At 45.9% G+C, this 144,179-nt stretch overlaps 2 protein-coding genes, 2 long non-coding RNA genes and 1 other non-coding gene across 5 annotated transcripts; 1 reads left to right on the forward strand and 4 right to left on the reverse strand.

The window, feature by feature from the left end:
• Positions 1-2,711: 2,711 nt before the first annotated feature.
• Positions 2,712-4,518, reverse strand: LOC142803188 (uncharacterized). The gene is made up of 3 exons (XR_012894007.1): positions 4,114-4,518; positions 3,542-3,647; positions 2,712-3,405 (listed from the first exon to the last, which is right to left on the reverse strand). It is a non-coding gene; the product is annotated as an uncharacterized LOC142803188 (long non-coding RNA).
• Positions 4,519-9,051: 4,533 nt separating this feature from the next.
• LOC142803753 (uncharacterized) lies at positions 9,052-10,390 on the reverse strand. Its single transcript, XR_012894263.1, has 3 exons — positions 10,224-10,390; positions 9,886-10,159; positions 9,052-9,588 (listed from the first exon to the last, which is right to left on the reverse strand). It is a non-coding gene; the product is annotated as an uncharacterized LOC142803753 (long non-coding RNA).
• A 16,882-nt stretch (positions 10,391-27,272) lies between these two features.
• LOC119161117 (histone cell cycle regulator-like protein) lies at positions 27,273-105,557 on the forward strand. The gene is made up of 23 exons (XM_075889634.1): positions 27,273-27,440; positions 28,358-28,420; positions 29,155-29,356; positions 30,017-30,111; positions 30,864-30,959; positions 35,260-35,342; positions 35,861-35,938; positions 37,661-37,828; positions 42,026-42,073; positions 42,214-42,270; positions 42,397-42,467; positions 44,071-44,176; positions 61,564-61,860; positions 63,282-63,370; positions 67,513-67,669; positions 69,298-69,422; positions 69,717-69,897; positions 71,185-71,301; positions 73,945-74,108; positions 74,783-75,244; positions 75,781-75,944; positions 98,701-98,786; positions 101,491-105,557. The coding sequence occupies exons 1-23, from the start codon at positions 27,404-27,406 to the stop codon at positions 101,623-101,625; spliced, it is 3,081 nt and encodes a 1,026-aa protein (XP_075745749.1). The 5' UTR covers positions 27,273-27,403; the 3' UTR covers positions 101,626-105,557.
• Positions 76,895-78,266, reverse strand: LOC142803755 (zinc finger MYM-type protein 1-like). Its single transcript, XM_075889635.1, has one exon. It carries the CDS (start codon positions 78,259-78,261, stop codon positions 76,981-76,983), a length of 1,281 nt encoding a protein of 426 aa, XP_075745750.1. The 5' UTR covers positions 78,262-78,266; the 3' UTR covers positions 76,895-76,980.
• A 2,755-nt stretch (positions 105,558-108,312) lies between the features above and the next one.
• TRNAL-AAG (transfer RNA leucine (anticodon AAG)) lies at positions 108,313-108,394 on the reverse strand. The gene has a single exon. It is a non-coding gene; the product is annotated as a tRNA-Leu (tRNA).
• Between the last annotated feature and the right edge of the window lie 35,785 nt (positions 108,395-144,179).

Here is a 144,179-nt window from a genome sequence, read left to right on the forward strand (position 1 = left end):
ACCCTGCCTCAGCTACAGCAAGACATGGAAAGGACTACCAACTGGATACTTGAAGACCCACTCATCAGAGCCAGGCTGAACTTGTGGTGAGCTGCCTTGCGCACCATCGCCATTCCCTGCCCTGCAGCAACAAGCTGACCAGTTTGAGGTCACCTGAGTTTTTTTTCATGGTGCTAAAGCTAACAAGCGAGAGCACATTGTAAATAGTCCAATAAAGTTTTCAATCAATCAATCAAACGCACACTTTCTTACGGCTTGCGCTTCGGGTCTACTTCCCACTTCTAACCAACTCGAGTTCATGGTATATACTAGTTCACTGTATTCATGGCACTGCGGCCCAACGCTCGCTAAATCTTTCTAAAACCAAGGAGGTTACGCCCAGCGATTATAGCGTAGCATGCTTTTCTTGTCAGATAGTGCTGAATGTGCATGCAAATGGCTGCTAATGGGAAATGAGAGACAGGAGAATTCGGCTTTTACTTTCTTACGGCTTGCACTTCGTATCTACTTCCCACCTTTAACCACCTCGAGTTCATGGTATATACTAGTTCATTGTATTAATGGCACTGCGGCTCAACGCTCACTAAACCTTTCTAAAACTAAGAAGGTACCAGATAGAGAACGGAAACTGTACCTTTGGGCCATTGTATCAAAACAACACGCAAATACGTAGCGGTGGCGTACTGAACTGCAATACCGCGAGGCGAAACAGCGCTGGTAGTACTATCATCATCAATAAACGGACGCAGTTTTTTTTTTGTAGGTGGGGGAGCCAGTGGCTGGTCCGCGCTGCTCGCTTCCTCTGTTTTTTTTTCGTTGCTAAATCGCGTTTTGCGTCTGTAATTATCGCCAGGTGACTTAGTTGGCTTCGACTGGCAAAAACAACGTCCCTCAAGTAAGGTTTGCATCGTTTATTGCGAGTGTCCAAGCCGGTACAATCAATATATGCGGTTGGGTCCGAACAAAACGAGTCACTCATACATATCGAAAGCTTTCAACCCTCTTGAAAGCTAACAAGCATATGCATATAACTGAACATCGATATCGCTGAATGAATGTCGCTCTCATTGTGTTGTGGCGCTCGAGTTTAATAGCGTCGCTTCAGGACAAGGGTCAGATTCTGCCGTCAGATGCAACGCTTTCCCCGTAGTGTTGATCTTGAAGCGAAGTGAATGCATGATGTGAATTAGTGAAGGAAACTTGTACATTGCCGATAGATAGCTCGTGCAGTGAGAGCAATGTAGTTTTGCTAAATTTGTTAAATAATCAATTGCGGATGCGTGCATTTCTGGATCTTTCTCGCTCTGTACTGCTACGTTGAGCACTTCACAATTGTGCAATGTCGCGTCGTGTCGAGAGGGTACGCACTAGTTTTAATTCTCAGCCGTGAGCCCATATCATAGGTATTTTGTATTTAGGGTTTGAGCCTAAAAATATTTCAGGCTTGCTACATTTATTGTTAGAGTTAAGTTACACAGTTACCACAGCTAGAATTTCTCGTCGCAGGTAATGACCAGTCTGCTGAGCATGAAGCGAACATGTATGCTAAAGAGACACTTATGAGGTGTGTGCTTACATATCGAAAAGGCCCAATTCTAAGAAAATAAGCTTCAGGCATGCATTGTACAATTTTGTTGTCTGTACATCTTTGTTGGTGTTCTTACTTCACACTATCTGCTCAGCTCTGAGCACAATCCCTTTTTTGCATAGACATATCTATAAAACTAGAGCACTCGTTTGCAAGCAAGCACTGCTGAAATCAATTGGTGGTACACGATGTGATTCTGTCCGAATACTGGATCAATAAAGGTCACATTTATTACACACTTGTTATTGTGTTTACTTTTTCAGTATACTTGTGCTTGAAAGCTGAAGTTGTTTTCTTCCTGCTATTTTTAGAGGTTAGGACTTGAAATACGTACTATCTTGCAGTGTGGCTGTGGATAAGTGAAGATCATGTATATTTCAACTACCTGTGCGATTTTCTAGATCTTTTTCATGAACGTAGTGCACAGAATTCGACTTCGTAGTGGTAGACACTATAGTTATAACAACTTAATTTAAACAGAAGCAGATGTGCTCAAAGAAATCTGGGACGTTTTTCTGCAAAAAAAAATTACCACATGCAATGAACACAATCTTGCTCTTCAGGACAGCATTTACGTCTTTGAGGAAGCTGTGCTGCAAGTGCTCATCACCTTTATGATTTATTATTTTTGGAGCCCCTTGAACATATGTGCAAATCTAAAGCAATTGAGTGAAGCCTTATGAGCTTTGGCACATCTTGTAAACTTGTATGAGCTAAACACAGTTAATTAAGACATAACAGTTCTGGGTGTTGTTCGTAACTGTCACAAGGCACAACTAAATGTCGGAAAGCCTGTTAATGCCCATCACTGTGGGGGTGTTCAATATGTAGTGCAATTAAAAATTTCTGACGATTCACATGCCAACTATGAAGTGATCGTGAGTCGTACAGTAGTGGGCAAATTTAGATTGATTCTGGCTTCCAGGGGTTCGAACAAATGACATTGTAGCCTCACAGGAGACAATACTGCTTGTCGGAACATTTGCTTTGACACTTTGTGTTAACATATTTTTCATATTTTCAAGCTTCCATCTTTTAAGGGTCAGTTCAGTTCACCTGAACCAATCCAAACTGGTTCACAACTGTGCACGAGAAGTTAAGAACTTGTGCGGCAGGAGTTCAGCAGTGCGGCCTCACAAGTGAAGGACAAGGTACCGACAAGGTTGAATCCTTATTTTTGTTCGCTTAATTTATTGAGGTGCAAACATGGCAAAAACACGCCGCATTTGTAGAGGTGGGTTCAGCACCTACGTCTAATGCTACGTTGTTTGCTAAGCTGTGTGAGCGGCTGCACCAAACCAGCGCCGTCAGAGCAGAAGGTACGGGAAAGTCATGAAATAGTTTTGTTGCTGTACCTCTCCGGCGCATTTTGAAATGAATGGCAAGATTGAGAAGATGCTATTACAGCGCCACTGAAACGAATGGCAAGGTGCAGCATTTTGTAAAATGGATCATGTGGTGCAGGCGAATCGAACAAATCCTTAAGCACACAAGCGTCTTAGAGTTTCACCGCCATCGAAATATGGCCACAGTGGCTGGGATCAAACAGTGTGTTGTTGAGCTCAGCAGTACCACACAATCTAACTAATAGTGTTACAGTTTCAACATTATTGAAGTGTAGATTCCATGGCACGGCAGGCAGCCAATGCTTGTAGCCAATCTAAAGCACGTCTTCACGATATGCGCGGTGAAGCATTCACAAATACAGCACTACATGTGCGAGGTTCGATATGACCTATTGTAGTGGACATTCAGAGGTTTCAACGAGCTTGCATAGTGGACATTCGGGTGTAGTCATCCTGTCATCGCATGGCAATCTGGAAAAACAAGTAACATCACCAGATATCAATGCATGAAATCAATGTATAATCAATGCATGAAATTTTCCAAAGTAAACAAATAAACTCAGTTAATTAATAAACAGCAGTATTTTACACATATATGTAGTGGTACCTCATAACACGTGTATCACTCAGGGCTGCTTCTTCACAAGGCATGTCATGTAGCAGGTTCCTTGCCCATTGTACACAGCTGCTTCCATGTCAGGTGGGCCAAGAGGCTGTGGCAGAAAAAGAAGTATTTCTCATTTATGTGACACTTTTTTTGTCACACTATAGCAAAACCGAACCCATAATTATGTGATGTTTCTCAATCGCGACTGCAGTAAACTATTAACTAGTAGCTTTTTGCACTAATATGTGGGCTAGTTAGGAAGACACATGCGAGGCGACAGTGATTTATTTTCCTTCTTCTATCGCAATGACCTGGTTGGTGTTACCTGGTGATAGAATTTCAAAACTAACTATTGAATCAGCGACTCGTTCGCACATGAAGCCACGCCGCAAGTAACGCGCGTTTTTTCGGTTACAGATTGAGACATTCGACAATTTAAAAATTTAATACTGCAATGCGCTGCCACCATGTGACGCCTACGCAGTCACTGGCAAAAAAACTACATATGTTGAAATGAACCAACTAGCCCTACAAGCAACCGTCCTCGAAAAACTGAAATGGTTTTTACTCACCGGCCCGGGCTTGCAACGGGTGTTCATCCGATGAAAGCTTCAACGGTCGCTTCGTGCCCCGGAAGTCACTCGAATTCCCTTCGCGAAAACATTTGAACGAGTCAAAATATATAGAACGAGAAAGAATGTGTCGATTGGCAGAGGCTCAAAATATTTACAGGGAAACGAAACAGTCCGAGACACATCCGAACGTACCGCGAGCCGTTACCTGCCGTCGCAACCGTTGGCCACCACCACGGAGGAAGAAAAGGTGACCGCCGCAAATTTTCAAATGAGGATAGTATACGTCAATAGGCTGCTACTGACCTCGAGTCACCTGGAGCAAAAACTATTACAAAAAAACTGATGACGCAGCAGATGTTTAGGAAAAACTACTTACTAGAAAAATAAGTTGTTCTTATGTGTAGCGGTACGCAAAGATGTAGTATTTGATCATTTTAAAATTAAAACTTTTGCCCCGACGACGGCGCCCCTACAAGAAAGTGCAATAGCGCGATTGTTGAGAGAGGTTAGTAGATCCACTCTGGGTGTTTGAAGCAAAAACGCACCGCGGTTGATTTTTTCGTCCCCTACAGGTGATCACTTGAACTTGAGAGTTTCCGAACGAATGCTGGCCTTTCCAGAGCATCATCGAAAAGTACGAACCCGCCATATGCTGCCGAATAAAGTGTACCTGCGAAGTGCCCTTCTAGAATGTTTCCGAATAATCACAAAATAACGACTTCCTTAAGCAAGAAATGATGATGTTGCACTGGGATGTAGTTTCAAGTTCGTGGCGCGAGGTGCACACACAGTCGTGACTCGTAGTCAAACCTCAACTTGCTGTTTTCTGTATTTATTTCCGCAAAAAAAGTGCTTAAAGGGCCACTCACCAGGTTTGACAATTTAGAGCTGACGAGCGCAATGCGTAGACGAGGCGTTCATGATCACGTCTGCCAAAATTTGCAACGCTATGCACCGCGAAAATGGGTCAAATATCAATATGAAAGCTGCTCCCCCTCCCCTCTACCGGTGCACGCGTAGAGAATGAGGGCATGACGTAGGCGTAGGAATGGCCCTACGTACACGGCAATGCAGTGACGTTGGTCCTCTACGTAGACGACTCTGCTCTGACGTTGTCAACAGTATACCACGTGACATGACAAAAGTTATTTAGCACATCCTGCGTAGTTTATGTATTTGTTTCTTTAAGAGAATAATAAAACTTGAAATAAATAATGAGCCGCAATGAAAAATTGTGCGCGTATTTCTTACATTTTTTTCCCGTGAAATGCTACGAGATGCGGGGCTAATGTACCAGCGTTTCACATGCGTTCGGGTCCCCACGGTCAGCGCATTGAGGAGACGACCGCCGTGGAACGCTCCTACGCATTTGCGCTCTCATTGTGCTCATCTACTTTACCGCGTCTACGCCAGAGTTTCCAAACAATCCCGCAGAAACATGCAGAAGACCACAAAATAACGCTGGTCAACAAAGCAACGCCGCTCGCGTGCACATCCCGCAGAAACATGCAGAAGACCACAAAATAACGCTGGTCAACAAAGCAACGCCACTCGCATGCACGGGGGCTGGGCTTGTTCGGGCACGTCATGCGCACGTCACCTCTTGGTCATGCCATAGAGAAATAAAAAAAGGTGAAGAGTGGACACTCCCGTAGACCCCAGCGGCCCAATCGACTCTAGCACACCTAGTGGTTGATGAGAGCAAGTGGCGTGCGCTTCCAGTTTCACTGGCTCAAATTTTGAATTACTTTGCATAACCGACGTTTGGCTATGACGAAAGTTCATGATTTCAGACCACTATTCATCGCCCAAATGGATAGTTTTTGTAGGTCGTTTTGATTTAGCGATTCCCTGTTTTGTTTTGTTCAGTGGTTCGTGCGAATCGGTCGTGACGTAATTTTTATTTCGATTAAGTTATAATAAAAAGAGATGCAGGTAATGATAATTCACTACGGTTTTATTCATCGCGCTTGTGTTTTTCTTTTGGAACAAGTGATCAATGTATATATCAGTCAAAGAGACAGAGTATCCGCAATGTTTTATTCAAAGGCAAGGTAGAGTCTGAGAATATAAAAAGCACAATATGACAAAGGTACACAACAAATGCATCTCGCCTTACAAATAAATTGTAACAAATACAGAGAGAACACAGACAATGCACACATCGCTAGAGTTGGCAGAAGCCGAGAAGCTGGTGAAGTATGACACACCGGGCCAGTGGGTAAGTAAGGATCTATGGCAAAAACACAGCGCAAAATGCTGATGAAGAAGGAATAAGTGACATATACACAGCAATGAAGTCGCGAATCACGCCTGGGCTTAACTGAAATAATGCATAGAAAAAAACAGCGCACAGAAAACACACGACACAATATAGCAGAAAGGCAAAGGTGCAGTGTGCTGGCTGTGCTTAAGAACAGCTAGTCCAAAATGAAAAAAAGCAGACTTGATGCCTGCTTGTCCTCAGAAAGGTAGGGCTTTGCAGCTTGCTCACTACGTGAAAGACAAACTTTATGCTACAACACTGGCAAGTCTTGTGGCTTTTGTTATGCGTCGCCTTCATCAAAAACTTAAGATCCCAAGTGATTTGCGTCTGGGTGTTGCTGTGACACTTGCGAGCTAAAATAGATTGTAGTCATCACTTTATCCAGAATTGTGGACTTTAATTGGTGCTACGAGAGCGGTATTACAGGGCTAATAAATAGCAGAAGGAAACCACTTTGGCTCATTATTTTTCACAAAGGCTCTACATTGTACGTTATCACTCACAAGCTATATAAAAATAAAATGGCAGCGTCCGCAGCCCCATCAAACGCTACAAGTTTGGGTATTCTTTTGAAAATTTTGATGGGCAAGATGAGGAGGTTGATGAGAAGCTAAAATACGAAAAGCGTGATAACATGAACCGGGCCCACTTCATACTGTGTTCCTTACCCGCTCGAAGACATTTCAACAAGCGGTTTTGTTATCGATATATTACTTGAGCTGGAGAGATAAAGCATACACAGTGACCAAGCGACCCACAGTAAAGTGTACAGTTCGCCCGTATTTGCTACAAAAATACAGACAGGATACCCAACATTCTTTTTAAGGTTATGCAAATCACTTCGAGCGAATACACAGTGTTCGTACTCCTCATAGCGGGTAACCAAAACAATGAATGCAACGAAGGAGTGGTTAGTCCAGTTGAACTGAATATAAGCACATAAGACCATAACGAAGTCTGCTGTAACGAAGTAATAACATAACAAAGCTATTGCAGGATTCGGCTCAACTCGAATACTTTAGTGTAAACCCGCCGCTAATTGCTAACCTTTGAACTTGTCAAGCTGTATGCCCGAGATTGAAGACTGGAACCTAACCCTGTCTAAGTTTCGGTTCACAAAACGCACATGCCAACATAAAAGAACCCGGCAAAACATTTTCAGAAACTTAGCGCGACACCCAGCAGAGCAGAAACGAAAATCGCCAACACTTGACAGATGGTGATAGAAAACATCGCACACTTTCAGGTGATGTGCAGTGGCTTCAATTATGGCAAGAAAGTGAGATTCAAGTTGTTGTACGTATGCAAAAGCTGCTTCTGATGGCACAGTGAGATTCCCAAAAAGTTTGCTGGGGACGTGGTATGCTTTGAGCATTGTGAAATACTGGTGGGTACCCTTAAGCGTCTCACTGTCGTCTTTCAGTAACTGTGGGCAACTGCAACCGTCACATGCATTCCGAAGAAAGTGTTTGATGAGAAAACCAGCTACATAATATGCAGCGGAGTCATCGATAATATGGGAGTGAATGTTTGTCGCAAGTTCAGAGAGATCGTCTAGAGCGGGAAAGTTGTCAGGCTGTGGCTGTGCACATTCCTCATTATCCACGAGAGACGCACTGGTGAGGGAGAATGGCGAGAGCTGCTCCTGGAGGAGGTCACATTCATCATCCTCGACATTTCCGTATTCTGACAGCTTGAAGAGTTTTCTTATGCAGATGTGCTTCAGGCCACAAATAAATTGTGCTACATTGGGGTTGGTGTTGCAACCCTGTTTTTGCCTAATGTGGCCAAATATGTTCTCCAGAGGATCCTGTTGAAGCCTGCGTGTTAACAGGTATTCAAAATTGTAATTTTTGGAGAGGTCGTCCCATAGTTGACAAATTGCCTGAATTGTAATTTGCCAACCTACGATGGTTTGTGGTTGACGTCTGCCAACAAACTGCCATGATGCAATCCAGGGAAGCTGGCCTCGGAGGAAGTCAATCAGCTCTGAATCATTTTTCATGATTGCATGCCGCAGCTTTTGCGAAGTTCTTTTTTTACTCGAGCTGTTCAAGGCATCGAAAATCCTGTCCATACGATCACAAAATTGAGCTGTAGTGATGGCCGAGGCAGGCAGCACCTTCGCATACACCATTGCCGTGATAGCAATCGAAACTGATGCACTGAGGACCTGAGTTGCTCTGCTGACCTTCATATTAGAAAAAGGTTTCTGATGAACGTGCCGTTCAGTCAACTTTGGAGCCAATCGCAACCGCAACTCATGTGAGGATTGGTAAAGGCTTACAATGTGCGACCAGTTAACGATGTCATCCCCAATGTATACCTTGTGTGCTTGGACATTATTGCGCGTTGTTTTAATTAAATGCGGAACATCAAAAATGTAATATACCCGCTCACCATTAACTTCAAAAAAAAAGGCTTTGCTACAGTCACTCTTAGTTGGTTAGCGAGACTTACATTTGAACTGCCCTGGTCACAAATGACTGCTTTTACTGCAATATTAATGCTCCTAAGCTCCAAAATGAGTGACACCAGCAAGTTATGCATAACAGATAATGGTGTTGATGTGTGCCCTATAGTAAAAGCAACCGGTTGAACCCACTTTCTCGAAACACCAACAAGAAGAAAAACCAGTGCTCGATCAGCGATGGTTGAAGTGCGATGAGTGCCATCATCTGTAAAACCCTGGACAACGTCTCTTGAAGCATCATAGTACAAATTCTTTTTGAGTGCTATTTCGTCGAAAACTAAAGCGCACACTCGGTCCCGTTCATTCCAAGCTTGAGTATTTGTTGCAATGGAAGAAAGGATTCCTGGAATTATGCCTGGAGTCATCTTTACATTAGCTAGCCACCTCCTTAATGAACGCCGGGAGGGCAAAGAAAAATATGGAGCCAGAAATCGGTATGCTCGCGGACCTCGGAAGTTTAAGTGAAGAGCGAATTTCTTGAACCACGCGGGAAACCGCTTGCCCTTGCGTTTGGGCCACAAGCGAACATGTGCAGAAAGAAGTTTAAAAACCTCCTCGGTGACGTGCGGTCGGATAACTTCAAGGGCCTTCGAAGTCGATGACGGTGCTTGGTGAGGCTGTCTCTGCAGTCTTTTGATAGTTTTCCGCTGTGCTGCTACTTTGGCTTGCAGATGTTTAATGGTTTGCGTGTACTTCATTGATGGAGACATTGTCGCTGGCACACAGGAACGCACTGCAATAAACAAAAAAATTGATGTAAAAGCGAAGAACAACTAATCCCATACGAGCACTTTCCTCGCTCTTTCAGACCCAAGGTGCACAATTTTCTGTTGTACAAAGTTTTCGATTCCACTACCTAAAAACAAACCATTCACAATGTTGACAATGCACAAAAAAAAATGAAAATCACTGAGAGCCCACCCTTACATTTTGTAAGTGCACACGTAGTGTCCTTTTGAGGATAGTTTCCTCAGAATGTCCTAAACATAAAATAGCACATTAAAAACTGCTGCAATAAAAGCATAGTCACCATTTTCTCTAAGGCACTCAGGCGTGGAGCTGTTGGCGGAGACGTCTTCTGGAGGGTCTTGTGAAGCTTGTTCAGTGCCTCGGACAGTGCTGTCGGAACAATCTTGCGAGCGGCCTGCGGAAGTCTCTATATCAATCCACTCTGGTGTTGAAGTGAACATACAACTTACCGGCCACACAAGTTCCTTTTGTGACAGCTGAACGACTGGTTAAGGTTTTCTCCGGCAAGACGAAATCAGCAGAAATTCTTTCACCAGCTACAAGGGAGCTGCCACCTGCAGAGATTTGGTCAACTGTCAATTTGGGTAAAAAAAAAAGAAATCGCGACACTGAACGCACCCTGTTCATCGGGGCACCTCAATGTGTGGGAGCCGCTTTTTGAAGCCTCTACCGCAGGTCCTGAAGAAATGAAATTACGACAATGTGTCAGTAAGAGGCTTAAAATAACACAAACTGAAGCTCATCCGCACCTTGCAGTGCAGCTTCTGCAGTCATGTCACAGTCACTATTTGAGGCGACGCTCGGAGAACGTGCATATATGTGCAGTTGGTACAGGTTACAAAGCTTGTAGCATGGGGAAACTTAAACAGCTCTTTCAAGCGCATAAATTGGTCGAACGTGGAAGAAAAGGGAAGGCACCAGCTAGGAAACAAGTAATTTGTGATTTTTGGAATTATCAACAGTGCCAGCTTTCACCGATGAAAGGTATATGTACATGTGCACTCAGGCTTGAAGATAACGTGAAATAGCCCTTTAAAGTCTTTCAAAACAAGTTACGCAGGTCAAGAGCATCAAAAAACGACAGAAATGTGAAGCTGCTGTTAGGAGGGTAACAGCCCACAATTCACAAAATTTAAGACTTTCCAAGTGTTACTTCTATAGTGAGGTTTCTCCATCGGCTACAAAGATCTTCGCGGTTAACTGTCGCCACTGATTCAATACAAGTGGCTGCTATTGCACATATTTGAGTTTCAGTCAATCACTTACATGGTGTAGCTGGTTGCACACTGGGAACAGCCATTCTTGTAAGCCTTGTGTGCCCAGGGTCCATGAAACTTTGAGCAGTAAAATGGTCGCTACAAACCCTGTACGTTTTTAGCATACTGCATCCATGCTTTCATCCTGCATTGGCAATGAACTATCAGCTGAAAGGGGAAGTGCTTGAATAGTGATTCTTTATTGTTACCCTCACTTAGCAAGTACGAACAGTAAGCCTACAGATATGCAAACCATACAAAAGCTTTAACACACCTGCCGTCCCGTGGTACGCGGAAGAAACTCGTCCCAGGCTTCTTGTGGGTTCTGCCATTGTTGAAGCACCACGATACACAGCAGTAACTGCCGTAGCTTAGACCGCCGGACGGCATGGCATCAGCGCGGTCTGAAAATGTTAGTAAGTGGATGCTTCGCTGTCAAATTACGAAAAAGATATGTGCACGTCATAAGTGTACCAGCAAACCCCTTTGAATAATTAGCTAATCGATGCACAATACAAAACCAGTGATACATCTCTGACCCATAAAACTCTGACTTACAAAGATATACGTCAAGACCACGAACAAAGATCTTCAGAAGTTTCCAGCCCGCTATCCCTTGTAATGCAATGGTATCGCGGCCTGGAAACTTTAGAACACCTTCGTGCGTACGCATTATCAGCAGTACATTGGTAAGAAAAATCGTAGTTGAAATTTGTGCGGTAAAATTATATTGGAAACGTCAAAAAAATTTGTGGGCAGCTTGCACTAGTGGCACAAGGTAAGCGAAGAAACGAAGATGATGGCCACTTGGCTAGTCCAGATTTGCCTCCGGCACACCAAGAATTATTCGTGTTCCGAGCCTTCGGGAAACGCGTCGTGAAGCATGCGAGGCCCAGCGAACGATTCTCAATACTTTGCACCGAGCCACCGAGCCTATGACCTAGCTGCCCAGCTATGCTCAGCCTACAGACGCTCGCGTCCATGGCAGACGCAGCACGCGTCGCCTCGGCTTGACGCCGTGCCGCCTTTGCTATACTGCATACGTTGCACAATGTTCCCGTCTAACCGCCACATAGAGCCACAAACTTTCTTTTTAGCGAACCTCCCTGTCCTTACAAGCTTCAGAAAAAGGTTACAACTGCGTGAATGAGACGCCACGTAAGAAACAAACTCGCACACACGAAGCGCAACGTGTGTGTGTGCATCTTTCTATGTTTGTTGCATGGTGTCTTTTTCGCGCAGGCGTAACCGTTTTCTGAAAAAATGACCCAACAAGACCAACAACACGTCATTCAACAAGCTTCGCTTGAAAACGTGCCTCACCTGTTATCTCACGCTTGAAAACGCCGACGCAGCCGACGTTGACGAAAGCGACGAAAGCTTCTCGCCGTCAGTCATGCATGGGCTTGTCGCTGGGTAGATGGTGTTTATGACAGTACGGCTGAAGAAAAATAATCGCGTAAGGTGTGTTGAATAAATCGTTTTTATGTATAAAGAACATACCAAATTTGGGCGTGTAATTATTATTTGTGAAAACAATTCTGTTGCATTGATTATAACTGTGTTTTTTTTGCGCTTGCGCCCTCTGACGTTTGGTGGGAGCACTAGTTTGTTACGTAGTCGTGACGCACTTCCTGAGGCCAGGTTTTGCGGAGTGATGATGATGATGATGATGATGATGAATCCACAGACATGGCTCGTACCCACTCAGGGGGATTGGCCAAGAATCGATGACTTAATTAGGTAAGTTTTTTTTTAAATATCGAAACCACCCACCAGAAAAAAGAATGAAAAAAAAATAAAGACACCCTAGTCAGAATGAATGGAGTGCAATAGTTGCTTGTCACTCGTGCAGATAAGACAACTATTCATTACCTTAAATAAGAATCAGGATAGTTAAACAATGCTCTTGTGTTCGTTGGAATTATTATTATTTTTTTGCATGATTAATAATCACGCAATTAAAAGCTTAATTCTTTTACTTTCATTCAGGTACTTGCAAACTGCGTAGAAAACGTTCTCGTGGCTGAAGCCCAGATCGTAAGCACCGAAGGAAAGTATGTTTTCTGTAGATAAGTTCAGCCGCAGGCTAGCGAATGGGAGGGCTAAGAATGTTTTCCTAAGCAATTTGTATCGGCGACATGATAAAAAATAGTGCTCTATTGTTTCCAATTCTGAACAAAAGTTGCATAGTGGTGATATCGCCAGACCAGCCCTATGTGAATAGAAATTTAACGGGGGGACACGACATCGAAATCTGGTTATTATGGTTTCCAACTGTTTTGTAGGACACCAATGACTTTTCCATGGAAATCTTAAGTGAGTAAATTCTGGTGTTGACAATATTGCTTCCATAGCGTCTGCACTGAGCGCAAGCTTTCTGTATCTGTTTCTGTTTCTGTTTTGCGGAGTGTCCGCTCTTGTCTTCTTCTTTCTCTATGGTCATGCCGCAGAGTGTGGGAAAGATATTTGGCTTGCGAAGCCTACGCGGAGGAGCGGCAAGGGTTTCGAGATCGCCTCCTCTCACCCTCATTTCGCGCCGCTTCGAAAAACCTGTTATCTCCGCTCGTAATGAACCGATTCGAAAAATTTTTGTAACAAAACGTTTCTCATCGGACACCCAACAACCTCCACCATATAACTATATTCGGTATGGGGCCTGGTGAGTGGCCCTTTAACGATTTAGAGTACACGGTACTCTGCTATGGGAGAGCTGAAAGCCGTCCCTTGTTTGTGTGTTTAGAAAAAGTGGGTAACAATTTAGAGTACTAGATACTCTACTATGGGAGAGCTTTAAGCCGTCCCGTGGGTGATAATACTTTTGAAATATGTTACAGTTGCGGAAATCAAAGCACAGTCTGGGCAAAACCTCACTTATTCAAACAGAGCCACATCAAATTATCTGGTGAATTTTGCAATTTTCTGGCTTGTTATGTTTGAAGATATTGCTACCTGTAGGCTGCCACAAACCATAGTGCGAATGCGCGTGTGCGCCCGACGAAGAAGATGAGGGTCGCTGGCTGCTCGAGCTCGGAGCCAGACTGGCCAGTGCTGCAACCGCTCTTGCAAATATATTTTTCGAATATATTCGCAATACTTTGTCTCGTTACTCACGTAACATATTTGGTGGAGGTGGAACGATCCCCGTCCTCACCACGCAGCTCCGCAGTGGCCGCATCCTCCAGCTTCCCGCCATGGCTTTCAGTGACAACGCGTCCGCTTCACCATCTGCGGCTTCTCCGACAACCTTTGTCGCCGTCCAAACACCCCGTGATCCCGGGACATTTTCTGCGCAACCTGGCCTCGACGTCGACAAATGGCTTCGCCTTTATGAACGGGTCAGTCAAACTCACCGCTGGGACCCTACCATGATGCTCGCTAATGTTCTCTTCTACTTGGACGGAACCCCGCGTGTCTGGTACGAGACAAATGAGTCCGAACTCACCAGCTGGGACACGTTCAAGGAGAAGCTACGTGACATCTTTGGGGACCCGACCGGTCGCCACGCAGCTGCACGACAGGAGCTGGCTACCCGTGTCCAGTCGCCAACTGAATCGTATGTGTCATACATCCAAGAAGTTCTCGCTCTTTGCCGAAAAGTAGACGAGGCGATGTCTGAGGCTGAAAAGGTTGGACACGTTTTGAAGGGGATCGCGGACGACGCCTTCAATTTGCTGGTGTACACTAACGTCTCGACCATCGACCGTGTAATTCAAGAATGCCGCCGTTTCGAAACAGCAAAAAGCCGTCGGGTGCGCCCTCCTTTTTCTCGGTTGCCAAACACGGCGGCTACGTCCACCTGCTCCGATTCTACCGTCACACCGCCCTTTGAGCAGAGTGTAACGCGTATCGTTCGACGGGAACTTGAAGCAGCAAGTCCAGCGCCGCTTCAGCCCACTTCTTTCGAACATACGATGCCGACAACCCCCGCGATCTCCGTTATTCAGGCGGTCGTACGACAAGAATTCGCCAACCGCGGGTTCCCTGATGCTTGCCCCATCTCTTGCCCCTCCTCCAGACCAATTCCCATTAATCCACCTCGACGTGACCCATTTGTTGCTCCACGATCTCGCAACCCGGCGGAATGGCGAACTCCTGACGACAAACCGATCTGCTTCCGGTGCCACCGCGTTGGACATGTCTCCCGCTACTGCCGTGCCTCCTGGACGCCGCCACATAGGAGCCAGTTTTTCGCACCTTATAGCCCATATGAAGATCTTCGCCGGTATTCGTCCAGCCGTACCGCCCCTGCTTTCGACACGTCTAACAGCCGCCTTCCTGCTCGTTCTCCGTCCCCTCAACGCCGTCGTTCCCCGTCGCCCCAGCCACGCCGCCATCACTCGCCGCCTAACTTTTCATCGTACCCGACGGAAAACTAGACAGTGCAGCCCCTGGAGGTAGTGCTGCATCATCCCTGTCTGAACCAAACCCTCCATTGACGCTTCATACGAACAAAAATCTTGTCGATGTACACGTGGACGGTATTTCTCTGTCGGCACTAGTCGATACTGGCGCTCATGTGTCCATAATCAGCGTTCATCTTTGTCGCCGCTTAAGAAAAGTACTCACGCCTCCTGCTACCGAAGCTGTACGTGTGGCCGATGGCGGCACTGTTCCTGTCATTGGCATGTGTACGGCTCGCATAAGCATCGCCGACCGTTACATTCCTGTTCTATTCACGGTGCTCCAGAACTGTCCTCATGACCTCATCTTAGGGATGGACTTCCTGTCGACCCATTCTGCTCTGATCGACTGTTCCGCTGGTACTCTTTGCTTAGACCTTCCTCTTCAGCCGGATATTCACCCTGAACCTCAACACGGCCTTTCTGCCACAGACTTCCTCCGCTTACCGCCTAAAGCCCTCACATTCACCGAATTCGCCACGACCTCACCCGTATTGGATGGGAATTACATCGTCACACCGATTCCTGATGTCCTACTGGCACGTGACGTCACCGTCCCTCACTGCATCGTAACTGTAGCCTCCAACCGGACCCGTCTACCCGTCATAAATTTCGGCTTCACAAAGCAAGTCCTCCCTGAAGGCATCCTAATCGCCACGTTGCGGTCCTTAGCCGATGATCACGTCACCACTTTCGCAGCCGACGCATGCACCAATTTTTCTTGTCGCCCACTCGATGCCACATGCCTCGACATGTCAATACGTCCCATGATCGACCCTGACCTTCCCCCAGAGCAAACAGCCGCTCTCGCACGCCTTCTAGCTTCCTACCGTGACATCTTCGACCTTGACGACCGACCACTCGGCCAAACTTCTCTTGTAAAGCACCGCATCAACACCGGTGATGCTGCTCCCATTCACCGTCGACCGTATCGCGTGTCCGCGTCGGAGCGCCAGATTATTCAAGCTGAAGTGAATAAGATGTTAACTAAAGGCATTATTGAGCCCTCATCAAGCCCATGGGCGTCACCCGTCGTCCTGGTTAAAAAGAAGGACAACACATGGCGCTTTTGCATCGATTACCGGCATCTAAATCGAATCACCAAAAAGGACGTGTATCCTTTACCACGTATTGATGACGCCCTCGATTGTCTCCACGGCGCACGCTACTTTTCATCCATCGACCTTCGTTCTGGTTATTGGCAGATTGCCGTAGACGAGAAAGACCAAGAAAAGACCGCCTTCATCACTCCAGATGGCCTATACCAATTCAAGGTTATGCCCTTCGGTCTATGCAATGCCCCCGCCACGTTCGAACGTATGATGGACTCTCTGCTACACGGATTCAAATGGTCAACATGCCTGTGTTACCTAGACGACGTCCTCGTATTTGCACCTACATTTGAGACCCACCTTGAGCGTCTGTCGGCCATTCTCGACGTCTTCCGCAAAGCTGGCCTCCAGTTGAACTCCTCGAAGTGTCACTTCGGCCGCCGACAGATTACCGTGCTGGGCCACCTTGTCGATGCTTCTGGTGTGAGACCGGACCCTGAGAAAATTCGTGCCGTCACGAGTTTCCCAATACCCCAATCCGCCAAAGATGTCCGGAGCTTTGTGGGACTTTGCTCCTACTTTAGGCGGTTCGTGAAAGATTTTGCGGCAATCGCCCAACCACTTACCGATCTTTTGAAGAAAGGCGTTCCATTTTCGTGGGGGTCCACTCAAGCTGCCGCCTTCTCTCACCTCATAACACTTTTGACGACGCCCCCTATCCTGGCCCACTTTGACCCATCTGCCCCAACTGAGGTCCGAACTGATGCCAGTGGTCACGGTATCGGAGCCGTTCTCGCCCAATGCCAACAGGGACACGACCGCGTTATCGCGTATGCTAGCCGCCTCCTTACACCTGCAGAGCGTAACTATTCGATCACGGAGCGAGAATGCCTTGCTCTTGTCTGGGCGGTCTCAAAATTCCGCCCATATTTATATGGCACTCACTTTTCCGTCGTCACCGACCACCACGCGCTCTGCTGGCTTTCATCCTTAAGAGATCCTACAGGTCGACTTGGTCGCTGGGCTCTGCGACTGCAAGAATACACCTTTGCTGTGATATACAAGTCTGGACGCCTGCACCAGGACGCCGATTGCCTTTCTCGCTATCCAGTTGGCCCATCGGCCACCATACCTGACAACGACGCCTGCGTGTGCTCCGTTTCTCAACTGAACCACATAGCCGACGAGCAACGCCGTGATGCAGCCCTACGAGCTATCATTGAGCGCCTCGACTCCTCCCCATCGAACCGATCCTATCGCTCGTTCGTACTCCAGAATGGCACATTATACCGGCATAACTTCCATCCAGACGGCCCATCTCTGCTGCTTGCCATACCCAAACACCTCCGCTTGGCTATACTCCACGAACTCCATGACGTTCCTACTGCCGGTCACCTGGGTGTGTCCCGCACATACGACCGGATTCGCCGTCGCTTCTATTGGCCAGGTCTGGCACGGTCCGTCAGAAGATACGTCGCGGCGTGTGAGGAATGTCAGCGCCGCAAAACACCATCGACGCTTCCGGCTGGGCGCCTTCAACCACTCGATATTTCTACTGAACCTTTCTTTCGCGTCGGCTTGGACTTACTCGGCCCTTTTCCTCTGTCTTCTGCTGGCAACAGGTGGATAGCTGTGGCCACAGACTACGCCACACACTACGCAATCACACGCGCCCTTCCAACAAGTTGCGCCACTGACGTCGCCGATTTTCTTCTACACGACGTGATCTTGCAACATGGTGCTCCACGCCAGCTGCTCACGGACCGAGGCCGCACATTTCTATCGAAAGTCATAGCGGACATCCTACGCTCTTGTGAAACACGCCACAAGCTCACTACGTCGTACCATCCGCAAACAAATGGCCTCACAGAACGCCTGAACCGAACCCTAACTGACATGCTTGCAAAGTACGTTTCCTCAGATCACTCTGACTGGGACATCGCTTTACCATACGTGACATTTGCCTACAATTCTTCGCGCCACGACACTGCTGGTTACTCCCCTTTTTTCTTGCTGTTCGGCCGCGAACCCACATTACCCCTCGATACGACGATTCCGTTACCAGCAGCTCCAACTTCACAATATGCTCTGGACGCCATCAGCCGGGCCGCCCACGCACGCGAAACCGCTCGTGCTCGCCTTCTGACCTCCCAAGCAAACCAACGGCGTCGGTACGACCAACGACACCGCGATGTGCACTTTTCGCCCGGTTCGTTGGTTCTGCTGTGGTCTCCGACCAGGCACGTTGGCCTGTCTGACAAGCTGCTCTCTCGGTACACAGGGCCATACAGAGTGCTTCGTGAGGTGACTCCCGTCACTTATGAAATCACTCCTGCTGCCTCGCCGTCTTCATCCACCCCTAGGGCCAGCGACATCGTACACGTCGCACGCCTGAAGCAGTACCACTCGCCCAATGATCTTGACATCTAGATGCGCCGAGACGGCGCCTTTGCCGACGGGGGTTATGCTACCTGTAGGCTGCCACAAACCATAGTGCGAATGCGCGTGTGCGCCCGACGAAGAAGATGAGGGTCGCTGGCTGCTCGAGCTCGGAGCCAGACTGGCCAGTGCTGCAACCGCTCTTGCAAATATATTTTTCGAATATATTCGCAATACTTTGTCTCGTTACTCACGTAACAATATGATCGATCGTTGTCGCAGAACTGTTCTTATGATCTTGACAATGTTTAGCAAAGGCCTTTTAGTTTCATTTTTCTCCAGCAAGTGTAAAAAGGTGCTTTGCAATTGATTATTTGGACAAAATCACTGCAGTCAATTAGGAAGAATATCACGTTCAGTCGTTGCGAATAGGTGTGTTTCTCGATCAGCCAAGGAGGAACTAGCACTCTCTCCTCGCGCATCGAACGGGGGCTCGCTTGCTGGATTCCGTGCCGACCGGTTGTTCCCTCGTGAACTCCGGCGTCAGCGTAGCTCTGGCCGACTGGGCTCGCCCTACGTCATCTCCTGGCGCCGACAAGAGCTCTCGCCAAGTGGTGCCCCGTCCTCGGACTCCTGTGACCGTGTTTCCATCTTTCCTATCTCTTCTCTCCCCTCGATTTGTCGTTGCTCTCTCTGGCTTTCCTCATCTCTCTCTCTCTCTCTACACCTTTATTCCTATCCTTTTAATCCCTCCTCTACCCCATCCCTTGTGAGCTACTGCTGAGGTGTCGCACCCTGATGCAGACAGTTGCGGGGCTCACTTTACTTTTCTTTTCCTTCTTCTAAACATAAACACCCCCACCCCCCGCGCGCATCGAACCAAACAACGCCGCATCCTCACGAAACCAGAACTGGTGTACCATGCAGGATCGGCCGAGTTTCGCGAAACTCGGGATCTTCCCGAGCTCTCGCGACACCCTCTTATGAACGAGCCAACAGCACGAAAAATGGCAGCATATTCACGGGATGAATGATGGAGAGTGGGGCGAAGCATCCGTCCGTCCATTCGTTCTTGCTTCCGTCCGTCCATGCGTCCGTCTGTGTGACCGTCCATGCGTCCATTCACCCGGACATGCGTGCGTCTGTTCGTGCATCCACACGTCTATCCATGCGTCCGTCCCTGCGTTCGCCCATGCATCCGCCCCTGCGTCCTTCCATGCATCCATCCGTCCGTGCAGTCGTCTGTGCGACCGTCCATGCAACTGTCTGTGTGTCCATTCGTCCATCTAGTCACCACTCCAAGTACCACCATCTCGCATCTTTTAATCATATATGCGTCAGTCTGTGTGACCATTCGTGCGTCCATCCGCCCGTCCATATGTGCGTCTGTTCGTGCGTCCGCAGTCCATCCGTGCGTCCGTCCCTGCGTCCGTCCATGCGTCCATCCGCCCGTGCAGCCTACCATGCGTCCGTCCATGCATCTGTGTGTGTCCGTTCGTCCGTTTAGTCACCCCTCCAAGTACCACCATCTCGCATCTTTTCATATATGCGTCCGTCTGTGTGACCGTTCGTGCGTCCATCCGCCCGTCCGTGTGTGCGTCTGTTCGTGCGTCCGCACGTCAATTCGTGCGTCCGTCCCTGCGTTCGTCCATGCATCAGCCCCTGCGTCCGTCCTTGCGTCCATCCTTGCGTCCATGCATCTGTCTGTGTGTCCGTTCGTCCATCTAGTCAACACTCCAAGTACCACCATTCCGCATCTTTTCATCATATATTCCGCATATATAAGCACCGCCATCCAGCGGACATTTCAAGGGCTAAACGAGAGGTGGCACACGCACACTTTCTTACGGCTGGCGCTTCTTGTCTACTTCCAACCTCTAACCACCTCGAGTTCATGGTATATACTAGTTCATTTTATTCATGGCACTGCGGCTCAACGCTCGCTAAACCTTTCTAAAACTAAGAAGGTTACACCCAGCGAGTATAACGTAGCAACCCTTTCTTGTCAGATAGGGCTCAATGTACATGCCAATGGCTGCTAATGGGGATCACAGCGGGCGCGTTAATTAAAAGCCGAATGCTTCTGTCTTTCACTCCCCATTAGCGGCCATTGGCATGTACATTGAGCACCATTTTTTACTGTTTAACGATGCAGAGAAGGAATCCCTCACCGGCACCACCTTGGAGGTTGAAATGTTATACTTGTTACACACTACAATGGCTACGAGGGACGAACAGGTGCCGTTATATAAAAAGCTTCGCCCCTAAAAGGAACTTTTGGCGATGCAGCATTGCAAGGTTAAAATGCAGAGTCCATGCGAAACGTGTCCGTGAGCTCTGGCGATCACAGCGCCCCCCCCCCTCGTAAGCATAGCTCCCACGGACACTGGTTGCGTCCGTCGTGGACACTGGGCGTGTACCTCAGAGACTCTGGATGTGTTTGAACCGCGGAGCTGTGCACTCTTTCTCGAGCGTCTCGGCGCCTATATCTCCTCCGCCTGCTCGCAGCGCACTTCTCGCTTCACTCTCTCCACCACCCGCAAAGCTGGACCACACGTTGAGTGAAAACTCTCTTTCGGCTCGTTTATCTGCGACGAAACTCACACGAAATACGACCCGCCTCCCGTGTCTTTGCGTTTCAAAGAAACGTTTACTCGAGTAAACGCTACACCGAGTTTCACTTCAAACCGGTCTTCCAGCACCCACGTCGACGCCCGTTTGAACTAGGTTAACGCCGTGCGCACGCCGCTGATGCTTCGCACCCGATCAGGGCATAGGTTGGCGTAAATTGCGGAGCTCACTCAGATTCACTCATGAAAAATAACACAGCATATCCACGGAGTGAATGATGATGAGTGGGGCGAAGCGTCCATCAGCCCGTCCGTGCTTCCGTCCATCCGTTCGTTCTTGCTTCCGTCCGTCCACGTGACAATCCGTGCGTCAATTTATGCGTCAACTCGTCTGTCCATGCGTCCGTTCATGAGTCCGTCCATTGGTCTGTCTATCCGTTCATGCGTCCGTCCATCCATACATGTGCGTGTCCATCCATCCGTCCATCTGTCTGCTAGTGTGCCAGTCCGTCCGTCCGTGCGTCCATATAGTGAACACTCGAAGTACCGCCATCTCCCATCTCGCAACCCCTATAGAACATACCCGCTCTAGAGCGGGTATGTACCACCGTTGTTAACATACATACATACATACATACATACATAAATACATACATACATACATACATACATACATACATACATACATACATACATACATACATACATACATATATACATACATACATACATACATACATACATACATACATACATACATACATACATACATACATACATACATACATACATACAAGTGGCTTTGAAAAGAGGAAAAAGGAAAAAAAAGTGCAGTCCCGTTACTGCCTCGCTTAATCGAGGGCACCGCCACAGTTATGCGCAGGGAAGGGGGAATGGGAGTTAAAGAGACAGAAGAGAAGAGGTAGGAGAAGGGTAGTGAAAAGCATTCGATCACTCGCATCACGCACGCGCACGCAAGAAAACAAACGCGGCACACGCAACCGACCGAAAGACTACCGAGAAGCCGGAGGCGAAGCAATGCGCCCATACATACATACATACATACATACATACATACATACATACATACATACATACATACATACATACATACATACATACATACATACATACATACATACATACATACATACATACATGCATACATACGTACATGCATATGTACATACATACATACATACATACATACATACATACATACATACATACATACATACATACATACATACATACATACATACATACATACATACATACAGAGGAGTGACAGACCCATGCCACTAGGATCGAGCTTCGCCCCTAATACATATTGCGTTTAGGACTCCAACTTACCAAAATTTTACTGAGCTGGACGCACTTGAACTCGCTCTCACGAAAATTTTCTTCATGCATGCAGACTCCCTCGGACTCAAACTCATCAAAATATTATTCACGCGCACTCACTCAGGCTCAGAGTCACGGCTTGATCTGAGTCCGAGTGAGTCGACTCAGCTCGCCGACCTATGCATCAGGGTTGCCTTCGGGGAGATCGTTCATAATTTGTTTTCTCTGGCTGCCTATTGCATTTACACTGCCTGGATTCCCCCTACCCATTCCGCTTGCGCTCTCATGATTGATATGTGGGGTTTAACGTCCCAAAACCACTATATGATTATGAGAGACGCCGTAGTGGAGGGCTCCGAAAATTTAGACCACCTGGGGTTCTTTAACGTGCGCCCAAATCTGAGCACACGGGCCTACAACATTTCCGCCTCCATCGGAAATGCAGCCGCCGCAGCCGGGATTCGAACCCGCGCCCTGCGGGTCAGCAGCCGAGTACCTTAGCCACTAGACCACCACGGCGGGGCCGCTTGCGCTCTCGTACGCTACCCAAGAGACCCTGGAGCCTCGCGTAACAACCTCATGCCAACGACGGGACGTCCTGGTTATCACACAGCCAGCCCACCTGCAACTCCCTTGGAGGCTCAGACCGAGACTACCACAATGACACGACCTGCAAACGAAACGAGACACCCTGAGACTGACCAAGAAGCCCAAGACCAGCCTCAGCATAGCACCTCCACTACAGGAACCTCAAGGTTCTACTGCAATGCCACGCGTCTCGCGGTTCAGCAGGAACATGTGCAGGTTGATGAGACTCGACATATGAACATTGTTTCCCTTCAGACCAAGAGTTCTGGTGCATGTGTGTGTGTGTGTGTGTGTGTGTGTGTGTGTGTGTGTGTGTGTGTGTGTGTGTGTGTGTGTGTGTGCGCGTTGCTCCAGTTTACCGAGTGGTTAGTGCGGGGGGGGGGGAGGGCGTGTAGTGTATGGCAGTACCTTTAATGCCTGTATTATTCATATAGTGTACAACAGTACTGCCAGATGGCAGCGCAGCATGTACTGGTTTAGTATAGTAAGGACTGCCAACAAACCTGGCATCACTTGTCCTCCAGGAGACTCGTCTGTCGTGTCATTTACTTGAATGATGCGCTCAACGCTTTGAAGGCGTGTTCCTTATACGTTATCGTGAAGTACTGCTCTGAAGACGATAGTCCCCTCGAAAATACTAGAATTTCATTAAAAGCTGTATATCAAATTATCCCAGCATCTCCACCAGATGTCGCGGGGTCGTGACGTGGACGAAGGGAGCGGACTATAGATCGAAAATGAAACTGTTCATTCGGGCCGAACTTGTGGAGAACAAACGAAAAGTAAGATTGCAGCGACACACACTGGAACCGAGGGCGGCGACCAGGGCATTAGCCATCGATAAAATGACAAGCGGAAAAGTGCGTCGGCATTTATACACGTGCCATCGAATATTCTAGCGTTATCCCTGGCAGCCACGTAGGTTCCAGAATAATCTGTAATGCTCCAGGAGTAGGCGCGATCTTAACGAAATAATCTGCTACTGTCCCGAAGCTTCTCGAACACTGCAGGCGCAATTTGCGCTGAGAATTAGGTAGAGTGTAAGGGCTGGTTGACGGGCTGGTTCAGACCAGCGGCCGGCGCCAACCGCAGGAGGGCTCCTCCGACAAACATGGCTTCCCTTCCAAATGCAGTTGTCGACCGCCTCGAATCTATCAAGCGGCCGCCGTGCTCTCTGTAGCTCGTAAGCTCCGAACGGATACTTCCATTTGCTTTAAACTCGTGTCCTTTAGCTTCGACAACACAGTAGTTGAATAGATTCGGCACCGTTTTTGAGAACCATACTCAAATAACTGACGTTCTAGGCCCAAGCAAGCCTTTTCAGATCTTGGAAGACATACATGACACGTTTGTTTGTTTTTGGTAACGCTGGATAGCTGGCGCTACATGTCCATACGTCTGCTTTGGGGACGTCATTTTGAATTGCTGTGCGCTTGTTTTGAATACCGGACAGACCAAAATGATCTATTCGCTGCTGGAACGTAGTCTGGGAACAACGCGTACGGCATAGCACGGAAACCAGGGAGCAAGAAGCAAGCAGCTCGAAGTGTCCCACGGCAGACGCAGACGATGAGCAGAAGCGAAAACAGGGGATGAAGTATCCCCTGACGAAGGGAGGACCCCTCCCGAAACTGTTGGGAAATACTGCGCCACATGCTCTGGGAATGCGCCGGTAACAATGGTCGAGAAACGGCCGCCGTTCGCGATGCGCCTATGGCGGCTGCCAATACCAGGCAACAGGAAGCCTCGAGCTCACTCGTTCCCGCCGCCGTCCCGTCTGCGGGAGCCGCGGGGGACCTTCTCCGTCGGCGACGCCGCCGCTGGGAGGCGGCGCTCAGAAGCTCGGAGCTCAACGACCAGCTCTGGGCTGTCCGGCAGGCCGAAGATGCCGCCCGAGTTCAGGGACTCAGCGCCGCCATCTGAGGCCACCAAGACCAAGCTGCCGGCCAAGCTCTAATAAAGTTTCCTCTCTCTCTCTCTCTCCTTGTTGACAACGCTCCCGTTGTGCCATATCGCATACCTTCACGAAGACTAACTGGCTCATTGAATTATTACTCCCACTATATATATATATATATATATATATATATATATATATATATATATATATATATATATATATATATATATATATATATATATATATATATATATGCGCGCGCGCGTGTGTGTGTGTGTGTGTGTGTGTGCCCATTCATGCATGCGTCTGTGTGCAGAGAAAGAGAGAGGGAGAATGAAATTACACTTACATTGTTAATGCAGGGTGTCTACAGAGAAGATCGAACATGAAGTCTTGGTCACTATTCCCGATTTCGGTGAAATTTACTGCAGGCCAAGGCCTTAAACCCATGCATAACAAGGGTTTCAAAGTTGGTTTTGTGAAAAAAAAAAGTATTCGTCTGAACAAAAACACCTGTATACTTTGGCCGCAAAAACATTTTTTTTTTTTTGCTAAGTCTGCAATTTCGGAACTTTGAGCGCACCTAGAGAGAGAACGCAGCATAATATTTATTCCCGTGAATAAAAAATGAAATTCGATATTATGAGTCTGTCGTACACCTTACCTATCGAAGCGCTTTTGAAAAAAAAATATCACCAATATGGCAAATCGCACAAAATGCCACTTTTTCTGTAATTTATTGCTGCAAACTAGTTAAACATGGATAATAAAACGCGGTACGTATTGACTTTGACATTTGTGCTTTCTCGTAAAATAATGGCGGTCTTATTGCGTTCCGTTTCACTTCATAATTGTGGTAAAACGTGAATGATTTGTATTGCTGATATAGTGAACCTAATTAATTTAAGGCCATAAGAAGGAAGGAAGCAACACATCAACTCATTACTGGGACGTGAGAGCACTTAACTACAGTTAATCGATTGACAGTCAATTCGTGTCGTTTGGCCACCGTTCAATTATCAGTACTGAGTCCCAGTCATAAGATTACAAAGCAATGTTAGGTACTATAGAACATAATTGTACTAATTAACGTAGTCCTAATTAGGTCTAACTGCAGTGATTCAGCTTAATTAGAGCGCTTTGAACATGAGTAAGCTGCACCACCTTGAACTTGGCTTCTTTAACCTAAGTTGGCGTTAGATTGCAATAATTTAGATTTAGATTAAATGCTCGTCATAATTAGACTATATTATGCTCAACTATACCTCCTATGACTCAACTGGGCTAATATAAGTTTAACTTGGCTTAACAAGGCAAATAATGTAAGCTGGAAGGCTTAGGTTCGTTTTAATATAACTTAACTAGGTTGCTTTAATTTGTAGTTATTAAACTTACATAGTCTTGATAAGGTTCGAGTATTCTTACATTAAGCCAATTGGCTTGACTATGCTTATCTAAGTTTTAACTAGGCTCAACGTGGCAAAGGCAATGAAGTTGGGCAGTGTTTCTGTTCACGTCACGGCCCTCGCGGCAAACGAAAACCTTGGACAGCTCCGTTGTTAATAATAATGGGACGAGGGATACTGCAACACAACATTTAGTTGGGCTAGAGTGTTCCGACCTGATGTTATGCAAAGATGTGCTATAATTCTCACAGTTGCATTGATAAGGGCTGTGTAAATGGCACGTACAGACAGCTGAGTTTAATAAACATTTAGACAGTGGAGTTTAATAAACATCACGGCAAAGGCAACATCGAAAAGCCGTGCACGCGCTATCTAAAGCACACTTGTAGTGCAATCGAGCTGATGTAACGTGTGTTGACGAACTTTTTTCCCGGTTCTTTCCTCGAGCCTTCAATTACACTACCGCGGAAAAACCAAGGCCGTTCGCCGCCAACAAGGCCGATAACACGTTGGCGCTCTCACAAATGCAACCTTGCAAAGTTATTGCGTGAAGTTTACCGAAGTAAATACAACTAAACTTGTAACGCATCTTCGTTTCACCTGTTCAATTTTCTACCGATGTCTGCAGAGAGGCCGCCGCAATGAAAAACGTGGCCGTGTCCACGCTTTACCACTGACCGACAGCTTGTTTCCTTTATTTCGGTTTCGCACTCCGATACACGTGGCGTATTTTGACGGCACCTCGTTTCCCGCCCGTCAACACTGCGCGCATCTATAACCATGGAAGCGAGCAGAGACGCCGAAAACGATCGACTCGGCATGTGACAAATGTAGCGGCGGCGAGTAATTCAGCCTCGCCCGTTCTTCAGGTTTCAGCGTGGTGAAGTGGGAGCAACCACGATGAAGCTGCTAAAGCCAAACTGGGTGACCCATGACGGTACGTTTGCGGTAGGCGCGCATTGTTAGGCTTACATTTGCGTGTTTATCAATGGGCAAAGCTCGCCGGTCGCGTACTGGCGTAACACAAAGAGAGGAAAGGAGCCCGTGTGTACCGGCTTCATCATGCGCGGTACTTAAAGCCGCTCTAGTATTTGCTGCTTACGTGGTGTAATAGATGATATATTGATGGTAGGACACCACTCCGATGTCTCGCGGCGGAGCTGTTGTGATCACGGACACCGCGGCTTCAGGACCGGTATCGGAAACTTCGATCCCTAAGTACTCGCTAGCGCAGTACTCCGAGGCCGCCATGTGAAACTGAGAGATCATAAATGCACTTTAACGCAGTTCGCGCAAATGGGAGTCGAAAGGAGACATTTTCTGTTTACATGTTTGCGAGCGAGTTGCAATTCGCCAGTGGTTCGGCAGGTAGAAAATATAAATGTGAAAATATCGCTCTAAATGTTTTGAAGCCTTAAATATTCCCTTATTTAGACATTTAAGAATTGACCGTGCTTTGATCTTGAGGATAAGGCGTAGTTGTGGCGTTTACGTAACCGCTCTATCGTGCCGGCTTTCAGCTGCACGTAAGCGACGATATTTGTAGTTTTTGCGTGATTGCTCGCAAATGCAATATTTACACTTGTCGCGTGGAATACTGAAGAAATGTTGTGTGCTTCATATCATAGGCGTGTTATGAAAGGTCAGTTCCCCCATAGTAATCTTCAGTTCTTCGACTATGGCGTAGTACTTCGCCAGAGGCAACTATGGGACGTAAGGCCCCGTCAGTTGAACCGTTTTGTATCACTACTATCGGAGTTTCCCTAGTTTGGTCATTTTGAGCGTCTAGCTGGCCTGTTAGGTGCATGCGGCTGACTAGTTTGCACAATGGTAATACCTATTCGTAATTCCCAGGTCACCCAATATTTTCGGTAGACATCCATCCCGATGGGTCCAGATTTGCCACAGGTGGCCAAGGTAAGCTCCAAAACGTTTATACAGTTTAGTGTTCAAGTTAGGATAGGGGATCTCGTGTGCTGGTTTAATTGTGACTTAACATACCACTTTGCGATTGTGGCTTCCTTAGGTGAATCAATACACCTTGTGCACAAGGCTGTCCTCTAATCATGTGTCTCCTGCTTACAGTAATTGGAACTAGCAGACAAAGCCAGGGAAAGTGTTGGGGATCTTAGCTGTACTATTCTTATGTAAAGGGGAAGAAAGTTAAATAGATATAAAGATAACTTGTCGCTGGCAGGGAGCGAACCTGCGCTGTAGCGCAGTTGGTAGAGCACTAAAGAAGCAATTCGAAGGTCAGAGATTTGTCCGTCCCTGCCAGTGACAAGTTATCTTTTTATCCATTTTACTTTCATCCCGTTTACATCACAGTTTCTACCATTCGGATCCCAAAAACTTTCCTTGGCTATCTTGTCTGCTAGTTCTAATTAATACTGTGCTCAGCAACAGCAAAAAAAAAAAAAAAAACAAGCCCTTATGGCTCCTACTCTTACGACTTAAGGATAATCATTTGAGGTTTATGTGCCTTAGAATCACATGTTGAGCATTCGGTTGGAGAAAAAAGGGCAGCGAAAATCAAAACATTTTATGTTGCTTTACATTGTGAGCTGGAAGTAACCAATGCAAGAATATGGCTTAGAAAGGAGCTGACTCCTTTTTTTTTTCCACCTTGTTCCTGTTTCAATGGCAAACAGGTTCAGACTGCGGCCAGATCTGCATATGGAACATGGCTCCTGTAGCAAGGGAGGAAGAGGAGCTGAGCGATTCGGTACCGAAGCTGTTGTGTCAGATGGACAATCATTTGGCGTGTGTCAACTGTGTCAGATGGTCCTCCGATGGTCGACACCTCGCCTCTGGTGGTGACGACAAGGTCATCATGATATGGATGATAGGGCGGTGAGAATATTTCTGGCTCCATTGTTTTTTCATCATCTCGGGCTATCTAACTTCGTCCGTTTCATCTTGCGCCTTTAATGCGACTTGTGAATTTACACAATGCAGCCACGGAATTTTTGAAAATGGTGCTAAAAACTGCCATCAGAGCCTAAAGACTACAACAGGAAGCTTCACTCTGTGCTGCCCAAATCTAGATTCTAGGGGCGTGTTCTTCATGCAGAAGATTGCAATACTGTGTGGCTGAAGTTGTCTTAATGCAAAACACGCCTAATTTGGCAAAATCAATCTGATTACTACCCATAAGGTAAACTATTGCCGTGCAGTCAGGCATGGTTCTTCACCTTCTGTTTTAGCATATTGTGAGCAAATCTGCATCTTAGCGCTCGTTAATATTTCTGAAACTCATTCCAAGAGACACAATGCATTAATATAGGTATTGAATATATATATTTTTCATTTTAAATCATTGATATATTGAAGTATTTCACTGTCCTTTAGTTTTCAGAGGTATATTTGGGATCGACTGTAAGTCAATTGAGCACAGGAAGAAAGCGTTACAAATAGATGCGATTCATTTTTGCTGAGCACTCTAATTAGTGCTTGCAATGCTGCATTGGTTCATTTGATGGCTGCCACCTTTACAACTCCCTTCTCTCCTAGGTATGGCATGAGCTCCTCGGGAATGTTTGGTGGTGGAGGCAAGTCCAATGTGGAGCACTGGAAGTGTGTCAGCACTCTAAGGGGCCATTCTGGAGGTAAGCATCCAGAAAGTTGGTCACTTTATACCTTACGAAACATTCCAACCAGTTCGTATTCCAACCAGTTCGATGTTCGTATTTCGCAAATTCTTCGAACGGTGTTTCGGCAATATGTAAGAAAGACGCATTGGTACTGGACCGCGCATGAAGTAACTGGATACCAGATGTTTCAGATTGTTGTAGCCTGGGGATTCCCGCAGCTGATGTTGTGAAGCGCTGCATGTTGATGGTTGATGGTGGATAGAAACAGAGTCGTTGGCGTTCGTAGCTTAACGCTTAGGGTCGTTCCTCGTGCTACCCACACAGCCGCAACGCACGTGCCGGGACCCCTGCTGTACGCTATCCGGGGACAAATAAGCCAATTGGCGACGCTCTTTCACCTTCTGCTTGGATGTGGCAGGTGTGCTGGCGCGTGCATTGCGGTTGTGTGGCTAGCGCATGGAACGTCCCTTACTCTGTTTTATTCTGACCACGCTACCAAGGGCATGCGTGCAGTTGCTCGGTAGCAGCACTAGTGTTTTGGCATACACTGCACATTACAGCTATTCAGCATGTGTCGGTGCGGTCACCTAGCTTCGTTGTGATTGTATCCAAATGCTTTGTGCATCTCTTGTACATTTATAAACTTTGCAACTCTCCATGTTTAGCCAATGCACACGCTTTATTTTGTGGCACTACAACGCAAAACTTGCAATAAATGTCTGTGTAATTGCTATCAAATCAAACTTCTGCTGTATTATTGTGTGCAGACGTCCTGGATCTGGCCTGGTCTCCATTCGATACTTGGCTTGCATCATGTAGTGTTGACAACACTGTGGTCATCTGGAATGCCAAGAGATGGCAAGGTAATACCTAGCTGGCTTGTTTTTTTAGTTCCTTTGTCTTTGCAGCTTTTAAATATACAGGAATGTTCTTGCATTTTGAACATTAGAGCATTTTTGCACGCACTTAGAGTATGTGTGTGCATCTGTTCGTAGTAGTTTGGTGTCTATGTTCATAACGAAACACTTTTTTTGAGACAGCCTTGGCAGTCATTGTTGGCAGATATAGCTGGTCAGGTATACTGGGAACTATTTAATACGCACGACTGACTGCATATACGTGTCTGCAAGATAATAAGTATACAGTGCATCACTGATTTTTCGAATGTGTGTGTAAATTTAAATGCTTTCGTGACACTGTCACAAGCCTCATAGATGCGAGTGTATAAGTGTCTTAAATTTCAGACACTGAAACTCTTTTGCATCAGATTTTTCACGATTTCTACCCAAATAGTAGGCAGGAAATGACATGAATTGAAGTTTCCATTACTGCACTGTCTGTTATCTTGTAAGTTCGAACCAGCACTTTCATGCGTCAATCTATTTGCAGCAATAACTATGTTTAAAAAGCAGCTTTGTCTCAACGCGTGATTGTTATGTGGTGAAGCTGACTGAAAATTCAAAGGGGAAATGCGGCAATGTTGTGACTTAATTGCCGATGACCCTTTGTCATCTACGGATGAATGAATCACTGAGAATCCTAAGCATCTTTGGATAACTGCTCGATAGAGCATTGAGCCTGGAACGGTTGTCGGCGCAGTCAGCATTGCCACTAGTGGCTACTTTTCGCCAAATTGGTGAATCGGAGAGGCCTGTGGTGACCTAAAGTCATGGTTGGCGACATGGCGATTTTCGGCTTAGGTCTCGACTGAGTTATGTATTTTATTTTCAGCGTCTTCAAAACAAATGGGCGACAACATTTTTTCTATTTTTCGCAGTCGTAGACTCGTCAGTAAAACGTCCGCTTTATGCGTAATTCAGTACGTCTGTCCTGTTCCTCGTTTGTTTTTTCTCAATTCACCAGGATCCTTGAGGCACTGGTGCATCGACCAGCAATCTCCAAGCACAATTTAGTTCAGCAGACTTCTCGTGTGCCGCGAGGTGGTGGTGTGTTTTAAGTTCTTTAGGGGCTTCAAGAGCTTCAGGCTTCTTTAAAGCTTGGCTTCTGAAATGGCTAGGTGGTAGTTAGGCTGCGTGTTCCCACCACAGCTCCAACTGTTCCAAATAGATTGTCGGCTTCTTCCCGGCTGTAGTGCCCCCTAATTTTTTTTATATAGAGATTAAATTTTTTATTAACATTCTTATAGGGCCGGCCAAAAAGTTGGCTTCTTTGGACAGCCTTCAGTAACTGCACTGAAGCAAATGTTTAGCGTAAACATGACTGCACAGAAAACGTGTTGCACGCATTGCAATGGTTGCGCCCTACTTTCGAATTTATTACCTTTGTTCTTAATTCAGTTGTTCAGTTATCAAACACATCATTCTCCTCAGTGAAATTCTTGAAATTTGTAAGAAGGCTATGCACATCCCTCTCTTGTTATAGCAACTGCTTCATCCTGTAATTGCTACAACTAAAACGGTCGAAAATTTTTCTTATGAGGCACTAGCATTCAGAGACGCTGATGGTGCATGCGTGCCCTTTCTGAATGCTACCACGGTGAAGCAGGTGATGCAACTGGCATTAAAAAACGTCAATATAAATAGAAGGTGACGTACGGTGTTGTTCTCCACGGACCTATACATATATATACTCTTTATTACCAGGCATGCCACACATATGTAGAGTGGCGACCTTTTTGGCGAAATTTGAAGAAAGATGGCGACTTTTGGCGACTTTTCACTCGTCGTTTGGCGAATTTCATTGAAAGTCAGTGGCAACCGTGAGCGCAGTGCACGTTTTTTACGGACTGCGCTGCCTTTCAGGCTGCCTGTTCATGCGCAACTGTCGTAGATGCGCCATACAGATGTGTTGCCTTCACGAACGAAAAATGCTTGTCATTGCCGTATTGATGTGCAGTCAGGAACGGTGTGGGCACAACGAACATTTTCACGGCAATCTCGTGCGTACAGCACTGCATGCACCTGGCATTAGTGGCGTTAGCTTTGTTGGCGATGTGCTGCGCACAACTTGGAACATTCGTCTTCACACAGTAGCAAGTTTTGAATGTCAATGGAGATTTTTGTGCGGTAATGCATCATTGACATGTGCACTTGCATCGGGAAACGCAGGACGGGTCAATCAACTCTTCCGCCACAGTTGCCTTTGTGTTCTGTGTCATCATTTTCATACGCTTTATGGGAGAAAGCTGTGACTGTCTTCACATTTTGCTGGTATTGGCGGCGCTCATTATGAGGTGCAAATTAGCAATTTTGCCGTTAGCCCATAGTTAAGCAAGGTTTTCGGAAAGTTTCCTAATGTATTCGCACGAGCCCGGGCACATATTGAAATGCGTGATGGGTGTACTGGGAGTCATTAAAGCCAGTTCAGACGTGGCTATGGTGATTTGAACACTTGAGTGAAATAAAAAGGCATGAATTTAATTTTCCGGGCGGCCTCATTTTTCGTACGATTTCCCTGTCTGTTGGGAGTCCGAAGAATCACACGTCAGATGTTTTACATACCTGCCAAGTCTCCCAGATTACCCGGGAAACTACCGGATTTTAAATGTTTTTCCCGGTTGTACGGGTCATACGAAAATCTCCCAGAAATCCAGTTTTGCCTCGCGCATCGACTGCTTTGTCTGGCCACTTGAGCAAAGTTGTCTGGCCACATAGTAAAAAAGATTTTTTCTTTAGCGATGGTGGCAAGGTTCAACTAAATTCAATGTAAGTTTTCGAGAGGCGAAAATAGCGCCAGAACATGCGGCCTGCCAAGTTGGAGCAGAGAAATCGCACATGGTTGTGCAGTTTTTGAAGGTCATGCACATTAACTAAAAAGAAAAAAACTCCCTTGTAGTAGAGGGAGGGCAGTGACACCGTGGTACAGTTGATGCTTTTGCTGGCTGTTGAATGTGCCAGCATTCCCACGCGAGAGAGAAGAAAAAGGAGAGCAAAAAGGGAGCGCCTCCAGCAGGAGCACTTGCTTGACATGGCAAGCGCGCAGCGCTTTGAGTGGCTGTTCTATTGCAGGCAGAGGTGGGTGTGCTGCTTGATTGACTGATTTGTGGGGTTTAACGTCCCAAAACCACCATATGATTATGAGAGACACCGCAGTAGATGGGTGTGCTGCTGTTAACCATTGGGGTTGGGGGGGGGGGAGCACATAGTTAGCCCTTTACATTGACATAATAGGGAGTGGCGCCGGTACTCGGGTGGACAAAGAGGGGAGTGGGGGGTGCTGACGCTACGACGGACCTTCACTCTCCCCCACCTGTACCTAGAAGGGGAACTGAGCATTCTTATGCACACACCTCACCAGGCATTTTCTGCACCCTTACTTTATGTGACACCTTGCAGTCTCCCTCAGGGAGCTAAGCTGAACCCTGCTTCCGCAAGGTTGCTCGAACCTAATGGCAGGGCTTTTTTTAAGCCGCCTGCCATGATTAACCAGCCGCTTCTCCCTTTTGCAAGTTTGAACTTCTTAAAAAAAATTCTCTTTTTATATTCCGACCGTTTTCTCCTCCCTGTCTCTTTTATCCCCAACCCCTTTATTGAGGGCTCCTCCTCGATATCCTTACAAAACACGAACATTCTTGGCTTTTTTTTTTTTTTTTTTTACTCAGCCGCAAGGGTTGCTAAAGAGAGTGCCTGACACTACCTGTTTTCTCGGGCTATGAGCGGAGAAGGTCGAGCTGGGGGCAGGCAAGTGGTCGGCAGGACTGTACTATGGTCCTTTGCCAGACAAAATAGCTTGTAAGCAAGCGACAACAGGCCTCGCACACAGAGCGATGTTATCGCATGTGCCCTTCGCGCGACAGTGACCACTGGGTTGGGTCCCTAGCGCGCTTTTACTCGTAAAGCAGATGATGCGTGAGCGATATTATCGGTTTGGACTCTGTACAGATCAGCGGCGACCACAAATATCTGCTGACAGTGCTCTTATAATAGCTATTGCAATACCCCCCCCCCCCCCCCCACCACCACCATTGAGTAGATCTCCCAGATTGCGTTTCTCCAAAATTGGCAGCTATGGTTTTATCCCTGGCCTTGCAAACATGGGCCACCTCTGAATTGTGCTATTGAGTACATGCTGGACTTCTGATGTTGAAGTGCAATTAACAAGTCATCTGATCTGTGGCTTTCAAAACTGAAATTTGATGATGCACACATTATATATTCAAGACAGTTCGAGCAACGCTTCCCTCTTTTCATGTGGTCTGTCCAGAAATGTTGGCGGTACTAAAAGGGCACACTGGCCTCGTGAAAGGAGTCTCGTGGGATCCAGTTGGAAAGTACATAGCATCTCAGGTGAGGCCCAAGTTAGATGTGTCTTTGCTGTGTGTTGTTGCGATGCGGGTCCTGGGCACGTTAATAAGCTTAAAGAATGTGCTACTGCTGATAAGGTAATGTCTTGATTTATTTGTGCAACTGCCTGTAGCGTAGACTCTTAGTAAATGGAAATGTCTTAAATGGAACTGCTATTTAAATGAAACAAGTCTTTCAGATATAATTAGTTTCGTACCTGTATTGTGCACTTCTGTTCATTTCACAGTAATCAGAACTACTGTTACGCAAAACACAACTTCATGATCCCTTCAGGTTTTGTTTAATGAGAGTCTACTGTACTTTAGTCGCTGTAACTGATTAACCTTGTAGTTACAGTGTAAGAAGTGACATTCACATGATGACGAATTTCTTGAAGGAAAAAGTAACATGTTACTTTTGTAGCTTACCTGAAAAACGAACTGGTAGCAAGCAACGCATTGTTAGTAATTGTTCACAGCCCCGGGCTGTTGTAATTGCCTTGGTGTTTGCACTTTTTTCAGTCTGACGACAAGAGCTTACGGGTCTGGCGGACTCACGACTGGCAACAAGAGTGCATTATCACCGAGCCATTTGTGGAGGTGGGCCTGATTTCTGCCACTTTGTATCTTTACGCTTGCCGATCCTCATGCTCAACCTGCAAAGCATGATTCCCATTGATTGTGAAACTCGTTTCTGACTGCTGTGTGTTGGGGGCTTTCATTTGCTTTTTCAAATTGATTTTCAAAGCTACTACGCTCAAACCTCATTATAACAAAGTTGCATTAAAATAAGTGCGTTATATCCAAAATGTGGTTATTATGATATATTTCTAACACTATGTCTATTGTAAGACAATTCTTTATTTACTTTGTTATAACTCGATATTTCGTTACATCCGTGCTTCTTCTATTGAGGTTTGAATGTATCGGAAGACTTTAAGTCCTTCAGCATCATATCGAACAACTAATGCATTCTGAGTCTTTGTGGGCACTGGTGGGGTTCGTCCGAATTTTTTCGAACAAGTTTGATTGTTGCAAATCAGTTCTTTAGATGTCTGTGAGGTGTACAGTATTGAAGAGGAAAAGTTTCACCGACATGGTTGTAGCGCATAGCTTTAATTAAAATTTATACAAATTTCGCTGGAAGCATAAAGCACTCCTACCTTATTTGCTTGCGTAATCCTCGCACTCGCATAATTCTCGCACCCCCCCCCCCCCCCCATCGCCCACTAAAAATACAATTTTTTTTTCCTCGAGTGATTATTGCACCCCCAAAAACTGCCGCAATAATGTCGTCTGCTCGTTCCAACTACTGATGATAATAGCACCTGTCACTTGGCGCCATCTCTTAAGCATCAAGCTTTATATTACTGCACGGAGATTCAATCCAATCCAAGCCAAACCAAAGTGGCAAGTGCGCGTTGCGGCGTGTTTTGTATGTTGTGTAGGTAACCTTGTCACGTCGTGGGGCAATACTGAAGCTACACGGCTGATAGATCATGCACTAAACAACGACAACAGGGCCGCCGGTAAGCCCTTCGAAGTCTACGAGTTTTGTGTTCGCTACTGTTGATGGCAGCTGAAAGCCACCAAGACGCGTTGGGCCTGCCATGTGCCTAAAACTGGGATTCATCGTAGACTTTATTTCTTCAGAAGGAAACTGCAGACGATTCTATTAAATAGCCATCAGCCCAATAGTGACGTCCTACGTTTACCTTTTGAGGGCTCCTGTTGCGCGACGAATACTACCGCTACGCCCGCAACACCCACAAGCCTTGCGCATGGTATTCCAATTCTCGACTATTTGCTTGCACCTTTAGTGTCTCAAATAAATCTTGCCTTGTCTTGAACCAGTGCTTTTAATGTTGAGGTAAGTTTTAATTAGTATTTCTGAAAGCTTGTTGTTAGTTGTTGGTGTGAGAATCCTGATTTGCGGCCATTTCATTTTCTTTTTTGCTCTGTAAAACTTGGAAAGCTTTCCCTGCGTAATTCTCGCACCCCCCAACTTTGCATTGGTTTTCTGCTAAAAAAAAGTGGGAGGATTATGCGAGTAAATACGGTATGTGATGAAAAATTTGCCTGGGTACAGTATTCGAACCTGAAATTGGACCTGTTCCAAAGCAATCACTCTACAGTCTGAGTAACCTAGAGGGTAGCTGAGAGCAGCGTGGCAATAAATTAATTGACAACATGAAGAAAAAACAAGTACGTATCATATAGTATTGTAGTTGCACTGTCGCACCATAGTATTTTTAAACAAACTTGACTGTTTCATGCTTCAGTGTGTGTCGGCCAAAATGCATCAGTTTGTATTTGTTGCAGTGCGGAGGAACCACCCACATCTTGCGGCTGAACTGGTCTCCTGACGGCCAGTACCTCGTCTCTGCACATGCCATGAACAATGCTGGTCCTACTGCACAGATTGTGGAGCGCGACAACTGGCGAACCAACAAGGACTTTGTTGGCCACCGTAAAGCTGTCACATGTGTGGTAAGTGAACATTTTCTTCTGGAATGGCCGCAAGGTGCGCACTGGAAGGGGTGAAGAACTCTGGCTACTACCATAATGGATAATGTGCGGCTCTTTTACTACAGGGCTGGTGGAAACCAAGTTTCGCTTAAGAATTATGTTCATAACACAGTTGAACCCCTTTATAATAGACCTGCTCCCGGGAGAAATTCTTGTCTCCTATATGAGGTTTCTCTTGTAAGCAGGGTACCACGTATGCCTTTTCTAATCAACACCAATTTTAACACAGTCACGCTGGTGCCTCTTTTACCGATTTGTCGGTTACAACAGTGCCTCTTATTAACGGTATGACCGTATACCCTTTTTATCAGCTGCTAGTGCCCTTCACTATGCTGCACATTCCCCCAACGATCGTAAAATCTCGAGCACGCAGTAACCTTTAGTGAAAAATATTGCAACCTGATCTGCCTTAGCTTGGTCACAGATGAAAATTCGAAATGGTAGGGGAAGAACTGCCCGTGCTTGCAATGAGTATCCTTTGTTGAATATGCATACATTGTCTGTCATTATTCACCCTATGTGAATGAAACAGTGGACGAAACGTCAGTGGTGGGAAACCTGCACCAACTGGAAATTGCTGCGCCATACTGCTCCAAAAGAGTCTTTTTTTGTATAATTTGCGCCATTTCTGCGCTACAAGGTTGTTTTGGAACCGAAAGCAATGTTGACAGCATGCATCGTAAGCAGATACCTATTACGTGATCATCGGCACGTTGTACTTAAACTGCTGCAAAAGCACGGCTGAGCGATTATTCCAACTTCTGCATGTTTGCAGTGGTGCCTTTTCGGGTTACCATTGCCAAAGAACAAAAGCAATGTGCCGACTACCGAAAAGCGTGCCAGTATGACTTATCGCCAACAAAAAGCTTACGTGTGTGGCGTAGCGCTGCTTTATGCCTACTGCATGCTTTTAACAGCCGGTGGCTACCTGAGAGCGCTGAGGTGCTGATCGTTTTTGCCTCAATCGTTGTGCAGGACTGTGGTCAGCATGCACCGCTTTTGCAGAAATGAAAGCAGCTCGCTGTTGCGGAGTTGAGCGTTATGGATTTTGGGAACCAAGACAGCAAGCGTAGCGCACTCTTTTATGAAGTGACAGCCTAAACGTGCCTCCGTCTGCTGCCAGGACCACTAGCCCATCCCCTTGCAAAAGCTTGCATCATCACATTAATCCAACACGCTTCTCGCCACATCTGCGCACGGAGTGGACGCCAAGTAGGCAAAGCACTGCACATGCAACTAGCCAATAGACGATCAGCTCCCTGCGACTCTATCGAGTCTCAAATAAAATTGGTCACTAAGTTGCAGATCCTGGTACGCGTTCGCGGACAGCTGATTATGTCCGTTTCATCGCTATGTCAGTCTCTACATCGGCTGCGTATCCCAAACTCCGCAGTAGTTTTAAAAAGCTCTTTTGTGTCGTTATGCGAGCCATCGAACAGTCGTGCGAAAATGCTAATCATATCTCAGCACTGGCGAAAAGAAAGTAATGGCTTCGTGGTGGGCACTTTAGGCAATACACATATTTGCTGTGGCACTGTATTTATGTCTTCTTTGGCGGTTATGGGGCACATAAATGCAAATTGGTACTTGGTCATAGTCATCCGCATGGGGGAGGACAAAGGAGTGGGGCTAAAAGCCAGTCCCATACATCGACATAACAGGGAGGGGGGTGAGAGGGGGGCACAAAGCCAGCTTTATACATTTACATTATAGGGAGGAGGGAGGTGCTGGGACCAACCTATGCCCCCCTACCCTGAAGGGGAACTCTGTACACACTTGTGTACTTAGGGGTTAAACTAGCGTGCTGCCAGTTGCTTCTTGGCATGTATGTGCATATTAACGAGGCTTTACTGCAACGAACTTTGAATGTGTCTGTGTGTGCGTGTGCTTGTTAGTGTGTGCACTGCTCTGAACTTCATGCTGCAGCTAGCTTGTTGGTGCAATATATTTCAGTATTTTATGTCACTGCTTCTGTACATAATTGTACTTTTGTTTATTTTGTGGGCTTGCTGCTTCTGTATATATGATTATGTAAACTGAGGGAACATTAAATGAAACCTATATCTTCTTCTTCTTCAGCGTGTGCTATGGGAAGCCTGTGCGTGCTACCAAACATGGAGATTTTGCCTGCTCCAAAATTCGGAAAGGCATTTCCGCCACTGAAACGGTGAAAATGGCTCTCAAGGGGGGGTGGGGGGGAAGCGGGGAAGCGTGCTCAGGAATTGGTGCTTAGTTCAAATCTCCTGAAAAAAAAAAAAAATCGCCAGCACTTTCACAACAAAAGCTGGAAGAGCGGCCTTTCAGAGCCCTCTTTTTTAGCATTAACTCTTTGGGTAGCTGCTGCAAGCACACTTGCAGGGTATCCACTATGCCATTAATCATTGTGTAGTAGGCAGGCACTTAATATACCATCTTTAGTAATTCTTCGAAAAGGCGTAGTACCTGCTGCACACTTGGAAGTAACTTTGTGCAGTTTTTTTCGAGCTGTGGCTGGCCGCGATCGGCAATCTCCTCCATCCCCTGCAGTGGGTATGCGCCATAGTTAATAGGTGGACAACATCAAGCTTTTGTAAAGGGTAGAGAACATTCGACGGCCTATTGCGCGATTCGCGTTATGTGACACCTAGTTCCTTTGCTGTTCTAGAACGATTTATTACTCACATTAACGCGATTTCTTTCCCGACATCAAGCCTGCCTAAGGCCACTTTGCAAAGGAGTTTCAAGCACCGGCATGGCTCTGTGGTAGACTACTGGGCTGGCACCAGGGGACCTGGATTCGAATCCCATTGTGTCCTTGGTGTTATTTATTTACTGAGTTTTTCTTTTCTTATTTTGTGCGATAATGGTTACGGGAACCGCTGGCGGCAGACAACTACAGCTCTCATGCGACCCGCGTTGTGATCTCCCAACAGCTTTCGCTGTAAACGGAGGATTTGAACTGAGAACTTGTTAAAATCGCGGGCACTTGCTCCGGATTTCGCAGTAATGATGGCTCCTGTCATGCTTCAAGTGGAGAGGAAGACTTAGTCGCACATGCTGGGGCTTGTCTCAAATAAGTGTTCATAATATTAGGTGCAGTACGTTCTACAAAAAAAGGCTTAGTGCAACCTATAAGAAACGTTCATTTTTCCCACACTCGCAGTATGGAAAGAGTTAAGAGGCACTGTAGTGTTGCAGGAAACTGTCCTGCTGCAAGGGGTTCCTCAACCTTATGCGAGTCTAATGCACTACCCGAGAGCTTTACCAGGTAGCCCATCAAAGACCCTTCCGGTGAAGAGGCGATGTTGAACAAAAACGAGACGTTTATTTACTCTGTTACATGACGAGTAGTCAAATGAGCATGCAGCTTTTCCATGCAAGGCCAAAGGGAGGGACGCCATCACTGCTACAGGTTGTCACAGTCTGCATCTATGTGCATAAGCTCTTCAGCATTCCATACTGGGGCTTCTTTCATCAAATGTTTTTGGCTTTCACGTGTAGTGCATGGTAGAAGGAAACAAATAGCATTCTTTATGCTGCAATGCTGCAATAACTGTACAAACAGGCATGCACTGCATATGCATACTGAAGCATGTGCACATGCATCTGCAGTGATTTATAATCTTGAACAGCGTGAGCTCTCATGAAACAACACAGCCCACGTGCTGTGTAAATAAACACCAGAATGACAGCCAGAGCATGCTGTTTGCTTTTGACATGTACTAGCTGCCAGCACCAGGCATAGCCTTGTAGGCAAGTGCCTGCTAGGCTCCCTCCCCTGTAGACGATAGGGTATGGAGCAGGGCCTGTAATTATTTTACAGTTGGGCAGTTATCTTGGCTGATGAAGGATGATGCTGGAAGTAGACACCCTTTTTTCGTGCTGCCACTCCATGTTATAAGTATCACAGAGCACAAGCCATGCACTCGTATCTTTCCTGTTGTAACGGACCGCTTTTAAGATATTCAAAACAGTCCAGAGGGCATCATGGCTTCCAGGCGTCTCTCGGTGGCAAATTTCTGCCAGATTATGTCTTCTGTGAGACGCTTCTGCGAAAGCGTGATATCAGCAGCACTATGTAATGGCCTTTTATTTAAGGGGGAGTTTGCAGATCGGCAGAAGTTCTTGCATTTTCATCATTTTTGTGAATGAAACATCCTGTTGTTTTTCATTTTGTAGAGATTCAACCCGCACATCCGATCAAGAGTCAACAAGGACAACAACAAGGTGCTTGTTGCATGACTCTCACTTTCATGAATAATTTTTTTTTTAAATTTCACTATCCTCGTTTCGAACAGTCCCCTTTGCTTCAATCATAGTGGTAACGAAATTGTACTAAGCAACACGGCTGGGCGTCATTTTTCCAGACACAAACCTTTTGCTGCTGTGCCATTGGAAGTCGGGACAGGTCCCTGTCTGTCTGGGTGAGTGAACTATCAAGTCAGCATGAAATACTTAATTAGTATCACTTTTTTCTTGTGATGTTCAGCTTAACTGATGCCCAACTATTGGTTTATTAGTTTGCATTTGTGTCCGGCCTTTCATTGCAGCTAACCTGTCTGAAGAGGCCTCTCGTTGTGGTGCATGACCTCTTCTCCAACTCAGTGTTGGACATATCTTGGTACGTCGATGTTCGAAGAGTCATTGCTTTGCCGTAGTACTGTGAGATTTAGTGCTTGCTGTATACTTCATGCCTACGTTGGTACAGTACCCACGCTCTTGTTAGGGAAACTAAAGGTTTGAAAATTTTCAGATCTGTGCAAATACCAAAATTTTGGTGAGAAACAAGTTTGAGTGCGAATTGCATAGAATACTTTTCGAATACTTCGAAATGAAGTACCGTATTTACTGGAACGTCTCGCCAGTATTTTTTTAGATTTCTGTGACCTGAAGCTGGCCCATGCAATACAGTCAAATACAGTAGACTCAATGATACAAATTCTTAGGGAGCACGCAAAATGTTGGTATCATCCCGAATTCGTATGAACCATAACAACCTAAAGCTTATCATGAAGAGTAACAAGAAATTCATTGGCGTGAGCTGCTCCTTGCTGAAAAAGTTCGTGATGTTCTTTTGAACTTTTCTGCCTTCGCTGTCTCTCAAGAAAGTCTCTGGAAAGGAGTAAAACCGTGCCGTGGTTTTTTCACTCAGGCTGCTCAAAGGGAGCGAAAGTGCAAAATTCAGTGGAAGTTTACTCGCTTTGCCACCTAAGCGGCTGGAAAACTATGCTACAATGTTGACACGAAAGAAATCAGTCCTGGAGCACTCGCATTTGAGATGTGAAGTAATAACTAAAATACTAGAGCGGCTGGAAAACCTTGTTCACGTACTTCCGAAGTGTTCACATTTGTTCTGCCCCTCGAACACGCCAATGCTGCCGCCTTCGCCACTGTGAGAATTCATTACATTTTGCCCTTTTCTTTGGCATTAAAATTCTTACCGAGTTCTAGTTGGGCATGCAAAGCACTGAAAAGAAACAGCTTGCATCTTCATAAACATTGTTTCGGGAGATGTGCCAGAAACAACACAAGCGGTCGCATCGGCACAGGTAATGACGAATTCAGCTGGCTGTGCAAAAGTGGGGCACATTGGTGCAAGCCGACTCGCTGCTGCTGCACCTCCTTCTACTTCAGCTGCTCCCAGCGATCCTAATCGAAGTCAGGCTCACGATGGAAGTCTCCCTGTTGAGGCCGTGAGCTTTGTCGGGCTGCGCAGGCAGTTTGCGGTTGTACCCGATGCAAGCCACCATCGACGCTTTTGCCGCTATTTGAATTTGTGGCCAGTTGTATAGGTACGTGGTTTGAGCCGTGCCGTGAAGCGTAAAGGTGATTTGCTATCGCGTGACGGAAAAACTTGTATTGCACCTATTTTTTCGCGTCGGCCTCGGGGTGTGGTTTTTCGATCATTTAGGTGGCAAAGCGAGGGAAATTCCAGTACGTTTTGCTGCATTCGCTTCTTTTTTTTCTACCGAGCAGTCATGTTGCTTTTTCTAGTAAACAATAAACACTATATTTTCTAACACAAGTGAGTGGAAACTTTCTTTAGTCTGGTCTGACTGCGTATATGTAACTTCTAGCATAACGGTAAGCATTCAAGTGTCCAGCAGTTTTACTGTATAGGCAGAAGTATTGTTTTTATGAGCTAGGAGTTTCTTCACTGTTTACGCTTCATAGCTATCAGTGATCTGCTTGTCTCGTGAATGTATCTGGAATTTGTATTTCAGGAGTCAAGAAGGCAACCAGCTACTGGTGTGCTCCTGGGATGGCACTGTGGCCTATATCGACTTCACTGAGGAGGAAATCGGGGTGCCGATTAGTCCTGAGGAACGAGTAAGGAAACACCGGGCTTGTATAGCATACGTAGCTCACCAAGAAAATGGTTTTGTTTATTGGAATTTACCTTAAGTTAGGGTTGGTAGGTGTATAAAATGCAGCAGTGAACCCAGAACAGAGTAGGCTCTCGGTAAACAAAAATGCCGTGAACTACTTATTCAAGCAGTCATTGAATGACATTAATATCAGAATTTATTGCCACACGAATTGATTGGGGCGAAAATTTCCCGAATCCATAAAAAGTGAGATATGTTATAAGGATTAGCCACATGTTTTACCCTCTCTCTCATCTCACGTCCCGACGAGAGTGCTGGATGCCAGCAGGGAAGGATGGCCTGGAGTTAAGTAGGTGACTTGCATGAAAAATGCAATCACACTCTCACATTGTTATTTTTTTGTGCCAGTGTGAATCACCCTGTAAGGTTTGCAGCACACTATGTAATTCTGCATGGTAGCACCTTGTGGCAAGAAGCACGTCTGACGCAAACACTGCACCGTATGTTCACTGTTGGGCAATAGCATGCTACTTACTACTCGATGTCAAGCAGGGGGTGCCAAAAGCTTTGTGTCGTAAGCAGAGCCCAGTGTATGAAAAAAGGGTGTCTGAGAAAATGGAAACTTCACGCTGCTCTTCTAAGCTGTGCTTACCATGCACAACTGCAAGATTTACAGTCCAATATCACTGTAACAAAGTCCGCTACAACGAAATATCTGCCACAACAAATAATTTTCAATTCCTTGTCAGCTGCCCATAGAAAACAATGTAAAAACAGTTTCGTCACAACCAATACTTTGTGGGGATACTTACAACGAAGTTTTGGCGAGTGCTGCCGTCTAAGAAAAAGGTACTCTCCAAGGATTGTCACAAAATTCCGCTACCAGCTCGGTCATTTCTCGTTAGTCATGACATTCAAAGCGCGCGACCGCATCGCAACACCTGTATTTTCATTGGAGACACATTTTCTGCCACCACATGCGCATCCTGGTGAGTTTTTCGTCATTAGAATCTCGACGACAGGTTGCGTAACCACCATGCTGTTGCCGGTGGGTTTTGCTGCACATACGGGCTGCGGCAGAATTGGTCTTCAAAAACACCCGCCATGTTTTTGACTTCGTGCTTAAAAAAAACTACAGCTTGTCGTCACCAGCCTAGGGATCGTGAATGACATCGACAGCGTTATGATGGCACTTGAGAGGCCAGCGCGCACCTAGTCCAAGTTTAACTACATTCTGCCACAACCGCTGCGAATACAAATGACGGGCAACCACGAAAGTATGTGCATTGACTCGACCGAGTACTGCTTGTGCAATGCTGCATACAAAACCTCATCAATGTGAACAAATATAGCAATGACGCAATTCTGAAGCCAAGCGCATGGCCAGAGCAGCACCCCCCAGATTGAAAACGAAACTACTGTTTGCCGCTACAGCATGCACTTGCTTGGACCAAAGAACGAGTCATAATCATATCAGATCTTACTAAATTTTGTGATCTATAGATGAAATATTTAGGCTTGTGCGAATAGTGAATTTTAGGTTCGAAGCGAATAGTGATTTTATCAAATAATTTTGAATCGAATGGTATGTATGACATAAAAAAGAGGGGAATATTTATCTTGACCTAACTAACCTACACAATATTTTTGTTGAATAGGGGCTGTATGCAAAAGCCATTTTATTTTTCTTTCAAACGAAGTCGAAACAAACTTGAGTAGTAGTTTCAGTAGGATGCGAGAGATAACAGGTAAGGTACTTAATGTTTTGAAATTTATCATACTTGGAGCATATAAGCAATCATAACAAGCTTAATAAAATGAAGAATTGATTTTAGAGTAACCTCGTCCTTTAAAGGGGCCCTGCAACACTTTTTCAAGAAGCCATGGAGCCAGTAAACATGCTTGTTGCCTCACAAATTCACTGCCGCAAAGTTTCTATAATCAATCCAGTACAAGCAGGGTTCCACAAATTTGTCGCATGCTGCAGTTGCATTCTCTCTTCTCGTCCCGACGAAATAGCCGGAAGCTAAGCAGGGAGGAATGATACAGTTAAAGAAAATACGTTGCACGCACCTAGTGACCTTGAGCACCTTTTTTTTTTTTTTCGAATACGCGGCTTTTCAGTGTGATCGCGCATGTACTCTTGGACAAGCGGCGTCCTCCCGTGGCGGCCCCGGTAACGACAAGCGTGCCATGCTCAAATCAGCCAATGGCTGTGACCAGAGCCGTATTCGCGACTCCAGCAATTCATGCCGCACCTTGCGGCAATATAGGGAAGCTGCGTACTGAGGTCCAAACAGTCCAAGCGCCAGTCGTGTACAGTAGGAGCACGGTAGGATGGTGCCGCCCGTGAAGAACAAATGAACGGCCAAGCAGATTTCTTCTTTCCAGGTGAGGCACCTGTGTTAACTTGTTAACTCGAACCTATTTAATGACCATTGTTTCTAGTGACTATATGTCACAGTGGCGCCCGAGGTATGTAAACAAATTTCACAGAGACGCGGTGCGCCATGTGCATTACACACACAACGCGACCACTTCAAGAACGCCGCTCGCGTTCGCAAGACCAAAATAAGATGCTCCGCGTCAACAACCCGCACCCTTTCTACAAAGCAGCGCGATCTGCAATCACGCTGCAGAAAACTCAATATTTGTGTTAGCGATAGCGATAGCGGTGACCTCCGTGAATCCGCGATGCTGCTGCGCAGCGCCCTCTTATGTTCATTTGAATTGCCAATATTCCTTCTTGGCTGTGACAAGTGATTTTCGGGCTTGTGGTGTCATTTGCCGAGGAAAGAAAGAAATGTTTAGCTTTGATAATTTAGTGTGAATTACAGGCCGCGCGCTGCGCTGTAATATTTGCCTCGCGTGTTCTCTGTAGCCTCGACTACTGATCGGCAGCGTTTTCTGAGCATGCTCAGTAAGTGTTGCAGGGCCCCTTTAAATTTAAAGGGGGGCTTCGCGGCAAAGCGAGTTTGCTGAATATGTGCTTTCACAACTTAGCACCCCTACCACGGAGAAAGAAAATACTTCTTGCTCCGTGATCCCTACATTGCAGTGAAACCGTCTGTGCAGGTGGTTACATGCGGATTAATATACACCTATTCGTTTATTGCGAATACTTCGAAAATATTCGATAATTTAAATTCGAATCCAAGTGATTTCGAATACTCAACTATTCTTTCGAATAATCGAAGCATTCGAATACTCGCAGAAGCCTAGTAATTATTGCTACGATGAAATTCTGTCACAGTGAAAGTTCTCGCGTGTCCCGTCAATTCCGTTGTAGCGTGATATGAGTGTAGCTGAAATTTATATGCACTCATACCACGATATACCAAAAATTGCTAATAATGAAGTAAATAAAAAATAACATTGCAATAAATATACTGTTAAGGATAAATTTAAAATGAATTCTTAGATATAATGAACAGATTTTAGTGTAAGATGCAACTTTGTTATGAAGTTTGATTGTAGCAGTGTCTGCTATCTGCAGGATGTGTTTTTTCACCGAGCCTGGGGGATGGTTCATGACGCTTTTATTGCGATAGCAATTATATGAACACTCTTGACTGATTTTTGCCATGGCCGTCATGTCCTGTATATATATATATATATATATATATATAAGGCACCGGTAAATCTGATGAAAAAAAAATTAAAGGTACCCGCCGGAGATTCGAACCAGCGATGCCTCGCTCCTCAGCATGCTGCGCTAAGGCACTAGGCCGCATGGCTCATGCTATGTATATCACTAGCAGTGAGCTACAGTTAAACATGGATATAACGAAATTGATAAATTCCCGGGAAAATTTTTGTTATAAAGACGTTATCGTTATATGCAGGTTCGGTATGAAGATTCGGAAATAAACGCGCAAATTAAACAAAAGGGGGACTGAAGGCAGAGCTAACCCCAAACACTCATTTTGCAGTAAAAAACTGCGTTATTGCGATAGCAATTACATGGACACTCTCGGCGGGTTCTTGCTCTCGCCGCCATGTTTCGCAACAAGTCAAAATTGACAACATGCCTCCGCGCATTCTAATGTTCACAAGCGGGTAACAGCGCGCGAGCGCTGCTGAAGCAGAGATCACATGAGTCGGCCCATCCCTATAGCCTGGAAAGTGCATAACATCTGCCGCGTGTTAGAACTGCCATTTAATGCTAAAACTGAAGGTAAACCACCTGTCTTAAGCGAGCATGAAACAACATAGGGAGTGGGGCGGGGGAATCGCTCAAGTAGCAATAATGAACTTGGATTTTAAGGGCGGTCGCGATTGCTGGCGCGCTTGCTATCTCGGCGAGTATCAGTGGGGTTTCAACACAAAAGGACTGTGTGAAAAGAGCAAACGAAACCGTTCCAGTCAAAGTCGAAGCACGCGATTCTCCCCACCGAAGGATAAGCGCGCGTGCACAAGCATCTACCCCCCCCTCCCCCCTCTGCATTCGCGGGGCAAAGTACCCGCGCGGGAGATAAGCGCCTGTCGGCACATCGTGACAAGCTGAGCGCCGAGCACGGGCGGCTTTTTTTTTTCTTGAGTTTTCATATATATTGATATCGCAATAAAAAAATTGGCCCCGTATCTGCATGTTAATCTCCAAATGTCGTCAAAAGACGATAGCGTGTGGAGAGAGTGAACAATTTGATGTTATGCGCAAGAAAATGGTGAGTGGTATTCTGGAGGCGCTGCGTTAAGCCTGTTTCACATGCGAGCTAACGAGCGGCGGCGGTCGCAGCGATTAGCGACGGGAGGACGCGCGGACGCGCGTTCGTTTCACATGCGCCGCTGCTACCGCTGCTCTTCCGCAACGCCCGCCGCTCTAGCGGGCAGTGTTGTCCGCGGAGTCCGCCGGTTGACCACTGTTTTCAGTGGTATCTGAAAGCTGCGCTCTCCTCCAAGTGACCTTCCTTTGGCGCCCCGTACTACGAGGTTCATCATCAATAGCCGCTCGACTTTTACGCGTCTGTACACTGATTGAACTATTTGTAACACGAATCTTACAACAAATAAGCAACGTTTGCAGTTGCTTTTTGTTTTGTCTTGTCTATTTCAGGTATGATTCGTGTTGCGCGCTCATATAACCGACCATGGAGAAGCAAAAAAAAAAGAAAGAGTTTGCTTGTATGGGTTTATTATACAGCTGTTCCGGGTAGGTGAATGCTTAGGAACTGCGAGCGTGTTTTGCGCAGCACTTCCCATGTTTCTCCGATTCATTGCTTTTGCTTTCAGCGATTTAACATTCAATTGGTAGCCTTCGGCCGTGTAACTTAAATGCATGCTCCTAGGCACATATGTGTTGCTGTACTGGTGCCTGAAATCAACGGCTGTTCTTCGTAATCTGTGCATTGTACATTGTGCTCGCTACCCAACGTATGTTTGCTGGCCAGCCACGCATTCCGGCACTAGAAACTGGCCAGTGCCGCAGGACTTGTCGACAGCCTGCCAGCTTGAGCGCTGTGCAGCGCAGTAGGGCACGTGGGGACGCGAGTTTGAACACCAATGTGCTTGAATTGGCCATTCAATAAATACAGATACTGACGCATGAAGTTTACTGCCTATTTCTATTTTATTTTCAATCTGCACTCACCAATCGTATGAACGCAGTGAAAGAGGACGGCGCCCCTGGTGGAGCAAATATGGGGTAGATCCATCTTCAAATCTGTGAGCATTTCTTGTGGTGTGCTTTGCAGGTATGGTTTCAAAGACAAAAGAAATAACCCGTTAGCGTCCATCGCCTTGTGAGCTGCAATCATGTTGCGCACTGCGTTCAGTTCGTCGTCGACAGTTTCCAATTCTCTTTTTCGCTGCCGCTTTGACCTTTGTTGTGGCGTCGGTGAAACTTCCTCACTTTCTCTTGGGCAGCTGGCACCCTGTAATGGATTGGAAAGTGGTGGATTGGAAGGCGGTGGATTGCCGGGAGGCGGATGGTGGGGTGGCGGATTAGGTGGTGTTGTAACCCGTTCTGGTACGCTAGGTTCTTGGAATACAAATTTCAAACGGATTTCTTGTGGCGGGGCAGGTATCAACATCTGAACCATTCCAGAAAGCTTGCGATTGGAGGTCGTGTGGCTCCACAGGCAAGGATGTTGGAACCGCTGTTTCCTCGCTGGCATCCATGTTACTGATGCTCCTGAAAGCAATGTATAATTCAGTAAATAAATGACTATACATTACAAAGACGACAGCAAGCATTCGAGTACTATGTTACATTGGCTATTTAAAACTCATGCTTAATATTGCCACCTGATATTTACGATTACGTCACGTACCGCCTAGGTTCCAATACGTCTCTGAGGAAAGTCATCTGTTCAGTGTGCGGCCAATATGCTGTCTTCGATGGAGCTGCAGCACCGCTCTTTTTGATTTTTTTCTCTTTTTTTTCCTGAATGTGTCCTTGAGGTTCTTCCAACGTGCTTGAAGTTCGTCTGCTGTCACTAAATAAGAAAAATTTCACATTATATATAGAGCAAATCTTTTAGAATAATATATGCCTGGCACATCTATTTTGAAACTATGAGTTAAAAAAATAAGTCTTTACATGAACAACGTGTACGAAAAGAAAATGTTCACGAACGGTAGAGAAATAATCCCATGTGGCACGGGACGCATCTCGTTCCTAAATTTTATAAAAGCAAATGGGAACGTGTGTGAGCATTCAAAATGATGATTTGATGGACTTCAGTGCCACCCCATAGCTCCATGCTTGGTTCTTCAGTTATGCACACACGCACACATGGTCGTATACACGCAAAAAGACATTGTTTACTTACCAGATTGATCGACTTCTTTAAGAATCTCGGCAACTTCTTCCCAGAGGATCATCTTCTTCTGCTTATTCCGGAAATTTTTACTCTTTACGTCCCAAAGAATAGGTCGTTTAGCAACTTCAGCAATCAACAACTCATTGAAAGTAGCGCGAGACATTTGTGGGCTGGGGAGAGGACGGATGTCGTCTGCTACTCAGTCGGAGCGAGTTGTTCTGTGGAACCAGTTCCTCGCAGCGCGCGCGTCAACTTCTCGACTCCACCCCCGTCATCACGTGTCAAACGACGTCACTGGTCGCTCTGCCGCTTGTGCCGCTAGCGAATTTTTCCAACTCGGGCGAATTTCACAAGGGCTTCTAGTCGCCGTGGTAAAAACCTGTTTTAGCCTTGCGCGGCGGCTGTCGCTCCGCTCTTGGACCAAAATCGCTCGCATGTGAAACAGGCTTTAGAGTACCTCGAGCGTGCAGCGGAGGCAAACATTAGAGTTACTGCATATGCTACCTTTAGGTAGCAGAGTTGCGCCACTGTTTTCCGGGTGCCATTCGCTCCGCCTGCAGGAGTTCAGTGCCCCTATTCGCCGAGCGCGATCACGTGGTCATAAGTGGTTCAACTGCACTGCAGAGAAGCCAACGCTACGATGATTCGGGGCAGATCAAGCTTTGTTGACAGTGGCTGTGGTTATTCTCACCGCACTTCTTAGGTACTGTAGTCATATTGGTCGGGAGAAATGTGGTATCGGGTGCATTCTGTGGTAAATTGTACTACTTACAGACCATGTGATTAGACGCGGGTGTTTTTAGAGAAAGATTAGTGTCCGGTGAGGAAGGAATAAATGTTTGATTTCTTTTTATCTATCCATGGCACTACAAACTTGCTAAATTTTTATTGCCCTCAGATGCAGTGATTACGTTATACATGCAGAGTTGGTCAGCGTGTGTTGGCTGCATACGTCCCAATTGGTCTGAATGCTATAACACTACAAATGAAGGAAGAATAAGTTAAACTATACTTATTCGAATTGGCGAGGTGTTGCAGCTAGCCCATGAATTACGTGAATTCAATGCCGCTTTCAAACATTATGCGGAAGAAATGTTGGGAGCGACAGGGCTGTTGAACAACGATTCACATCAATTAACTGTCGTGAGCCGCGATTGTAATACGAGCGTAATAAAGAGCCGCATGGGCGTCACACGGATACTCTCGATCTCTATCCAGCTCGATTCAGTTGAAGGCGGTAAAACTACACCTGGCTCCCTCACACAGTTAACGAATGAGTCCAACACGATGAAAAAATTTGATCCCTAACTGGTTCGGTCGCGATCAAAAGTGGAAAAATAATTTCGTATTTGTAATCAAAAAAAAAAAAGAAACAGTGGAAAAGAAAACAAGGCTAGTGTAACCAGCCATAAATAAAAAACTAGTATAAACCAACCATCTTAGTGGTTCAACGAGCCGAAGCCCTTTGTTCTGTTATTACATACCAAGAGCGTAAGCATCAAATCAAGGCTTCTAAGCGTGATGGGGCAACCGAGTTTTACTCACAACAATAAAAAAATAGAAAGAAAGTGAAAAAAAATAAATAAAGCCACGGTAATACTATAGTCCCTCAATATTGACACAATGTGACTTCAAATTACGCGCGCTAGCAAATACTTGTGCCTTCTAGATAATTTGCAACGCACGAGCCTGCGGGACCCAGCTGCGTGCGAACCGTGTTGGAAAAAAGAAGAACGTAGGAGAAGAGGCAGAAAAAAATCCTCGAGACAATCTAGCTGTGTTATTGTTCTCGGGCACAAGTTTGCCCTGCCTACGTTAGCCTATTAAAAGAGTTCATTGAAGAGTGCGTTACAAATCTGGTGGAAGTGCTGGGTGTGATGCCAAGCCCCTCTCGAGTGACGGAGCACAGTCCACAACCACAGCGATTTCGACCCAACGAGCTGACGCCTGTTCATCAGCGCTGCAGTCGACGCCTATGTGGTGAGGGTCCTGAATTTTCACCTTTATCGACTTCGCTTGGAACATCAACGGCTGTGAACGGGTACGCAACCGACATGACAGCTCAGGTCACTCCAGCCAACAATGTAGTAAACCAGTCAATGCTACCAAAGCCTCTCCACGGCGAAAGCTACGAGGACGCAGAGGACTGGCTTTAGCACTTGGAACGCGTCGCAAAGGCTAACGGATATGAGGAAGAGCGCAAACTTGTAAGTGTTTACTTCGCACTGGAAGATAGCGCACGAACGTGGTATGAAAACCACGAAGCTACCTTCCGGTCATGGAATGATTTTCGACGGGAGCTGCTCGCTGCTTTTTCAAACACAGACCGCAAAGAGAGAGCTGAAGCTGTGCTCCAGACAAAAAATCAGCGAAATAACGAAACTGTCGCCATGTATCTGAAAGACATGTCTCGCTTATTCCGCCGAGCAAATTCAAATATGATCGAAAACAGAAAGCTGCGCCATCTAATGCGAGGCGTGAAGCAAGAACTCTTTGCCGGACTAATTCGAAGCCCGCCGCGCACCGTCGCCGCGTTTCGTTCCAAGGCGACTACAATGGAAAGGACGCTACAACAGCGAGCAAGGTTATACAACCGGGATGCGATCGTCACTTCCTTGGACATGTTGCCACCAGTCTTCGGTAACGGCATGGAAGCACTACGCGAGCTGGTGCGGTCTGTTGTGCGAGAAGAGCGGCAGAAGCAGCGTCTTGACCAGAACGCTCCAATGCTTTCGTCTCTGGCTGATGTGATCCGTGAGGAGGTCAGGCAGGTGGTACGCGAACCTTCGAGCAACGCACAGCCAGGGCCGCCACTACAACAGAATACGAGAACGACGTATGCTGATGTGCTACTGCGAGGACCCCCAGGACGTGCGGACGTCGCGGCGGCTACACCTATGCAGTACCCGATGCCGCTGAGCATCCTGCAGCCACCGCTAGAGAGGAGACTAAGGAAGAGCGATGTCTGGCGCACTCCCGACAGGATACCGCTGTGTTACCACTGTGGGGAGCCTGGTCATCTCTACCGAACATGCCACTACCGCCAGGCAGGACTACGTGGTTTTCCTGTTAATGCACCTCGACCACGAAATGGTGAACGTCCCTTCAAAATTGAAGAATACCTGTCAGGTCGTCAAACCTCAAGTGGCTTCCAACGACACCAACCTCGTGCAACGACAACAGGGAGGTACAGATCGCCTAGCCCTCGACCTTCAGCAAGCTCCCCAAGGTCTCGTTCCCCAAGCCCGCGTCGGGGAAACTAGAGTCAGCGACCTGTGGAGGCAAGGCCACTGTCGACGCTAATACAGAAAAATCTCCATTGCTGACTCTGAACGACGACCGATTCAGAAACCGGTGCTTCAATAGTGACGTTGCTTCCGATTTATGTGTGTTCGTTAACGGCTACGAAGTCATCGGACTGGTAGATACCGGCGCAGATTATTCAGTGATGAGTAGCGGACTTTCTAAAATACTAAAGAAAGTGCTGACTCCTTGGAAGGGACCACAAGTTCGCACAGCAGGAGGGCACCTCATCGACCCTTCTGGAATATGCACAGCAAGAATCGGAATACGGGGTTTCACGTACGTAGCCAATTTTATTGTGCTGCCGGAATGCTCAAGAGACTTGATTATCGGCATGGATTTCTTACAAGCTAATGGCGTCGTAATTAACTTGCAAGAATCTTCCGTCTCATTCTCGACTAGGCACGCGATTGCTACCTTTGAAACGGAAGAAAACGTATAGGACCTTTGTATTGCAGATAATGGCGTCATGGTGCCGCCAAGATCGAGCATATCGGTCGCAGTAACCAACAAAGCATTCAGTGAATTCGAAGGATTTGCGGACAACACTGCCTTACTACTCCAAAAAGGGATCTGCATGGCACGAGGCCTTGTTAAGTTACGTGACGGATGTGCTAATATTCTACTCACAAACTTTGGAAATGAGGTGCAGCACGTTGCAAAAGAAACCGTCATCGCCAGTCTGAATGATTTCGTCCAGGTTACGGAGCTGCGCACTTTCGAAACCAATGAGTCTGATTTCGAAGATGTGGAGTCTGTCCTTGTAGCCATCGACATCGAGCCAGGCCTACTACCAAGCGAAAAAGAGCAAATAGAGGGTCTTTTAAGGGAATTCGCCGAATGTTTCTCGTTGTTATCTAAGGTTCGATGCACTCCTATCGCCAAACATCGCATCATTGTCGACGAGTCAGTGAGGCCAATAACCAGCATCCCTACCGAGTGTCACCAAGAGAAAGAGAAGCTATTGGTAATCAGGTTAAAGAAATGCTCAAAGACGATGTAGTCCAGCCTTCAAGTCCATGGGCGTCACCTGTTGTTCTTGTGAAAAAAAAGACCGAACCTTACGTTTCTGCGTTGATTATCGGAAGCTGAATGCCGTCACCAAATCCTCTGCCAAGAATTGATGACACTCTGGATAGGCTGCGAAATGCCAAGTATTTTTCCTCATTGGATCTTAAAAGTGGGTATTGGCAGATAGAAGTTGACGAAAGAGATCGCGAAAAGACAGCGTTTGTGACACCGGACGGTTTATACGAGTTCAAGGTACTCCCTTTTGGCCTTTGTTCAGCACCCGCCACATTCCAACGGATGATGGACACAGTGCTTTGTGGTCTTAAATGGCAGTCATGCCTGGTTTATCTCGACGATGTTGTAGTTTTCTCTGCTACCTTTGAGCAACATTTGGAAAGGCTTTGGGCCGTGCTCACTGCGATCAAATCAGCGGACTTGACGATAAAACCGCAGAAATGTCATTTCGGCTCCCGTCAGCTCCTTTTTCTCAGCCATGTCATCAGTGCAGAAGGCGTCCGCCCAGACCCTGCAAAAACTGAGGCCGTAGCAAGATTTCCGAAGCCAACAAACAAAAAGGCTGTTAGGCGATTTTTAGGTCTCTGCGCCTATTATCGACGGTTCGTTAAAATTTTTTCACGAATTGCTGAATCACTGACGCGGCTGACAAAAGAGGAAATGCCTTTCGTATGGCTTGTCGAGCAAGAGGATGCCTTCAATGAACTACGAAAGTGCCTTCGAAGCCATCCTGTTCTCGCGCATTTTGACGAGGAAGCGGAAACCGACATCCACACGGATGCAAGCAATTTAGGTCTTGGGGCCGTGCTCATCCAATGGCAAAACGGACAAGAACGAGTCATTGCGTATGCCAGTCGCACTCTTTCGAAAGCTGAGGTGAACTACTCAGCGACCGAGAAAGAACGCCTTGCCATGGTATGGGCTATCAGCAAGTTTCGACCATACTTATATGGTAGGCCTTTTCAAGCTATAAGCTACCATCATTCGCTATGCTGGCTGGCTAACCTCATGCCCCGCCGCGGTGGTCTAGTGGCTAAGGTACTCGGCTGCTGACCCGCAGGTCGCGGGTTCGATTCCCGGCTGCGGCGGCTGCATTTCCGATGGAGGCGGAAATGTTGTAGGCCCGTGTGCTCAGATTTGGGCGCACGTTAAAGAACCCCAGGTGGTCTAAATTTCCGGAGCCCTCCACTACGGCGTCTCTCATAATCATATGGTGGTTTTGGGGCGTTAAACCCCACAAATCAATCAATGGCTGGCTAATCTCAAGGACCCATGTGGACGGCTTGCACAATGGAGCTTGTGTACAAGTCAGGTCGCAAGCACAGTGATGCGGACTGCTTGTCACGTGCTCCAATTCATCCTGCTGCTTCTGCTTCCACCGAGGATGGTGAAGATTTTATTTTCTTGGGAGCTGTGACATTATCAGAGATGGCACATCAGCAGCGATCCGACCCTGAGATACTCCTCTTGATCAAGTACCTACAAGGACAGTCTGTCGATGTTCCACGACCTTTTGTCCGCGGCTTGTCAGCATTCGTCCTACGAAACAACATCCTGTATAAAAGAAACTTTGACAACAATACAGCGACATTCCTGCTTGTCGTCCCTTCACCTCTGTGACCAGAGATTTTGGAGGCTTGCTACGATGATCCATCAGCTGGACACTTAGGAGTAAGCAGAACGTTAGCACGCATCCGCACTAAATACTACTGGCTGAAGTTGCTTAGCTCTGTACGACACTATGTCAGAACCTACCGGGACTACCAAAGACGTAAAACACCACCGCTAAAACCAGCAGGTCTCCTTCAACTGATAGAACCACCAGAAGCACCATTCACACAAGTGGGAATGGACTTACTGGGCCCATTTCCTACGTCGTCATCGGGAAAACGGTGGATAATAGTTGCGACCGACTATTTAACCAGATATGCCGAGACAGCGACTCTTGTTAAAGGATCAGCCGTTGAAGTAGCCGAATTCTTCGTCTCCAACATTGTACTGCAGCACGGAGCTCCAAAAGCGTTGATCACGGACCGAGGGACTGCATTTACGGCCGACCTGATGAAATGCATTATGAAATTAACGCACACCAGTCATAGGAAAACGACGGCATACCACCCTTAAGCAAATGGTCTAATGGAACGACTGAACAGAATGCTGGCTAATATGTTGTCAATGTACGTTGATATAGAACACTGTACTTGGGATAAAACATTACCCTATGCAACATTCGCCTATAACACTGCGATGCAAGAGACAACACTGATGACGCCATTCCAACTTGTTTTTGGCCGGATGGTAACGACACCTTTAGATGCAATGTTACCTATTGTTGAGACGCCCGAGAATTACTATGACGTTCACGACTACATACAAAGAGCAGAAGAAGCCAGACAGCTGGCACTATATCGCATTCTCCAACAGCAGAAAACCGACACGCATCGATACAATCTGCGAAGAAGAGACGTTCAGTACGCACCAGGAGACAGAGTATGGGTGTGGATTCCTGTACGAATACGTGGCCTGTCAGAAAACCTGCTTAGCCGCTATTTCGGTCCGTACAGAGTGCTCCGCCGCGTCGACTCGCTCAACTACGAAGTTATGCCAGAGGGACAGGATATTTTATCCCGACGGCGGCATCGCACGGAAACTGTGCATGTCGTCAGGATGAAACCGTATCACGACCGGCAATGAAACGCCGAAGATACAACGTTCTTTGACGTTAACGACATCCCCGACGAGGGTATGTGAATGACTGCCATGCAACCAGTTAGACACAAGCATTGGGACGATGCACTTTGGAAAGGGGGGCAATGGCACAATGTGACTTCAAATTACGCGCGCTAGCAAATACTTGTGCCTTCTAAATTATTTGCGACACACGAGCCTGCGGGACCCAGCTGCGTGCAAACCGTGTTGGAAAAAAGAATGTAGAAGAAGAGGTTGAAGAAAATCCTCGAGACAATCTAGCTGTGTTATTATTCTCGGGCACAAGTTCGCCCTGCCTACGTTAGCCTATTAAAAGAGTTCATTGAAGAGTGCGTTACAATATTGAGGGACAATGTAGCACTCTGGAGCGCAAGCATTGCTCCTACGTGGGTGCGAGTGGCTTTCCCGCAGGACTTTTGAACCCAAGATGGCGTACCTTGGCGCAACTCTGCTACCTAAAGGTAGCATATACAGTTATTCTATCACACGTGAGACATGAGCGCCATCTGGCAGTTTTATCGGACAACGAAGCGCGTGGCTCTGAGATGGGCGCGGTGATAAAGTGTAGAACGCATGGCGACGGGTAGGTGCCACCACCGTCTCGTCTTAGCAAAGCGTTGGAAACACTCGCCTTTTCGTGCAAGCGTTGCATGGTCAGCGCAGTGTGATAAGCTCTACGGTCCTTAAAATTACTTTTGTATGCCTTTTCTAGTAAAAGATCCACACGCAGAATATATACGTGTTGTTATGGTGCCCCAGACATGCGCAATAATTGCTTATTAATTGACAATTTCACAAGTATTAACGCTAAATCTTGAGCAACATTTGTGGGTGCTGTGGTTAGGGTCGGCCGTTTAGGTAGCCGGTGCCGTTAAGAGTAGACAGACAAATGTACAGACAGACAGACCAAAATTTTTGCGTCGAAAGTCCCAAGAAAGACTATCGTCTTTAAAAAAGCAAAGCTGAACGTCGTCAGGGGGCACACCATGCGCGCGCAGTGAAACGTTGCACGCGCGCACGGTGCCGAAAACGAAGAGCGAACGACACAGACAGGGTTACTGCGGAAACTATTCCATAAAGCACCCTCCATATGCAGCGCGGCCCCACATATGTGACGCTAACTAAAAGCGTGGCACTGCCAACGCGCGAAAGTAGTTTTTTTTATTATTTTGGTTCGGGTGGGGAGAGGGCACACTCGCGCATGCGACCGCTGCGGCGAGAAAGGCACGATGCCGGCTCCTAAGGTGCAGGCCCACCTCACCCGGACGCGGCCCGCTTGCCCGCCGCCACCACTTAGGCGGCGGCGGGGCAGCGGCGGAAGATGCATGCTCGTACCAAAATGCCGAAGTGTGGAGCGAAATTCCAAGATTGTCCGTGGAGAAAATTCGTTATATCAAGGTTGTGTCCCACAGTTACTTTGTTACATAGAGGTTAGAAATACATGTGCTCCTATGGAGCGATGGCGGGGATTAGAAAAACTTCGTTATGCAGGAATTTGTTATATGGAGGCTCGTTATAAGCAGGTTTAACTGTATATATTTACACCATTTACAACAGGTTAACTGTCGATAGATTTCAGAGAAACATTCTAGAACAAAGCTTGTATGTCTCGCTTGTAGTTGTGCGCTTATGCATTAACTGCTGGTTTTATGGCCAAATACCCCGTGGTGTGTGCCATATATAAAGGAACAAGCAAGTTGTAGGGGGGAATTCGCAAGGCACCGACTAGTGGGACCATCCCTGAGTGCGAAGCGCGAGCGTGTGCACGAGTTGCAAAGTAAACAAGCTTCTCCCACCATCCATCTCCTTCCGGCATCGACACCCACACTGCGATGTCTGGGACAATCAGAGGTGGAGGTTTAATGAAGTGCATTGGAACTGTACTTCTCGCTACCGTCACCGGCATTGTCAACGTCGACTAAGGCCAAGGAAAGAAACGCCAGGCAAACGCCGGCAAAAACGCTGTATGTAGTGTGGCCTTTGTGATACCACCACATGTTGTACAAACGCCTGTGGAACAGCTCCAACAGAATGCTAGTACAGTAGAACACCGCCACAAGGAAACTGACTGGGGTGGAAAAAATTTCGCTGTAGTGAAATAAAAAAAAGCTGATTTGAGCTAGCAAAACAAACGAACGTTTATTCTCAGAATTCAAAAAATGTCCACTGCTTCCTATTCTTTCCCAGTAACATTGCGACCTGATTGTCACCTATGCATAGCGACGCCACGTTGAAAAAACACTCTGAAACAACGCCTAAAACCGCCTTCGTGAACGAACCAAACAACCAAACAGCTGCATTAACACGTTCACACCAGCAGCTGTCCGCCGTCAAAAGTACCCGACAACGCCGAGATGAAGGCAGGGTATCGTGGAGCGGCGACTTTTGCATTTTTCTATGCCATTCTTGTCATTCATCACTCACGATTATGTAGCTGATTTTGTTGATAATGCAGACAAACAGCCGCTCTGATTAGTTACCAAACTGGCCAAGCGCGAACATAATAATAAGCATCGGAATCAGTGAGGGCTGCAGTTGCACCCAGCAACTGCGTGACCGAAACCATGAACTGAGCGACTGAGCTTCAGCTTTGGGTTGTCTGCGGCTCAAACCAAGCCAGTGGCAAAAGCAGGGCAGTCTTATTGCCATCACTATCGAGCAATGACGGCCCCCATGCTTGCTGAACAGCGGCGGTATATCGGCGGTTGTTGGTGGTGCCAACGTGTGTTTTATACTTCGTTGACGCATTTTCAGGCTCTGAAAATCCATTGAAATGCTAAAGATTGGGTTTACTGCATAAAAATAAGTGTCTGAGTCTGGACATCGTAAAATTTAGTTGAAGCAGGACTATCAAAAAAAAAAGTGTTCATTGTGGTGACAATATTTATGCATTGACTCCTATGGACTGTTGGCGGGGAATCGTGAATTTTTCGTTGTAGCGAAAATTTCGTTGAAGCGGCATTCGTTGTAGCGAAGTTTGACTGTAGCATTGAAACAAGGCGGCTCGCATACTTGCCCGGACATAAGAAGAACGTGCTGCTGCACATGCTAGAAACGCTGCAGCTCAAGGCATATTCCACAGTGTTCACTAAATTTCCTAAATGGTTCTTAAATTCCCTAGCCTTACTTCGTATAACAGTGTGATGTGTTGCTATCAGAATCGTTGCTTCGGCCTTGTACCGAAACTGTGAGTTTTTTAAAATTCAGTTGTCATTTTTTTTAGATTCGATGATGTGTCAAGGAATACAGATGACACATTTGATAAATACTAGATTTTTGTGATTATTGGACTATGTAGGCGTCTAAGATCTTGGCTGGGGACAGGCTTTATTGACTTTATAAAGTAGACTCGTTAAAGAAAACCTGCAGGGACCACCCATATGTGTTCTGTTTAAGAGGAGTTCCGTTTACTGAGAGAGGAGCAGGGGCGCAGACTCCTAGAATAAAAGCAATGATGTTGGGGACAGTTGATCTATTTCAGTAACAGTGTCATTTAAAAGATTTATAAGAACAAGAAACAGGGTTCTATTATTTTGAGACTTTTCATTGTATATTTGTATCTCCAACTCTGCTGCTGCCCTGACAGAACGTGTGGCACCAGAAATTGTACGGCAAAAGCTTATCGGGTCCGGGGAGCCAGCAGCGGCAGTCGGGCACCACCCTGGTTGAAGACCCCGAGGTGTTGAAGGCCCAGGAGCAATACTCCAAAGTGCAGCAGCAGCAAAGGACGGTGGCTTCAACCCTAACCAAAGAAGTCAATGGTGTCACGCCTTCGGCGAGCCCAGCTACAGCTACGAGCAATGCGCCTACGAGTTCAGCAAACTCGGTGGTGCGACCCATCAACACCAACAGCAATAGCAGCCGCCCGATGTCACACATCAAGGTGATGCAATGCAGAGATGCCGTTTGAGGTAAAGTGTGGGATTGGGCTGGTTGGTAATCCATTGTTAAAGTTCTAAGTGCAAAAATTTTCACACAACAAGTGCAAGAGACGTGGACGAGCGCAGACTTTCAACTGATTTATTACGGGATTTCTCGATGGGGGGGGGGGGAGGAGCAGTCTCCTTTAGCTTTTAGTTTTGTGTGTTTTTTTTCGTTTTATGCATAAGCATGTGATTCTATCTTCTTTTCTGTAATGTATACTTTTGCCTATATGGATGTGAATATGCCTGAGGCACGTGTACTTAGATTTAGGTGCTCATTTTAAGAACCTCAGGTGGTCAAAATTATCTGACCCCTCCTCTATAGTGCCTCTCATAATCATATCATGGTTTTGGGACATTTGAACAATTATTGTGAAATGTCCTGTTAACGACATCAAAATGCGGACGTGATGAAGCATACCTATTCTTGCGCCGCGTGCAACGAAAAAACACATGAGAGTGCTTGTCCAATGTCCTCTTTTATGTTTTGTCTTGTTGTGCACTGCCCAAAAACATATATGTCCAGTTGGTTTTGTATAATGCATGATGTAATATGTGCACGTTTTTGGTGGTGACAGATGCTCCATGGCTTGCTTCCGAGGTGCAATTGCCCGTATGAGTTACTAGGACCGACGCTCACTTGTCCAATCGTTAACAATAGTGAAGGTCTGTCCGTGGAGCAAGAAAGCACCGATAAAAGAGGGTCTTACCTCTCATTGCTTTAGCAAATCATGTTTTTAGGCGGAAATGTTGTAGGCCCGTGTACTCGGATTTGGGTGCACGTTAAAGAACCCCAGGTGGTCGAAATTTCCGGAGCCCTCCACTACGGCGTCTCTCATAATCATATGGTGGTTTTGGGACGTTAAACCCCACAAATCAATCAGCAAATCATGTTTAAACCAAAGATAAATATCCACACGGGGAAAGTCAGGCACTGGTGTAGAAGGTAAGGAGCGTGTGATTTATAGGTGTTCGACAAGTGTCCAACTGTTAATCGGACACGTGTCTTTCTGTCATTGCATTCGTATTTCCTGCAAAGCTCCAGTTGCAAAAGCACCAGGAAATACAGCCTTTTCTTTCTTAATTAATGCTGTGCGTTGTCCTACTCATAGTTGACCGCTGCAATCAGTGAACTGACGGGAACGGGTAGTGTCGGAAAGCCACTCTCGTCTGTGAAGACGTACAATTCAACTCGGCACTACCTTTCACCTTTTGTTCTCTGTTAACTACGGATTCTTTGTCTTTAGTGACTGTATTCGATGTTAAACTGCGCTTCACACCTCGGCGTTCATATGTTGCAGGTAGTAACATTTATCACCTAGTGGATGAGCAAGGAATGTTTAACTAATAATTCCTTCCCGCCACCTTGCTCTTGATACAGGGCCCCACTGACAAGCAAATAGAAACGAGAATGCCCGACGGGCGTCGCCGGATTACACCGCTCTTCATTCCTCCTGATCCTGAAGTCGGGTGAGTACTGATCGGTGAATTTGAGGCATGAAGAAGCAACTGAGACCGGCAAGGCCTCTGTGCTTGCTTGCAGTTTCTCGTAGATAGTGTTTGTTGTGTGATGTTTACAATGCAGAGCATTGCTGCGATGAAGTTGGCAGAATGCAAGAACATGCAAGAATCAATGAACAAAAAATAAAGATGAGACCCACTAGCGAATCAAAATGCTTCATCTGTAATTGTTCACATATAAACATCAAAAAAAGGTCTTCTTCACTTCAGGGCTCATTAACTGGCATTTCTCCAAGATTTTTATTTACTGCGAGATATACTGCGGTGAAGAATCGAAGTGCAAAACCAATGATAATAGAGGCAGTTGTTTCAATTATGCAGCGACATTGTGTAAGAAAGTTTTATTTATTCGCAGTGCGCTTCATACTAAGGAAGTCTGCTCATTGGCTTGTTCTTCAGTTTATCCTAGATATATGAAACTTACCCGTATCTTTATACAGTTTATACGTTTGTATAGCACTTAACTTGCCTTCTTGGAAATCCCGTTAAAAAGTATAGAGCCATATAAAACGAGTATCAGACTCCTATGCACAGCAGCATTCGATATATAGATTACCGTGCTACACCTCTGTGCGCATGCTTTTCCCTAGCAAGCATGCTACCACATCTTACTTATGAATATTTAATGCTGACAATTTCAGAGTGTTACAGTTTTGCCAAATGTTGTCAGATGAAGTTATGGCGTCTGAAGGGCAGTCCATTCGGTAGGAGAAAAATTATGGATGTGTGCATCTAAAAGTATTCACTACTTTGTCAAAAAGATTGGTATGGTATTGTCGGATCATTCTAGAGTAAAACCTTAATATGTATCTGCTTCAAGCATACTAACGGTTAAAGCGTAGTTGTGGTCAATTGACACCGCTAGTGGCCTGAAAGTGGCAGTGTGAGCCAAGAAGTGATAGTTTGCACGGAACTAAACAGGTACGATAGGCTGCACACAGCAATTTGGTGCATCGCAGTGGTATGTTGGCTATTGTGCAATAGCAGATTGTGGTACAGACGTGCATCCGTGTTTCACAGAAAGCCGATAGGTGTGTTTGCTCCGGTGCAACGCATGTCGCTGTGTGTTCCCGTACCACCCGATACTCGTTTCGAATCGCTCCTTTGCGTTGCCACCGTGTGCAGTTGGAGAGTGGTCTTGCGAGAGAGCTGGAATTGGCACTTTAACAAAAAGGAAATGAAAGCTCTGTAATGGTGCTTTTAGGAAACATTTGATCTGGCATTGCAGTTCTTTCTTGGCAGCATCAGCGCATGCTAGGAGATGCAAACTTGTGCTCGGTATACTCTGGTACAGTTGATACCCGCAATAACGAAATGGGCGGGGAAAGCACAAAATTTCGGTCTTATGGGAATTTCGTTAGCGCGAGAATGCGGCAGAAAAGACGTAGAAGTTAAAAAAAAACAAAAAAACATTTTATTTCCAAAAGTCAGCAAGTTTACTTTGGTGGGCCTTACCATGCAGCAATTTCATGCCTCTCGACTCACACTGTAAGAAATAGTCCATCGTCACGTCGTCGTCGTGCTTGCCGAAAAACGTAGGAATTGTGTCGAAGGCATTCAGCACTTCCTCGAACTGGTTGTTTTCTCTGGCTGCTCTGGTCGTTGCACATTAGGATTGGCCGCCTCGCACACGCTACTGACTGTGGCTTCACCAGTCACTTCTTTGTGCACGCCGCCGCCTTCGTCTGCGCAAACGAACTCATGGATGCTGAGGCCATCGGGAATCTTGTTTGTCACGGCACAAAGTTCGCCCCATGCACTGGTCAGTGACGGCGGCACTGCGCTGTTACCAGTACAGTCATCAAGTGCACCTACAGGCGAACCTTCTTCTGGTTCCGCTGGATCAGTGCATGATGCCTGCAGAGTGACAAGGTCGGCGTGTGTGAAGAAATTCGTTATCATGGCTGGACTCGTCGCAATCCATGCGGCGGCGATCATCTCTAGCGCCACGAACAAGTCCACATCAGTGGGGCTCTTCACATGTATATTGGGCAGCAAACGCTGAATCAGCCTCTCTCTGTAAGCGCACGTCATGCTGCGAATAACTCCCTGATCGAAAGGCTGCAGCACCGAAGTGCAGTTTGGTGGAAAAAACACCAGGCGCACATTTCTGAGCTGCACGTCGACGTGATGGGCGTTACAGTTGTCGAGAAGAAGGCAGACCGACCTGTTTGCCTTCCGCATGTCGGCATTGAAGGACTGGAGCCAGCTGCTAAAAATATCCCGCGTCATCCACGACTTCAAGTTCACGGTGTAGCTTACTGGCAGCCTGCGATTCCCCTTGAAATAGCCGGGCTTCCTGCTCCTGCCAATAACGAACAGGGGCAGTTTATCTGTGCCATTCATGTTGGGGCACAATAAAATCGTCATGCCCCGTTTGCTGTGCTTGCCACCGTGGCACTTCTGGCCTTTATTTAAAGTCCAAGGTCTTGGATGGCAGCATTTCATAAAACAATGCCGTTTCATCCGCATTATATATGTCCGAGGGCTTGTACTGGCCGAGCAGTTCTTTGTTGCTCAGCAGCCACAACGACGTTGTCACTGAGTCGACGGCTGCTGCTTTCCCGGAGATGACTTTGGCTACATGTCGTGGCGAGCTTTGAAATGGTTCAGCCAGCTGGGACTTGCCTTAAAGTTGTCGTAGCTGAGCATACAAGCGAAGTCCAGTGCCTTCTGTTGCAGGATCCTGCCAGATAAAGGCACCTTGTTGGCACGCTGTTCACAAAACCACGCAAACACCACCTTGTCCACGTCCGGGAACGCTGCAGCCGTCACGGTTTTGTTTCTTGCACTCGTGTCGTTTTCAAGTGCACCAAGAATGGAGGCCTTGTTCTTGAGAATCGAGGACAATGAGCTGCAAGCAACGCCAAATTCTTCGGTTATGTCCATTTTTTTTCTGCCCTTTTCCACCTCGCTTATGATTGCAGCCTTATATTGCAGCGTGATGAACTTCTGCTTTTTCGTTGGGGGCTTCATCTTCGCAGGCAGCGAAATCGGATGAAGCAATCGCAACACACGGTTTACGTTGCACCAAGCGACCAAGCAAACTCTCCACAAATGGCTCCACACACGCGACCATGTGTGCGCAAAGCCGACAAAGCCAAGCACAGAGCCAAGTCAGCGAACGACACTCCATGAGGATTGTGGTTTTGGCTATGTACGTAGTCCGTGATAACGAGCAGGTGTTTCAGCAAGCCATCATATCATCATCATTAGTTTCGCGAGTTTTAAGGTTTTTTTTCTTGTAAACAATGATGGCGGCTGCTTCTCAAGTGCGCTTAGCGATAGTTTTGCACAATTTAAGTGTAGCATGAATGCATTTCAGCAGTTTTCGAATGTAAATGTTACGAGAGTGGATTATTTGTGCACTCATGTTTCAAAAATTTCGTTAATGAGGGACTGGGGTATGAATATTTCCCGTAGTTGTGAGTTACAAAATGCATTGACTCCTATGGGCCTTTGCCGGTGCTCCGAAAATATTTCGTTGCAGTGAGAATTTTGTTTCGTCGGGATTTCATTATCACGGGTTTCGACTGTACTACCGTTTAGTGCATAGCTAGGCTTTGTTCCTGTATCTGTTAATGGGATTTCACTGGCACCGTGAAGTAACCAGCAAGTTGATTTCTGTACTGTAGTACTGCACCAAACTAGCCATTATTGATGGCTAGCGTGATGGGACTATAGAATGGCACACCAGAACTGCCGTATCTTCGCATTGCAACTACAGTGACAAGCCTGGTACTGTAGTGGACACTGCATGCAGTGTTTGCTGTCTCGTCTGATTGTCAGCAGGAGGAAAAGCAATGTGTTTAGAATTGAAATCACATTGAGCTGGATTCGTCACCAAGTGTGACTTCAGTACGTTGCCCAGCATGGGATGGGCCCAGATTGCGCAACCCAGAGTGACTCAGCATAGTAACGCCCCCTTTGAGAAGCTTTCGTTTAAATAACGAGGGCCAGAGCTTTGGCTGAGTTGGTGATTCGTGGCAAAGCAAGCACAGCACAGAAGATGGGGAGCGGTTTTCTGTTCTGTGCTCGTTCTGTCATGCGTTAGCCATTGGGAATGAAGCACATGGGTGTTTCCGTTGCAGAGATGTTCCCGTGCCGTTCAACAGTCAAGCATTGCCCAACTTCAGCTCGTCCACTGAGAGCAAAAGCAGGATCGTCATAGAGAAGCGAGACGAGTCCTCCAGCGTTCCTGCAACCGATCTCTGCGACAAGTCCTCGGACAAGGCTCCGGCTGCCAAGGTTTGTACAGGTGGCAGCACTTGTGCTTCGCTATGTTTCATGCCTTCGAGAGAGTGACTCTTGCGTCAATGCATGTGGAGGTTTTCTCATGACAAAAGTGATTCTCTGGCAGGCAAAGAGGCATGCAGTATTTCCCCGTGGTATAAGATACACTTCTTTTCTAATATTTTTGCTGCGAGATCAATATACCGATATTTCGTTTGCAAGTGCGATAAATTAGCACAATGGTGTTCGTGAAAAGATATTTAATCATGTTATAAGAATAAATCGGATGTGGTCATAGGTGTCGGCTATTTGCCGTTCAGACCATGCAGTGACTACAAAAACTACACCCACAATAAAAGCTACCATCATCACATGCAATATCCATGCATTGACTACAGAGACTATACCCACAATAAAAGCTACCATCATCACATGTATTATTGTACCATTCAAATTGTTCTTAAAGAGGTGCTGCAACACTTTTTGAGCGTGGTGAGAAAATGCTGCTGAGCAGTGGTTGAGGCTTCTGAGAACACAACACGCGAGCCAAATATTATAGCGCAGCACGTGGCTTGGAATTTTCAATAAATTCTCCCAAGTCAGCTAACAATCCCTTTCTCTTCTCTCGACAAACGAGGCAACAGACTTAACAGACTGCAACTGCGCTCGTACATGACGGATTCTAAAAAAATTTTGTGGCGTTAAATTCATGAGACATTTAAGTTTCTTCAGTGAATCGGTGCTATGGCCACTTGAAAAAGTGTTGCACAACCCCTTCACACAAATTATTAAACCAACGAAACTGAGGCAGTAAATAAAAAAGGGGCACCAAATTATTTATTTTTAACATTGCAGTGCCTGCGAAACTGTCAAAACGATACAAATGTAGGCTGTCTGGTGAATTGTTTGCTATTGCTACAGATAACGTTGTTTTTGTCAGTGCCAAAATTACTAGCAATTTAGGCACCATTTCTTTCCCTTCAGTTTTGCATTGGTAAGTAGGTGCTCATCAGGTTAGCCCCTTTATGCTTGTAAAGGAGTTTGAATGTCTACTTTCGCACAAGGAACCAAATGCCTTTCTAATAGACATTTTTGAGTCCAGAAGCTTTTGGTGTGCCTATGTTTCATGGCTTTAAGTACCAACATTGAAGCTGTATCTCAGCTTCACTGAGTGAAGGCTTACATAATCTTCGTTCTAAAGTGACTGTTGCAATCAACCTACACTCCACAACAACTCCTATTTTAAGTGTTTGTAAAGTAGTGCATTAAAGGTGAAAGTTGAGTGAGTGTCAGAGTTGTTAAATGAAATGTTTTCAAGAAACTTATAACCGATGACAGTTGCTTTGAGTGAGAAGCATTAAAGGTGAAAGTTCTGAGTGAGTGTCAGAGTTGTAAAGTGAAATGTTTTCAAGAAATTTATAACCGATGACAGTTGCTTTGAGTGAGAAAGGTTACTGGTTTGTTACACTCGGCGTAGATGGCAAAAAGCGCCAAGCTGACGCATGCTTGCGAGGCAAGACAGCTTGGTACTGGAGTAGACATCATGCCTTACAATGTTCAAGAGGATTTGACTCTTAGAAGTGCAATACAAGTTCTTTATCACTCTGCCTACTGCATGCACCTCGATATTTCTGTTTTTCTAGGAAGACCAGGCAGCAACACCTGCAACACAAGGTCAAGTTGCAGAGAAAGATACGCCTGCCACCACAGCGGTGAATGCTCTGCCAAACTCCGCTCCCCCGGCTGTGTCAGCGGCACCTTCTGACCAGTGAGTGGGATTTAAAATATGCCATACTTCGCTAGTTTGTACGAAGGCCAGTCATATTGCCTCAACTCAAACTTGTAGCTTTGCTAGGGCATACTTATGAGGTCACTAGAAACAATTCTGGGTGTTATAAGTTCTTTAGCCTTTCTATGACTGAGTCTGTGCCTCTGACTGCTTGATTTAGAGCATGCCGGAAGCACTGCATATTTTTGTAACAGCTAGTCTAATGCTACTTCTGAAATGCTAAAGCCTGTAAGGGCTCTATTGTTGCTCGCTAAGTGGTACTTTTCTTCTAAGGTCTGAGAAGCCAGCAGCCAAGCCAGCTAGTGAATCGCTGATGCCGACGGGAAAGCGGAAAGCCACAGAGACGACCCCAGTCGTGGCAAGGCCACCTGAGAAAAAGCGCGGTCGACCTCCGTTAGACCGGACACTACAGTTTCAGCAGCAGCAGCAGCAGCAGCAACAACAACAGCAGCAGGTAAATTCTGGTTTTGAACAAAGCAATAATTTTAAATGGCCAACAACCCTGTAGTCCAAAATTGGTGGTAGAATAACAACTGTGCACTTCTATGATGTGAAAAGACTGCGTAAAAATTTTGTACATTAGGGCTGTAATAGGGAAGTCAGAGCGTATAGAACAGGCCGTTTCAACTGATTTCAGTTTTCTTCTTGGCCTTCCTGCCATCCTTGGCAGTGAAGAGAAGGTATAGCCCCTTGTTGGGACTACGCGCTCGTCAGCAACGTGACACATTATCGGCGATTGCGTCATTGGCATGCATAAAATTATGGAGTAAGGCTTACCCCACACGTCGCTCGTGTCAGAGTGGTGCTAGGGTCACATCAGCGGTGCGGTGAAGAAGCATGGTGAATACACAGCCAAAATCGAATCGCCAAAAAATGAAGTCATCATTTTGAACTGCAGAGAAGCAACCAATGAAGTAGAGTTGCCCAAGGGCAACTTTATATTACTTTGTGAAGCAGAAGGACTAGACAAGCGCTGAAAAGATGCATGTGATTTACTTTCGAAAAGGAGTGCTGTCATATTCGTAAGATGTGGCTGCCTCGACTTTCTGCAGAAATCGGTGAGCTTGTTTGGAAGTTTTAAAAAGAAGTCTGAGCCTTTTTACGGGCCTTTAAAAAGCCACCAGAGGATTTCTGAGCACGCTGAGTATTACAACTAGCACTGCGTACATGCTTGTTAATGCTGTGCTTGTTTAGATAGGAAATACTTGTACAACTTGAAGCTCTAAAAACCATATAGTAGTGGTCTTTAACCAGACTTATTGGTGCTTCAGACCGCATTGGGGAAAATATCTCATGGCATTGCTTCTTGCTTCAAGTTGTGAAGGTCAAAAACTTTGCAATGGCCCAACAGTAGGCGCATCAGAAGACAGTACACACGAAGCATTTTGCTCCCATAGAAGATTACCTACAAAATAGCAAGTTACAGCTGCATATGTGCTTAGTTGCTATGATCGTCACTCATCCTGAGCAGCCTCTGCCTTTGTTCAATTATGTACATGCAATCTACTTTCCCCTGCACTCTGTGCTACAGTGCACTTACTGAGTGATCACAGGAAGTAGGCACACTGGCCTGTATCATCAACCCACCCTGCTATCTCTCTTTGTATTTATTGTTCAAACTAACCCCATTTCTTTGTTAATCGATTTAGCTACGGACTCGCACAATTTTGGTAGAGTTCCTTTCTGTGATCTCCTAGTCTTTTTTTTTTCTTACCGTCGAACCCCATCATGTTTTATGTAGGCACAGAAAGAAACCTCTGGCCACACGGCTACCAATGCCCACCAGTCTGCACCAGTTCCCCACCGGCAACAAGCCATGTTTCCAGCGCTAAAGCAAAGCATGCCAGCCACGGTGAAGGTGGGTGATATGGTGAACACTTGATTGGGTGTTCCTACCGGCGCTTTGTGCACTGATGCTTCCATGCAAAATAAAAAAACAGTGGTGAAAAGAACATCAACTTTGGTCTACTAAGAGCTGGGAATTGTCAAAGCGGCCCTTAAACACTATTTCAAATATAGCCATAGTATGGATTCACTACAGAAGCTGATTTCCACAAATTGTCAGAATTCGTCCAGTACGAGTGAAGTTACAGGGATATGTTGCATCCGGCAATTGCTTTCTCTCTTCTCTTGTCCCAATGAAAGTGCTGGAGGCTAAGCACGGAGGGATGGCACATTGAAAGAAAATACATCGCGCGCCTCATGACCTTGAGCGCTTTCTCTCTTTTTCTCTTGGAATGTGCAGCTTTTCAGTGTGATTGTACTTGCACGCATGGGGACAAGCCACTGTCTCTCTCGGCAGCCTTGGTAGCTACAGAGTGCGCCATGCTCAAATCAGCCAATGGCTGATAGAGCCAAACCCCGTTAATATGTACCTGCCGGGGAAGGTGGCATAACTACGCACTAAATGTACTACGTAATAACCACCAGCTACAAATTTGCATCTTCTGGCATGTACCATTGCCGCCAACAAAGGATTGAATTTAGGGCCACAGGAAATATTACCTAAAGTGCCCACCGCAAAGTCATTTCTTTCTTTTTTGCCAAAGTGCTGAAAAAGTTCTGACTCTCGGACAACCGCCCGATAGCACGGGGTAGCGACGCCAAGGAGCATTTTGAAATAACTATGGGGTCCGGGATAAGCAGCTTGATACAGCGACAAAACGGACACAATCGGCTGTCCATGATAGTTTTTCTGCCTCTGTTTCTAAGAGACAGCTGACGCTGTGATTTTTTTTTTTTTTAAGGAATGCGGTATGGTTACAAAGATCCAAATCAATTATTGCAAGGTTTGTTGCGTGCAGCACTTCGTTTATTCTGCACACGCCGTGACTGCCGATCAGCTTGGTGTAGAGCAGCGGTTCTCAACTGGGGGTCCGCGAAGCCATTTCCATGATTTGCGAAACCCTCACTTGCATTTTTCTTTAAGTGTGACTGCACCATGTATGGATGAACTGTCCAAAATGAAGTGATGTGGCACGTTTGTTTTGGGTGGCAATAAAAGGCACCTGTTTCACACTCCAGTTGTGTTTTAACTTACCTACATGCCCCCCCCCCCCCTCCCCTCTGCTGCAAGGGTTTGCCCATCTCTTCCACCAGTCCTCAAAAGGTCCCCGACACATCCATGCTGAGAACCACTGCTGTAGAGTACGCCCACTGCACTTCGGATCATGCACAAATGCTTCGAGTAGCCTGCTGGGTTAACACGGGGACGATGAACTTTCCACAAGCAATGCGCTCTCCACGGTGTTCTAGCAGTCCTGGCAGCAGACGGAGGCGTGTTTGGGTTGGCGGTAAATAAAAGCGTGCTGCAAAGTTACAACAGCGCTACGCTTGCTGTAAGGTGCGTGTATTGGCATAATACGTACAGCAAGGCTTCTCGGTGCCTGCGACCCGCAATGCTAAACTTTGCAATAGTGAGCTGCTTGTGTTTCTGTAAAGCGTTGCGGGCTTGAACACGGTCATGCACAATGAAGCGGCAGCGATCGGCGGCCCAACGCGTTCAGGTAGTTGCCTACTAAAAGCATGCAGTAGGCCTAAAGTGACCCTACGCCACACGCATGCTCGAGCAGATAGCTGCGGATGCTTACTGTGATAAGGCTTTTCGCGACGATAAGTGATTGGGCGCGTTTGTCGGTGGTCGCCACCTCGCCTTCGTTTTTTTTTTCGCAATGATTACTCACAAAGTCATAGCTGCAATCATGCGGAAGTCGAAACTGATCAGCTGATCTCCGCGCTTGTCAACATGACGGAAAACAGTTCACAGCAAATTGTGGCACCTGCAAGTTCAGCGGCATCGTAAACTGTCGTCGTGAAATTCTGTCGTCGTATGCAGTTGGTACGTATTAACCGGTAGGCATAGGGCGAATCACTACAGCCTAATTAAATTAAGTGCTCCACGAATGCATTTGTCTTTTTGAGAATCAGTCACGGATTGGTTGCAACTACATTTTAACCATTAGTATGCTTAAAGTGGGTAAATACTAACGGGGTTTCACTGTACTCGACCTGTGACACACTGATTCTTCAGTCGGTTGCGTCATTTGTTGAGAGAAGAGAGCAATTTTTTGCTGGCTTTGAGAACTCATTGTAAATTCTATTCCGCATATTGCGCTACAATATTTGGCTCACATGTTTTTGGGAGCCTTGGCTACCAATCGGCAGCATTTTCTTACCATGCTTCAAAAGATTTACGGGGCCTCTTTAAAGTTACTAGTATATTTGTCGGCCATTACGTTTTCTTGGATCATGCATTCTTCTGTCATTGTTCCCTGTTCTGTAGCGCAATTTATCGAACAGTGCAAATTTTTGTCAGTGCTACTTAGTTCATAAGCAGACATTCCTTGGCCTCTTTTCTGTGATGCCTGTTGCCCGTGGAGAGTGCTGCAGTATGGCGAGACTTATCAACCACCAGCTTAAATGATTGAAGGTTGGGTTGTTTGATGTCTGATTGCGATACCATTTGTGAGGTAAAACTTGACAACTAAATTTCATCTTTTAGGTGGCATACCTCGAAGACACTAAGGTACTGAGGAGCATTCAGCTGCAGACAGACATTCCAGTACCAGGATCACGAACAGTCAGCAAGGTGCGATGCAGTGAGGAGGAGACTGTCTTCTGGGAACACCTGGTTTCAGGTCGAGGAGTGGCCCTCGCCGCTAGCAGGTGAGTGGGCACGCTTTCGGAAGAAAGATAGCAAAGTTGTACTGAAAGCACACCGTGCCTCTCATCAGTGCTCATTCGCAGCACCTGGTATAGTAGACTTACTGAGATTATACAATTGAAACTCCCGGTAACCAAGAGTTCATTAAGGTTTGTTGATGCGCTAGTTTTAGCTCTAGAGTCATTACAGGGGATGGCCTGGTGGCAGATAAGTGTTGACTGTTCTCATGCTCTGGTTCCCAGATACACTCACAAAGTCTTAGCTGCCTCGGTTGTAAACGAAGCGATGTTTCTAGGTGGCATTTGGTCAGCAGGCAGCAACCAGTGTGAGGCCATGTTGTGCTTGATAAGAAGGGGCATGTTGGAGATGAGGTGATGAGGTTTCGTATAAGAGCTTTGGCTTACTTGCGCTACTCTTTCTTTTTTAAGAGAAACGAGACTTGTCGTATGCCTCTTATCTCAAGCGGCAGCTCGAGTTGGCTTGTGAATGCGTTGCTGTTTCAACAGCTTTGAAAGCATGGAAGTGGCTTTAAGTTTTTTGTGATTCATGATGTTCATTGTTCCGATCCGTTCACTTACAGTTGCTGCCTCTAGGAGAGATATTGTGGTGCTTGCAAAGTTTTTCTTAATTTTTTGACTCTATTGTTGACGCATGTCTTTCTGCTTCACCGGTACAGTCACGTGGTGTGTGTGGTGTGTGAAGACCGGACTTTGACGGCCCTGTCATGCGTGACGGGTGCCAAGCTCATGCCGCCACTGCTGCTGTCGTGGCCCGTCGCCCACATGCTGTGCAAGGGCAGCTGCCTGCTTGTCATTACAACGCATGGCTCGGTGCACGTTTGGGACCTGAGCAAGCGCGTCTGCACAGTGCGTGACGAATCAGTGGCCCTCTTGTTCCGTGACACGTCGGGAGCCACGCTCCGCGCTTCCAGCATCACGGATGAGGGTCTGCCGCTGCTCACACTCACGACGGGCAAATCGTACCTCTTTAGCAAGGAGCTTGGCTCGTGGCTCCTGCTTACGGGAAGCGAGGACGCTGTTGCGCAGTGTTCAGACCACCACACGTCCATGCCTGCAGCACCAGATGGCGTGAAGAGCTCGACGCTGCCCTTGGGATCGCTCCAGCACAACATGTTCAGGTATGCAGCGCATGAGGTTCATCAGTCAACAGTGATAACTTGAAGCTGTAGTGGACAAAAGAAAAGGCAAGAGGGAAGTAGCACTTGACTTCAAGCTGCGGCTTGCAGCCAATTAGAGTCAGTGCTAGTCTGCTCTTGTCTATACAATTAATTTAGAGTTCAGTGCTAGTTTTGTCTGTACAAATAAAGTCCGTTTGGATTCAGTGCTAGTACGCTCTTGTCTGTACCAGTGATCCTACGTGACCACACCCCCTTTGCTTTTCACTGACCCTGTCGTTGCCGTCAGTTGATGTCGAGCATTCTGAGAGCAGGCAAATTGTTTTATTTTTTCTCATTGTGTGTCCATGGCTTCTGTCGCAGCGTTGGCACATTGTAAGAGTCTGAAGCTGGCTGCTCAAAATGTGCTTGCGGAGTAGTGTACGGCTCGTGTTCCACACATTATACAAAACTAAACTGAAGTTATGAACTGCCTGAATTGTAATGATAGTCTAGTTTGGTGATTTGAAGTTGTCTCTTGTGCATTCTATTGCCTGCAGAGTTCCCCAGCGAGCCAAGTCGGTGTTTCACACTGGCCCCTCACTACAACAGGCTGGCACACTCAGCTTCCTAGATGGTCAGATTGCGGCGTCCTTAGCTCTTCGATCATCCAGCGAGTACAAATTCTGGACGCTCACGTTGGCGCGGTACCTCGCCACTGAAGGTGAGTGCTGCTATGACCTGATAATTCTTTAAAAAAAAAAAAGAAAGAGGGGAGAGAGAGAGAAAGTTTAGGAAAGCGTCCTGTAGTTAACCCCTGCAGCATAACTACCCAGTATGAGTTCTGATATACCCCCGCAGGGGCGCCTGCGCAAGTAGGCGTTTGGTGTGTAGCGACACCACGGACCCGAGCTAACGGGGGAGTTTTGACTCCCTCCCACGCCTAGCCGTGCGTGGCTTTGCCGTGTCCGGGAAAAGGGGATCCTGGTGGTTGAGCCGATGCCGGGTGATTGGACCTTTAAGGCCCCCCGGCAGAGGCAACACACCCCTTTGGCCCCGGCTTCACGTAGGCGGCACCCCTGGGCAGTGGCGTAACTAGATAGGACGGCGCCCAGGGCAAATATATTTCCGCGCCCCTCATTATGCCCGTGATAATGTTTGTTATTATTATTATTATTATTATTATTATTATTATTATTATTATTATTATTATTATTATTATTATTATTATTATTATTCTTGCTGTTGTACTACAGTGTACTATAGCCGCCTTGTACGTCCATGCATCACACAACACACCAGAAGTCCACAATGGTAGCAAAAAAAGTTTAACAAAAAATGGACCTTGGTGGTCACTTCTTGTCATCTCGCTTTACTTAAAATATGCGAAATTCATGAAATCCATATAAGCACAGAAAATAGAATCACGAACTAGGCATATGTAAATAGTCCATACCATTTCTCGCTACATTACCGTGAAATGTATCATTCAAAATTAATTATTGCGTACGCCAAATCTGCATATGATGCCTGCATTTTTTCATCAGTGCTAATGATGCGTTAAAAAACTCGTTCCGGCAAACCCTGTTGTCTCCCTGTTATCGCATATTGTTGCCTTTTATGACGTCAGTGCTGTAACGCTGATCGTGAATAATTGTTGTCAAGAAAAACCCGTTTTTTTATTTAAAACACTTTATTTACATCATTTGGATATTAAGACAAATATAAAATGCACTATACACTGGAACACTCCGTAAAAACTAGAGCTGCACTTTCCTTGCTTTCGATGAAGCAAACTGTTCTATAATGACGTCAAAGTTCGTTTTTTCAGTTTCTTCTCTTTCCACACTCAGTAGCGCAAGGTCAGTAAGTCTGTCTTGGCCCATTGTGGCACGCAAATAGGAGAGTATTAGCTTCAGCTTGCTGAAGGACCTCTCACAGCCAGCGATGGAAACTCCAATGGTTAACATCATCTGAAGGGCGACGCGAAGGTTGGGGAATACGCCATCATCACCATACTCCACAATAAATTTAAGAAGTTCCTCCGGTCTTGATACTGTCTGGTCAATACGCCGTGAAAGCAGCAGCCTACAATCTAAAATCTCTTCATAGAGGTCTTGCGCGTTAACGTCGGAACTGTAGAAATTGCCAAATGTGTTGCAATTTGTTTTTAGTTCGTTTTTGTCTTCGCTGTAGCACAGCTTGTTGATGTCGAGCAGAAAGCCAAACTTGAGGTCGGTGTCCTGCAGGCGAGTAAACCTCTGGTCGATTTCCGAATGAAGACGATCGAGTGTGCATTTCATAACCCTTTCTGTTTCCTGTTTAGCCGTCAACGCCTCTCCTTTCGACTTTTCACCAGGCATCTGTTTTTTTCGTCGTGCACGCCTTTCAACGTCGACATCATACGTCTCACAGAGACGAAGCCCTTCACCAAGTGACTCACTTACCAGAGTTTCCCTTTCTTCATGAAAGTGATCTCTGAGAGCTTTCATGTCTAAGGCAGCATCGTGAAAGTTCATTTTAGGATCTTGCAGTCTTTTTTGAACACGGTCTATGCGAACAAGTACCTTGTTCCAAAAGCCCAGCAAAATCAAAAAATCATAACTTAATATCCGCTTCTGCAGTAGTGCAGCATCACTTTTCGTCTCGCTCGTTTCTTGGTCATTATTTGACATTTCCTGAACAACTTCAAGTATCTTCTCAAGGTATCTACCGACCGGCTTCACTGCTTCGACCCTTGCACTCCATCTGGTCTCAGACTCTGATTTCACAACAACAGGCACTGCATTTTTTAATTTCTCCCAACGGTACGTTGAGCGAGAAAAAAACACGTAAAGTGCTTCGATGGTCCCAAAAAAAGTCATCATCATGGCTTCTTCCTTAGCAGCATGTACACCAACCAAGTTCAGTGAGTGGTTGTCGCAGTTTACAAAGATTGCCAGTTTGTTTTTTTCCGCGATTCTTTGACTGACACCACTTTTTTGTCCAGCCATCACGGCAGCGTTGTCGTAGCATTGTGACCGACAGTCCTGTAAGTTCATTCTGTCCTCATCCAGCTTGCCAAGTATCACGTCAACGAAGCTCTCGGCGTCTTTGTTCTTTACATGGATAAAGCCGAGGAAGGACTCCTGAACATAAACAGATTTTTTATCAAAGTCAACTTCCACATATCGCACAACTTCTGACATTTGCTCACGGTGTGCCTGGTCGGGAGTGGTGTCAAACATAATGCCATAATATTTGGCTTTACGGATTTTTCGCAGCAAGGACTCGCGAACTGTGACAGCCATCATGTGAATGAATTCATTCTGTACAGAAGGCGATAGGTACGAAGTGGACCCTGGATGACTTTCAACGTATGTGAGGTGTTGCTTCATAACGGGGTCAAAAACGGCAATTAACTTCAAAAGACCAAGAAAATTTCCGACATTGTTCTCGCGGCTGGTTTGAAAACTCTCTCGATGCCCTCGTAATGCCAAGTTCTGTGTAGCAAGAAATTTTATGCAGTGGAGGACTCTCGTCAAAATTTCACGCCACTTGTGCTTTTCTTTCTCCATCTGTGACTGAAGGTCAGCGTCAATTATTCCCGTAGTATGCATCAAATTTCTTTCCATTTCTTTCCACTGTGAGAAACACATTCGGTGATTCTTTGCATTCTCGTGAAGGGTGATCTTCTCGGGTGCCTTCCATTTGGTGAATCCCCCCTCTTGTTCCAAAGATGATAGGTGATCTGAGCGGGAAAAAAGGAGGCAACAAATGCAAAATGCTGCCTTTTTGGCAGGAGAGTAGGCCAGCCACGAACGGGTGACTTCTTCACCACGACCATCACCTAATTTCTTCTTAAACCAACTCTTAGTCATTGATCGGTTGTTTGTTGGCAAGAAAGGTCCTTCCCGATTTTGGAAATACATGGCCCCGAGTTTAACAATTTCCGTTCGTACAGCGTCAGACACAACGGCTTTTCCAGTACCAGTGTCAAATTTTAAGAGACCTAGGTCATGCTTCTGAACGAGTTCTGAGATGATAGGTTGAGGGTGCTTCGTGGAATCCAGTTTGCTTAGCTTCAGAGCAACAGGCTCAACCAGCCGAAGTCCAATGTCGGTTCCGTTGTCCTCCTCCTCTACTGCAATATCCCCGGGATTGTCTGCGCATAGCATACTGTGTTTAGAAGTTTCGTGAACGACTCCTTCGTCAAGTTGTACGGACATTAATGAAGTGGCAGGAGATGGAGCTACTTCCAAAGGACATGATGAAGTACTTGCCCCAGGTTTTTCAAAAAATGGCGCGAAAAACTTTTTTGACTTCTCAGCTTCCTGCGCCTGTAGCCTTCTCCTCTTGCGTCCTTCAGCTCCGCTCTCTTTTCTTTTTGTTTTTGTCACCCGGTCCATGGCTTTGCTTGGCTGAAAAAAATAAAAAATCCTTGAGCCGTTCATTCACTATACATTCAGATGCCTTTTTAGCCATCAAGCAATGCAGCTATGCGGCCAGTCGCCTGAACACTTGCTGTCACCGAAGACACAATGTATGTGTATTGTCATGTAGCCAGGAACGATTCAGAGTTTTTCGGAAAGCTAGTTCTATTAGAGCGAACTTGTGCTCGGCAAAAGTGCAAAAAAATGATAAGGAACACAGGTGGTGAAGAAACAGCCCACCGGTCGACGACGGCGGAAAACGAATGTCCCTGCGCTTTTAGTGGAAGCGTTCTTATACCTTGCCGTATCCTCTCCACCAACATCGTTCACACAGATAACGCTGGTCTCACAAACGAGAAGGCATAGTTCGCGGCAATATACGTACATTCTCAGATTAAGGTTGGTGACGGCAAATGATCCACTGCGGTGGCATCATCGGCCTTGGTTATAAGAATTGTTGCTGATATTAAGGTGGATTTACAATTTCACAGCTCCGTTTTCTATCCATAAATGTATGTTAACTCGCGGTTAACCCAACTGCTCAAAACGTTGTTCAAGTAGAAAAACCTCAACTATCATGAAGCATGATTTTAAAAAGGAGAAATGGTAGTACGCAAAGCTAACCTCGCACATATTATTCCCAGTGGACAGTGCACTATAGTACGCACCACTATTTCTTCGTCAAGTAGTTTAAGTAAGTTGTCACAATTCAATTCATAACTCGACAAGTACTCGCGTAATTATCAAAATAACAATTAGACATAAGTAAGCAAGTTCGAACGACATCCAACTGCGCCATTTTCAACAACGCATTGATTGCGCTCTCATTTTTGCGGCCAATAAAAAAAGCCTGCGAAATCAGAAAATAACATATGACTGCGCGCCCCCCTGAGGAAGAAAAAAAAGAGCAGCAAGCAACCGCTTTGCCTCTTGTCCGCTGAAAACAGCAGCGTTCCGCATTTTGACAAGGGTGTTCAGGGCGCGCCAACATGCGTTGCAAGTTTGCAGGAATTCCTTTCGCTCAACTGTATGTCACTATAATTATTCATATCTAGCGGTCAACCGTTCCACTGATAACGCGACCGGAGCACTGTTCTGATTACGGCCTGACTCTGTAAGTTCAAAGCGGCGTGTTTCTTTGACCGGGGATTGGCACAAAGGGCCATGCACATTTTTTTTTTTCTTTCTGCATCTATTTCTTGACGCTGGCTACCTCCCATTGAGCCTGTTTGAGGGTACTGCTTCCTGATGTACGCAGCAGTCTGGTTACGCGTCACTTTTCATATTTGGTGGGCTTTCTTTATCAACAGGAAAAAAAAAATGTGGATGCAATACGTTGTTGAAAATAGCGCAGTTAGATGTAATTTCAACATTCAATTACTTTATTTATTTATTCGTTTGTTTGACAGTAGATGATTGTCGTGGCGCAGGATACTAAAGGCGACGTTATAAGTCACCTTACTAGGCCTCTAGCACCACACAGTACATTCGTCACACAACGCAACTGCATTGGAATAAGAAATGCAAGAACATAACATTACGAAGAACTAGGCGATGGCTTCTACAAAAAAAAATTAAAAAATTAATTTGAAAATGTGTTTATAGCATACGAATCATTGCAAGCACATTTACAATAAAAAAGAGCAATAGTAGTGGAGACACCGGCGTTCCATAGGGGAACATACATACAAACTATCGTACATGAATAGCCTCATCAATGGCTACATATATAACACTTTATGCATACATATATGAGAAACTAAATGTGTAAGTATATTCTAAGCTTCAAGCTGTACAGTAATTGAACTAAACATGCCCTCCAATGAATATAATCAGGTGAGTACTTGCGGAATTATAAATACTTTGATTACTCATTAATTTATTCTCATGCATGAATGAATTATAAGTGGTTGCTCCAAATTACTAGGAACAATGTACACTAGGTTTGCTTCGCGTAACGGAGTTACTCATTTTTTTAATCGGGTTTTATGATAGTTGGGACAACCTGTATATTTTCCCGAGAATAACACCTTTATACTCTCAGCAGTTTGTGTCAACGTAGTGGTAATAATCCATGTGCAAAAGAATAACATAGGTAAAAAATACTCACACCTAGGCAGAAGTTCTATTGCGAAGACGTCCCTCGTCGTGGTGACAAACTCTGGAGAAGTGAGCTGGGATTTCAACTCGGGGTTTGCAGGAATGGAGTCATGTAGCGACTGGTTGTGGCCTGCCTCTAGGATATCTTGTTCGGTCCGGAGACTCAATATTCAATGCCTGTGGAGCTTCTGGGGTAGCTAAACAATTTAACTCGCGAATGTACGTCTCATTGACCACTCTCGTTCGGTTGACTGACCCTCGTTTCTCGCTTCTCTGGATCGACCCATAACCCCTAACATTGTAGTTTTATAACACCAAGACCACGCCTCCAAGGGCATGTACCAATAGGAATCCCTCCTTCCTGGGCTGTTGCACGGAAGCGAAAAGAGGACTATGGCGGCACCCTGTGAGAGGGCCTACTAAGTAACACACACAGGGCAACTGATTGGCTGCATCAACGATAACCAAATGTTTGTTCACAATCACGTGATCCACTCTCACTTATGAACTCTCCGGTATTCATCAAAACAAAAGCAGACACAATTGACCATTTGCGGAAATCAGCAAGCTGGCTTTCCTGCAAAGTTGTTTTCCAACCAAAAGGTCTCGTTCGCAAACTGCTTTTCTCACTCATTGTGCTTTTGCCTTCCCCCACTCCCTTCTTTACGAACGACAGGTGCCTCGCCCTCCATGCGATGTGAGGGTTCGTTAGAGGTGGGACAACCACACAGTAATTGTTGGGGGAAAAAGTCGTTTTGTCGCACTCGCGTGCCTTCACTAGAATAGGAGTGGTAAAAGCACAGTGGGCGAGAAAAGCAGACTGGGCACGATAGTTTTCTTTTTTTTTCCTTTTTGGTTAGAAAACAACCTTGCAGGAAAGCCGCCTTGCAGATTTCTGCAAATGGTCAATTTCTCGCGCCCTTACTCTGTCGGTGTTGAAGCGGTGTCGTCACGAAGGGCACTGCGCCGTGCTCCCTATAGGGCTGCAGAAATTACGTGCCTTTTCCTTTTCTTTCTAATCACACATTCATGTGATTGCTCTCGGCGAGTTAGAAAGCGGCATCATATACTTCACCACACGTGCAAATGGCCGCTGCTTCGCCGCGGCTTTAGCTATTGCCGCGATGGAGGGGGTTGCAGACTTTATACCTTAAAGCGACATCTCGCCACGAAAGCAAGATTGCATTTAATTGATCCCGCAGTTTTCTTTTGGGCGCAAAAAGAGGGGGGGGAGATAAATCGGCGCAATCCCTCCCCCCCACCTTTTTCAGAATACTTGAACTTCGCAGGTATGCACGTGCTCATAGTTACGCTCCCTTCGCGGGCGATGCAGCTGGGGAACTTCCCCGAGAGTCTGAGGCAACATAAAAACGACATGTGCAAGTTTCAGTGAAAAAGGAATACACTCGCTGAGCTGCCTGAGCACAGCGTGGTGAACGACAACCGCATCGAATTTGACAATTCCCGCGTGGTCTACTTAGAGGTCGATTACTATAAGCAGCTTTTTGTGGAATCCTGGCCCATCGAGGAGACAGCCGGTAACTTCAACCGGCCTACAGGTGCGCTGCCGATCGACAGTCTGCCTCAGCGGAATTTCGCAGACTCGCGATCCAACATTAGGTGCGAGTACATGGCAGGAAGAAGGGCCTTAAAGAGAATGCGAGATGCAAAACTTCGAATTTTTCTTGTAGCGCAAAAAAGTTTTTTTACTTGGTACTTTGATTGGCATACCCCAGTTTCAACTAAAGCCCACTAATACCTCTGTCACACGAGCACTACGGCTAACCACGGTTACAGGTATGCTAGCTACACGGCAGACATGTCCGCAGTTTGTCTCCTAACCATTGTTATCGTAGACGGGTGATTCCATGAGAGATCGACACGGATCTGAAAATTAGTATTTTCGATTTGATTGAATATTTTATATTTTATGCCCATCTCACCAAGCAGCCCGAAAAGGAACCTTGTTTTCTTTTTAAGCGCCTATATAACTTTAGGAGGCAAAAAATATAGAACATATTCAACACGGAGGGACTAGTTTCACAACTCGTCGTTCTCGAAAGTTCATGAAGATGTAACAGACAAATATTACCGTTACAAAGAAGAAATTTCGAGCATGAATTTCGTGTATGTAGAAATTTACTGAATAACAATAAAGTAACATTCTATGAAACTTGTAAAATGAAGCAAAGTACTTTCGCAAAATGTCTCACTATGCGACATTTTATGATAGTTGCTACATAACAGTTGCTACAAAGTTGATAAGACCCATCAACTCTGTCTTGAAAACAAATTTTGCTTCTTTCTCTATGCAACGGCAGCTGCGTTTCTGGTTATTGAGTTCCTCATGGTGGTGAAAACTATTTGTGCGAAGGTCAAAAAGTAAAAAAAAAATATTTTCAAAAATTTTATATGTAGCGTTGTGGGCGGCCTTCACGCTCCTGAGCGAGCAAGGCTGATTAATTTACTACTACTACACAATTTGCGCATCTACTTTGCTAGAAGAAGCACGCTGTTAGAATGGGCCTTTTCCGCGTAGATAGTCTGCCCATGCACGCTGGCGTCGGTGAGGCACGCGCCATGATTTTTGGTGGCCAACACGGGACGACAGGTGTGGACCAAGGAACATCTGGTGTTACAAACGTGCAAAATCCCCCCCCCCCCCATTAAAAGCGCTAATGTAGGCTTCCGCGATTGCCTACTGGCGCGCGGCGGGCCATTTCGGAGGCCAAGGGCCACCAGTTCTGATTTCGATGAGCTACGCCCGCGTTTTTGTATAGTATTTTTCTTTTTTTATTCAAACTTCCGGAAGTCCCTTACCCGTCATTGTTCTCTTCCAGTCCACACTGCAAAAATCTTGACGGCACGGGCGCTTCCCAGGCCCAAGTTTCTCGTACCTAAGCTTTCGCGCTATTTGTGCATCCCAAGGAATGCAGGGTGAGTACAAAACAAAGCAACCAGCTAGACACCGCGCCCTCGGGTCTGGTATGGGGGTTAAACTGGTCGGAGTGTTCTGCCGTTTCGCTCCGTTCGCTGTTCCATTGATGGAGGTCATCCTTGTGCGGCCGCATTCTTTCAGGGAAGTTCTTGGTTTCTCCAACGTACGAAGCGGGGCAGTCGGCACATGCTGTCGGGTACACTACGCTCTGCGCTTTTTTCGCAGGTGCGTGTTCTTTGGGCCAAAGGATGAACCTGCCCATGGCGGTGGATGGCATGTGGGAAACGTTGACCCCCGCCCTTCTATTGCTTTGCTGGCGCCCGCGATGCAGGGAATCAACAAACGTCGCCGTCGTGTCACGCTTTCTCCGTCTTTCCTCCAGAGAACTCTGCGAATAAACGCCTTTGTTTAGCCTTTGGTGCCGAGGTCACGGATTATATTCGCCCTTCCTTCCGCCGCTGCGTGGACGATTAGTCGTTGGACGATCGGCTATTTCGTTGGAGTTTTCTGTTCTTACTCAAAAAAGGTGCATTCGAACTTTTTTATTTTATTTTGTTTACGTACGTGGTTGGTTTCAGGGAAGCTTTCAGTAAGTGGTTTGGGAGGCTGGTGGGGTTCGCTGAAACTCATCTAACCCAGTGCTGCGGAGCACAAAACAAAGCTTAGCCGAGGGTCATGGGAAGGCACGGAGGTAGCGCAGCAAAATGAAAATAGAGGATCCTTTTCCCGATGCAAAAGCCATTGCGGCAACCCTTTCCTTCACCACCATCCCCACTTCCAGTCGTACATTACAACCTCGCCCCTCCCCCCTTCCAGGCGGTTTTACGGAAAAAAACATTGACAACCTTTCCAGGGGGCGCCAACCCGAGGACTCGGCTTGGCGCCCCCTCCCTAGTGGCGCCCGGGGCACTTGTACCCCCTTGCCCCCCCCTAGTTACGCCACTGCCCCTGGGCTGACCCACCCAGGGGAAATCGGCAGTCGCCTTTTCCTATCTCTGTCTCCCTACATCTTCATCTTTCTTACTTTTTTAGCTTTCCTGTCTACTTCTCTCTTCTGCTTACTTCCAATTTTCTCGGCGGCAAGGGTTAACCCTGTGCAAATAGCCTACCTTGGCCTAGGCGCATTGGGTTATAGAAGAGTTGTACGGCTGACGTCTGCAAGCTTTCAGCATCAGCAAACTTGCAGCGTCCCCTCGTTGGGCTTCGTGGTGGGTGGCCGCCAACGCTGCTAAACAACATAAAATTAGCATGCACAAAGCATTCCCCTTACTTAGTGATCGTGCCTCCTCAAAGTGGGTACGCACCGAAGATATCAATTTTTTCATCCGGCCAAGGCAAATCTTTCCTCATTTCCACGTTATACACTGCGAGAAAACTAACAAGCAAGCCAGAACTGTATCCCCCTTCGTAGTGGCTAGGTGCTTAACCGAAACTCTCGGTGCCGGGTACAAGGTTACCAAAATGGTCTGCGGAGATATACTCCTTGAGATACGTGACAAAGACCAATTCGATAAACTGAACACCCTCACAACGTTGGGAGACACACCCATCAGTATTACGCCACACAGGTCCATGAACTCATCTCGCGGGGTCGCATCAAACGCAGATTTGCTTGACCTGTCCGAAGCTGCACTTCTGGAAGGATGGAAAAGCCAGAACGTGACAAACGTACAGCGTATTAAGATAAGAAGAGATCAAAAGAAAATACCAACCAAACACTTAGTACTGACTTTTGCTTCGAGTGATTTGCCGAAAACCATTCAGACTGGGTACACAAAGACATCCGTGAGGCCTTACATTCCCAACCCCCGCCGTTGCTTCCAATGTCAGAGATATGGCCACGGCTCGCAAAGCTGTCGTGGCCGGAAAACTTGTGCTCTGTGTGGAGTCGTGGGCCATGCGTCCGACAACTGCGAAGCACCTGCACACTGTGTGAACTGTGGCGGTAATCATGCCGCGTACTCACGTTCCTGTTCTTTCTGGAAAAAAGAAAAAGAGATCATCGCTTTAAAGATAAAAGAAAACATTTCATTTAAAGAAGCAAGAAAAAGAGTCTCGCCATTTTATGGCCCCACATATGCTGATGCGGCGCGCCAGGGGGCAGTGTCGCACCAGCCCTCGCCACTCCTTCGGCCTGCGCGGAGCGAGCCATTGGCTGTGGCGCCTGCCCCCAAGGCGGCATTAGTTGAGTCTACTCCGCCTACTATTGAACAGAGACCAGAGACTCCAGGGTCCTCGGGTCTCAAGGCCTCACCTCGCCAGGCGAGGCCCAAGCTTCGAAAAACCAGCTCGCTTGAGCGGGCATCCAGTGCCTCCAAAGAGGCAATGGATACGGCGGCACCCCTGGTGCCAAAAGAGAGGCGCGGCTCTCTGGAGCGCGCCAAGAGAACTAAAAAGCTCATAACAGGGCCTGATAATAGCCCTGTTACTTGAGCTCGACCTTTCACCTTAAACAAGTCACTCCCTCATCGTACACATAGCACTACTTTACTTCCAATGTGGAAACACAAATTATTCATTGGAACGTCAGAGGCCTGCTTATAAACCTCGACAACGTCCAAGAGCTTTTATACAAACACTCACCTCAAGTGCTGTGTATACAGGAAACGCATCTAAAATCCTCCAATACAAATTTTTGACGTGCTTACGTCATATACCGAAAGGACCGAGATGATGCTATGGCGTCATCCGGTGGCGTAGCCATTATTATTAACCAAGGAGTAGCGTGTACACATTTACCACTCCAGACATCCCTTGAGGCGGTGGCTGTTCGAGCGGTACTTTTAAACAAACTCGTCACCATCTGCTCTTTGTATGTACCTCCCCACCAACGTCTTGAAAGATGTGAATTTCAGTCTTTAATAGACGAACTGCATGAACCTTATTTGCTTCTTGGAGACCTAATTGCACATAGTGGACTGTGGGGCGATTCTCGCTGTGATGCACGAGGTTGTCTCATTGAACAATTTCTCTTCTCTTCCGGTGCCTGTTTGTTGAATAGGAAAGAGCCAACATACTATAACGTTGCCAACAAAACTTACTCGTCTATAGAGCTCAGCATCGTATCACCTTCACTCCTACCCCTACTGAAATGGAAAATCATAAATAATCTATATGGAAGTGACCATTTTCCTGTAGTGTTGAGTTCACAAACAACATATGAATGTCCTCTACATGTTCCCAAATGGCTGATAAACAAAGCAGACTGGGAACAGTTCCACAACACTACACGTTTGAATTGGACAGACATATGTAGGTTAGACATAGATGAAGCTGTGCAGTACTTCACAGCTTTTCTAACTGACGCAGCAGCCAGGTGCATACCGCAAACATCTGGAATGCCCGGCAAACGACACGTCCCATGGTGGAACACAGAGTGTCGTAATGCGTGAAAGGAACAGCACAGGGCATGGAGGTTATTTCGGAACTCACCGACAGCCGAAAATCTTGACACCTTCAAGAAAATAAAGTCTCAAGGCAGGAGAACGCGTCGGAAGGCCAGAGGAGAAAGCTGGCAGAAGTTTTTAGATGCGGAAGCATCTTATACTCGCGCCTTGTAGTGCGCCGTCCGCGCCGCTTCTCAAACATTCGACAGCTGACGCGCGCGCATGCGCCGTCGCGTCGTCGCCCACCATCTGTGCCGCGCGCGCTTCTCCTTCGAGAACATTCGACAGCTGACAGCGCATGCGCCGTCGCGCCGTCGCCATCTGTGCCGCGCGCGCGCTTCTCCTTCAAGAACATTCGACAGCTGACAGCGCATGCGCCGTTGCGCTGTATATATACTCAAGGTCGGCGCTCGCTCGCTCAGTTGCCGCTCGTCCGTTGGTTTGTACGGCGCGTCAACATCCGTAGTCGCCGTGAAATGAATGCGAACGAATCCACAAACACAATGATCGACGTCCCTTCGACCAGCGCCGCCCTTTCGCATACGTGTGTACGTGTTCACTCATTTAACACCCCCTCCTACAACCACGTTAACCAATTTAGCCATCGACCCAAGTAAGTCGCAATTTAACACCCCATTTCACAACCACGTTAACTAATTTAGCCATCGACCCAAGTAAGTCGCACTTTAACACCCCGTTAACCAATTATATGCTCCGCATCCTCCTCAGGGTTCCCCCAAGGGAAGCTGCGGGCAATTTTTAGATGCGGAAGCATCTTATACTCGCGCCTTGTAGTGCGCCGTCCGCACCGCTTCTCGAACATTCGACAGCTGACGCGCGCGCATGCGCCGTCGCGCCGTCGCCCACCATCTGTGCCGCGCGCGCTTCTCCTTCGAGAACATTCGACAGCTGACAGCGCATGCGCCATCGCGCCGTCGCCATCTGTGCCGCGCGCGCGCTTCTCCTTCGAGAACATTCGACAGCTGACAGCGCATGCGCCGTCGCGCTGTATATATACTCAAGGTCGGCGCTCGCTCGCTCAGTTGCCGCTCGTCCGTTGGTTTGTACGGCGCGTCGACGTCCGAAGTCGCCGTGAAATGAATGCCAACGAATCCACAAACACAATGATCGACGTCCCTTCGACCAGCGCCGCCCTTTCGCATACGTGTGTACGTGTTCACTCATTTAACACCCCCTCCTACAACCACGTTAACCAATTTAGCAATCGACCCAAGTAAGTCGCAATTTAACACCCCATTTCACAACCACGTTAACCAATTTAGCCATAGACCCAAGTAAGTCGCACTTTAACACCCCGTTAACCAATTATATGCTCCGCATCCTCCTCAGTGTTCCCCCGAGGGAAGCTGCGGGCAATTTTTTTTGTCAGGGATCAATTCATACATACAGGAGGCTAAAGTCTGGAACATGATTGGTAGGATAGCAGGAAAACAAGTACACGCACTTCCACTCATAAACACTCAAGGTGATACCTTGGAAGATCAGGCAAACTTCCTCGGTGCACACTTTGAACGGGTATTCAGCTCGTCCCACAATACTGACACTTTCCAAAAATACAGAACAAGAATAGAAAAGCAGAAACTCGAACACAAACCCACTAGATACGAGGCATATAACCAAGGTTTCAGTCTAGCTGAGCTACGAACATCTCTAAACTCCTGCAGTACTTCTGCCCCAGGTTCTGACCGTGTGGTGTATGAAATGTTAAAAAACCTACCAGCCGAAACACGAAAAACCTTACTTTGTTTGTACAATGCTATCTGGTTTTCTGGCACTATCCCTACCTCCTGGAAAGAGGCTATTATTATTTCCATTTTGAAAGAGGGCAAGGACCCTTCTTTAGCGTCAAGTTACAGGCCTATTGCACTTACAAGCTGCTTGTGCAAAGTCTTCGAAAAAATGATAAACTGCCGACATATACATATTCTTGAAACAAACAATTTGCTCGACCCATTTCAGTGCGGGTTTCGAGAAAATAGATCCACCACAGACCACCTTGTTCGTATCGAGGCACAGATCAGAGATGCCTTCGTCCATAAACAATATTTTCTCTCCGTGTTCCTCAATATCGAAAAGGCTTATGATACAACATGGCGTTTTGGAATTCTAAGAGACCTGTCCCACCTTGGTGTGCGCGGAAGAATGCTTCACATAATCGAAAGTTACCTGTCAAACCGGACATTCCAAGTCCGAATGGGCACGGTTCTTTCCCAAACATTTGTCCAGGAAATAGGCGTGCCACAAGGTGGTGTACTTAGCTGCACACTTTTTCTCATCAAAATGAATTCCTTGCACTTGTCCATCCCCCGCAATATGTTCTATTGTACATATGTCGACGACGTTCAGCTTGGCTTCAAGTCATGCAACTTGGCAATGTGTGAGCGGCAGGTTCAGCTGGGTTTAAACAAGGTCTCCGAATGGGCAGATGAAAACGGTTTTCGACTTAACCCACAAAAAAGCACGTGTGTCTTGTTCTCTCGAAAGAGAGGCATGCACTCGGAACCTGACATTCGACTGAACGGGCAACGTCTGTCGGTCAAAGCCGAGCATAAATTCTTAGGCTTAATCTTGGACAACAAGTTGACCTTCGTACCGCACATCAAGTATTTAAAAACAAAATGTTTGAAAGCCACGAATGTTATAAAAGTGTTGTCACGTACTACTTGGGGTAGTGATAGGCAATGCCTCATGAATCTGTATCGAAGTCTCATTCGCACCCGCTTAGATTATGGGTCCGTTGCTTATCAGTCTGCGACTCAAAGTGCTTTGAAGATGCTGGACCCCGTGCACCATTTGGGCATCCGCCTTTCTACGGATGCTTTTCGCACCAGCCCTGTAGAAAGCCTTTACGTTGAGTCAAATGAATGGTCGCTTCATCTACAGAGAACTTACATGTCTTTCGTATATTTTCTTAAGGTGAAAGCAGACAAGAAGCACCCCTCATACTCTACTATTAATGATTTGTCGAGCTCGATTTTGTTTTAAAACAGGCCTTCGATGAGGCAGCCCCTCTCAGTTCGCCTGAAAAGTCTAGCTGAGGAAACTGGAGTCTCACTTGAACACAGTTTAATGGCTCCTGTAGCATATCTGCCACCGTGGCAATGGCAGGCTATAGACTGCGATGTGTCCTTTCTAGAAGTTACAAAACATGCACTAATTGCCCATATCCGAACATACTTCCTGGAACTTCAACATGAATACACACGTCCTGAGTCCTTTACAGATGCCTCTAAGTCCAACTCCTCTTTGTCCTACGCTGCTGTCGGCCCATCCTTTTCGGATGCTGGCCCTCTACATCCAGGCACAAGTATCTTCACAGCGGAAGCTTACGCGATACTTGTGGCGGCTAAACACATCAAACAATTACAAATACAAAAAGCAGTAATTTATACAGACTCCCTCAGTGTGGTAACAACTCTGCACAGTCTTAAAAAACAAAAAAACCCGGTTCTCGTCTCACTCTACTCCATTTTATGCCCACTCTACACACTCAACCAACATGTTGTAGTGTGCTGGGTGCCAGGGCATCGAGAGATTCAAGGCAACGTGAGGGCGGATCAGCTCGCTGCATTTGTTCACAAAAGCACTGCCCCTACACCCATATCAATCCCGGCCCTTGATCTTAAGCCGTCTCTCAAACGAAACCTCAGGGACTACTGGCAGAGCAAGTGGGATACACACACACAAAACAAACTACACATTATTAAGCCACACCTTGGTCATTGGCTGCCCGTATCAAAATCGCGTCATACAGAGGTAATACTAACGAGACTCAGGATAGGACACACATACACGACACACACATTTGTCCGGTAACGATCCACCATTGTGTGACAGATGTGGTGAAGAATTAACAGTTCTTCACATGTTAATTCAGTGCAAACACTTGAAATCTCTAAGAAAACAGCATTTTCCGTTACCCTACCGACAACATATACCTTTACACTCTTCAATGTTCGTTGGTAGGGAACCGCTTTTTAGTTATAAATCATTGTTAGCGTTTTTGAAGGAAATTCATAATTTTCATGTCGTATACCTGGGCATTCCGTAGCACGACCTCTCCAGAGAGGTTTTCGCTGCGGTGGCTGCACAACAAAGCACTTGCCTCACGGCCCTTGGACGCAAGGGTACGAACGAGTGAGGCACTTGTGCTAATGCCATACATGTCTACCATCGTTTTTATTATCACCAACTTTTGTCATCTATTCGCATCACACACACCTTTCACGGCATGGTCATGATTTTGTTACTTGTATATTTTTACCCGCCTTACCGCGAGGAATTTTATGGCCTTTATACAGCCGCTAATCACAATCATTGTCCACATTCCTTATCCCATGAACTGGCGCTCTTCGGCCATCAAATGGCCCTTGCGCCAAAAAACACCATATATCATCATCATGAGTTCTGATAGGGAATGAGCAGCAGTTTCAAAATGGCGTCTAAAATATTTTTGAGTGATCTTTTCTCTTATTAGTTATACGTTTTACATGGATACGGTGCTTGCTCAATTGCAGTCAATATTTTTTTAAAGATTTTTGTTACAATGGACCCTCATGTTACCTTTTAGAACAGTGAAATTGACCCTTGATAACGTGCACTACCTAAATTGTGCAGTCTCCGAGGGCTCGGTGCCAACCCTTGGCCACTGAACTAACATGCACTGGGTCACATTGGCAACGCAGATGATACTCCACTGTAACTCGACATGCAGCTGTTGGCAGTGTTTGTATGTCGGAGGTCTGAATCAAAATTACTACTACGTCGAATGGAAACACACATACCTGATCGTGATGCTTTGTGCTTGGCGGATGGTTGCCAGTTCTTGCCATGCTGCATTATTTTCTGGTGGAAAACATGTGGGAACTTTTTAACGACCTCAACTGCTTGGAAGATGATTTACATGTTTACTACTCTTGTAATGAACCCACCCTCCACACTGATTATTGAAAAAAAAAAAAACGTTTTAATGTATCTGTTCATTTTATTTCGGTGAGATAGCCAGTGCTGCTGACTATCGAAACAATGTTAAATCACGCCATTATAGTATAACAAAATAATGATGCAGTAAAGTCAAAACATAGTTTAACAACCGTGCAACACAGTTTCGAGCAGCGCGAGCGCAGAGGACATCGGTGAAAATTTAAAGGTCGTGTTTTTTGTGGCAGAGTGCCATCTGTTGAACGCAGAAGAAACCTTTGCTTATAGCGTCACGCAAGCACAGCGGCGTAAAGATAAAGCGCAATAGGTATTCTCTGGTACAACGCGGCGGCGCCTGCTGTGCAGATGGCACGACGTGCACCCCCAATAGGCATGCGCCGCCATTCTTGTTGTTGGGTTTGTCATAGTGAACTTTGTCAGACCCCTGCTGTGGAAGGCAGCCCCGCCGCGGTGGTTTAGTGGCTAAGGTACTCGGCTGCTGACCCGCAGGTCGCGGGTTCAAATCTCGGCTGCGGCGGCTGCATTTCCGATGGAGGCGGAAATGTTGTAGGCCCATGTACTCAGATTTGGGTGCACGTTAAAGAACCCCAGGTGGTCGAAATTTCCGTAGCTCTCCACTACGGTGTCTCTCATAATCATATGGTGGTTTTGGGACGTTAAACCCCACATATCAATCAATGCTGTGGAAGGCATGATTGGTTGGTAGATTATCTATACGACCGGTTTTCAACTTACAGTAGGTAGAGCATGCACTGAAGCATGAGAACGGAGCGGCTGGCCAACACTACAGCGTCGATCCGTGCGCATTTGTTACGGGAGAAAACAAAAAGAGCTTCGGGCTACGAAAAAAATTCGTCGTGTATTACGTGGCCCAGATCAAGGACAGTTTCCCCTTGTACAGAGTGAAGTTTTTTAACAGAGGCTTCGTAGTCCTGCCACTGAATGGAAGGCCAGTAGTGGTTGGACAGCGAGTTTCTTAATACCGTCATGCGAAATTTTTGCCGTCATAACTGCTGTGACTTTTTTCTCCTGCTTTACGAGCCCTCCTTTCAAATTGGCATGAAATTTCTTGGAAAAAAAAAAAAGGCGGGTTCATTATGCGAGTAACTACACTAATTTGAGAAGTTCAGAGTGACTGGGGAAGCTTGGTTTCCTCACGCTCCTTTGACGATGACAAAGACTAAAGAGAGTTTTCCGAAGTTTTCTTTCTTGAATAAGAGTACTATTTCTTTGCCACTTCATGTCACGTTACATTCAAGGTTTTTATTTTAATTTTCGCATGGCAGGAGAGCAGCCCCTGCGTTACAATTATGGTTGCATTGCATTAGAATAATTACTGTGGACTCCCATTAAACAAAACTTGGTTAAACGGAAAAGCTGCATAAATGGAACTATCCAGGCACATTTGGTTGGTCTCTTATATACCGTATTTACTCGCATAATAGGCACACTTTTTTTTTTTCAGAAAATCCGGCTCGAATTTAGGGGTGCGCCAATTACGCGAGGTAAAATTTTCTAAAATTTTTTCAACTCAGTTCTCGTGCTTTAAGTCTGCCCACTTGTCAAGTAAAAGGCGACTTTATTGTTTACCAATTAATTCAGCATAAAACAAACATACCTACTTACCTTTTAATGAACAAGTGAGAGCCGTCAACTGCACACACACACGTAAAATTTATTTACACAAAAGTCGTAGCTGTTCCTCCTTTTCCCTATTCGGAGTCCGAGTCGGCGATCACACATTCATGCTCGCCGAGCGGGGATTCGTTTTCGGTGTCCGAATCATCCGCACCCCACAACATGTCATCCTCACTCGCATCCAGTGCGTTCGAGATACCCGTCTTCTTGAAGCTTTTCCTGACGACTTCGTCGGAGATCGCCTGCCACGCTTCCACGATCCAAGCGCACAGCATTTCAGCATTTCCACAGGCGGCCTCTTAATCTTACCACCTGGAGTCAGCTGATGTTGTCCTCCAGCCATCCAGGTGGTGTACAGCCTTCGAACATTGTCCTTGAAAGGTTTATTCAAGGACACGTCCAAAGGCTGCAGTATCGATGCGAGGCCGCCCGGAATCACTGCCAGATCTGTGCGCAGCTCCTTTAGCTCATCTCGTACGCGGTCTACTAGGTGCCCAAGAAAACTGCCCAGGACAAGCATGGACGGCAACAACAGACCACCCGGCCGCCGACCCCAGACTGTTTTCACCCAATCCACCATGAGTTCCGCGCTCATCCAGCCTTTTTCCTGGACTCTGACGTAGATGCCTTGAGAGAATTTCGCCTTTGGGAGCGTCTTACGTTTAAAAATAACGTAAGGCGGTAGCTTACGCCCATCCGCTGTCACCCACAGCATTACGGTGCATCGTTGTTTATCAGCGCCAGACGTTCTGACGATAACGCTCCGTGCACCTTTCTCCTCCACTGTCGTGTTCCACGGCATATCAAAGCAAAGGGGGGTCTGATCAGCGTTGCCGATCTGGGACAAAATGAAGTCTTTCTGCTGTCGGAGCTTTATAACAAAACTGTGTAAGTCCACCACTTTGTCCTCATATGCTGTGGGCAAGCGCTGGCACAAGGTGGTCCGCCATCGCAGTGCGAGGCCATGGCGCCGCATGAAACGAGTTGTCCATCCAGAGCTGGCTTTGAACTCTTTTGCTTCGATGCCCTGCGCTCGGGCTATTCTGCGCGCCTCAGTCTGCACAATATCTAACGACACAGCACAGCCGTCTTGTCGTAGCTCCCGTATATGCCGGACCAGTTGCTCTTCGACGTTCGGATACCTGCTGCCGGTCTTGGCACCGCGGAAAGCCCGTCGTGTCTTCTTCGTCGCCCTAAGTTTTTCTTCTTGGTCCCTCCAGTACCGAATACTGGTTTCTCCAACGCCGAAATGCCTGCTTGCAGCCCGGTTGCCGTGCTCCAGCGCGTACTGCACTGCCTTCAGTTTAAACCCAGCCGTGTAGCTCGCGTACTTCCCCATGGTGGAACCAAAGTTCAATACACGACCACAACATACGCACATCGCTTGCAAAATGGCGTTTCTTTCTTTTTCTCTGATGGTGGTGATGGCGATCGAGCCCCCGGCGTTGTACACGTGACCTCCAAAAAGCGCGGCGATTTGGGGGGTATCAGTAATTGATGGAACAGCCGTTTTTTTTTCCCGCTCATGGACGCTTTTTTTTTTTTTCAAGTTTTATTTCGACAAACACGTTGGTTAGGTCGTTGCACTTCGAATTTTCTTTATTTGCTCGTCGATTTGCCTTCTTTTTTTCTTCAGAGTACGGGGACCGCGTTCCAACTGTACCGCAGGGGGATAGAATCGTTTCTGATCACGGCCAAGTTCGGGTGCGCCTATCATGCGCGGAATTGAAAAAAATCGAATTTTCCGCGACCAAACTAGGGGTGCGCCTATTATGCGAGTGCGCCGATTATGCGAGTAAATACGGTATTTAATCATAAAAAGCTTCAAGTATTGGCAACATTTTCTTTAGCTTACATCGGTTAAATGAAACTAAAGCGGGCAAAATCCACGAACGGCAGTAGTGACCACGGCAGTCTAGCAACCATGAAACAGATGCCAATCCAGCGATTGCACATGTCCACACACGTCGAACTGCAATCGACGTCTCGTCGTCAACTTGAGGACAGCCTTGAGGAAGCTATAGCAGAAGTTCAAGATGAGGACCCATGCTCAAGTGATAATGAGATGGTGTGTGACCCCAGCCCATTTCAGTGGCTGACAGTGCAGCAAGAGATGCTGTCATCCTGTTGCAGAGCTACATTGAACACGATGGTGGCACCAATTTCCTGCGCAGCCTTTCAGCAATGCACTCCTACTATGTGAGAAAGTGCTTGGACGAGTCCAAGCAATCTTTATAACCTACATTTTTCCGAGTCAGCAATATTAGAAACATTTTTCTTTTTAGTACACTATAGTAGTATTGTATATGGTACTTGAAAATGTTTTTGTTCAGCCAGCCACATGCAGTTGGTGCTTTTGAAATAAAGTCATATTTTATTCATTTTGTGGGCTGTGCTTAAATGAAGCTTCTCATAAATGGAACAAATTTTCTTGCCCCTTCGAGCTAAGGAGTCCACTGTATGGTGTTTTTCTTAGCTTTGAAGTGACGCTGCAGTACAGTTGCCATCCGATATTCCGGACGCCCAAAATTCCGGACATGCCCGATTTCCCGGACTCATCAGTGGCACCGTCACGTTCACCATAGAGTCAATGTATTAAAAAGTCTGAAATTCTGGACGCTTATAGCCTTCGGCATTCAATTTCCTAGACTTTTTACTGTTATCTGCCGACCCAAGGTCACCGACGCCGCCGCCATTTTTGTCATTTTCATATCCTCGCGCCGCCAATCGCCGCACCACGCCGCGGCTGCCGAAACCTCGAAACCGCACGTGTAAATCCGTTGCCAGCCGTAGCTTAGCGGCTTAGCCAAGGCAAATCTCACTGTGTTCGTTCATGTGTTGTTTTGTCAGCTCTGCTGTCATGTCTGTGCTTGATCCTTTGCTGCTGCGCGCTATCTTCAGTGATCATGTTTCCGTCGACCTTCAGCATCCACCGAGTTCTTAGCTGTTTTGTGCTGCGCTTTTCGTCAAGCGGATTCGCCAATTACAGCGATGGCACCGACTGCTCCTTCGTCTTCGTCCGCACCTTAGAAGCGCACAAAGCCCCCTCGTAGGCTCACGATGGGAAAAGCTATGCTATGACCTCAGGTCTGCCATAGGTATGCTGGCAGAATTGTGGAAGGCAAATATGCAAGAGTCTCTGCGGAACTGTTTTCGCCACACGGGCTTCACACTTGACGCCAAGTTGGCCATCTCACCCCAAGTGGACAGTGTGACAAACTGCCATCCGCGCATGTTGCCTTCGACGATCTGCGTGCTGCTGTCGTGTTCATTCCAACCTGAATATCCTTTGAGGGCTTCGCCGTCGCTGACAAAGACCTCGAGCTATGGGCGGACTTGACCGATGACGAAATCATTCGTCAAGTTACGGTGGATTCCGGTGACTCTGACACCGAGAACTAAGAGCCATCTCATACACAGCCAATGAGCTCGGAGTTGACGCGAGCACTGATGACACTGTCATCAGTGTACAGCAGCAACATGACGTTGGCTGAAATTGAGGCAGACATGATCGCGAGCAAGGGGAACACCTTGCAAAAGAAAATAGGTGACTTCTTTGCGCCCAAGTGCTGACCTATGAGGTTGCGCTGGCCACTACGTTATATTTTTTAACGGCTTTTGTCGGAGCCACTTAAACGATGCATTGGCTGAATCGCTATGGGAATCTTGTACTCCGACCGTTACCCTCTCTGTCAGTGAAAAGTACCTACAAAAAAAAGGTGCGTTTTTATGTGCATTCGTTTTTTCGGACTGCCCGATTTTCCGGACGTTTTCACGGTCCCTTGAGGGCCCAGGAAATTGAACGTCGACTGTATTGATAGCAAGTTGCATCACTGCACACTTTGGGAATCGCATTTCAGTGCTCCCAGAATGGTAACATTGGAAAATAACAGAAGGTGAATTCAGGTGGCGTCATTTGGTTTAGATACTGGATTCTTCATTCATGTAATTTCTTTATGCAGTTGCTATTTTATGACGGTTTTTCATTTACAGTTTGGGAGCTGTGGCGTGTTTTTTCTGATGTAACTCTCTTCCTTGTTCCAGGTTTGGAAACCCGACTAAAAGATCTCTGCACGCAATTTCTTGGTCCTGTGGGTGGCAACTCGCAGTCATGGGAACCAACTATACTGGTATGCAAACAGTGTGCTATGTCTTGTCACAGACAGTCAAGCCTTGCCAGATCTTATCTGGACACTTTCCTCATAGCCAAGCCTCTAGTAAGGCCACAAGCAATATTAATCAAACGAAATGGTATAAGTGTTCATTGTTTAGTGTTGTTTTAATATGTAGCTGATCATACATTGCCACCCTGTAGTAACATGATCAGCGTAGAGAATAAAAATTTCATTATGCACTAGTAGAACATGGGAAAACGTTCAGAACAATATTTGAATGCCAAAAGTCATTTATCTTGCCTTGTCAACCCTTGCCATGTTAGCAGACGCAAATGTCTTCTTTTGCAATGCAGCAAGTTGTCTTCTATTGTGAAGTCACATGGTGTATTCCTTTCGTTCGGAGGTGTGTGATTACTTTTGGAGCTGGACCTGTCATTTAAACTAAGAGGTTGTACCATATAAACCGGACTATAGGTCGAGTGGTAATATAGGTCGACCCCCCAAGTTCAGGTTACGAAAAAAAAAAAGGAAAACAACCCAAAACTGCCCAACCACATTTATTTGCGAATTGGGCGCACCGGACCGTCAGAGCTCCGCTCAACCACCATTGCAACTGCTCCTATTCGTCTGACGAAGCACCACTGTCTTCTGAAGACGAGAGTTTGTCGCTGGCCACCTCCCACAGTGCGTCGTCTTCCGTGCCATCCAGCGAGTTGCTGATGCAACATTTCTTGAAAGCCTTTTCCACCATGGAATTTGGCAAGGAATGCCAGGCGGAAAGCACCCAGCCACAAACAGTCGCAAGTGGAGGCTTCTGTAGGCGGCCCATCGGTGTTTTGGGGTTGTCACCGGACATCTACTCTCGATTCTCCAGCCGCACTCGGTCCTTGAACGGCTTGTTTAGCACAACATTGAGCGGCTGGAGGGTGGACGTCATACCACCTGTATCATGGTGAGGTCCGTTTTCCCGTCGCCGAGTGCGCGTTTCACAGCCTCGGATAATTGACCACGAAATGCATCCAACACCAGCATGCTGCGAAGACGCAGCAGTGCACCTGGCCGACGGTTCCACACTACTCTTATCCATTCGAGCATCATGACCTCGTCTATGTATCCCTTTTTGTTGACCCGAACGACAACACCGGGCGGAAAACTTCCTTCGGCATTGTCTTGCGTTTGAAAATGATGAAGGGCGGAAGCTTTCTACCATCTGCCGTGCATGCCAGCATGACGGTGAAGCGCGAGTGCTAGTTGCCAGTGGACAACAGCTTCACATCCTTGGTGCCGCGCTGCGTGATCGTGGTCGATGAAGGCATGTCAAACCACACGCGGGTCTCATCGGTGTTGCCAAGCTGTCCCACTCTTTAGTCGTTCTGCTCCCAAAGCTGGTTCACGAAGCGCTGAAAGTTTATAAGCTTGTCCTCGAACTTCTCCGGGAACTTTTGAGAGATGGATGTGTGCCGCCTGAGAGAAAATTCTTTGCATCGCATGAATCGACGCACCCAAAAGTTTGGTGCACGAAACTCTTCTCTCATGAGCCCAGCTTCTTGAGCGAGTTCCACAGCTTTCTTGCGAATGGTATCCACGGTCACTGGCAGCGAGTGCGCACGAACTTCCCGCACAAAGTCCGCTAGTTTATCCTTCAGCTGCGGATAAACGGCCTTTCGTCCACGAAACAACATTTTTTGAGGATTGCACATCTGCAGCTTCCCTTTCTGCACCCTCCAATAGCGCACGCTTTTTCCAATACACCAAAGCGGCGCTGAGCTGCCATATTCACATTCGCTTCTGCAAACTCAACAACATCTTGTTTAACACACAGCAGAGTACTGCCTCCTCGTACCACTACTCATATTCAGTGAACGAAAAAAAAAAAAGACCACTAAAGATGTAGCGCAATGTCAAGCGGAGTGAAAACTCGGAACAGATCGGAAACAAATCATGAACACAAAGAAAACGGGCAGAGAGAGAGAAAAAACTGCCTGCTATTAGATTTGGATGCGGATATGGCCACGTCCGGCTTCTCAAGCACATGCAAGCCACACGTTGCCAGACAGCGGTGCACTTTCCGCTAGACACCGCTATTTAAGACAAGGGGCGACTTTAGCTTATTATTTTATTGAAAATATCTCGACTTATATTCCGGTTTATGCGGTACTTCATGCAGCTTTAGTAGAAAGCAGAGAGGTTTGAACTCATTGACGAGTATGCTGACCTTTTGTGAGCAGATAAACAACCTTTAGATTTTTTTTGCTGCTGGTTTAAAAGTTGGCAACATTTGGTTGTGATATGTGAGAGTAATCGAATTCTATAGGGACAGCAAAATATGTTGTTGTTGCGAGAATGTTGTCATAGCACGAATTCGTTATTGCGAGATCGAATGGGTTGCTTTGCTTTTTCAGGGTTGGCCTGGTAGTCATTTATGTCTCATGTTCATCATTCTGAGTTCAACTAGATTAGTCGTTAAAGATGAGCAGGATTCTGTATTGCATTTTTCTTTTTCAGAATTTTATGGATTGAAATGCAATTAGTTGAGCCCCAACTTAGCTGAGACGCGTAGAAAATCCAGCTGTTTAATGGTCGAAGGCACCGGCAAGTGGGAATAGCACATAAAATGAGAATAGCAGTAATGATGAAAAAATGTTTAGCTGTATATTAGGAATTCTCATCTAAGGACTTTAGCAGCAAGTTAATACAGGGCAAACTATGCTTCTCACAGGGCTTGGACAAACGCGGGCTGCTGCAAGAGGTGCTGCCGTTTTTGGCCTCAAACTTGCGACTACAGCGGCTCTTCACAGAGTTCAAAGAACAGTTGGACATGGCTACCAATGATGGTCTGCTGCCAAATGGTTGACCGTCAATCAGCAGACCTAGGCATCATTGACTCACATCTGTCAGGCCTGTTGTATCATAAACTGAGAAACTGTAACGGCACCAGGAAAGGCTTCCATCGTGGAACTTCGACCGATGCCCTCTGCAGCCTTCCTTTGGTAGTCATGGTCTTTCGCATTGTAGTGGTACTGCCTGTTTGCCATGACTGCTGCAAAGAGAAAAGGAAGAAATGGTGGTTTGCTCATTTGGGAAGCAGGTGTTGTCATTGCCACATCCGAGAAACCTGTTTGTGTGGTGTGCCAGTGATAGCAGTTCTGCCAGTTCTCGGCTAACAGTGCGGATAGGAGTCGGATGCAGGGTTAGCATCTCGAAGCCATCACAGGTGTTCCTGGAGCAGCATGGAAGAACAGGGAGGACGCCACCTGTGTGATTATCAAATTTTGCATGGGAAGTCGTTGTGAACTTAAATATTTTTTCTTTTTAACCTGTGCCCTTCATTATATCAGTATGCCACTCAGATACGCGACACATCCAGTGATTTACGTCATCCTGTATAGAGTCTCATCATTCAGGCCACATTAGGTTTTATAATAAGCACTCTCGGGATGAAAGAATGTTGGAATTCAGCTTCACCAAGATAGCACGATTGGGCTGAAGTGTAGGACTTGTGTCGATCGTTTTAAGCTGCTGTGTCTTACCAAATGCTGTAGACACTCCAAAATGGTGGTTGATACTGCAACCCAGTCCTAATTTTAAGACACTGTTCACTGCTGCTATGAGCGTGCTGTGGTTACGTATCCGTGTATAATGGTATGGTGTGTAATTGTGCATTTCCTGTGAAGCACCCGCTATGTTGCATCACAGCATTAGTGTCGACATGTGTTGCAACAGATCTGCCTTCTCCTAATGCTCTTCCTCAGTTCTACCAGTTGAAGGGTTGTGCCACGCTTCAGTTGAAGTCTTCATGGCGCTTGTGTAGCACTCCTTAGCTGCTCCTGCAGTATTATTTTGTAAATGTGTGCGGGCTGTTAAGGGCTGTTCCTCGACAGAGCTGTCACTCGTAAGTCGCTCAGGACCTGGTTCGATGGAGTAAATTAAAAACAATTCCTCTCCTTACAAGTTGGACAGGAGCATTGATGAACTTATCTGACGGGCTACTGAGAACTGCTAATGAAGAAGGGCGACAGTCTCAAGCAAGTTCCCTTCGCAGGAGTTGTTGAGAAGTGTTACTAAAAAGACAGTGATGGCTTCGTTGGGAAATGGCACGGCCCTTTATGCACGATGGGTGAAATCACGTAGTGGCTCTCTGCCAGATGCAATGGTCACGTCACAGCGCTGCGTTTTGTTTACGCTTCGTGTCTGCAGTACTGCTGAACGACTTTGGAACACTGTGTGACTGGAGGCATTCCTTTTAATTTTGTTTGTTGTCCATCGTATTAGTGAAATAAGTAAGCAGTACGTTTTATATAGCGCCCTCGCCTGCATTCTAGCGAAGAGGTCCTCCATTACTGTACATACCACTAGAACACTTGTCGGAAGAGCCATTTGCCTGCGTGCCGAGTTTTTGCCACTTATTCGTCTTTGCCGGCATCAACCCGAGCGTTGCCTGCATCCCCTGCTGGTTTCGTGGAAGGCCCCAAAAAGTGAGATTCTGTGAAAGCAGAAGAAGCAGTTCACTGCAAGCGGCATACCTGCCAAATGAGACCCTTCCTCTGTGCCTGCTGAGATAAGTAATTCGCTCATGAGAACATGTTTTTAGCCTTTAGTATTTTCAATTGACTGCGGATATTTTTATTTTTGGTTCTCGGAACTTGCTGCTCATTTTGCTGAGTCTTGTATCTTGAGGCATTCTGTTTGTGGCAACTAAGGCAAGCAATGAACAGGAATTAACGAAAAAAAGATGCCATTTTATAATGTAAACATTGTTGATGAAATAATTTAGTTGCACTGCAGTTAGGCATTTGGGGGAATATTTTAAACCATTGAATTGGAGCTGCATTTGATGAATGAAATGTTGAGAAAGTGGGTATGAAATTGTAATACCCGTACTGAAAAACATGTTTTTCTACTCAAGTTATATTTTTTTCATAGGTTTATTTTACTGTTATAATAGTTCCATTGTGTGTTGCCTTTTGCAAGAAATCTTCATGACAGTACACACGTGCTGAGGTAGCACTCCTGTCCAGAAATCGTATTCACTAGGGTGCCTTTTGCATCACTAAGATTCGTCTATGCATAAATCGCTATATCTACACGGAACTTTAATAGTGTAAAAAAATAAAGTTCTACTGTGGCTAATATGTTCAACTGAAATATATATCCTAGTAATTATTAGTGTTGCTACATTTTAACACCTTCATGCCAGGGACAGGAGCACAATTTTTGTTTCATACTTCCTCAGTTTTGTACACCTTCTACGAGGAGCCACGCATTCATAAGCAAAGCAATGTGGCACTGCCTGTTGTTGAGACGCTTCTTGTGGAATCATAGGCAGTGTGCATATTAGTGTAGAAAATTCTAGTGTTGTCATTTGAGCTGTGAAGGCTGTTTTAATTTGCATGTGGTATTTTCAATCGTGTATGAACAACCTTGCCCAGAGGCAACACTTCCAGCCCCAATTCATCCATGTTTATATTCACCAAAAAAACTGTTTTACTACAAAGGCCCACTGCAGCATAAGAAGTCAAATATATTAGCGTCGTAGAAGGCCTGCATGCTGCAAGCTATGCTCTTCCCAATGGCATTTCGTCAGCTTTTGTGAATGAAAGTGTAGCAGGCATAGTAGAATAGTTGAGATGTAGTAGATAGTTGCTTGTAATTCTCTTGATATGCAAATGCACTAGAGAAATCATTATGCTATGCATCTGATATGCTTGCACTCTAATATACAGTGTGAATGCAGTGTGGGGCGAAACATTTGTTGGACGTGCGTAAATTTACAATGCACGTATTTAAGACAGCATATTGGTGCACGTGTGTGTTATGGGTGAAGTGTTGCTCTCCCAGCTGGAAACTGTAGTTCAGGATGCCCGAGTGTAGGGCCAAATACACAAGGTCCAACTGATGCTTCTGCCATATTGGTAGTTTATGTAGTAGAATGGTTAAAAAAAGAGCTAGCACTTCAGCACTGTACATAAATGTTAAAGAACTTCTTTTCCAGTGAACTGTTTGAATTGTGCTTAATTGTATTTCAGGCATCCTAATCTTGTTGCAAGAATTGGTAGTTATTCGTGCTTCCACAATCTACTACTAATATATCTGCTGTGACGCTGATACTACTGTCATTGCTTGTATGTTTTAAGTGTTAGAATTCATTGCAACAAGAAAGAGATGATTAGCACTTAGCCTTTTAATATAATGACTAGTATGAAACCGGCTGAAATAAATAGAATGTCAGTAGCATGTATTGAGCCACCTACCCAGTTGTTAAATGATGCAATAGATTTTTTTGTTGCATATAGTACTGAGCATGACAAGGTGTATGCAATTTTTTCCAAGCTAGGACAGAGCCTGGTATAGCTTTGCCTTTTGGTAAATGCTCAATAGTGGTTACGGTGTGAACGTTGCACTGAGCACGCGAAGAATGGTCAGTGTGTACAGGTGTGTAAAGGAACTTAGCTCAAAGGCTGCCTGTGTCATTTTTGTACATAAAACGAAGACCTTTGTATATCGTACTGCATTTTTTTCTTGTATTTTCGCTCTTGCACACCATCTGTATTTATAGCGATCATATCACTGTCGTGATTGTTGTCTCCTTTCTGTTTTTTGGCAGAGATTCTCGTTTTGTTGTTTGATATTTTATGTGCATGTTTATTTTTCTTACACACTATGTATATTTCGCATTTCGGGTAATGTAGTATTTTACCTTTGTTGCCTTGCCTTCCACCCTCTTTTCCATCTTCAACCATCAATGTTCCAGCTGTAAAAAAATAATAAATTTGTACGAAGCATCCAGTCATGTTGCTGCTGTCATCCTGTGTAAATTTGAAGGTTTAGCTAGACTCAATTAATCTGACCGATGGTAATGAGAAAACAACACCTGTGCGCGACATGGTCAACAGCAGGGGGTCTCGATGGCACCTCACCTAGTGGGCTGTAGTTGTCAAGGGGTTGCTGTGTACATAATTTCAGCTAAAGTTGTCATTTGAGGTGATGCTTCACCAATATTAATATATGGGTTATTTTTGGAAGGGATTTGGCATTAGGATTCTAACTACATGGCGGCGCCGATCTCCAGAATGACTAAAACCTGTACATTGATTGTAAGATATAATTTGTTGCCCGGGCATGTTTCAACACATGGTGAAAGCATGGGGTGTCTCACGAAAAAGAACACTTGAGAACATGCTTGTCTGGGTAGCTCACGAAAATACCGTACCTAAAAATAAAGAATATGAATTGAAATATGGGAAGACAGTCATTTGTAGGGTCTGTCACGTGTACTCGTGCAAGACCGTTGGAGACCATTAGAGGGGCCTTCGCTTTCTAGTAAACATATGATTGGTTCATTGATCATCATGTCGGAGATTTTTTTTAGCAAAAACTTCCCTGACACGCAAGGACGCTGCCATAGATATCGCTACACTACTCTTAGAACGTTATTAACTCTGGAGATGCTTGAAGGGTTAGTGAGGTCGTGTAAAGTAGAAATGTAAGCACATGTCAACATAAAGCGCAGACGACAATGCACTACGATTCACATGCCCAATATCGGCCGCTCATCGTCATGAAGTCGTTCACGGCGTAATTTTTGTCAACACGGCCTCATCAAGTGTGAGACCCAAAGGATGGCTTTATGCTCTTTCATAGTAGAGTACCAAGTACTCTAAATCGTTAACCACTTGTTCTAAACGCAATATCGGTCGCGATATTGAATGCTTGTTGAATCTTTCATTAAAGTATTCCAAATGAACGTCAAATCCTGTTCGCACGTGTCTAATATGTTTGAAAACGTCCTTGTTCGGTCTACACTCTCAGTTCTAAAAGCATTTCATGGCGCTACATTTAGCCGTTCTGTAAGTAATTACCCGAGCAAGAATGAAACGACAATGGCAGCATATTCTATCCATGATATTCTAGTACTTCTAAGGACCACGGAAGAAGGAATGAGAGGACTCTGCATGTCCAGCCGGGAAAAAGTGTGGAGAAAATGATGCCATGGCGGCCATATCTACAAGGCACATGTTGCTATAGTTACGGGGTTACGCAATGGGTTTCGTTGCTGTGGTGGTGCCAAAGTGGTAAGTGTTCTCTGGTGGCGCGATCGTCGGACTCGTACGGACCCGGGGCGACGAATATTCGTATTTCGTGCCACGTTGTTGCTACGAAGTCTTATACCATTGGTTATTGTCTCCTAGTAACGTTTACATAACACATGTTAGCCCCGGGGCCTAAACAGTGCGTATAACTAGCGCGTATATTCGTGTGCTACGCACCGCACCGTGCTCCCGACTGGGCTGCAGAAATTATGTGCCTTTTTCCTTTTCTTATCACTACCACCACCACCATGTGGTGGGTGGAGTATTTATAGTCTTTGAAATGCTGAGCGAAAATGTTTTCGGGCACAACGACAAAACGAAACCACGACGAACGCCTTGCAGGTCAGTGACGGTTTTGCAGTGTCCCTGCTTGTGACAGCAAACAAAACATTTGTACTCAGGACTTCATGTGAACATATGTCTATGGTTTCGTGTTCGATGTGTGTAGTAACAACTTGCATATGCGTATTAAAACACCTTTTCTGTTTCGCTTGCTATTCTCGCCCTTTCGGCATTAACAACCGCGTTCGAGTGTCACTTGCATCGTGCAGAAAGTCACCGCGGCTGCACAGTGCTGGCGCCGGTGAGCTTTTACGTGGAACACGGGCACGGGGATCCGCGTGAGAGATGGAATGCAACCATAGAAGACGGCGCACAGCCGATCGTGTTGTCTGTTCAGTGTGTGAATATAACTGTCCCTAAAACATTGAAATGGCACCGCACTCGCCGTCGTCAGTGCATCTAGCACGCGCGTTAACTTGTGCTTGCTTCCTTCTAGGCCAGCTCTTACTTGCCGTTTAATGCCCGGACGAAGCGATTTCGCCAGAGGTATCGCGCTGGCCTAGTGCCCGGACGAAGCGATTTCGCCAGAGGTATCGCGCTGGCCTAGCGCGATGAGCCCCGTTTCGTTGCTTTTGGATCGTCACGACACGAGCTCCGAGCAGCCAACGTGCTTTTCTAGACGGAGAGAGGGTCGCGTCTTCTGCTTCCATTCGGATATAAACAAGATGGGAGGAATCGCCCAGAATATGACCGCCGACTGGCCTCACTACAGCTTCACGACGAGTAATGTCAGGGCATCTCCCCTGTTGCTTTCTTTTTCAATACTGTTGTAAAACCTTCTAGAATAGTGCACGTTCTCTATACCAGATACCATAATGACCGGGTGATGGCTGTGTCCATGTCGGCGCCCTGTCGGCCCTGTTTTTCCTATTGATACTAACTCTGGTTTGAGCATGCCTTATGCCGACCAATATTTCGAATCTCCTTTGGAAACGTGTGTGTGTACGAGGAAGAGAAACTTAGTGGGGGAGGAGCAAAGAAGTGATAAATGGAAACATTTACACTTGGAATATTCTTCACGGAGTTTATCGCTCATGTAAAATTTAATATTGACAGAAAGGAGCTTACTCCACAGCAACACCTCAACAAGACTCTCACAAAAAAAATTATGGCAGCGGTGGGATTCGAACCCACGCCTCCGAAGAGACTGGTGCCTTAAACCAGCGCCTTAGACCGCTCGGCCACGCTACCGATGGCGCAGGCGAGCACAATCGCCATTGTTCGCCACGCCCTCAAAGAACTGTACTGGTAATCTAAGAGACATGTACCGGGACGGTGAACAAAGGTAAACAAAAGAAAATAAAAACTTCAGGTAAGTTGCAAATAGAATAGGACTTAGAACACATTCTTGTTTCACGCTCGAGCGCGCAGAGACTGAAAAACTGACTTCTTTGTTAGTCACTGATTCACACGCTTCAGAAGTGGAAACGAAGTTTTATGCTCAACTTTATCGAATAGTTTATGCTAGTCTGGCTAAAATAGTGACCCCACTCTAGGATGTTTTGCCTGTGCTTATGCACGTGAACATTGTTTTAAATTTAATATCAATTAACAGGCGATCTAGACCTTCGGCAAATAAAACAGATGTACGTACATATATGCATGTTATGACTAGAATTGTTGTTTTTGAACGCTACATATTATATTGTGTAATCAAAACATATATATAAGAGCACATTTTTTTCTTTTCTTGCTCGCCATGTAATTGAATGCAAATGAATGCCAAATGGGCCACGAAAATTCCGTGGTTATCCACCGGTATGCCAATTTCGGACATACGTACGTCCGATAAAGATCCCTAGAAATCCGCCAGCTGCACCCTGGACGTCTGTAGAATACTTATGCGCAAAAAAAAATGGCAATCTGTCAAACGTTCGATGGAGGTCCAAAATTGAACATTCGGACAAAGGACGGGCTTGCACTTATAGTACATGCAGTACATGCAGTGGACGTCCATGGGAATATCATTGAAATTAAGGGACGTACGTTTATTGGACTTGCATACCCTTATGCCGCACAATAGAACGTTCGCCATCGCCATACGCGATTGGTCGAGGGTCCCGCGTACGCACTACGACAAGGACGACAAGGGCGTCGACCTATTGCAGCAGTGTACCATTTGGTGCACTGAGGCAAAGTACTCCGGCGTTGAAGGTTAGCTTCCGTGCTACAGCCCAAAGCATTTCGCCCCGTTACCTCTGCTATACATGTCTTCCTCTCTCTCTCTCTCACACACACACACGCGCGCGCGCGCGCACAGACACTTTTTACCACGCTTATCTCGAACGTTCTGTACATTTTCTTTGTACAGCACACTGCGATATCATGTGCGTATGCCCGGAGCTTGACTTCCGAGATAAAACTGCGTATTTTATCGTTCTCCGTTATTGATTGATTTGTGGGGTTTAACGTCCCAAAACCACAATATGATTATGAGAGACGCCGCAGTGGAGGGCTCCGGAAATTTTGACCACCTGGGGTTCTTTAACGTGCACCCAAATCTGGGTACACGGGCCTACAACATTTCCGCCTCCATCGGAAATACAGCCGCCACAGCCGGGATTTGATCCCGCGACCTGCGGGTCAGCAGCCGAGTACCTTAGCCACTAGACCACCGTGGCAGGGCCATTCTCCGTTATTGCCGTCCCAAAACCACAATATGATTATGAGAGACGTTGTAGTGGAGGGCTCCGGAAATTCAGACCACCTCGGGTTATTTAATGTATGCCCAAATCAAACGCATAAGTTCTACGTAAATATCTATCTAATAAAAAAGGACCGAGTGGGCAGACTTGACGCACAGAACGCATCATGGGAATAGGGGCCCCCAAATTTTCATCAACAATTGAACGTGTTGTGCAGTTCTGATATGCCAAGGTCACTGCCTCTCTGATGACGGAAAAACATTAACATTATGTTAGATGACAAACAAAGTATTAGGCGCGACATAATCTAGTGCTTTCTCCACGTCTACCTGGTGGACGACTGCACTAGAGCGGCAGCATAACATTTGAGTACGCACCTTATCTTGTGTACGTTCGAAAAAAATAGCCCTCCCTTTTATCCCACGGGTCTGGTGGAACTTCTCGATATTTTTTTTTTGATTACGCTCTGAGATGGGATGAAGAAGAAGCCGACCAGTGCGGGCGTTAGAACATCGGCTTCCGCTATCTTCAATGATTGTGTGCGGTTTGCCGCCTACAATCACCGTGATTTGCACACCAACGTACGCACCAAGTTACGAGAATTCCGTGGACACCGTATTTATTTCGGTGGGTGGACTCTTTCTCTACATTTGGCCTTCTGAAGTGCTTACGCCGCCGCTGCCTCGCTACCCCTAACGGGCTAAGCCTTGCTCCGGTGAGCCAAGGTGGGTAGGCTTGGGCCTATCCCGCAAGTTTACCCCGTTCATCATGGAAATCGTCGAAGGCGAAGCAATATCGCCTGAAGAAGCGAATGGCCCAGGCTGGATTACGGCGTACAACCGTAAGCCAAGCAAGAGCAAAGCTAACCAATCCCAAGACGCAAGACCAACAATTACGCGAGGGAGACGTAGGGACGGCGGCCGCACCGCCGGACCGAGAAGCGCGTACCAACGCCTCGTCGCTACCTCAAGACTCCCTCAACTACCGAGGGACACATATCGCATAATCGTAAGGCCCCGAGATGGCCTCAACGTGGCTAAAATCACGCCGGTGCAGTTTGAGCAAGCCCTGGCGATGGCCGCCGCCCTGGCTCCTCAAGACCTCATGGAAGACTCTATATGCCCAAATGTCACCCAGAACATTTTTGTAGTGTGTACCCCTATCGAACGAAACGCACGAGCTTATACCATGGTACAGCAACTACGGCTGCGAGACACTCTGTACCGAGTTGCTGTATATCCGGCTCCACCCGATAACACGTGCAAAGGCGTCATCCGAGGCATTGACATTGACCTCACCGATACCCAGCTCCGAGAACTGATCGTCACAAAGCGCAACCCGAGTGCCCTGGAGGTGAAACGCATCAAGAACACCACAGCCGTCACCATCCTGTTCCAAGGAATGCAAGTTCCCAATTATGTATACTGCGGGGCGAGCATAGTTCGATGCACGCTTTTCCGCAGACACACGGAAGTTTGTTACAACTGCGGCAGCCTCGGCCACCGTGCAGACGTTTGCCCTAATCCTAACACAACGTGGTGCCGAAAGTGCGGACTCAAAACCCCACCCGAGAACCACCAATGTAAGCCCCACTGCACCCTCTGCGGTGGACCACACCCCACTGCCGATAAGGACTGCAAACGTAAATTTCAAGTTCCGTACATCGTACGCCAACGACGACGCCGACGCCGTCGACGCGGTCGTAGCCGCTCCCGAGGATCGAGTGGAGCCAGCTCCCGCGATTCCAGCGCCACCTCGAGCACCTATGCGACATCCAGGCGAAGCCGCTCCCTCACACCGACAGCGAGACGTCGCAGTGCCCAGCGCAGCCACTCCCGCTCCAGGCGACACTCCCCATCTCGCCAGGCTGAGCTGACATGGGCGGACCGACTCCAAGGGAAGAAACCACCGCTACGGAGCACGCCGCCAGTCACAAAGGTAACGCGGCCCTCATTGCCAGAGCATGAAAGCGAGGTAGTTACAACTCTACGAGCAGAACTAGCAGGTCTTCGGGCAACCATACAACAGCTCACCACACAACTAAATGAGGCGAGGCAACAAATACAAACTCTCACAGCTCCTAAAGATCCCCCCTCATCCACTGTAGATGTTAGCAAACCTAAACGCAGAGCCCCACCACTCTGCGAAGCGGACACGAATGACAGCGACTCACCAGAAGACACTCTAAACGAAATCTTACGTCTCACGCGAGAAAACCACGATAACATCGACACGCTGTCACGCCGGGTGGAAGCTCTAGAGCAAAAAGCCACCATAAAAGCTAAAACCAAAGCCAGAACAGTAGTTTCTGTGGATCCTACGGCAAACCTGCCTGGGCCACCAAATTCAATGTAATCATCATGGCTTCCACAACCCAAAACACGTTAGAAATTTGGCAGTGGAATTGCGCTAGCTTCGCGAACCGTAAAACCCCACTGCTGCAGTACATTAAAGCGCAACCCAAGAAGCCTCACGTAATATTACTACAGGAGACCCTTTGTGATACTCTCACACTATCGGGTTACCACCCCATCTCACAACGAGGGGATACCAAGAGAGGTATAGCCACGCTGATTAGCAAGAAATTTGCTCACATAGTACATGAGGTATTACCCACCCGCAGCCGCCTGGAAGCGATACTCGTCGAACTCGTACCAAACCGTTTTTTAAAACAAAGCGTTTTTATCCTTAACGTTTACAGCTCCCCGTCAGACTACAGACAGTCCTTCCATGCGCTCTTAACTAAAGCCACAATGCTTGCGCGAAACTCTCCGCTTGTTATAGCAGGCGACTTCAATGCCCCCCACCCGTCATGGGGTTACCCCCAGGCAACGGCTAAAGGCACTAACCTCACGCGAGCAATTGACGACTTGTCCCTCAGACTCATCACAGATCACCGATTCCCTACGAGACTTGGAACATCGGTACAACGCGACACTACGCCGGACTTGGTATTTACCCGTAACGTCACAGGCCACACCTGGACCAATACGCAGGAAAACCTGGGCAGCGATCACTTCATCATACGAACCGAACTACCCAACGCATCAGCCCCACCCCGTACATTCACGCTAACGGACTGGGATGCCTTCCGCACCCTCCGCAAAAACAACACAAAGGAATACAACACATTCACCGAACTACTCACCTCACTTCAGGAAGACATAGCCAAAACAACGAAAACAATACAAACAGAACTCGAGGTCCCGAGAATGGACCCACACCTCGCACATTTGCTCGAGGCAAAAGCGTCAATACTCGCGCGCTGGAAAACACAACGACTAAACAGACGCTTACGAAAACGTCTATCAATACTGAACCAAGACATCGCCAAATATTGCACGGAGCTCACACGACTCCAATGGCATGAACTCTGCTCGGCGGTCGACGGCCGCATGCGAACTGGGGGTAAATGGAACCTCCTAAAATACATGCTGGACGACTGCGAAACAAAAAACAACCAGAGCCATGCCATAGACCGGCTCCTACACTCGCACAAAAAGATGGGAGGAACAAACTCATCCTTTCTTGAAGAAATCTCCAAACGTCACCTCCCCTTAAACACAGCACAACCCACCGACTACCCAGAAATAGAATGCGAAACGATACCCGAACTCGACGAACCCTTCACGGAGTCAGAAATTCGGGAGGCATTACACAACCTCAACAGCAGATCAGCCCCCGGTCCTGACAAGGTAACCAACCGCCTGTTGCGAAATTTAGACGACCAAGCCATCACACTACTCACAAAAGACATTAATTACATGTGGGAAACTGGCCAGGTACCTGAACAATGGCGCACGGCCACGGTAATCCTTCTCTCAAAGCCAGGTAAACCACTCAACTTCGACAATCTACGCCCGATTTCCCTAACCTCATGCATAGGAAAAGCAGCTGAACATGTCATCCTAAATCGTGTATCGCGCTACATAGAGGATCACGAACTCTTTCCGTTCAACATGGTCGGGTTCCGTCCGCACCTTTCAACACAAGACGTCATGCTATTACTAAAGAAACAGATCTTCGACTCAAAAACGAGAGATGTTCGTGGCATTCTCGCCCTAGACCTCACTAAAGCATTCGACAGCGTCTCACACCGCTTTATACTGGAATCCATTGCCAGCCTTGGTCTCGGTAAAAGATTCCAGGCGTACATTCGTTCTTTTCTGCAAAATCGAAAAGCTCAGCTGCATTTATCGCAACTTACATCCGATACTTACACATTAGGTTCCAACGGGACACCACAAGGGGCAGTCATTTCTCCACTCCTTTTTAACATAGTAATGAAGGGACTATCTGACAAACTCCGCGACATTCCAAACATAAACCATGCTATATACGCAGATGACATCACCATCTGGTGCCCGGGAGGCTCATTGGCGGAGTTGGAGCAAGCCCTTCAAACTGCTCTCGATACCACAGAAGCCTACTTAAAAAACACTGGACTTCGTTTGTCGCCCACAAAATCTGAGTTGCTACTGTACCGGCAATCTCGCCAAGGCGTTCGTAACTTAACACCCTTATGTGATCTACCCATAGCGCTACACGCCAAAGATGAGCAGCGAATACCCCGCGTGGACTCCATACGCATTCTCGGCCTCCTCGTCGAGGCCACTGGCTGTCATGCAAGAACAATTAAACATATCACAGCTAAAACCGAGAACATGCTCCGACTCATTCAGCGAGTCTCGGGTCGTAGACGAGGCCTTGGAGAGGCCAACCTTCTGCGCATATACCACGCGTTCCTAATGAGTCACATCAATTACGTCGCCTCTGCCCACAACTGGACGAAGGTAGAAAAGACGAAACTAAACACACTCATGCGCAAAAGCATTAAACAAGTCCTTGGTTTGCCACAAAACACGAGCACTTCCCGTCTCGACCAACTAGGCATGCACAACGGCATCGATGAAGTGATCGAGGCCCAGACCACGGCCCAAGTGATCCGCCTCTCCTCCTCCAAGGCAGGCCGCCGACTTCTAAGCGAGGCCGGCATGTCCCCACACCCCTGCCTTGAACGCGCAGTAACCCTCCCCAGAGTTGTCCGCGCTACTTACATGGTAACCCCATTTCCGCGAAATGTCCACCCACAACACAACGAAGGCAGACGGCTGGCCCGCGCTCGCGCGATCCTCAACCGTACCGCCGCGAATCGCAACTCTACCGCATTCGTCGACGCGGCGCAATACGGTAACTCCTCCTCTTTCGCACTCGCGGTAGTAGATGGCGACGGAGCCCTACGCTCAGCCGCCTCGGTAAGGCTATCAACAAGCGCCATAGCCGAACAAGTTGCTATAGCTTTAGCGATGACCGACCCCTCACTCACTAATGTCTTCACAGACTCTCGCGCCGCCATTCGGGCTTACGAAACCGGCAACATCGCTCCAGAAGCAGCCCGCATTTTACAAACACGGAAATATACGGGCTCGCACTACCTCTCTTGGTTCCTGCACATGGGCAAAGACGTTCACCCACAACAACCCAACCTCAACGAAATGGCTCATGATCGAGCACGAGAACTGACCCGCCGTGACGATCAATCAGCCACCGAAGAGCTGGGCCCAGACGTGCAGTTTAATGACCCACTACTCACCTTCCATGAAATTACCTCCCACTACCGACACAACAGAAGCCGATACCCTTTACCCCATTCAAAACTCGAACGCGCGCAAGAAGTAGCCTTTAGAATGTTACAAACGAGATCGTACCCATCACGGGGCCGACTCAGCCATTACAACTCAGACATAAATTCACAGTGCCCAGATTGCACAGAAGTGTACTGTTCACTCGCGCACATGCTCTGGCAATGTCCCGCGTTACCTCAGGGACCTCTCACCAGTGAGTCCGACTGGGAGGAGGCACTCAGGAGCCCCAATCTCCGAAACCAACTTAAGGCAGTCCAGAGGGCCCAAGAACTGGCGGAACGCCACCACGTTCCCGCCCCGACTCGGGCGTCGCCTACGGTAGCGGCTGCTAGGATGTCCCACGTGGGCACCCTGGTGGCTTAAACTCCTCAGGACCATATATTAAAGTTCTTGACTGACTGACTGATTACGCTCTGAAGCCTCGCTCGAGGACTATGATAAAAATGTTTTCGTGAACACTTGTGAGTGATATTGGCGTGCAAGTTATCGCTACAGTCAGAGACAAGGCGTTCGTGAGGCAGTTCCGATAGTGATTTTAAAACAGCAGTACGGAAACGAAAAAAAAAAACAGCGCCTTAGACCGCTCGGTTACGCTACCGACGAAGTTACAGCGTTGATGATGCAGTGTTGTTAGTGATATTAAAACAGCAAAGAAACCAAAAAGTTCTGACAACGGTGCGATTCGAACCCACGCTCCCGAAGAGATGTCCGGTATCTGTGGTAACACTTGTGGGCATCGTAAACAGATATGCGACCCAGAAATTCGGTATGATTCTGATTCTTGCCACTGGTTCTCTAAAAATGAAAGCAATAACCCAATGAGCGGGTATGTAACACAGAAGTCTGCACGGACTATCATCATATTCATCATCATCATACACGTGTATGCGTCAAATATATTGCTCAGTCCCGCCTCACAAAACGTCCAAGTTAACGAAAGGAGACAACTGCTATAGCCGAACAAATGGAGCACGCGTTAGCGTAGTCACACAACTGTCACGTGATATTTTGTGGTTATAAGAGGCGGTGGCTGTATTATCACTTCAAAAGGTGTTTAATGAAAAACAGTGATGATTTCCGATGGAGGCGGAAATGAAGGAGGCCCGTGTGCTCAGATTTGGGTGCACGTTAAAGAACCCCAGGTGGTCTAAATTTCCGGAGCCCTCCACTACGGCGTCTCTCATAATTATATGGGGCTTTTGGGACGTTAAACCCCACATATCAATCAATCAATCAAAAACAGTGATGAATTATATCTGAATGACTTGCAAAACAGAGAGCCCGACGAAGGCAAAGTCACTAACTTTGCTGTTTGAATGGCGATGACGAAGCGGAGCTCGTGGAAATTTTTCGAAGTATTTTTTTTTAGAAATTGCGAGACCTGCCCGTGATTCAAGGTATTGGATTTAGAGAGCGCAATTGAAACAGATCACGTCAGGTGCGCAGAAAACACGGCCAATGACGCGGCCTCACTTCTACGTTAGGTCCGAACTATCAGTGTTAAGGAAATGACGAAGTTTGAATGAAAGTGCATCGCAGTGCGCCTTTTCGTGAAAAGAGGTATGATATCGCTTACGCCAGCAGCCCCTTACCTGTTAGTGCGGTGTTTTGGCCTTATCTATTTGTTTCGAACTACGAACACGCCCCGGTGACTCATCAGTAGTTTCAATTTCAAGGAACATGCACGCTCGTAGTGGTTGCCAGGTGTCCTAAGATCCGGTTGAAAGAGGGAGGTTGATATGAGTATTCGCATTTATTGACTTTCACAAGTTTTTACATATAAAAAAAGTTCAATACCCACGTAAGGAACTTTCCTTTTTTATGTCTTTTCTTATTCCACGTTTAGTGATTTTTAAATCAATCGAAGCGCGGTAAGCGATTGACTTGCGTTCGTAGCGCTTGCCTCCACTCCTTCGCGCCCCTCGCTCAGCGATATCAGAAGTTGGATCGCGCTCAGCTATCTCGCTCGGTTGGCGTGCCAATGTAAGATAAATACCAAGTTGTGGCGGACAGAGAACGGAAGCCGCAGTAAGCTACTCCGAACAAGTCAACCATGCACATCGAGGATAACTTAATCGGTCAACAGAAGTTTTCCATGGCCCTGCGGTGTGCTAACCCGGGAATATTTCTGGTTCCGCGAAGGTTTTTCAGCGTTTCCTATAGGCAAAGGGTAAGCAGAAGAATTTCGACCCATTATTTGAGCACGTATTGATTTTGCATGAGTATGATATGGGTATATCCAGTTCTCTGCAAGCCTGACTGGACTGACAGAAGCGCAATGTCGCTTGACTAATTGGTGAAGACGTCAGCCAAGCTCCTGTCGGAACGATTGCGTTTATTGAAAGGCTTGAATTCGTGTTGGCTTGGCTACACAGTTTGTTTCTTTTTATTTCGGCGTGCAGTTTAAATGATGTCAAGTAATTAAGGCTGCTTCCTGCTGATAAAATTCTTGTAGCCGCGTTGTGAAAATTAGTGAGTCTTTACTTCTAATAGTGTCACTCAAGTACGCTTGATGAACGAATTGCTCCTAAAAATTATTACAGAGAATGTTGATGGATGCAACGTTTTGAAAAGTGAACTTTTCTTCGTCAAGGCAACGCTGTTGCCCTGATGAAAACAAGTCATCTTGCAGAGACAGTGCTTCCAGCGATGTTCTTTCTCGAAAAAGTTCTGATCGCTTCAAGCTTCTCCGTGCCTCTGAACTTCAGTCTCGTTTGGTACTCAAGTTCTGTAAGAAAACTGTGCGCGCTGTCATAACAAACGTGATTAAATCAAATTCGACGTGACCTACTCGCAATTGTTGATAATTTTTCGCATAGGTTGGGATATTCTGGGTTCAGCGTTTGCTCATTCTGTCCGTATGGCAGTTGTATAAGTTACAGCTGCTTTTATAGAGTCACATTTTCAGGCTACGTGTATACCTGTTTTTTTATATAGAAAACGTGCAATAAAAAAATTCATTTCATTTGTACCGATCGACTTTCGTCTTACTAAGTAATCCATTAGCTTAACTTTTGTCTCTTCAGAAAACACGAACTAAAAAACAGATTAACAAACTTTTACGAATGGCCGCATCGCCCAAGCAACCAGCGGACCTGGTAGTGGTTAGAAGAATAAAAAAAAACACTTGTTTTTCCGCCCGGAAAGTGGACCTGAAAGAACGCATGAGCGTATTCCGCTTGCATGCGAAGTGGGAAAGGGGCTTTTATGCAACCCTTCCCCTCTCAATTTTTCGTTTTTGTCCTTTATTTCGCGATGTCACCAGTGATGCCATGAAATAAATTTTTTGTTCGCAATTTATTTTTAGTAGGGCCCGGCAACCGCCAATGGTAAAAGCGGCGCTGACGCTGCCGAGATGGAATCGGAGTTTCCGCACCCTGCCGCAATATCGACCTTCCCTTAATCTCTGAAGTTTAAAATTGATGGTCTCCGCTCCGGCGTTTGTTCTCGCAGACACGAGAAATAGCTTTTCGCTCCTGTTTATCGTTTTAAGAAGGAACAGAACGTAACACGCATAGCAAGAATAAGTTGTATACTTGTATATTTCAGAATGCTTGCATATTTTCTCGGTTCTATTTTGAGTAGACACGCTTCGATTCAAATTTAGTTACATGCTTGTCACATGTGGTTCTGGTCTTGCGTAACAAGGGCCGCGTTTTCGGCGTGCCGGGTGTGATTAGAGTCGATTTCGCCCTCAAAATTCGATAATCAATGTTTCGATGTACCCAAAACTGCGTCGGTTTGTAAAAAAGAGGCACGTCATAAAGTATAGCCCGCGCCGCAACTTTCTAATGTAAAGAGCGGCACACGGGTGAATAATTAGAAAGTTAATTGACGAGTTTGAATTGATATCGACAGTGTCATTTTAGTTGTGGCAGAATCTTTGCGCCTCGACAGACTGGCACGCGTACGCTCGCGTCTACGCGTCAAATGCGCCTCTAGGCGTCGGAGGGGCATACGCGAGGAGGCGCGAGGGATCAAGCCGGGCTTGATATTTTTGCACGCGTACGCTACGTCACCACGCGTACAGCGGCGCCAACCAACCAGGGGCCGCGTGCCAACCAACCAGAGGCCGCGATGCCTCGGAACGATATGGCATGTTATGGCGTGGCATGTAGTTATGTTGGTACATGACACGCATGTCATGATTTTCATGTTAGGGTCTGCCACTTGTGTTCGCCAAGCAATCATGCCATACCATACCAGTTTTGCAACATGCCATGTGAACAAAACCACAGCAAGAGCTGCAGGACCATGAAATTTAAATCGTGACATTCGCGACATACATATCACGATTTACATGTTATGACTAGTCAAATACGATCTTCATACAGTCATGTTATGTCATACCAAGTTTGGCATCAATACCATTATCGAAACGGCCAGGAGAGCTAAATGTCATAGGCGGCTAGATAGATAGATAGATAGATAGATAGATAGATAGATAGATAGATAGATAGATAGATACGCTCAAAGTCACCGAAGTTCGCTAGTAAATGGTTCGCATTTAGAATAATACGTGACATATGTAATTCTTCCTGTCACTAAGAGAAGGATTTGGTGCCATTCTGGGGGTGAAGCTCCCTATGCCGTGGGTCGTGCGTCCAGGATGTACGTAGTCGTCGTAGTAGTAGGTAGCCACCTCCACGGCTGGATTAGAGGAGCGGCACGCGTGCACACTTTTCAGTCCTTCATAAATAATAGTTTAATCGTTATTTATGACTTAGATATCGACTTAAGATTTTAGCACATTAATTTCAAATAAAAAGATAGTTGATTACGGTGAAATACCTTAAAGAGACGAGTATAGGTGACTTAATTTCTAATAAAATGTGTCTCGAATTTAAAGCCTACTAAAAAAATAACCAGTATCAGAAGGACGGAGTTTGAGCACTACATATCAGGCTAAAATGGGTTGCCGCGTCAAACTCATTGGGCGTAAACAATATCTTTGCTTCGGCCGCTTGGGACGGCTTTAGCCTCTCCCGTAGTAGAGTACCAAGTACTCTAAATCGTTACCCACTTCTTGTACTCCCCCCCCCCTCACCTCTAATGTCGAAGTTCGGCAGTACCTAGAAAGCCTACATACGCCGCGCCTTCGACGAAGGCGCGGCGCGGCGTATGTAGGCTCCCTAGCAGTACCTGGGACGGCTTTCAGCTCTCCCATAATACAATACCAAGTACTGTAAGTCGTTAACCACTTCTCCTAAACACACGTTTCAGCTTGCCAATGTTGTGGGTGAGGCCCACGGGACGGCTTTTTGCTCTCCCATAGTAGAGTGTTCTGTGCCACCGCTTCGAAGGCACAGCCGAGTTCTGGATGCAAGCACGGAAACTACTCCAAACGTTCCTGAATGACCGCTTCGTAATCTAGAACGACAACGACACGACGAACGACTGCGAGTGCTACCAGTGTGACGCGGTTTCGTGCCGAGTTCGAGCGACGCCGACAAATACAGCGAATGCCGGCCGGCTATGTTAGCGCCGGTCCCGAGTGCGATCGTCGGCCGAGCGAAAGGAGCATGTCGGTGTTCTTGTGTTTTGATCTGTGACTTTCTGTGCTAAAAACGATTGTAAACAGACTTCGGAGGTTCGAAGGTTTGAGCGTGAGCCCTCGCCTACCGCGGAGGCAATTCAGAGCGGTGTCATCTGCATCCAGCGCAGGCCTCTACCGTCTAGTTCGTATGAACCAGCACATGCGAGGCTGACAAAGCTCTACGGTAGTTTACGTCGCAACATAGACACCATATACGACGCCCGAAACATCGCGTAGTTCATACGGAGGAGTTTTTATCTGCACTGTGTTTGTTTTCAACATCGATATTCATCATCGCTGAAAGCGAACCTCGCACTAGCCAACACATTTCGGTGATGTGAAAACATACGTACTTATAGAAGTGTATTCGCGAATTGTACGACGCTGAAACATTCGTTGGCTTCGGTGCAAATCGTTTTCGTGTGTTACCAAGCTAATAACAAGCGTGCACTGGTTGGTTGCAGTGCGAGGCGACTTCGTGTCGGGTACCACCAACGCTGAAACATTCAGCCGTCAGCGGTCTCATTTCCATTCGCGTACAAGACAGAAACTCGAGCGTGCGTTGCTGTGGCGATCGAAAGAGAAAGTCCATGATTAAGTGCTGCTGGTATTGCCTGCTATTTCACTTCTCACTTCTTCTGCTTCTCTGCCACGCTCAGTAGCACATACGTTGTTTGGAGGCATTCTAACACACACACATTCTTAATTTATAGTTCATTCTGATACTCATAGCTATAGACATACAATGGCGCTTCTCCGTCGTTTTACAGTTTACTATAATATACACGCGTTTTGTTCACAGCTGCACAGATAACTGAAAACCTTGTGAGAAGCACCTGATTTGAAATCAGCTGCACGATGACACGATAGTTTGAAGAGAAGATCACCACATGTATGCACAGAATGAATGAAGGTGCACTAGCATGGTACTGCATTTTGTATTGAAGAAATGCAAAAAGTACCTCATGTGACTTATGAGACCTTTCAGAACTGTGCATGTATTTATCTGTTCCTCCATACTGTAATGAGCTGAAGATATTCGATGGTTTCGAACATTGAATATTTGTATGTGTTTCCAAGGAGTGCGTCATTTCTGTTCAGGTTTTACTATATATATTAACTTGGATTATATATATATGCATGCACTTAAGCATATCCAGTTTAGCTCTGTTGGAAAACTTGCCAAAACTTCTGTACGGTGCTCTGGTGCAATCCTATGATCGGTAACTGTCCCATCAAAAATTTTGGGCATGCTTTATTGCATTATAGGGTATTTTGACAATTGATATGTAAAAGCCACAGTGCTTGGCTGTAATATCAAAACCAATGTCTGTCTCATCAAGAAGTGTCAGATGCATTTTGTAGATGTTAAAGGATATTTAAACTACCAGCAAAGTGCTGAAGCCTTCAACACAGCACTGATCTGCAATCACCATCCAGCTTAGAAGTCATTTGTAGTGTTCTATTACACGTTCAAATAACGTTATCAAACACTGAATTGATCTACTTGGTTTGATTCCTAATACCAGTGTGTCTGACTTTTTGGAGGCACTTGTATTATAATAATGTTCTATTTCTCTGATTTCTTACCGGGGTGCACTCAAGGGTAGTGATATTTGTTTACCTTGGCACAGTTATTGTGATATTACTGTTTAAATCCTTTCATTTTGTATATATGTACACCACTTTTGATACTTTGACTAAAGACAACGTCCACAAGTCTTGCATTAAGGTTTCAGTTGTAATATTATGACAGATATCTGTGACTTCATGAATAGTTGGGTGTCGTTTGTCATTTTAGAGAATACTTTGACTAAAGAAAACGTCCAGAAGTCTTGAATTAAGGTTTCAGTTCTAATATTATGACCGATATCTGCGACTTCATGAACAGTTGGGTGTCGTCTGTCGTTTTAGAGAATACTTTGACTAAAGACAACGTCCACAAGTCTTGCATTAAGGTTTCAGTTCTAATATTATGACCGATATCTGTGACTTCATGAACAGTTGGGTGTCGTCTGTCTTTTTAGAGAATACTTTGAGTAAAGACAACGTCCAGAGGTATTCCATACCGGGTTCAGTTCCAATATTATGACCGATATCCGTGACTTCATGAGCAGTTGGGTGTCGTTTGTCGTTTTAGAGAATACTTTGACTAAAGACAACGTCCAGAAGTCTTCCATGCAAGGTTCAGTTGCAATATTATGACCAATATCTGTCACATCATGAAGTGTCAGGCACAGTTAGTTGCATTAGAGCACATTTCGACTATGGAAAATGCCCGAAGGCATTCTACGCAGTATTTAGTCCTTTCTTATGACCAATATCTGTTCTGTCAATGAGAACCAGGTTTGGTTTGTTGCATTAGAGGATATTTCGAACACACACATCAACCGAAAGCCTGCTACTCTGGCCTCAATTGTAGTCTTACGACTGTCTTAAATCTGTCAGATCATGAAGTTTCAGGCGTGATTATTAAGTTGAGTGCTATAAAATATGATGTGTAAATGTACTGAAGGTACCAGCATATTTAAGATATTGTTAATAAATTTGGTAATGCAGGTATAGAAACCCGGTGGTTTGTAAACCTGATCAGGAGGGCAGCCGCCGCCTCATTCACCGAAGAGAGGAGGGGGGGGGAGCTCAATGTCAACTCCATATATTAAGATAATAGGGAGGGGGCGCTAAGTCAGCCCCTACATGGAGGGGTGGCACTGCAACAAACTTTCGCCCCCCCCCCCTCCTTAAGGAGAACTCTGCACACGCCTATGATAGACGTACAGTATGCTAGACGCGAATGTTCATTCGCGGGCGCACGCACCGATGTTGATTTCTGGTGCATACCGCTGTAGTTACTTTGGGCACTGGAATGTCAATTGCTTCTAAAGTAGTCTAAACTGTGGTGGGTGAAGCACTATCAATTTTTTAACGTGTTCTCATATCCTCTAAAACATATAAACCCGCTTCAGTTAGGAACGTGCCGTTCTGTGCTGAACTTGGACAGTTCTAAGCCAAAAGGTCAAGCAACATTGTGCATCGGCCTTGGACGCGTGGGCGTCAACGCGGTTGACGCGTGGCAGTGGTTGCGCGCCCTTTTCCTCCACAGGCGCGACTAGACGCTTTTGACGCGTAGGCGCGTGCATACGCGCGCCAGTGGTTGGCACTTTAGGGTGCAAAAACAGCTGGAGTGTGACTTCCGTAGAATAAATAAAAAAAATCTGTATTGTCTTAAAAAGAACACCCTGTATTTCGAAAACACTTGAAACACAAAAGAAAGACAAACATACACGTGTATTGGTCAAGGAATTCCTACAAAAGGCTATGCTTACTTATGACGCTAAGTTTCGTGACGATGTTCAAAACGAAATCACTAATCTACTAAGTGAACTCTACTGACGCACGCGCGCGATGAAGCCATTCAGTTCCTTTGATGCCATTTGCGAATGATCGAATTGATACGCCATGAAGTAGCTCGCGCCACAACTTTCTAATGTAAACAGCCGCCGTCGGTTATTCAGTCATGAGCGTTGTCAATGTGGCATTTGAAGACGTCGCGTAAAACAAGAAGTAAATGCAGGAAATCATGCAGCGTGAATGCCATTGTGGTCACAACCTTCAGGAAGAGGCCGACTGAGCTATTCCGGTGCTTGTGACCTGTTGTCAAACTTGCTTTAGGCAGGCTTGACGTCGGGAGAGCAATCGCGTTAATAAGACGTTCAAAGCGTTTTACAACAGTGGAAGAACAACCAGTCATTGCACAATGCGATTAGCGTAACGAGTGGGCCGTCCAATGCTCCAACCCATTACAAAAGCTTGTTCTTGTTTCCCTATTAACTCTGGTGCATACCCACTTCAGCCATAATTCCTCATTGTCGTCAGCCACTGCATGGACAATTGGCACAAAATTCCTGGAAAGTGTTTAGCGGATACCACGCTTCTCAGAAGAAAGACGAGAAATAGCATAGTGAACGCCGGCCTACTACCCAAAAGTTTATTATTAATTCCCTAGTGGGTACCAATCAAGTGCGCTTGGAGTATTTACCCAATGAGTGTTTTGAAAAAGGCTCTTGAAGGCCACTCTTCTAGCTTTCACTGTGACTGCGTCCAGCGCCTATTGCGCATGCTTGGCGTTTTTAGTGTACATCTTAAGTACGTCATACTTTACAAATTATAAATGGGAAAAAACGAAAGTTTAATGTATTAACAGTACATCAATAGACACATGCGTATATAAATAATAAATCGAGTAATTTGCAGCAAAATATAATTAATTTGGGACAAAGAAAAAAAATGATGTAAACGTTGAATTTATCATTATAGCCTACTGTTCTTTTTCAGGAACTCCCGCAAGGCACCGGCAAACTCTCCATCGCTCTGCCCACTGAATGAGCCCATTAAAAGTAAATTTTATACATTCCATTCATATAAAGTGGCTGAATACTGCCTATAACACATTTTTTTTCCGCTAGGAAGCATATACTTTTCGATCTGATATGTGGGGTGTAACGTCCCAAAAGCACCCTACGATTATGAGAGACGCAACAGTGGAGGGCATCGGAAATTTCGACCACCTGGGGTTCTTGCACCCAAATCTCAGCACACGGGCCTACAATATTTCCGCCTCCATCGGAAATGCAGCCGCCGCAGCCGAGATTAGATCCCGGGACCTGCGGGTCCGCATCCGAGTACCTTAGCCTCTAGACCACCGCGGCGGGGCAAGCGTATGGAATGGAATGGAATGAAAAAACTTTATTTTTATGGAATGAAAAAACTTTATTTGGGCAAGCGTATGTATATTTTTTTTAATTCAGAATATTTTCGATGGTCTCCTGGACTACACAAAAAAACAACAGCTGAAGAATTGAATGGAAAACATTAAGAAGGGTGAATGAATTGGGGGGCTCACTTTTGTTGGCCTCAACTTGAAAGAAGCCGGGTGAGCTGCAGCGGCCACTGGTGTCCTGAAATGGGCAAACCACCCTTCACATTTTTCTTTTGTTTTTGTCTTTTCTTTTTTTTTTGACAAATAAGATGTTGCATCATCAACTAAGTGATGCCAACATATAGTGTAGCGGAAGGCATATATGCCAGAGGCATCATTTTAGTGTTCAGTGGAACTGTTGCAAATGTCAGTGAAGAGAAATGGGAGCCGAGCCCACACACTTTTTATGGTGGGTCCGAGAAGACGGCTATGAGAAGGGTTATGATGATGATTGTGATGACACGATGATCACTGCTGACTTGTAATGCTATCGCAGAAGTGGGGAGTAGAACAGAGATGGTGAAACCAAACAAGATGCTATGACTATCAGTAGTTAGCAATGTGCAAGAGAAATTCAGTAAGACAGAACATGATTGGTCATAAACCTTTCCACATTTGTATGAATTGGATGAAAATCCACATGTAAACGCCTCAGTGCGGTTGTTAAAATGACTCATATTTGACTAGAGATATTGTGTGGTCGCTACAGGTGTATAGCGGGCTGGTAACATCAACTCAGGGGGGATGTCATGGAAAGTCAGTCAGGCTGCAAGTAAACGTCGAGCTGATGACGGTATGAGAGAACGAAATGCTGAGGCATTTGATGATGCGTGGGGTGTGGGTGAAAAATACGAGTCGCTGAGACAATAAGTGAAACACGTATGCACTAATGAGTGCTATCAGTATCGTACGGTTGTATTACTAAGTGCGCTTCCAAAGAAGCAACCTCGGTTAGGGTTTACTTCGTCTTCATAGCGGCATTACAGAGTGACATCGCTATTAGGTTATGCATCATACCTTTTCAATAATAATATTTGGTATTTAACATCTCAAAACCACCATATGGTTGCGAGAGACGCCGTAGTGAAGGGCTCGGAAAACTTTGATCATCTAGAGTTCTTTAGCGGAGAACTGGATCTCGGTACACGGGCTTCAAACACTTTTACCTCAATCGAAAACGCGGCCGGGATTCGATCCCGCGACCTGCGTGTGAGTAGTCGAGCACCGCTAGACCGGCCGCCATGTCAGGTGCATCCTTCCGTTTTAAGCACCCGTGGCATAAAACGGACGCCACTACAAGTGAATGCGGTGCACATGCTCTTTTCGGTGTTTCCTATGCAGTTTTTGTAGGTCTTCAGTTGCTGCTTCATAGATTTTCAGTGCATCAATAACTAGGATATCGTGACGAGCTGTTATTTTGTTTGTTTAAAGTGTGAGCTGCGTGGTTGGGGAATGGCGTGTAAGACCATTAGAATGGTGGAGCTATGGTGCAAAGTCACACAGACAGCAAAGTTTATTTGACGATGCTGTTTTGCCAGATTATTTGTTAGGTTTTGAACGTTGCGGGCTCAACTTAGGACATGTCAAGCTTGAAGTACGGAACGACCGCCGTTTCTGTCTTCATGCTACACCGGACAATTGATTTTCTATGGCTTCAGGGACGGCTTTCAGCTCTGCCATTGAAGTGTACCGAGTACTCAAAATCGTTAAGCACTTTTTCCAAACACACAATGGACAATTCATTTCGCTTTTTTTTCCATGTTACTTGCCGGGAAAAGACACATCCCAGCTGCTTGCTATCCGAACTCAGAGTTACGTTTCATACTTATTGCACAAGGGGCCTACAATGCTGTCACTTGTAAGGATGAAGACATGGTTCTAAAGTGTCTGTAATATTTCATTTAAAGGACAGTCATTAGAGCCACTGTAAGAGTCTGTAAGAGTTCATTTGCTCAAATTCCCAACTTCGATGAGCTTTGGTTCATTTAACATTTCGTATCTGGCAAGGAGGAAAGAGCAACAGTCGCTGCGTCGCGTAGCATGACAAGATGGATGGCAGAGCTCCGCGTTTTTTGTTGAAGTAAGACACATATTTTTCAAAGATTCTCCCTTGGACTAAAGAGGACAACATGTGTGCAAGCTCTTACTCGGCTACTTCGTCGCAAAGCAAAGGCGAAGGACCTATTTCAGCTGAATCCATAATATGAAATAAAACCAGCATGCACTACTACTTGTGCGAATCGATAACCTTTGATTTAAACAGACGGCTTGTGCTTTAGAGTCATAAGCTCTCTGCGTACGGAGAGTCGGCACAGCAGATTCCAGTAGCTCTTAACAATGAATTATCTGCACATACTGGTGGGTGTCGTCTGCTTTGTTTCGTACTTATATCAGTTCTACACCCTACTTACCTACTATCTCGAGTTCAACTTCAGCGTCACCATGGACGAACGTCAGAGGAGTGACCATATCATCTTTCCCGGGGTCACAGTATGCGTGGATGGTTGGTGAGTATATGACAAATAGTATTGCGCTGGATGACCGGGCTCGTATGCATCGCGGAGAGTCGGTTCCACCATGACCTGAACAAAGTGCTAGGAAAGCGCAACGTTCTTACCGCTCTCCATTTTTATGTGTTCAAAGAGTTCAAAGAACGTTCGGCACTCATAGGCTGAAACGCGATTCTTGCTCGGCTGCGGCTGCCGAGCAAGAATCTCTGCTGCCCTGGTCGGATTTTGATGGATGCCGAATGCTAGAGGCTCGTGAACAGCACAATGTTGGTGCACGTGAAAAAAGAACAGATGTTAGAAATTTTCGGAGCCTCCACTACGGCATGCCTTATAATCATAACATGGTTTAGGGATGTAAAACCCGATTTATTACTATATTACATCATATTTATTATAACGGCGGCTATGGGTGATTACTCGTTATAACCGGATCATGCCACTGCAAATCTGCAAGCTAAATGATTTGTTGGCTCGAAATCACACCGGTATGAAAGCAGCTATAGAAGCTGGAAGTGAAAGTATATGCATGCGTTACTTGGCACCAAATTGTCATGTTTCAGTAAAGGACTAGGGATTGCTGCCCTCTTTAGACGACTCTGCCATCGGCCCACGTTACTGAATGAAATCGTTTCCTATACTCCTCCCCAATCCTTGCGTGCCATGGCTATGCCAGAGCTTGTATGCGCAGTAAACGTCGGGAAATGAATGTAACCACTACTCAATAACTGAAGCATGATGTATACGATGGTATAGTTGATATTCGGTAGTAAAAAGCCCCACGAGATAGTGTGTAGAAAAATGAGATGAATTACCGAGTCATGAGCTGGCTGCCGATTACATATATATATATGACTTAGTAAGTTCTTTCCTTTTTTCCACTTGGTTGTCTTACACAGGCTGAGCTCCGAGAAGCTCTGCAAGTACACGCCAGAAAAGTGCAATAAGCATGACATGGTGAGTTCACCTCAACCACTTAAACTAAATGATTTGCATAAAGGGGCGTTAACGCTATGTATCCGCCTTTGTACGCTGCATGACATGCGAAGCCATGCTGGCTTCATGTGATGGTTCATGGATGCCACGCAGTGTATTTGTGGCATCTGCGTTTTGCATGAATATATGGAGGAAACATGTGCTGTACTTGTTCATGTATCGTATATGGAGTATGTTAGTTTTGCTTATTTCATTCCTCTTGCCACATTACTTCCCGATTGTGGACGTTAGTTTTTTTTGGCAAGTCTGTGCGAAATAGTAGAAACCTCTGGATATGTATGTATGTATGTATGTATGTATGTATGTATGTATGTATGTATGTATGTATGTATGTATGTATGTATGTATGTATGTATGTATGTATGTATGTATGCATGTATGCATGTATGCATGTATGCATGTATGCATGTATGCATGTATGCATGTATGTATGTATGTATGTATGTATGTATGCATGCATGTATGCATGCATGTATGCATGCATGTATGCATGCATGTATGCATGCATGTATGCATGCATGTATGCATGCATGCATGCATGCATGTATGCATGCATGCATGTATGTATGTATGCATGCATGTATGTATGCATGCATGTATGCATGCATGTATGTATGCATGCATGTATGTATGCATGTATGTATGCATGCATACATGCATGCATGCATACATGCATGCATGCATACATGCATACATGCATACATGCATACATGCATACATGCATGCATGTATGTATGCATGTATGCATGCATGTATGTATGCATGTATGCATGCATGCATGCATGCACGCATGCACGCATGCACGCATGCATACATGCATGCACGCATGCATACATGCACGCATGCATACATACATACATACATACATACATACATACATACATACATACATGCATACATGCATACATGCATACATGCATACATGCATACATGCATACATGCATACATGCATACATGCATACATACATACATACATACATACATACATACATACATATCCAGAGGTTTCTACTATTTCGCACAGACTTGCCAAAAAAAAACTAACGTCCACAATCGGGAAGTAATGTGGCAAGAGGAATGAAATAAGCAAAACTAACATACTCCATATACGATACATGAACAAGTACAATTTGGTGAATCGGCGTTGTATATCTTTATTGACTGTATCTATGAATGTTGAACCCAGATATACGCTCCCGGTCTCTACCTTCCCCAAGCGAACCCAGAGATGCGCAAGAATGCGTCCTTCCTCGTGCAGGAGCTCTTCACCTGCGTCATCAGTTCAGGGAGTCAACGCTGTGCCACATTTAACTGCAGTGACAGGTGTCAGCGTTATTCGTATGACTGCACATATTCTCGTTTGCGTTGACAGCATTCGTAAGAGCACCGCAAATGTACAGCGTTTACTTCAGGCACAAACTATTTGCGCTTTGCACTCGATATACTGGTGGTACAACTGTAAAGTGTTAGCTGCAGTCATTGAGATCTTGCAGCAGAAATGTTCGCTTCGAAGCAGCGGTGAGGCGCCTAAGCTAAAACACTCTCCGGACACTTAAATCATTGGTTTCCGGGATTTGTTGCGTTAGCAGGACTAAAAGATTGCCAATGATTACGATACTCACTTATCAGAAACGGGCACACAGCTGTACGCTTTTCATTCGGCGATATATCGACGGAAAGAATTTGAGGGAGACGGGTAGCTGAAGGGGTGGTCGAAAATTATCAGAACTCGCTGTCAAGTGCACGTGACAGTGGCCGAGGAACTTTGACCCACCAGTTACAGTTTCGTCACCATGGGCTCTTCGACCTCATAAACCTTACGTTGGAGGCCAATGGGACAGCTTTGTGCTCTCCTATAGTAGAGTACCTATTACTCTGAATTGTTACCCACTTTTTCTAAACACACACCATGTTCTGTTCGATTGTAGTGAATGTTCACTGTTCGTGAGAATAAATTTCTCTAAACACAGCTACCGTTCTATCTTAATACGCCATTGAGGTTGCTTATTTCCGCATTATAGATGTATGCTATTTTCACCTTAGAATCTGGGACGGCTTTCTGCGCTGCCCTAGTAGAGTACCAAGTACTATAAATTGTTAATATATTTTTCTAAACACACTGTCTTAATATTGTATGTGTTTAATATTCCACCTTTTCTTGAGTGTTTCAGTTTTATTTACCTTATTTTGCTCTTATTTACCTTGCTTTGCGCCTACTGCAGTTAAAGGCAACCATTTATATGACTTTATACTCAATTTTTATCTTAGTGTTTTCGTTGTTTGTTGAGCAATGCTTTTTTTTGTTTTGGCAGCGCAAACAGCAGCGCAAAAAAAAAAACAAAAAAACTCGCTGAGTGGCTCAAACGCGAAAGCAAAAATTTAGGACTACAGCTACATCTACAAATCTTACGCCACGTTAAGAGGTTGCAATATATATACAATATTTGATGTTTTATTTTCTTGATCAAAAAAGAAGGCGGTGAGGACTAAAGACTTGCGAGCCTGACAAGTGTAGGCGCGTCGACTTACACTTCAGACAGCGTTTGGCAATCTTTCTGTTGACGTAGGCTGATTTTGATATTGCATTGAAATTATCCAAAAAGAAAACAAGGAAAATATTTATTCGAACCTGATTTGTGTTTAGTATAAATTTGTGTTTTGTACCGGTTTGTGTTTTGTATAGTGATTTGTATTCTGTCACCGCTGCATGCTTAACGGCAGTATTTTGTTACACTTGCAACCGCGGCTCACTTTGCAATTACGTGCTTGCGTTTTCTGATTTTAGACTCTACAAGAGAGCCAAGACCTTCGTCAGGCATTCCAGCCTTGGCCCCGGCTTCCCATTTTCAGCCTTGGCCCCGGCTTCCCATTTTCGTATAAAAGGAAATAAACTTCACATCACAATGAAACACAAGGCGTAATGGTACTGAAACAAACACAATAAACCATGTTAAACTGAATAGAGGTAATGTACGCACGCGTAATATTTACATATTTATATACAGATCAGAAGTTATCTAAAGATCACCAAATTTGGATCCACAATGTTCTGTGTATGAAATCAACTAAAAAACACATAATGACATTTGACCTCCCGATTTCAAGATGAGATTAACGAGGGAGAAGGCAACACCCTGGCAAGGACGTCGATGAAGTACTTTCGATTCGTTTCCCCATTGTCCACTTACCGATGAATGAGTGACGACGTTAAACTATAGGCTATCGCAATACTCTTCTGGCTCGACAAAAAAAAGGGTGCCAAAAAGCTGTACTCTGAAAGAAATGTAGAGGTGATTGATTAAAAAATTTTTTTGATATATAGAAATAACTGATAAAGTGATGTAATACACTTACCTGATGAGGCAACCCAGCATTTTTCCTAAGTTTTAAGCTACTAACCGGTCGGCCATTCTGAATATCACGCAGATAGCAAAAAAAAAAAAATGCTATGAACATTTGATATCACCTTAGTGGCAGCGCGCACACGTAACTAGTTTGAGCGACATTGAACGTAGGTTGGAGTTGTTGTAATGATCTTTTCGTGGTGCACCTTTTGGGTGTCGGGTGTTCAGCGGGGTCACGCATGTGGTCGCAATACGCTCGGTTCACTGACGTAAGCTAATCATTGCTCCCCTCCCCCCCTTAAACTGCTTCTATCAGAATCAGCAGCACCTACTACCGGGTGCCGTCGCAGCAGTGCTACACTTTCGATGTGAACGCCATACCAGGACACGAGCACCCTTTCAAGAACTGTCCGAACCAGTGGGAGTGGGGTGAGTTGAACGAGCCGCGGTGTTTAGGGATCGTAAATACTTGACAACTATAAGCCGAAGATCACGCCACTTAAGCGTGGCCACGGTGTTCACACCTCGATGGAAGAAATGTTTTAGAAGCCATTGTTCTTAAACTCAGGTGCATATTAACGATCCCCAGGGGGTCGAAAGAGAAATTACGAATACCGCACACATAGTCTGCATCAGAACTTCAGAAGCCTGAGGGATGGTAAACATACGGTATATGAGCACATCTTTTTCTCTTAAAGATTGTTTAGTTCGCCCGCGTTTTGAAAGAACTATAGTTATTGCTTGCCGATATTGTCCATCCACTTTGTAATGTAGCTAGTAAACACGTTGACAATTTGTTCACTCCGTAGAGCTGGAGATGCATTACAAGTTTTCGAAACGTGACACGATGCTGCTACTGCCTCGCTGGTTCTACCCGCTGTTCGTGCACCAGACGGGGCTGTGCCCTCCCGATCAGCTCTCTGCCGTGCAACTGCTTCCCGGAAAGACAATCCAAGTTACCGTCAAGCAGGTGAGCGGAATATCGGGCTTATGTTGCAGAATCAGATAACACAGGTGCGCGGGCTCCTGCTTGACGTAGTTAGGTGGTTTAAGAACAGCTCCCAACAACAATTTAGTCCACACATGAAAAAAAAAGTGGTGATCCCTCTCTTTAGGAATCGGTATAACACGGAAGTGAAATGTGACCTCGCAGAGAGGTAGTATTGCAATTTCACGCGAAGAACGGCAAGTAGCTCGAAACTTTCGGGGCACACCCCAAGCAGAACGCGCGCACGAAATGACCATACACAGGATGGGCGCGGACAAAACAAGTGTCACAATTCTTACTTCGTATGTCAGCAGCGCGCTCTTTTCGCAAATGCGGCCGCGGCAGCGAGCGAATTGTCGTTCGTGTTCTCCTTAACTACTATAACTTCAAAGCAATATTGTGGTAGAAGTACAACGAGTACAAAACGCCCGAATCTCGGGGTTAGCGTGCGCGCGAGTCAGCCACTACGATAGAGAACATCTACACGCACTTTGACCACGCCATGTGGAGGAGCGACGCGCGGGGTGGCGTGGCACGACGACCTTTAAAGGGGCACTGCAACACTTTTTGAGCATGGTCAAAAAACGCTGCCGATCGGTAGTAAAGGTTCCAGGCAACACGCGTGCTAAATAATAGAGCGCAGCACGCGGGCCTAGAATTCACAATACATTATCAAAGCCAGCTCTAAACGGCTTTCTTTTCTCTCGACAAATGATGTAAGACGCTCAAAAATCACCTCTAGAAAGCCCATCTAACAGCCATTGGCTGATTTGAACATGGCGCGCTCGGTCGTTATAGATATCGTCGCGGGAGGCCGTGACTGGTCCACGCGTGTGCGCGCGATCACACTGGAAAATTGACAGCATATACACCGACTGAATGATGATGAGTGGGACGAAGCGTCCGTCAGTCCGTCTGCGCTTCCGTCCGTCTGTGTGTCCTTCCATGCGTCCGTCTGCCCGTCCGGGCGTGCGTGTGTTCATCTGTATACCCGTCCGTCCATCCGTCTGTGCGTCTGTCCATCCGTCTGTGCGTCCGTCCATGCGTCCATACGTCCATCTGTGCGTTCATTCGTCCGTCCGTGCATCTGTCTATCTGTCCGTCCGTCTCCGCGTCCGTCTGGTTGTATGTCTGTCCATCCATGCGTAAGTCCGGGCGCCTATTTAGTGAACACTCGAAGTACCGCCATCTCGCATCTTTTCATCATATATTCATCATATAAAAGTGCCGTCATCCAGCGGACGTTCTAAGGACTGAACGAGAGATGGCTACCTACTACTACTACTACTACTACTACTACTACTACTACTACTACTACTACTACTACTACTACTACATACATCGGGGACACACGACCCATGGTATAAGGAACATCGCCCCTAAAAGCTGTACATTCAAAGAAAAAAAAAGTGCTCAAGGTCATGAGGCGCGCCTGACGTTATTTATTTTTTTTTGCCCCTGCCATCCCTCCCTGCTTAGCTTCCAGCGCTTTCGTCGAGACTAGAGAAGGGAGAATGCAATCGCAGCATGCGACAAATCTTTATAACTCCCCTCGCACTGAACGGATAATTAAAATTTTTGCGGCGTTGAATTTCCCAGACAATAAGCTTTTAAGAAAATTAATTCCATGGTTACATGAAAAAAACTATTTCCGGACCCCTTTAAGGCCTGACCACACGCACACGTTTCAGCGCGTCAGCGCCTAGAATTTTGACGATGCACCGTGCCCTCTCCGGAGACTATGGAGAGAGGGGGTGCGCAGCTTCGCCTACCCACACGTCTTCGCCCTCTATCGAGAGGTCAGAAAGTCCCACGCTGACGCGCTGCAACGGGTGCGTTTGGTCAGGCCTTTAGACCACGCGTGCCCAACACGCGCTCGTCGTGCCATCTCACTGCTGATTACTAAAGCGCACTGAAGTTTCCGAGCTCTGAGGACTGCCAGCGCTATATGGTGTATATAAATGACTCGCCGGTAACGTTTTGGACAAGGGTTGCTCTGTGGGGTAGTGGTTAGCGCCGCGAGCTCAGGAGTGCGAGGTCACTGGTTCCCCACCACGCTGCAGAACTTTTCCTTCTCGTTTTTCTTTGGAATCTGTTAGTAAATATTTTGCAACTTCTGTGACGGGAATAAATTCCGGAGCCGTGGTAGACCTAGGCATAAAACACTATCGCGTTTAGAAAAGAACAGCGCGAAAAAGATGTGCCGCGTTCGTTTATCAAATATGCATTGATTTATACGCTCCCGATTGTCTACCCCATTGGAATTCGTCTATATATGAAAGAAAGAGAAAACAAAGAAACTGATTATTACATTAGGTTCGTTTTGCATTTTGTGTTGTAATTCACACTCTTTTCTGTGCGCTTGTGGAAACTTGCAAAAGTTCTATAAGTACACAGAGGAGCCATGTCCGTTCTTGCAAGGTTCAGCAGCAAATGACTATTAACACGAGGTTGATGCAAAAAAAAAAACTTTATTCGCTCAAGCTTAACAAGTGACTTGGCGACCGCAAGTGTTCATAGTGGAGAACGGCGCTGAAACACGATACACAAAATGAAGAAAAACACACGGACGGGCGTGGGTCCTGGCTTGTGTCTTTCTTCGTTTTCTGTATTGTGTTTCTGCGATGTTTTAAACTATGAACTCACACAAACTCGCCCAACTGTCACTGCTACTGACCGGAGGTGTGTTAAGCAAGCGCAGCATCGTGTCGGACTGAGGAAGGTGAAGGTCCTTCTTCCAGGAGCAAGTCCGTGCTCAGTTGTACTTGCAGCCAGAATCGACCAAAACTGCTGGAAATAAATATAGCTCGTGATGTTAAAGCCTAGCTTCTTTCCAATGAAGCGTATGCCGTTTTAAACACGCCTATTTAGTTGCGATCCCTAGATTTGGGCCCTTATTCCTAATCTCACGCTATTCGGCTGATGACAAATACTGCATTTCCGCCGTCTGTAATAAGCACCTCCTGTCTGAAGGCAATATACGAAACTTACCTCGCGAACATTCAGGAAAACTGATTAGTTGGGATATTGGCAACATTATCGAAGTGACTGCTAAAATTAAGTTCAATGAAGACAACATCTTCATAGTCGCTGCAGCAGTGTTGTCCCAGTTTTGTGTAATTATTACATTTGTGATGGGCAACTGCAATCTCTGTGGCCCGTAGCCGTCTTCTTGCCTTTCTACAGCCCCACCGTAATGGTCTAGTGGCTAAGGTACTCAGCTGCGGACCCGCAGATAGCGAGATCGAATCCCAGCTGCAGCGGCTGCATTTTCGATGGAGGCGAGAAATGCTGAGGCCCGTGTGCTCAGATTTGGGTGCACGTTAAAGAACCCCAGGTGGCCTAAATTTTCGGAGCCCCCCACTACGGGGTCTCACTTAATCATATGGTGGTTTTGAGAGGTTAAACTTCACATATCAATCAATTTGCTTTTCTGCAATGATAAAAATATGCCTCAAAAACATTTGATGCAGCTACACACCTTCCGGCTTCCGGCTCCTTACAAGAGCATGTGCATCGATTACAAGTCCCAGGGATCCTTTCCGGAATTCCAAGGAATGCTAAACTACGACGTAAGTACCTTGGCCATGCGAGGCTGATAGTTTACGCTTATGTACTTTAATAAAATAATTAATAAAAAACTTCGTTGAATCAAACTTTATTACGTCTAACATGCTGTTTATTATTTTTATTAATTGTTTTGTAAGGTTTTATTGTATTAATTGTTTCTTTATTATTTATTAGTTTCAAGCAAACTCATTTCTTGTTTGCTCTTAGCGTCGCGTAAAGAGAAAGTGCGACCACATACTCCTTATAATGAATATATCTGTGTCCTGCAGGCTCAACAAATTATTAATTTCATTTACTATAACTGGTCTGCCCAAGCTTTTTTTTTGCCCTTTTGACGCCCAAAAATTTGGGCGTGAATCAATGCGCGAGCTTTTGAAGTTCACATTTGCATTTAAAAAAACTTGTGGTAATACAAATAGAGTAATTAATGCAACTACTCGATGCAGTTCTGTTTATTCGTGGTGCCTACTTCTTACAAAAGCAAGTGAGCTAATTTCATGTTTTTCCTAAAATTTAAAGGAAGTGTTTAGTCACTGCGCGCAAACTTTTCTCGTTGATAAAGCGGCATTAATCGGCTTGCTTAAGAAGAATCGAAGAAAACGAAACGTTTCGTACGTAATGTCTTAACTTTGTCTTTTCTTACATTGTAAATCCGTCACTACGACATCAATTCACACATAACGTACTTAATAGCGGAATAGAATCGGCACAAAAGATGCACTGCTGACGTGACAGGCTGTTTACCACGTACCTAACATTCGCCTCCGCAACCACTTTAGAATGGAATTTTCTGTTTATTACACTTCTTTGAAACAGTGAATCCCAAGTGATTTTATTAGGTACGATAGCTCAGAAAAAGATTAACCCCTCCCCCCAGACTCACTGGCCAAAATTACAATAAAACAACCTCAATGGGGCCCAATATCATCTGTTACAGCTCACTGCATTGTGCTCAAACAGGTTTACGTCGTCACAGACTCGCTGGAATTTATAGTCTATCTATTATTACCCATAGAGGTTAGACCATGTTGAACTTGTTAGGGCTCACACATTGGTCTCCACTCATTCCGATACGTATCTGTACGCCAGAGCAAGCTGCATGGGCCCCATGGTAGTCGCATCATTAGGAATCGCCACTCGTATGCCCATACGACCATCCTGAGCTACCGACAGTTGCTAAGAGAAGCCACTGTGCTTAGCTATAGTAGCTATAGTCCTTGCAAATATTTTTTTGGAAACGGTGATGCTAGTTCGAGCGAGAGCGTGATAATCGTGATTTTTTTTCATATTTCTAGAGCTTCGAACAAAACGTGATACAAAAAGAAAACAATAAACAATTACACTAGATTATGCATGCTAAAATGGCTTAATAGGAATATACCGGATACAGTAAAAAGCTTCCCCATCAGGACCCTCGCTTCTTCAACTAAGCTAATGTTTCTCCAATGTACTCAGCTAAATCGAGCATAGCACTGAAAAGTGCTTATGATAACAAAGCGAGCGAGGTCAAAACTGAACATCAAATAGATTCTACATTTGCGTATCGTATAAAAGTTGTATATATGTTACTATTACTTGACATATTGGATAATGTTAATAGGGATGACCTGTATTAGAGGACTAACTTCCCACACAACCTTCTGGTCATCTCAGTTATGCGTGCAAAAGTGCGGCATGGAGCTGGAAGTGACACACTGTGGCTGCGTTCAGGCTGTCTACGAGTTCACCGCCAGTTATCCGTTCCCAACGTGCAACTTCAGCAGGTCAGGTAAGCTTTCCCACCTTACTCTTTCCATTTTATATTTTCAGAGACATGAGCACCAAGTTCACTTCCAAGTACCTTGAGCCCCCCCTCCTTCTTATTTTCCGAATATTCACAAAACAATTCGTCAAATCACGTACCATGGGAGTCAATGTTATGCGAAGCATGTCTAAGGGAGGTGACTGTGTTTTCATTTCGTTATTGAGTGCCATGTTAAGAAACGACGCTAAATATATGTATAGGTGTTGCACGCACAGACATGTTGAAGAGTTGCAAATGGTTATATAACCAGCTGTTTGCACCTGTACAACGACGTCAACACGAACATAATTATTAGCAACACCAGAAGCGATGAGGTGATGTGAGGCGCTGGTGTTCGCGAAGCTGGTAGATCTTGGTACTGCTACATAAATGAACTTCAGCGCAGGGCACCTAACTACAATTGACATTATTCCGACGTGACGGCTGCATCAAAAGAGTACATACGTAATGTTTGTAAAATTGTATAGCCAGCACTGCAACCACAAAGGACGTTTCACGAACATTAGGGCTTATTTGGAAAGTAATTTCAAGACCTATCGTGGCTCTGTGGTAGAATGCTTGAGTGCAACGCAAATAGCTTGTGTTTGATTCTTGCTGGGACCCTGACGTTTATTCTTTGAACTCATCATGTCAACGCTGCCGATATGAGGTTTTTCTTAACACTCTCGCATTAACATTGCCTGTGTGTGTTTTCGTCGTGCCTGGGTACATACTAAGTGTCAATGACCTGTGCCACATACCCGAATAGCAGTGAGACATGCCCCCGATCGGTTAAGCGTCACTGTTTTGTGGGAAGTGTTCAACTACGTACGTGACGGGATCGTGACATTATTCACTAGTGTCTTGACCAGCGCTTTATATTCGTCAAACCATCTTACCCCCCCCCCCCATACTAATTTTGGTTCACGCCAAGTTAAAGAAAGGGTGGACACTCGAGCATCCAGACATAAGCGGATAGATAGATAGATAGATAGATAGATAGATAGATAGATAGATAGATAGATAGATAGATACGCAGGCCGACGCCAAAAGTGCTTGTCGTGCGCAAAGAATTGCTTTGCATTTATTATCTTCTGAAAATAAAGACTGGAGAATATCAATACTTCTGGTTTAAGTGAACAGTATATTGGACACACACGATATTGGAACACGATTTTATTTAATATAAGCGCCAAATAATTGTCAAAGCAGACGCTTTTTATGTGAAATGCTGGGATTCTTGCAGCACTTGGTGGAGCAGATCTTAACCACAGGGTGATTCCTACGTGACCACTCAGACCCGCTTCGCCAGCGCTACACAACACAAAGTTAATCGAACGAATACAAAAGTGCACACAAACGTCCACGTGCGACTGATGCATCGGAACCATGGAATAGGGCCGCCTACAATATTTTTTCTCAAGGCGTGAATCCCACAGAAGCACCTTTAGTCCGTTTGGTCTCCATTTATCAACGCCCCATAGTCTTGTGATAAATGTTATTCGAAACACGTGCAATAATGGACTACATGGAGATCGTCCATCAAACAGCTGCCGCAAAACGCACATCGCGTATTTAATAGTTAACATTCAGTTGCGACTGGAGTCGACTTGCGTAAACTTTCGTTTCACTTTTCCTTCACATAAACTCGGCCTTCACAAGCTAGCGCATGCCCAGATGCGTACGTGTGCGAGTTACGAAGAACATGAACCATAACTTTTTAATATATTCCGTCCGTAAAAAGCGCAATAATGAACAGCTGGCGCTTAGATAATATGCCAAGCCACTACTGTGGGTACGTGAAGGACGTAACGTGCATACAAAAGTGTCTTTAAATAAAAATGTGCAGAACGGGACTGACGGCGTATAATTTGCTCAATGAATCGGCATGTTGACCATTTCATCAGACATCAAAGCCTGGCCTAACTTTTTGAATGATAAATAGTTTGAAACACCACACCTGAAGTGTTTTGTTTTCTCTTTCTTTTTTCTTTGACGGTGCATGCAACTTTAAATGCAAAGAAGTGCACCATATTTGACCAGGTGCAATGAAACCTGCCTAAATACGTGTGAGGCCTTTGTGAACGTTCAAGTAAGGCAGAAGTTCAAATGAAGGTGATGTCTTGAAGAGATGAAAAATCATTTTATAGTTGTTGCTTGAAGTAGACAAAATGACGTGTCAAAGTGTTGCATCAGTCACAATCTTGTCGAATAATTTTTTGCGTTTTGGAAATTTGAACGCACGCTGATTTCATTATTAATTAGTTATACACTTCTTACATGATCACCTTTACATATAAATTATTCGCTTCTTGGTCAATCCCCCTGAGTGAGTGTGAGCCATGCATAAATGCTATCATCATCTTCATCATCATCATTAATAGCATAAGGTGCTTGATGCAGGCCTCATGTCCTTTGTACGCGACAGTTCCGCCACTTCTCGCTTCTACTGACTCATGGTAAATGGACATTGAAACAGTGTTTGGTCGGGATTCACGTCATACACTTTGATGTATTCGGTACATTGCACAGTCAAAACAGCCAAAATGACACCGGAAGCTCGCATACAAGTTGTTTTACGCGGGCACCTCAAGCTAAACCAAGCCTGATTCCACTCTCTTGCAGAACAATGCAAAACTGCACTCACGGAGAACAACACTTACGACGTGTGCGGTCGGATCTGTGGCCTACCCTGCGAGTGAGTCGAACACTTTCCCCTCAAGAAGACACGTCCTTGTTCTTTACGGAACTAGTGCAGTGCACTTTTGTGAGGCACAACACTTTTCTCTTAAAATGTTGAGCGCCATGTAAATTTTACTGTTTGACAATGGCAAATGGCTATCACAACATGGGTCACAAGACACAGAAAACTTTTTTGTTTCATGTCGAAAAGATGTCATGTGCTCTTTCCCACCTTCATGCAGAAAGAAATATATCGGCAAACCCAACCGATGTCTGAAAAGTGACCGTGTATCGGCGTGCTTCTTTGCAAACGTCACATGATAGTCTTCTGTCTGGAGTTACACTTGATTGAATTGGGCTAAGTTGAAAAGCTCTGTCTGGAGGTACCACGTGATATATGGGCGCTATCTGGCAGAAATGTCAGGAAACGAATGCTTGTGTAGAACGCAGAGCCACTTGTAGGTGGCAGCACTGTGTCCTCTTAGCGAAGCGTAGGAAATACCTGCTTTTTCGTTCATAGCGCCACATTGTCAGCGCAGCGGAAGAAACACAATGATCTGTAGAATTACGTGTCTTATCAGTTTCTATTAAAAAACACGCTACCTCATACTTACGTTTTGATGACGCATCTCAAATATGATCAATATTTGCTTTTTGACCGACAATGTTCACAAGTATGAATTCGGCCACCATATTAAGATGGCTGCAGGTGTTGAGTTGTGGATCAAGCTTTCTCCGAGTGGCTCAATCGTGCGACAGATAGGTAAGCAAATATATAGAAAGAAGAGCCAAAATTTCTGTGTCAAAGTATCCCAGAAAGACTAGCGTCTTTAATAACAGATTTCATAGGCATTTTACAGTTATCAATATACATGAGCCGATAATCTTAATCAGCATTGCAGGATCTGTGCTTGTAAACTTTCATTTGATAACTGCATTGTCATCGTCACACTAATAATAGTAAGATCACCCTGGAGATTATTGAGGCAGTGGATATCGCGAAAGTGGGCGTTTTTTCCATCCGCACAGCGTCTGTTGACCAAACAGAAAAAGGGCGTACTCTTAAACAAAACTCAATGACATGTCTCCGCACGCCTCAATGTGTACTATTTTAAGTGCTTTATTCAATCTATTTCGTCTCCCAGTTATCACTGTATTTGATTTTACTTTAATGGCCCAGCCAGGAATCTCAGTACGTGTGCCCGAATGGTCTGCATTATAAAAATTGGCAGATCCCACGTTCAGTGCGAATCGATGATATGCGGAGCACGAATGAGGAAAGTTGGCAGGTCATCTTAAAATCAGCACAACGTTACGAGGCGGAGTTAAATTATGGCGTACATGTCTTCCATGTCATTATTATCATGTTTGGACGTTTCATTTACCTTCGTCATCTATTAACGTCACCTGATACCAACATTGGTAAATATGGAGCTAGCGAAATGGCCGCGAGCGTGCTATGAGCGTAGCATGTAGTCATGTTTTACATGACATCTATATCATAATTATCATGTTTGGACGTGTTATTTAGATTCGTCGTCCATTCACGTTACGTAATAAATTTGGTATATGTGGAACTAGCGAAACGGCTGCGAGAACACTATGAGCGTAGCATGTAGTCATGTTTTACATGAAACGCATGCTGTGATTATCAGGTTTGTACGTGTCATTTACCTTCGTCATCTATTACCTTCCCTTGATACCAAATTTGCTACATGTGGAGCAAGTGAAACCATCGCGAGCGCATCATGAGTGTAGTCATGTTGTTACATGTCACACTTCTCATGATTATTTTGTTTGAACCAGTCACATACCTTCGTCATCCATTCACGTCCCATAATACCAAATTCGGTTATGCAAAGCTAGCGAAACATCATGAGTGTGGCATGTAGTCATGTTGTTACATGACACGCATGTCATGATTTTGATGTTAGAGTCGGTCGCTTGTGTTCGCCATGCAGTCATGTCATACCATACCAGTTTCGCAACATGTCATGTGAATGAAACCAGCGCAAGAGCAAGACCATGTCATGTAAATCATGATATTTATGACATATATGTCAAGATTTTCATGTTATGACTGGTCAGTTATATTTGTCATACAGTCATGTTATGTCGTATCAAATTTCGTATCGATACCATTATTCAAACGGTGTGAAGAACTAACAGTCGCAAGTGGCTAGATAGATAGATAGATAGATAGATAGATAGATAGATAGATAGATAGATAGATAGATAGATAGATAGATAGTGTTGTGTTCCAAGCACCCCTGTGTCACGAGCGAACCCGCGAAGGACCGGTTGCTGAAACTGCTTCCAGATGTTGACTCCTCCCCTTCCCCCGCTCGGCGCAAACGAGCCACCGTCGTTTCCCCCGGCAGTTCGGCCGCCGCCTCCATCCGAATAGGAATAAACCTGTTTTTAACCGTTCGAGGCTGTCTGAGCTTTTTGGACTACCGCGACCAACGCGTACGTCTATGGGCCGACGACAACACCGGATATAACAGTGGCGACGAGGAAA

The sequence above is a fragment of the Rhipicephalus microplus genome, chromosome 3 (genome assembly GCF_043290135.1).
Source record: "Rhipicephalus microplus isolate Deutch F79 chromosome 3, USDA_Rmic, whole genome shotgun sequence".
Classification (NCBI taxonomy): domain Eukaryota; kingdom Metazoa; phylum Arthropoda; class Arachnida; order Ixodida; family Ixodidae; genus Rhipicephalus; species Rhipicephalus microplus.

Coding starts and splice junctions, on each gene's coding strand:
- LOC119161117 (XM_075889634.1), top strand. CDS start 27,404: ATGAAGCTGCTAAAGCCAAACTGGGTGACCCATGACG. Junction 42,468..44,070: donor TCAGTGTTGGACATATCTTG/GTACGTCGATGT, acceptor TTTGTATTTCAG/GAGTCAAGAAGGCAACCAGC. Junction 44,177..61,563: donor CGATTAGTCCTGAGGAACGA/GTAAGGAAACAC, acceptor CTGCCCTGACAG/AACGTGTGGCACCAGAAATT.
- LOC142803755 (XM_075889635.1), bottom strand. CDS start 78,261: ATGAACTTACAGGACTGTCGGTCACAATGCTACGACAACGCTGCCGTG.